Here is a 144,179-nt window from a genome sequence, read left to right on the forward strand (position 1 = left end):
TCCACCGGAGTCGGGATCACCATCCCGTGACTCCACCCACCATCGCGTGACTCCTCCCACCATCCAGTGACTCCTCCCCTCATCATCAAGTGGCTCCTCCCACCGTCACGTGACTCCTCCCACCATCGTTTGACTCCTCCCATCATCCCGTGACTCCTCCCACCATCCCGTGACTCCACCCACCATCCCGTGACTCCTCCCCTCATCATCATGTGGCTCCTCCCACCATCGTGTGGATCCTCCCACCATCGCGTGACTCCTCCCCTCATCATCATGTGACTCCTCCCACCATCCAGTGACTCCTCCCACCATCCCATGGCTCCTCCCACCATCCCATGGCTCCTCCCACCATTTTGTGACTCCTCCCTCCATCGCCCTATTGGCTCCTCTCACCAATGTGTGGCTTCACCCACCATCCCGTGACTCCTCCCACCGTTGTGTGACTCCTCCCTCCATCGCCCCATTGGCTCCTCCCACCATCCTGTGACTCCTCCCATCATCACTGACTCCACCCACCATCTCCAGTCTACACCCTCTATCGCATGACTCCCCCCAGCCGCCATTGTGTGACTCCTCCCACCACCCGGTATCTCCTCCCACCATCCCATGACTCCTCCCCTCATCATCGTGTGGCTTCACCCACCATCCCATGACTCATCCCCTCATAATCCAGTGGCTCCTCCCTCCATCGTGTGGCTCCTCCCACCATCCCGTGACTCCTCCCACCATCCAGTGACTCCTCCCACCATCCGTGGCTCCTCCCACCATCGTGTGACTACCGCAGGACTCCTCCCACAATCCCATGGCTCCTCCCACCATCCCATGACTCCTGTCCTCATCATCCAGTGGCTCCTCCCAACATCCCCTGGCTCCTCCCACCACCCCGTGACTCCTCCCTCCATCGGCCCGTTGGCTCCTCCCACCATCGTGTGGCTCCTCCCACCACCCGTGGCTCCTCCCACCATTGTGTGACTATCGCGGGACTCCTCCCACCATCCCGTGGCTCCTCCAACCATCGCGTGACCCCTCCCCTCATCATCCAGTGGCTCCTCCCATCATCGTGTGGCTCCTCCCACCATCCCGTGACTCCTCCCCTCATCATCCAGTGGCTCATCCCACCATTGTGAGACTCAACCCACCATTGTGTGACTCCTCCCACCACCCTGTGGCTTCTCCCACCATCCCATGATTCCTCCCCTCGTCATCCAGTGGCTCCTCCCACCATCACGTGACTCCTCCCACCATCCCGTGACTCCTCCCACCATCATCCAGTGGCTCCTCCCACCATCGTGTGACTCCCCCTCATCATCCCGTGGCTCCTCCCACCATCGCGTGACTCCTCCCCTCGTCATCCAGTGGCTCCTCCCACCATCCCATTACTCCTCCCCTCATGATCCAGTGGCTCCTCCCACCGTCACGTGACTCCTACCACCATCCCGTGACTCCTCCCACCATCATCCAGTGGCTCCTCCCACCATCACGTGACTCCTCCCACCATCCAGTGACTCCTCCCACCATCATCCAGTGGCTCCTCTCACCATCCAGTGACTCCTCCCACATCGTGTGACTCCCCCTCATCATCCCGTGGCTCCTCCCACCATCGCGTGACTCCTCCCCTCGTCATACAGTGGCTCCTCCCACCATCCCATTACACCTCCCCTCATCATCCAGTGGCTCCTCCCACCGTCACGTGACTCCTCCCACCATCCCGTGGCTCCTCCCACCATCCCGTGACTCCTCCCTCCATCACCTCGTTGGCTCCTCCCACCATTGTGTGGCTCCACCCACCATCCCGTGACTCCTCCCACCATCCCGTGACTCCTCCCCTCATCATACAGTGGCTCCTCCCACTATCATGTGACTCTTTCCACCACCCCGTGACTCCTCCCACCAACTTGTGACTCCTCCCTCCATCGCCCCGTTGGCTCCTCCCACCATTGTGTGGCTCCACCCACCATCCTGTGACTCCTCCCACCATCGCGTGACTTCCCCGCCATGGTGTGACTCCTCCCCTCATCATCCCGTGGCTCCTCCCACCATCGTGTGGCTCCTCCCACCATCCCGTGACTCCTCCCACCATCCCGTGGCTCCTCCCACCAACTTGTGACTCCTCCCTCCATCGCCCCGTTGGCTCCTCCCACCATTGTGTGGCTCCACCCACCATCCTGTGACTCCTCCCACCATCGCGTGACTTCCCCGCCATGGTGTGACTCCTCCCCTCATCATCCCGTGGCTCCTCCCACCATCGTGTGGCTCCTCCCACCATCCCGTGGCACCTCCCACCACCCCGTGGCTCCTCCCACAATCGTGTGACTCCTCCCCTCATTATCCAGTGGCTCCTCCCACAACCGTGTGACTCCTCCCACCATCCCGCGAATCCTACCACCATCCCGCAAATCCTCCCACCATCCCGTGACTCCTCCCACCATCCATGGCTCCTCCCACCATCGTGTGGCTCCTCCCACCATCGTGTGACTCCTCCCACCATCCCGCGAATCCTCCCACCATCCCGTGACTCCTCCCACCATCCATGGCTCCTCCCACCATCGTGTGACTCCTCCCCTCATCATCATGTGGCTCCTCCCACCATCATGTGACTCCCCTCATTATCCAGTGGCTCCTCCCACCATCGTGTGACTCCTCCCACCATCCCGTGACTCCCCCACCATCTCATGACTCCTCCCCTCATCCAGTGGCTCCTCCCACCATCCTGTGGCTCCTCCCACCATCGCGTGACTCCCCCGACCATCTCATGTCTCTTCCCACCACCCACCGACTCCTCCCACCATGCCGTGACTCCTCCCTTCCATCCCATCTTCTGTCTCCTCCCTCCATCGTGTGACTCCCCCGCCATGGTGTGACTCCTCCCCTCATCATCCCGTGGCTCCTCCCACCATCGTGTGGCTCCTCCCACCATCCCGTGACTCCTCCCACCATCCCGTGGCTCCTCCAACTGTCATGTGACTCCTCCCTCCATCGCCCCGTTGGCCCCTCCCACCATCCCGTGACTCCCCCCACCATCACTGACTCCACCCACCATCTCATGTCTCCACCCTCTATCGCATGACTCCTTCCACCACCCTGTGGCTCCTCCCACCATCACATGACTCCTCCCCTCATCATCCAGTGACTCCTCCCACCATCGTGTGACTCCTCCCACCATCCCGTGACTCATCCCCTCATAATCCAGTGGCTCCTCCCTCCATCGTGTGGCTCCTCCCACCATCCCGTGACTCCTCCCACCATCCAGTGACTCCTCCCACCATCCGTGGCTCCTCCCACCATCGTGTGACTACCGCGGGACTCCTCCCACAATCCCGTGGCTCCTCCCACCATCCCATGACTCCTGTCCTCATCATCCAGTGGCTCCTCCCACCATCCCCTGGCTCCTCCCACCATCCCGTGGCTCCTCCCACCAACTTGTGACTCCTCCCTCCATCGCCCCATTGGCTCCTCCCACCATTGTGTGGCTCCACCCACCATCCTGTGACTCCTCCCACCATCGGGTGACTTCCCCGCCATGGTGTGACTCCTCCCCTCATTATCCCGTGGCTCCTCCCACCATCGTGTGGCTCCTCCCACCATCCCGTGACTCCTCCCACCATCCCGTGGCTCCTCCCACCAACTTGTGACTCCTCCCTCCATCGCCCCGTTGGCTCCTCCCACCATTGTGTGGCTCCACCCACCATCCTGTGACTCCTCCCACCATCGCGTGACTTCCCCGCCATGGTGTGACTCCTCCCCTCATCATCCCGTGGCTCCTCCCACCATCGTGTGGCTCCTCCCACCATCCCGTGGCACCTCCCACCATCCCGTGGCTCCTCCCACAATCGTGTGACTCCTCCCCTCATTATCCAGTGGCTCCTCCCACCACCGTGTGACTCCTCCCACCATCCCGCGAATCCTACCACCATCCCGCAAATCCTCCCACCATCCTGTGACTCCTCCCACCATCCATGGCTCCTCCCACCATCGTGTGGCTCCTCCCACCATCGTGTGACTCCTCCCACCATCCCGCGAATCCTCCCACCATCCCGTGACTCCTCCCACCATCGTGTGACTCCCCCTCATCATCCCGTGGCTCCTCCCACCATCGCGTGACTCCTCCCCTCGTCATCCAGTGGCTCCTCCCACCATCCCATTACTCCTCCCCTCATGATCCAGTGGCTCCTCCCACCGTCACGTGACTCCTACCACCATCCCGTGACTCCTCCCACCATCATCCAGTGGCTCCTCCCACCATCATGTGACTCCTCCCACCATCCCGTGACTCCTCCCACCATCATCCAGTGGCTCCTCTCACCATCCAGTGACTCCTCCCACATCGTGTGGCTCCTCCCACCGTCACGTGACTCCTCCCCTCATCATACAGTGACTCCTCCCACCATCGGGTGACTTCCCCGCCATGGTGTGACTCCTCCCCTCATCATCCCGTGGCTCCTCCCACCATCGTGTGGCTCCTCCCACCATCCCGTGGCACCTCCCACCATCCCGTGGCTCCTCCCACAATCCTGTGACTCCTCCCCTCATTATCCAGTGGCTCCTCCCACAACCGTGTGACTCCTCCCACCATCCCGCGAATCCTACCACCATCCCGCAAATCCTCCCACCATCCCGTGACTCCTCCCACCATCCATGGCTCCTCCCACCATCGTGTGGCTCCTCCCACCATCGTGTGACTCCTCCCACCATCCCGCGAATCCTCCCACCATCCCGTGACTCCTCCCACCATCCATGGCTCCTCCCACCATCGTGTGACTCCTCCCCTCATCATCATGTGGCTCCTCCCACCATCATGTGACTCCCCTCATTATCCAGTGGCTCCTCCCACCATCGTGTGACTCCTCCCACCATCCCGTGACTCCCCCACCATCTCATGACTCCTCCCCTCATCCAGTGGCTCCTCCCACCATCCTGTGGCTCCTCCCACCATCGCGTGACTCCCCCGACCATCTCATGTCTCTTCCCACCACCCACCGACTCCTCCCACCATCGTGTGACCCCTCCCACCATCCAGTGACTATCGTGGGACTCCTCCCACCGATGTGTGACTCCTCCCACCCTCCTGTGACTCCTCCCGCTATCCAGTGACTCCTCCCACCATCGTGTGACTCCTCCCACCATCCCGTGACTCCCCCCACCATCTCATGACTCCTCCCCTCATCCAGTGGCTCCTCCCACCATCCTGTGGCTCCTCCCACCATTTCTTGTCTCTTCCCACCATCCACCGACTCCTCCCACCATCGTGTGACCCCTCCCACCATCCAGTGACTATCGTGGGACTCCTCCCACCATTGTGTGACTCCTCCCACCCTACTGTGACTCCTCCCGCTATCCAGTGACTCATCCCACCCTCCTGTGACTCCTCCCACCATCTCCTGTCTCCTCCCACTGTGTGACTCCTACCACAATCAATTGACTCCTCCCACCATCGTGCAACTCCTCCCACCATGCCGTGACTCCTCCCACCATCCCATCTTCTGTCTCCTCCCTCCATCGCGTGACTCCCCCGCCATGGTGTGACTCCTCCCCTCATCATCCTGTGGCTCCTCCCACCATCGTGTGGCTCCTCCCACCATCCCGTGACTCCTCCCACCATCCCGTGGCTCCTCCAACTGTCATGTGACTCCTCCCTCCATCGCCCCGTTGGCCCCTCCCACCATCCCGTGACTCCCCCAACCATCACTGACTCCACCCACCATCTCATGTCTCCACCCTCTATCGCATGACTCCTCCCACCACCCTGTGGCTCCTCCCACCATCACATGACTCCTCCCCTCATCATCCAGTGGCTCCTCCCACCATCGTGTGACTCCTCCCACCATCCCGTGACTCATCCCCTCATAATCCAGTGGCTCCTCCCTCCATCGTGTGGCTCCTCCCACCATCCCGTGACTCCTCCCACCATCGTGTGACTACCGCGGGACTCCTCCCACAATCCCATGACTCCTCCCCTCATCATCGTGTGGCTTCACCCACCATCCCATGACTCATCCCCTCATAATCCAGTGGCTCCTCCCTCCATCGTGTGGCTCCTCCCACCATCCCGTGACTCCTCCCACCATCCAGTGACTCCTCCCACCATCCGTGGCTCCTCCCACCATCGTGTGACTACCGCGGGACTCCTCCCACAATCCCGTGGCTCCTCCCACCATCCCATGACTCCTGTCCTCTCCATCCAGTGGCTCCTCCCACCATCCCCTGGCTCCTCCCACCATCCCGTGACTCCTCCCTCCATCGGCCCGTTGGTTCCTCCCACCATCGTGTGGCTCCTCCCACCATCACGTGACTCCTCCCACCATCCCGTGACTCCTCCCACCATCATCCAGTGGCTCCTCTCACCATCCAGTGACTCCTCCCACATCGTGTGACTCCCCCTCATCATCCCATGACTCCTGTCCTCATCATCTAGTGGCTCCTCCCACCATCCCCTGGCTCCTCCCACCATCCCGTGACTCCTCCCTCCATCGGCCCGTTGGCTCCTCCCACCAGCGTCTGGCTCCTCCCACCATCACATGACTCCTCCCACCATCCCGTGACTCCTCCCACCATCATCCAGTGGCTCATCTCACCATCCAGTGACTCCTCCCACATCGTGTGACTCCCCCTCATCATCCCGTGGCTCCTCCCACCATCGCGTGACTCCTCCCCTCGTCATCCAGTGGCTCCTCCCACCATCCCATTACTCCTCCCCTCATCATCCAGTGGCTCTTCCCACCATCCCGTGACTCCTCCCTCCATCACCCCGTTGGCTTCTCCCACCATTGTGTGGCTCCACCCACCACCCCGTGACTCCTCCCACCATCCCGTGACTCCTCCCCTCATCATACAGTGGCTCCTCCCACCATCATGTGACTCTTTCCACCACCCCGTGACTCCTCCCACCATCCCGTGGCTCCTCCCACCAACCTGTGACTCCTCCCTCCATCGCCCCGTTGGCTCCTCCCACCATCATGTGGCTCCTCCCACCATTGTGTGGCTCCTCCCACCATTCATGGCTCCTCCCTCTATCGCGTGAATCCCCCCGCCGCCATGGTGTGACTTCTCCCACCATCGTGTGACTCCTCCCCTCATCATCATGTGGCTCCTCCCACCATCATGTGACTCCCCTCATCATCCAGTGGCTCCTCCCACCATCGTGTGACTCCTCCCACCATCCCGTGACTCCCCCCACCATCTCATGACTCCTCCCCTCATCCAGTGGCTCCTCCCACCATCCTGTGGCTCCTCCCACCATCTCTTGACTCTTCCCACCATCCACCGACTCCTCCCACCATCGTGTGACCCCTCCCACCATCCAGTGACTATTGTGGGACTCCTCCCACCATTGTGTGACTCCTCCCACCCTCCTGTGACTCCTCCCGCCATCCAGTGACTCCTCCCACCATCCCCTGTCTCCTCCCACTGTGTGACTCCTACCACCATCAATTGACTCCTCCCACCATCATGCAACTCCTCCCACCATCGTGCAACTCCTCCCACCATGCCATGACTCCTCCCACCATCCCATCTTCTGTCTCCTCCCTCCATCGCGTGACTCCCCCGCCATGGTGTGACTCCTCCCCTCATCATCCCGTGGCTCCTCCCACCATCGTGTGGCTCCTCCCACCATCCCGTGACTCCTCCCACCACCCCATGGCACCTCCAACTGTCATGTGACTTCTCCCTCCATCGCCCCGTTGGCCCCTCCCACCATTCCGTGACTCCCCCCACCATCACTGACTCCACCCACCATCTCATGTCTCCACCCTCTATCGCATGACTCCTCCCACCACCCTGTGGCTGCTCCCACCATCACATGACTCCTCCCCTCATCATCCAGTGGCTCCTCCCACCATCGTGTGGACCAACCCACAATCGTGTGGCTCCTCCCACCATCCCGTGGCTCCTCCCACCTTCATGTGACTCCACCCACTATCGTGTGACTCCTCCCTCTATCGCATGACTCCCCGGCGCCATTGTGTGACTCCTCCCACCAGACTGTATCTCCTCCCACCATCCCATGACTCCTCCCCTCATCATCCTGTGGCTCCCCCCACCATCCCGTGACTCATCCCCTCATAATCCAGTGGATCCTCCCTCCATCGTGTGGCTCCTCCCACCATCCCGTGACTCCTCCCACCATCCAGTTACTCCTCCCACCATCCGTGGCTCCTCCCACCATTGTGTGACTACCGCGGGACTCCTCCCACAATCCCGTGGCTCCTCTCACCATCCCATGACTCCTGTCCTCATCATCCAGTGGCTCCTCCCACCATTCCCTGGCTCCTCCCACCATCCCGTGACTCCTCCCTCCATCGGCCCGTTGGCTCCTCCCACCATCGTGTGGCTCCTCCCACCATCCCGTGACTCCTCCCCTCATCATCCAGTGGCTCATCCCACCATCATGAGACTCAACCCACCATTGTGTGACTCCTCCCACCACCCTGTGGCTCCTCCCACCATCCCATGATTCCTCCCCTCGTCATCCAGTGGCTTCTCCCACCATCATGTGACTCCTCCCACCATCCCGTGACTCCTCCCACCATCATCCAGTGGCTCCTCCCACCATCGTGTGACTCCCCCTCATCATCCCGTGGCTCCTCCCACCATCGCGTGACTCCTCCCCTCGTCATCCAGTGGCTCCTCCCACCATCCCATTACTCCTCCCCTCATCACCCAGTGGCTCCTCCCACCGTCACGTGACTCCTCCCACCGTCCCGTGACTCCTCCCTCCATCACCCCGTTGGCTTCTCCCACCATTGTGTGGCTCCACCCACCATCCTGTGACTCCTCCCACCATCCCGTGACTCCTCACCTCATCATACAGTGGCTCCTCCCACCATCATGTGACTCTTTCCACCACCCCGTGACTCCTCCCACCATCCCGTGGCTCCTCCCACCAACTTGTGACTCCTCCCTCCATCGCCCCATTGGCTCCTCCCAACATTGTGTGGCTCCACCCACCATCGCGTGACTTCCCCGCCATGGTGTGACTCCTCCCCTCATCATCCCGTGGCTCCTCCCATCATCGTGTGGCTCCTCCCACCATCCCGTGGCCCCTCCAACAATCGTGTGACTCCTCCCCTCATTATCCAGTGGCTCCTCCCACCATTGTGTGACTCCTCCCACCATCCAGCGAATCCTCCCACCATCCCGCGAATCCTCCCACCATCCCGTGACTCCTCCCACCATCCATGGCTCCTCCCTCTATCGCGTGACTCCCCCCGCCGCCATGATGTGACTTCTCCCACCATCGTGTGACTCCTCCCCTCATCATCATGTGGCTCCTCCCACCATCATGTGACTCCCCTCATCATCCAGTGGCTCCTCCCACCATCGTGTGACTCCTCCCACCATCCCGTGACTCCCCCCACCATCTCATGTCTCTTCCCACCATCCACCGACTCCTCCCACCATCGTGTGACCCCTCCCACCATCCAGTGACTATCGTGGGACTCCTCCCACCATTGTGTGACTCCTCCCACCCTCCTGTGACTCCTCCCGCCATCCAGTGACTCCTCCCACCATCTCCTGTCTCCTCCCACTGTGTGACTCCTACCACCATCAATTGACTCCTCCCACCATCATGCAACTCCTCCCACCATCGTGCAACTCCTCCCACCATCCCGTGACTCCTCCCACCATCCCATCTTCTGTCTCCTCCCTCCATTGCGTGACTCCCCCGCCATGGTGTGACTCCTCCCCTCATCATCATGTGGCTCCTCCCACCATCGTGTGGCTCCTCCCACCATCCCGTGACTCCTCCCACCACCCCGTGGCACCTCCAACTGTCATGTGACTCCTCCCTCCATCGCCCCGTTGGCCCCTCCCACCATCCCGTGACTCCCCCCACCATCACTGACTCCACCCACCATCTCATGTCTCCACCCTCTATCGCATGACTCCTCCCACCACCCTATGGCTCCTCCCACCATCACATGACTCCTCCCCTCATCATCCAGTGGCTCCTCCCACCATCTTGTGGACCAACCCACCATTGTGTGGCTCCTCCCACCATCCCGTGGCTCCTCCCACCTTCATGTGACTCCACCCACTATCGTGTGACTCCTCCCTCTATCGCATGACTCCCCGGCGCCATTGTGTGACTCCTCCCACCACCCTGTATCTCCTCCCACCATCCCATGACTCCTCCCCTCATCATCCTGTGGCTCCTCCCACCATCGCGTGGCTTCACCCACCATCGTGTGACTCCTCCCACCATCCCGTGACTCATCCCCTCATAATCCAGTGGCTCCTCCCTCCATCGTGTGGCTCCTCCCACCATCCCGTGACTCCTCCCACCATCCAGTGACTCCTCCCACCATCCGTGGCTCCTCCCACCATCGTGTGACTACCGCGGGACTCCTCCCACAATCCCGTGGCTCCTCCCACCATCCCATGACTCCTGTCCTCATCATCCAGTGGCTCCTCCCACCATCCCCTGGCTCCTCCCACCATCCCGTGACTCCTCCCTCCATCGGCCCGTTGGCTCCTCCCACCATCGTGTGGCTCCTCCCACCATCCGTGGCTTCTCCCACCATCGTGTGACTATCGCGGGACTCCTCCCACCATCCCGTGGCTCCTCCCACCATCGCGTGACCCCTCCCCTCATCATCCAGTGGCTCCTCCCACCATCGTGTGGCTCCTCCCACCATCATGTGACTCCTCCCCTCATCATCCAGTGGCTCATCCCACCATCATGAGACTCAACCCACCATTGTGTGACTCCTCCCACCACCCTGTGGCTCCTCCCACCATCCCATGATTCCTCCCCTCGTCATCCAGTGGCTTCTCCCACCATCACGTGACTCCTCCCACCACCCCGTGACTCCTCCCACCATCATCCAGTGACTCCTCCCACCATCGTGTGACTCCCCCTCATCATCCCGTGGCTCCTCCCACCATCGCGTGACTCCTCCCCTCGTCATCCAGTGGCTCCTCCCACCATCCCATTACTCCTCCCCTCGTCATCCAGTGGCTCCTCCCACCGTCACGTGACTCCTGCCACCATCCCGTGGCTCCTCCCACCATCCCGTGACTCCTCCCTCCATCACCCCGTTGGCTTCTCCCACCATTGTGTGGCTCCACCCACCATCCCGTGACTCCTCCCACCATCCCGTGACTCCTCCCCTCATCATACAGTGGCTCCTCTCACCATCATGTGACTCTTTCCACCACCCCGTGACTCCTCCCACCATCCCGTGGCTCCTCCTACCAACTTGTGACTCCTCCCTCCATCGCCCCGTTGGCTCCTCCCACCATTGTGTGGCTCCACCCACCAGCCTGTGACTCCTCCCACCATTGCGTGACTTCCCCGCCATGGTGTGACTCCTCCCCTCATCAACTCGTGGCTCCTCCCACCATCGTGTGGCTCCTCCCACCATCCCGTGACTCCTCCCACCAACCCGTGGCTCCTCCCTCCATCGCCCAGTTGGCTCCTCCCACCATTGTGTGGCTCCACCCACCAGCCTGTGACTCCTCCCACCATTGCGTGACTTCCCCGCCATGGTGTGACTCCTCCCCTCATCATCCCGTGGCTCCTCCCACCATCGTGTGGCTCCTCCCACCATCGTGTGGCTCCTCCCACAATCATGTGACTCCTCCCCTCATTATCCAGTGGCTCCTCCCACCACCGTGTGACTCCTCCCACCATCCCGCGAATACTCCCACCATCCCGCGAATCCTCCCACCATCCCGTGACTCCTCCCACCATCCATGGCTCCTCCCTCTATCGCGTGACTCCCCCCGCCGCCATGGTGTGACTTCTCCCACCATCGTGTGACTCCTCTCCTCATCATCATGTGGCTCCTCCCACCATCATGTGACTCCCCTCATCATCCAGTGGCTCCTCCCACCATCGTGTGACTCCTCCCACCATCCCGTGACTCATCCCCTCATAATCCAGTGGCTCCTCCCTCCATCGTGTGGCTCCTCCCACCATCCCGTGACTCCTCCCACCATCCCGTGACTCCTCCCACAATCCCGTGGCTCCTCCCACCATCCCATGACTCCTGTCCTCATCATCCAGTGGCTCCTCCCACCATCCCCTGGCTCCTCCCACCATCCCGTGACTCCTCCCTCCATCGGCCCGTTGGCTCCTCCCACCATCGTGTGGCTCCTCCCACCATCACGTGACTCCTCCCACCATCCAGTGACTCCTCCCACCATCATCCAGTGGCTCATCTCACCATCCAGTGACTCCTCCCACATCGTGTGACTCCCCCTCATCATCCCGTGGCTCCTCCCACCATCGCGTGACTCCTCCCCTCGTCATCCAGTGGCTCCTCCCACCATCCCATTACTCCTCCCCTCATCATCCAGTGGCTCTTCCCACCATCCCGTGGCTCCTCCCTCCATCACCCCGTTGGCTTCTCCCACCATTGTGTGGCTCCACCCACCACCCCGTGACTCCTCCCACCATCCCGTGACTCCTCCCCTCATCATACAGTGGCTCCTCCCACCATCATGTGACTCTTTCCACCACCCCGTGACTCCTCCCACCATCCCGTGGCTCCTCCCACCAACCTGTGACTCCTCCCTCCATCGCCCCGTTGGCTCCTCCCACCATCGTGTGGCTCCTCCCACCATCGTGTGACTCCTCCCACCACCCCATGGCACCTCCAACTGTCATGTGACTTCTCCCTCCATCGCCCCGTTGGCCCCTCCCACCATCCCGTGACTCCCCCCACCATCACTGACTCCACCCACCATCTCATGTCTCCACCCTCTATCGCATGACTCCTCCCACCACCCTGTGGCTCCTCCCACCATCACATGACTCCTCCCATCATCATCCAGTGGCTCCTCCCACCATCGTGTGGACCAACCCACAATCGTGTGGCTCCTCCCACCATCCCGTGGCTCCTCCCACCTTCATGTGACTCCACCCACTATCGTGTGACTCCTCCCTCTATCGCATGACTCCCCGGCGCCATTGTGTGACTCCTCCCACCACCCTGTATCTCCTCCCACCATCCCATGACTCCTCCCCTCATCATCCTGTGGCTCCTCCCACCATCCCGTGACTCATCCCCTCATAATCCAGTGGATCCTCCCTCCATCGTGTGGCTCCTCCCACCATCCCGTGACTCCTCCCACCATCCAGTGACTCCTCCCACCATCCGTGGCTCCTCCCACCATTGTGTGACTACCGCGGGACTCCTCCCACAATCCCGTGGCTCCTCTCACCATCCCATGACTCCTGTCCTCATCATCCAGTGGCTCCTCCCACTATCCCCTGGCTCCTCCCACCATCCCGTGACTCCTCCCTCCATCGGCCCGTTGGCTCCTCCCACCATCGTGTGGCTCCTCCCGCCATCCGTGGCTCCTCCCACCATCGTGTGACTATCGCGGGACTCCTCCCACCATCCCGTGGCTCCTCCCCTCATCATCCAGTGGCTCCTCCCACCATCGTGTGGCTCCTCCCACCATCCCGTGACTCCTCCCCTCATCATCCAGTGGCTCATCCCACCATCATGAGACTCAACCCACCATTGTGTGACTCCTCCCACCACCCTGTGGCTCCTCCCACCATCCCATGATTCCTCCCCTCGTCATCCAGTGGCTTCTCCCACCATCATGTGACTCCTCCCACCATCCCGTGACTCCTCCCACCATCATCCAGTGGCTCCTCCCACCATCGTGTGACTCCCCCTCATCATCCCGTGGCTCCTCCCACCATCGCGTGACTCCTCCCCTCGTCATCCAGTGGCTCCTCCCACCATCCCATTACTCCTCCCCTCATGATCCAGTGGCTCCTCCCACCGTCACGTGACTCCTACCACCATCCCGTGACTCCTCCCCTCATTATCCAGTGGCTCCTCCCACCATTGTGTGACTCCTCCCACCATCCCGCGAATCCTCCCACCATCCCGCGAATCCTCCCACCATCCCGTGACTCCTCCCACCATCCATGGCTCCTCCCTCTATCGCGTGACTCCCCCCGCCGCCATGGTGTGACTTCTCCCACCATCGTGTGACTCCTCCCCTCATCATCATGTGGCTCCTCCCACCATCATGTGACTCCCCTCATCATCCAGTGGCTCCTCCCACCATCGTGTGACTCCTCCCACCATCGTGTGGCTCCTCCCACAATCATGTGACTCCTCCCCTCATTATCCAGTGGCTCCTCCCACCACCGTGTGACTCCTCCCACCATCCCGCGAATACTCCCACCATCCCACTCCTCCCCTCATTATCCAGTGGCTCCTCCCACCACCGTGTGACTCTTCCCACCATCCACCGACTCCTCCCACCATCGTGTGACCCCTCCCACCATCCAGTGACTATCGTGGGACTCCTCCCACCATTGTGTGACTCCTCCCACCCTCCTGTGACTCCTCCCGCCATCCAGTGACTCCTCCCACCATCTCCTGTCTCCTCCCACTGTGTGACTCCTACCACCATCAATTGACTCCTCCCACCATCATGCAACTCCTCCCACCATCGTGCAACTCCTCCCACCATCCCGTGACTCCTCCCACCATCCCATCTTCTGTCTCCTCCCTCCATCGCGTGACTCCCCCGCCATGGTGTGACTCCTCCCCTCATCATCACGTGGCTCCTCCCACCATCGTGTGGCTCCTCCCACCATCCCGTGACTCCTCCCACCACCCCGTGGCACCTCCAACTGTCATGTGACTCCTCCCTCCATCGCCCCGTTGGCCCCTCCCACCATCCCGTGACTCCCCCCACCATCACTGACTCCACCCACCATCTCATGTCTCCACCCTCTATCGCATGACTCCTCCCACCACCCTATGGCTCCTCCCACCATCACATGACTCCTCCCCTCATCATCCAGTGGCTCCTCCCACCATCTTGTGGACCAACCCACCATTGTGTGGCTCCTCCCACCATCCCGTGGCCCCTCCCACCTTCATGTGACTCCACCCACTATCGTGTGACTCCTCCCTCTATCGCATGACTCCCCGGCGCCATTGTGTGACTCCTCCCACCACCCTGTATCTCCTCCCACCATCCCATGACTCCTCCCCTCATCATCCTGTGGCTCCTCCCACCATCGCGTGGCTTCACCCACCATCGTGTGACTCCTCCCACCATCCCGTGACTCATCCCCTCATAATCCAGTGGCTCCTCCCTCCATCGTGTGGCTCCTCCCACCATCCCGTGACTCCTCCCACCATCCAGTGACTCCTCCCACCATCCGTGGCTCCTCCCACCATCGTGTGACTACCGCGGGACTCCTCCCACAATCCCCTGGCTCCTCCCACCATCCCGTGACTCCTCCCTCCATCGGCCCGTTGGCTCCTCCCACCATCGTGTGGCTCCTCCCACCATCGTGTGACTATCGCGGGACTCCTCCCACCATCCCGTGGCTCCTCCCACCATCGCGTGACCCCTCCCCTCATCATCCAGTGGCTCCTCCCACCATCATGTGGCTCCTCCCACCATCCCGTGACTCCTCCCCTCATCATCCAGTGGCTCATCCCACCATCATGAGACTCAACCCACCATTGTGACTCCTCCCACCACCCTGTGGCTCCTCCCACCATCCCATGATTCCTCCCCTCGTCATCCAGTGGCTTCTCCCACCATCACGTGACTCCTCCCACCATCCCGTGACTCCTCCCACCATCATCCAGTGACTCCTCCCACCATCGTGTGACTCCCCCTCATCATCCCGTGGCTCCTCCCACCATCGCGTGACTCCTCCCCTCGTCATCCAGTGGCTCCTCCCACCATCCCATTTCTCCTCCCCTCATGATCCAGTGGCTCCTCCCACCGTCACGTGACTCCTACCACCATCCCGTGACTCCTCCCACCATCATCCAGTGGCTCCTCCCACCATCACGTGACTCCTCCCACCATCCCGTGACTCCTCCCACCATCATCCAGTGGCTCCTCTCACCATCCAGTGACTCCTCCCACATCGTGTGACTTCCCCTCATCATCCCGTGGCTCCTCCCACCATCGCGTGACTCCTCCCCTCGTCATCCAGTGGCTCCTCCCACCATCCCATTACTCCTCCCCTCGTCATCCAGTGGCTCCTCCCACCGTCACGTGACTCCTGCCACCATCCCGTGGCTCCTCCCACCATCCCGTGACTCCTCCCTCCATCACCCCGTTGGCTTCTCCCACCATTGTGTGGCTCCACCCACCACCCCGTGACTCCTCCCACCATCCCGTGACTCCTCCCCTCATCATACAGTGGCTCCTCCCACCATCATGTGACTCTTTCCACCACCCCGTGACTCCTCCCACCATCCCGTGGCTCCTCCCACCAACTTGTGACTCCTCCCTCCATCGCCCCGTTGGCTCCTCCCACCATTGTGTGGCTCCACCCACTATCCTGTGACTCCTCCCACCATCGCGTGACTTCCCCGCCATGGTGTGATTCCTCCCCTCATCAACCCGTGGCTTCTCCCACCATCGTGTGGCTCCTCCCACCATCCCGTGACTCCTCCCACCATCCGTGGCTCCTCCCTCCATCGCCCAGTTGGCTCCTCCCACCATTGTGTGGCTCCACCCACCATCCTGTGACTCCTCCCACCATTGCGTGACTTCCCCGCCATGGTGTGACTCCTCCCCTCATCATCCCGTGGCTCCTCCCACCATCGTGTGGCTCCTCCCACCATCGTGTGGCTCCTCCCACAATCATGTGACTCCTCCCCTCATTATCCAGTGGCTCCTCCCACCACTGTGTGACTCCTCCCACCATCCCGCGAATACTCCCACCATCCCGCGAATCCTCCCACCATCCCGTGACTCCTCCCACCATCCATGGCTCCTCCCTCTATCGCGTGACTCCCCCCGCCGCCATGGTGTGACTTCTCCCACCATCGTGTGACTCCTCTCCTCATCATCATGTGGCTCCTCCCACCATCATGTGACTCCCCTCATCATCCAGTGGCTCCTCCCACCATCGTGTGACTCCTCCCACCATCCCGTGACTCCCCCACCATCTCATGACTCCTCCCCTCATCCAGTGGCTCCTCCCACCATCCTGTGGCTCCTCCCACCATTTCTTGTCTCTTCCCACCATCCACCGACTCCTCCCACCATCGTGTGACCCCTCCCACCATCCAGTGACTATCGTGGGACTCCTCCCACCATTGTGTGACTCCTACCACCATCAATTGACTCCTCCCACCATCGTGCAACTCCTCCCACCATGCCATGACTCCTCCCACCATCCCATCTTCTGTCTCCTCCCTCCATCGCGTGACTCCCCCGCCATGGTGTGACTCCTCCCCTCATCATCCTGTGGCTCCTCCCACCATCGTGTGGCTCCTCCCACCATCCCGTGACTCCTCCCACCACCCCGTGGCACCTCCAATTGTCATGTGACTCCTCCCTCCATCGCCCCGTTGGCCCCTCCCACCATCCCGTGACTCCCCCCACCATCACTGACTCCACCCACCATCTCATGTCTCCACCCTCTATCGCATGACTCCTCCCACCACCCTGTGGCTCCTCCCACCATCCCGTGACTCCTCCCACCATCCAGTGACTCCTCCCACCATCCGTGGCTCCTCCCACCATCGTGTGACTACCGCGGGACTCCTCCCACAATCCCGTGGCTCCTCCCACCATCCCATGACTCCTGTCCTCATCATCCAGTGGCTCCTCCCAACATCCCCTGGCTCCTCCCACCATCCCGTGACTCCTCCCTCCATCGGCCCGTTGGCTCCTCCCACCATCGTGTGGCTCCTCCCGCCATCTGTGGCTCCTCCCACCATCGTGTGACTATCGCGGGACTCCTCCCACCATCCCGTGGCTCCTCCCACCATCGCGTGACCCCTCCCCTCATCATCCAGTGGCTCCTCCCACCATCGTGTGGCTCCTCCCACCATCCCGTGACTCCTCCCCTCATCATCCAGTGGCTCATCCCACCATCATGAGACTCAACCCACCATTGTGTGACTCCTCCCACCACCCTGTGGCTCCTCCCACCATCCCATGATTCCTCCCCTCGTCATCCAGTGGCTTCTCCCACCATCACGTGACTCCTCCCACCATCCCGTGACTCCTCCCACCATCATCCAGTGGCTCCTTCCACCATCGTGTGACTCCCCCTCATCATCCCGTGGCTCCTCCCACCATCGCGTGACTCCTCCCCTCGTCATCCAGTGGCTCCTCCCACCATCCCATTACTCCTCCCCTCATGATCCAGTGGCTCCTCCCACCGTCACGTGACTCCTACCACCATCCCGTGACTCCTCCCACCATCATCCAGTGGCTCCTCCCACCATCACGTGACTCCTCCCCTCGTCATCCAGTGGCTCCTCCCACCATCCCATTACTCCTCCCCTCGTCATCCAGTGGCTCCTGCCACCATCCCGTGGCTCCTCCCTCCATCACCCCGTTGGCTCCTCCCACCATTGTGTGGCTCCACCCACCATTGTGTGGCTCCACCCACCATCACTGACTCCACCCACCATCTCCTGTGTCCACCCTCTATAGCATGACTCCCCCCACCGCCATTGTGTGACTCCTCCCACCATCCTGTGGCCCCTCCCACCATCGCGTGACTCCTCCCTCCATTGCCCCGTTGGCTCCTCCCACCATTGTGTGGCTCCTCCCACTATCCCGTGACTCCTCCCACCATCTGTGGCTCCTCCCACCATCGTGTGACTATCGCGGGACTCCTCCCACCATCCAGTGGCTCCTCCCACCATCGTGTGACTCCTCACACTATCCCGCAAATCCTCCCACCATCCTGTGACTCCTCCCAACGTCGTGAGACTCCTCCCTCCATCGCCCCGTTGGCTCCACCCACCATCCCGTGACTCCTCCCACCATCACTGACTCCACCCACCATCTCCTGTCTCCACACTGTCGCATGACTCCCCCGCCGCCATTGTATGACTCCTCCCACCACCCCGTGGCTCCTCCCACCATCGTGTGGCTCAACCCACCAATGAATGAATGAATTGTCGGCTAATACAGAGAACACTCATTGAGTGTTCTCTGTATTACGGGGAGCCGACAATTTAGCCGCAAGTGATTTTAAAAGACTTTTTTTCCTGCAGAAATGACACTTTGTGCAGGGACAGTTCTAAGCACGGGAAACATGCGCCCCTTCACAGGTATACTATACACACCCCCCAGGTACGAAATTTAAAGGAATATTACACTTTTATTGTTTCACTTTAATCATTATTAAAATCACTGCTCCCGAAAAAACTGCCTTTTTTAAAACTTTTTTTTGCATTGATCCATGTCCCCTGGGGCAGGACCCGGGTCCCCAAACACTCCCCTGGGGCAGGACCCGGGTCCCCAAACACTTTTTAGGACAATAACTTGCAAATTAGTCTTTAAAATGAGCACTTTAGATTTCTCCCATAGACTTGTACAGGGTGTTCCGGCTTTTCGAATTTGTTGCGAACAGCCCAAATTGTTCACTGTTCGCTGAACAGGCCAACAGGCAATGTTCGAGTCGAACTCGAAGCTCATCCCTAGACCTGTACCCCATGATGGATGTGTCATCATAGGTCAAAGTTCTTTTACACAGTAAAAACACGGAAGTCCGCCGGGCGAACGGCGCCAATAGTCTGCCGAACGGGCGGACCGCGAACAGCCGAAATTCGCCGATAAACGACCGCCGGGCGAACCGTTCGCCCATCACTAGCAGAGATCATCTGGACTGGACGGCTTAAGTAGGCAGGACTGACGAGCAGGATATCATCAACAGGTGAGTCACTGTGGAGAGATAGGAGCTGCCAATTATACCACGTACACACGAGCGGAATTTCCGTCAGAAAGAGTCCGATGGGAGCTTTTCATCGTATATTCTGACCATGGTATGCCCCATCTGACTTTTTCTGTCAAAAATTCAGATGGACTTAGATAGAGAACATGTTCTAAATTTTTCCGACTGAACAAATTACTATCGGAAAAAAAGCTTGTCTGTACGCTGTTCCGACACACCTAAAACGCATGCTCTGAAGCAAGTACAAAACGGAAGCTATTGGCTACTGGCTATTGAACTTCCATTTTCTAGTCCTGTCGTATTTGTTGTACGTCACCGCGCTCTGGATGGTCGGAATTTCCTAACTCATTTATTGCTCCCTGCTGGGTCAAACTTTGCATCTACTCTAATTCAGGGTTCCAGCCATCCAAGAAAGAGATTAGCCCTTTAAGTTCAACTTTTCCAGTTTAAGGGACATACATCTGACAACCCCCCTCCACTAAAGTAACTTCTTTCCAGCCACTCAATAGTCATAAAGTGAATATCCACACCAATTTCATCTATTAAAGGTGGAACTCTACTGACCACCAACTTATGGGTCCCAACTGAGCCGGCAGAAGAATCCAACATATACTTATAGTTAAGTTGTGGAGATAGCCCTGAAAAACCCCCCTCTGCAGCTTAAACTTAGTCTCTTCGGTCTGAGGGCCTACGAGTGAGGTAGCCTTGTGTGTTTGTTACCTTCTTTGTCTCACTTAGGCCCCTTTCACACTGAGGCGGTTTTCAGGCGCTACAGCGCTAAAAATAGTGCCTGAAAAAAACAGCCCCTTTCACACCGAGGCGGTTTTTAGGCGCTACAGCGCTAATAATAGGGCCTGAACAAACCGGCCCCTTTCACTCAGGAGGGCATTCACACTGGAGCGGTGCGCTGGCAGGACGGTGAAAAAAGTCCTGCTAGCTGCATCTTTGGAGCGGTGAAGGAGCGGTGTATTCCCCGCTCCTAAACCGCTCCTACCCATTGAAATCAATGGGTCAGCACGCCTATACCGCCGGTATACAGCGGCACTTTGCGGGCGGTTTTAACCCTTTTTTGGCCACTAGCGGGGGTTAAAACCGCCTCGCTAGCGGCCGCATACCGCCGCTAAAACGCCGCTAAAAATATCTGCGCTTTACCGCCGACACCCGCACCGCCCCAGTGTGAAAGGGGCCTTAGGGAAACAATCCCACAGCTTCAGGGTCATTGTTTACATATTGAATCCTGCAGGATGGGTGGGCATGTTTTAAAGTGGTACGGTACTGCGGGGTATTGTAATACTTAACGATCTTGAAATTTGAAAATTCGGAAATTTGAAAATCAGAAATTTTTGGAATTCCGAATTTCCGAAAAAAAAACGAATGAAATGAAAAAAACAAACAAATTTTTTGTCAGTGCACATGTCAAGTCATAGGCGCTCTTTTGTGAATGTCCATAAACGCCTCAGGGAGCGGGGGTATACATACAGTATGCTGTATCCAAGCAAGCTGCGAGTTGTGCATCTAGGCTCTGTTCATCTTTTCATTTTTGTTTTGAATTTTTTTTTGTCTCAGGGGTCACTTACTATATATATATATACCCTGTTTCCCCAAAAATAAGACCTAGCGTGATTGTCGGTGATGGCTGCAATATAAGCCCTACCCCCCCCAAATAAGCCCTAGTTAAAGTCCTTGTAGGTCTTATTTTCAGGGTAGGGCTTATTTTTGGGGAAACAGGGCAGGGCTTATTTGGGGGGTAGGGCTTATATTGCAGCCATCACTGACAATCACGCTAGGTCTTATTTTCGGGGAAACAGGGTATATATATATATATATATATATTTATATATATATATATGACTCTAGTTTACCAGTGGGACTTGAATAGAATGCTATATACACTCAGGTATTGGGAGTCGGAGGACACGGGGTCAGCTGAACTTCTCCCTTTGTTTTTCTCTCCCCCCTCCTACTGGTCTGGGCCCTTCTTTTGCTTAGTAGCCCTGGGCCTGACTGTTATAAAGGGTCTCATTCTTTTTTTGGGGTATAAAGTCCCGTGGCACTCTTCTGTTTTTGGTTTCTCACAAGCTACAGGGACAGGGAGTTACCCTTTAATGCACTTAGGGTTTTTTTTTTTTTCTCTTGTTTTTCTATTGTTTTTTGCACTACAACACGCCTTATAGAGATGGCGAGAGGGAGAGCTTCTTCAGCTCCTCCGCTGTATCTATGTGTAGGGGGTTAAAAGTGAATGGTTAGAATGGTACACAGCACTGTAAGGGGCAATGTGTGACTCCTGAATCCACCACTGGGATTAGGCTGCCATCTTGTGACACGTTTTGGTATTGCACTCATGGGTTCACAGATTAAATTTGTCTCCTGGAATGTCAGGAGACTGAATTCTAAAATTAGGAGCCAGGGGCGTAACTATAGGGGGTGCAGCAGTCGCGACCACAACTGGGCCCTGTGATGCAGGGGGCCCATGCAGCCCCCTCTACATATGACCGGCAGCAGCATAGGCAGCTAGCACACACTATTACATACCCCCTCCATCTCCCCCTGGGGACAGGGACCCCTTCTCACGTGGGGACAGGGACCCCCACCTCCCCTGGGGACAGGGACCCCTTCTCACCTGGGGGCAGTAACTTCATCTGCCCTGGAGAAAACGACCTCATCTCTCCTGGGGACGGGGACCCAATCCTGCCTAGGGACAGTCCCCCAATTGGGAACCTAAAAATGCCAAAAAATTGATAAATAAAAACGACTGATGCCAGTGGTGGAACTACAGGGCTCACAAAGGTCATACCTGTGACCACTCCCTGGAGTTCCACCGCCGGACTCGGAGGGAAGGGCCCTGGCTGGGGTTCAGGGGGGCCCTTCATGGTTTCTTGCATCGGGGGCCCTAAAGGTTCTAGTTATGCCACTTTTAGGAGCCCTAGTACTTAAATATTTACACACCCACCATCCACATATCTTGTTTCTCCAGGGAAACACACCTCATGGGTAATAAAATTTTAGCCCGTATTTGCCCGTGGATACAGCGAGCTATACATGCCACCTACTCAGGGGCGGACTGACAACTCATGGGGCCCCCCGGGCAATAGGAGATTATGGGTCCCCTGGGCAATAGGGAAGATTATGGGGCCCTCAGGCAATAGGAGATTATGGGGCCCCAGGCAATAGGAGATTATGGGGACCCCAGGCAATAGATTATGGGGCCACACAGACACACAATATACACACACAGTATACACACACAGAATACACACACACACATTGAAAAGGTACTGGAGAGGCGGGGCAGCTATAATCTTGGGATTTAAAAAAAAAAACACAGATTTTTACATACTGTCCCTGGTTTTATTGAGGCTGGCAACCCTGATGGGGCCCCTTAGTGGCATGGGGCCCTCGGGCAGTGCCCGAATGGTCAGTCCGCCCCTGCACCTACTCATCCTATGCCAGGGGACAATCCTCTTGTACAAATCTTTGGTAATATTGAAGTAGTTGTCATGGATCCGGGCGGGGGGAATTCTATGGTGGTGTTGGGAAGACATGCATGTGGTATAGGACTAGTGAATGTGTATACCCCTCCCCCATTCTCTGGCGAGCTTCTCTATGAAATGTTAGATAAACTGGCTGCAATGGCCCCCTGTGAAAATATTAATGTCTGGAGACTTCAATAATATCCTTGATTGCACATCTGATACTTCAAATTCACAGTGTGCCCAGAATCTGGTGCTGGATCATTGGGCCGCTTCTGCGGGGCTGACGGAATTATGGAGGTGGAAACCTCCGAACCTCAGAGTCTACTCTCATCTATCTCTTCCTCCTCCAGAACTGACCGAGCATTTTCCTCTTCCCACCTGCTGCCCTTGATATTGGAGGCCTCATATTTGCCTGGGGGGTCTGTCCCATCATTAGTGATGGACGAACTTCCGACGGGACGTTTCGCGAAAGCGAAATGCGAACGGACCCAAACGTTCGCGAAACCGAACGTTCGCCGCGGGCCCCATTGACTTCAATGGGAGGCGAACTTTGCAAACCTTCATGTCGAATTTGCGGCCACGTGGTAATTATTAGGGGGTAAAACGTAGTCCCACCATCTGGACAATGACATAATACATGTATGAGGTGAATTTGGGATCGATAACTACAAGCATTTTTATTTTATTTGGGAAATTGTTCTAACAATTCAGGACTATGGAGCTAATGAAGGCAATGGAGGAGAGGGAAGGTCAGGGACCAGGGTAGGCAAAGAAGAGGGTGCAGGAGATGATCACCAGCAGCGTGACATACCGGAATGACACATGCACCGTGATAGAGGCATCTGACAGCAGCACCGTAATACAGAGCACTGACAGCAGCACCGTGACATACAGCGCTGACAGCAGCACCGTGACATACAGCGCTGACAGCAGCACCGTGACATACAGCGCTGACAGCAGCACCGTGACATACAGCGCTGACAGCAGCACCGTGACATACAGCGCTGACAGCAGCACCGTGACATACAGCGCTGACAGCAGCACCGTGACATACAGCGCTGACAGCAGCACCGTGACATACAGCGCTGACAGCAGCACCGTGACATACAGCGCTGACAGCAGCACCGTGACATACAGCGCTGACAGCAGCACCGTGACATACAGCACTGACAGCAGCACCGTAAGCAGCCCCAGGAGGAAGTCAGCACAGCACAGGGATGGTGTGATCCCCTCATAATAAGAACCCCCAGGAGGAAGTCAGCACAGCACAGGGATAGTGTGATCCCTTCATAATAAGAACCCCCAGGAGGAAGTCAGCACAGCACAGGGATATCATAAGCAGCCCCAGTAGAAATATGACACCGCTCAACCTCTTCAAAGAGGAGGGTAGGGGCATATAGTACGGTGTGCTTTTTTGGGTCAAGGAAGTGAGCCAAATGAATTAAGAAGGTCTGTGTGCTTGATTAAAAAAATAGTTTATAGACATATACATGGTCTACTGGTCACATGTGTTGAATTCCTCCGAGATCCATGCCTCATTCATTTTTAGAAATGTGAGGTAGTTAACACTGTGGTGAGCTAGGCGAGTACGCTTATCGGTCACAATCCCCCCTGCTGCGCTGAACGTCCTTTCGGACAGGACACTGGATGAGGGGCAAGCCAACAGTTCGATTGCAAATTGGGCAAGCTCTGGCCAGAGGTCAAGCCTGCCCACCCAGTAGTCTAGGGGTTCATCACTCCTCAGAGCGTCCACATCGGCCGTTAACCCAATGTAGTCGGACACCTGACGGTCTAGGCGTTCCCTGATGCTGGATCCGGATGACACCTGTCGATGGGTCGGCTGAAAGAATGACCTCATATCCGAAGTCACCAACACATCTTCAAACCGGCCTCTTCTTGCAGGCGCTGTTGGATTGGTACCCGCAAATCCTTCTCTGGGAGTGGGAATTGCTCCTCTGCCAGCGCACGCAAAAGCAGAATGCAGCATTTCTCGAAGCAAGGCCTGGAAGTGCTGCATTCTGACAGCCCTCTGCGACGGCGGTAACATTTCCGCCATTTTGTGTTTGTACCGGGGGTCTAAGTACGTTGCCACCCAGTACTGGTCCTTGACCCTCATGCTTTTTATACGGGGGTCCCTATTAAAACACTGGAGCATGAAGGCCCCCATTTGCACTAAAGTGGAAGCGGTGTGGTGGCCTGGCTCCTGCTCATCATCCAGGATAATGTCGTCCTCTTCATTCTCCTCTCCCCATCCTCGCACAACAGGGATCCCAGAAAGGTTTAAAGCATGCTCTTCTTGCTCCTGCTCATCCGCCCCGGCACCATCCTCCTCTGACTCCTCATCAGACTCCTGTTGTTGACTTGTCTCAGATAGAGTAGCCCCCCCTGGGAATTCATCCAGCATTGCGACTTCCTCATCTTCCCGCTCCTGCTCCTCCACAGCCTGATCAATGACACGACGCAATGCACGCTCCAGAAAGAAGGCATAAGGTACCATGTCACTGATGGCGCCATGGCTGCGACTGACCAGTTTGGTGATCTCCTCAAATGGCCGCAGAAGTCTGCATGTGTCGCGCATGAGCAGCCACTGGCGCGGTGAAAAAAAACCCAGCTCCCCAGAACCGTTTCTTTCGCAGAGTTCATACAGGTAGACGTTAACTGCACGTTTCTGCTGGAGCAGCCTATCAAGCATATAGAAGGTTGAGTTCCATCGCGTCGGGCAATCGCAAATAAGACGTCTGACCGGCAGATGGTGTCGCCGCTGAATGTCAGCAAGGCGAGCCATGGCCGTGTAAGATCTTCTGAAATGGGCCGAGATTTTCCTTGCCTGCCGCAAGATGTCCTGGACCCCAGGGTATTTGACAAGGAATCGCTGCACGACCAAGTTTAAGACGTGTGCCATGCACGGCACGTGCGTGATTTTGCCCTGTTTCAATGCGCTAAGCAGATTGGCACCGTTGTCACACACCACTTTACCAACTGTCAAATTGAGCGGTGTTAGCCACTCATCTGCCTGTGAACGCAAAGCTGAAAGGAGTGCCGGGCCAGTGTGGCTCTTTGCTTCCAGGCACAACAGACGCAGCACGGCATGGCAACGTCTCACCTGGCATGTGGAATAGGTTCTGGGGAGCTTGGGCGGTGCAGTGGAAGAGACGCTAGCAGCGGAAAAGGAGGAGGCAGCTGAGGAGGAGAGGGAGGAGGATGGAGTAGGAGGAGGAGAAGAAGAGTCAGGCCTGCATGCAATCCGTGGCGGTAAAACCAAATCTACACGGGTGCCACGGGTTACATGCTTGACGGCCGTCAGAAGGTTCACCCAGTGGGCAGTAAAACTGATATACCTTCCCTGCCCGTGTTTGCTAGACCACGTGTCTGTGGTCAGATGTATCTTGGCACCGACACTGTGTGCCAGAGATACATTCACTTGCCGCTGAACATGGCCATATAGCTCTGGGATGCCCTTCTCTGAGAAATACTTCCTTCCTGGGACCTTCCATTGTGGTGTTCCAATGGCCACAAATTTGCGAAAGGCCTCCGAGTCCACCAGTTTATATGGCAGTAGTTGGCGGGCTATGAGTTCTGACAAGCCAGCCGCCAACCGTTGGGCAAGAGGGTTATCCGGCGTCATCATTTTTTTACGCTCAAACATTAGGCCCACGGAAGCCTGCCTTTTTGCAGAAAAATGTGAGCTTGGCGTGATGGAAGGTGGAGTGGAGGACAATTGTGAGGAGAGAGGAGAAGGAGAAGTAGAAGACGAGGCTGGACGGTGAGAGCCTGCAGTGTGGCTTTGTGTGTTCCGTTGCTCCCACTGGGCTCGGTGATGGCTGCTCATGTGCCTTCTTAAGGCGGTCGTCCCTAGGTGAGTATTGGGCTTACCGCGACTAACGCGTTGACTGCAAAGATTGCAGATGGCAACGCTATTGTCAGCAGCGGACACGTTAAAAAAAGCCCACACTGCGGAGCCATGTGCCGGTGTCCTGGGAGCGCCAGATGTGACCGTACATGGTCGATGACTCGCTCCTGATACATTTGCAGTCTGCTTTGTCCCTGCTGTGCAATGTAAGTCATTGCTGCTTCTCCTCCCTATCTGCTGGTCCATATCTCCCTCTGAACTCCCCTCCTCTTCCTCTCTTGTGGGCACCCACGTGACATCACTAGACACGTCATCATCAACGTCACCTTCCCCACCGCTATAAGTAGAGATCTCGGAGTAGGCAGCAACACCGGGGACCAACCTCCTCCTTGGGCTGATCTGGGTACTGGCGTCAGACTGCTGAGTAGCGCTTGTTGCTACCTCCTCTTCCTGATCCAATACCAAGAGTGGCTGCGCATCAGAAATGTCCTCTTGATATGGATCGGAAAATAATTCCAGTGACTCAAGCGGAAGGTATGTGGTGGTGGTGGTGGTGGTCGTGTTGTTGGTGGTAGTGTCTTTGGGGGTGCACATAGCAGAGAGTGAAGAAGAGGGTGCAGATCGAGAGGATGAGGAGGGTGCAGAAGAGTAAGGCTGAGCGAGCCACTCAACCAAGTCTGGTGCATCCTTTAAAGTAATTGAACGCACCTTCTGCAACTTCCCACTTTGGCTCAAGCCTGTTGCTCCTGCCCTACCCCTACCACCCCTGCGGAAGGGCCTGCCTCTTCCTCTGCCTGTCATTTTTTAAATGACCCTGTGACAAAACTCTTAGTCCCTATACCGATGAAGGACTGCTGCAGTATAGGGCAGCGGTCAGCAGTGGTGCACGTCAACCCTATCTATTGTGGACCGATAGCGGTCCTTACAGAACAGCAGACTGTACCGCACTCAAGCCTATGTACCGTAGCACCCTATACCAAGTTACCAGTCCTTATAAGAACTTTTGTGGACCAAGCAGGTTGTGTATTAGTGTTTAGCAGACTGTACGTCAGTCCCTATACCGCTGAAGGACTGCTGCAGTATAGGGCAGCGGTCAGCAGTGGTGCACGTCAACCCTATCTATTGTGGACCGATAGCGGTCCTTACAGAACAGCAGACTGTACCGCACTCAAGCCTATGTACCGTAGCACCCTATACCAAGTTACCAGTCCTTATAAGAACTTTTGTGGACCAAGCAGGTTGTGTATTAGTGTTTAGCAGACTGTACGTCAGTCCCTATACCGCTGAAGGACTGCTGCAGTATAGGGCAGCGGTCAGCAGTGGTGCACGTCAACCCTATCTATTGTGGACCGATAGCGGTCCTTACAGAACAGCAGACTGTACCGCACTCAAGCCTATGTACCGTAGCACCCTATACCAAGTTACCAGTCCTTATAAGAACTTTTGTGGAACAAGCAGGTTGTGTGTTAGTGATTAGCAGACTGTACGTCAGTCCCTATACCGCTGAAGGACTGCTGCAGTATAGGTGAGCGGTCAGCAGTGGTGCACGTCAACCCTATCTATTGTGGACCGATAGCGGTCCTTACAGAACAGCAGACTGTACCGCACTCAAGCCTATGTACCGTAGCACCCTATACCAAGTTACCAGTCCTTATAAGAACTTTTGTGGACCAAGCAGGTTGTGTATTAGTGTTTAGCAGACTGTACGTCAGTCCCTATACCGCTGAAGGACTGCTGCAGTATAGGGCAGCGGTCAGCAGTGGTGCACGTCAACCCTATCTATTGTGGACCGATAGCGGTCCTTACAGAACAGCAGACTGTACCGCACTCAAGCCTATGTACCGTAGCACCCTATACCAAGTTACCAGTCCTTATAAGAACTTTTGTGGAACAAGCAGGTTGTGTGTTAGTGATTAGCAGACTGTACGTCAGTCCCTATACCGCTGAAGGACTGCTGCAGTATAGGTGAGCGGTCAGCAGTGGTGCACGTCAACCCTATCTATTGTGGACCGATAGCGGTCCTTACAGAACAGCAGACTGTACCGCACTCAAGCCTATGTACCGTAGCACCCTATACCAAGTTACCAGTCCTTATAAGAACTTTTGTGGACCAAGCAGGTTGTGTATTAGTGTTTAGCAGACTGTACGTCAGTCCCTATACCGCTGAAGGACTGCTGCAGTATAGGGCAGCGGTCAGCAGTGGTGCACGTCAACCCTATCTATTGTGGACCGATAGCGGTCCTTACAGAACAGCAGACTGTACCGCACTCAAGCCTATGTACCGTAGCACCCTATACCAAGTTACCAGTCCTTATAAGAACTTTTGTGGAACAAGCAGGTTGTGTGTTAGTGATTAGCAGACTGTACGTCAGTCCCTATACCGCTGAAGGACTGCTGCAGTATAGGGCAGCGGTCAGCAGTGGTGCACGTCAACCCTATCTATTGTGGACCGATAGCGGTCCTTACAGAACAGCAGACTGTACCGCACTCAAGCCTATGTACCGTAGCACCCTATACCAAGTTACCAGTCCTTATAAGAACTTTTGTGGAACAAGTGAGTTGTGAATGTTTAGCAGACTGCAGCAGAAGGGCAGCAGTCAAGTATAATATCCTTTCTATATTTGGAAGAAAGAATATTATACATGTACAAGCCTATTACTGTACCACTGATACCAGTCCTGAAAAGAACCTTTGTGGAACTAATAATAACAGCAAGTCTTTAAAATTACCCTCACTGCCTGACAACACTGCTTCCTTCCTGTCCCTATACAAATTGGCAAAAAAAGAGAACGATTAGTGGTTACTGGAACAGCTCTTTTGTGGACCTTGATAGTAACAGCTAATGATGATGATGATGATGATGATGATGAAAGACTAATCTGGCTGTCCCTGTAGCATACACCGTCCTTTCCCTTTCTCTAAACTAACAAAAGACACTCAGGCTGCTGCAAGAATCAGCAGCACAGCAAACCTATCAACACCTAACACCTATACCAGTCCTGAAAAGAACTTTTGTGTACCAAATAGCTAGTGGTTTATCTCTCCCTACTCCACACAGGAACCTGTCCCTATCGTAACAGAAGAAAGAATGTAAAATGGCCACCGGATCGGGTGTATTTATAGGTTAGGGGGAATGTACAAGTGTCCATGTGCTGTCATGTCTCAATTGGCTGTCCTGTATCACATGATAAACGTGTCACCAAAGGTTAAAGTTCTTGTATACATTAAACACGTAAGTCCGCCGCGGCGAACGACGGAAAAAGGCGTTCGAACGTGCGGACCGCGAATGTCGGAAATTCGCCGCGAAACGACCGCCGGGCGAACCGTTCGGCCATCACTACCCATCATCCTCCGCTCCAGGTTGTGTTGCGCTTGGCGGGTCCTCAGGTGCTCGGCGACTATCTCCAGACTGGGTATGTGGATGGAACCATCCAACCATCTTCACCGTCTTACTGGCAAATTAATGAGGGTTCCTCCAATTAACCTGGGAAGCTTTTAAAGCGACTATTAAAGGGGAGTACATTTCATCCATTAAGGCCGCTAGACCCCAATATAGGCACAATACTGAGGTGTTGCAGGAGAAGGAACAGGTATGCCCCCAGATATATGCTCATCCTCCCTCGTCTGCCCCACTGGAAGTCCTGCCTCAAGCCAGAAGGGAGCTTCATTTACACTAGAAAGACATAACAAGAATCTAGTACACGTACCATGGAGAGGGTGTTTGGACAGGGGGATAAGAATGGACACTTGCTGGCCATGCTTGTGACTGATAGTTATGCCCCCACTGTGGCCCCCTTGTGTATATTCCCCCTCTGGATCACTGGGGTCTTCTAGGGAGGAAATTCATAACACTTTCCTCTCTTTTTACACAACACTATATTCTCCTATTCCATCTCACTCAAAGGGGGACCTGGTTGCTCTCTTGGAACCACTCCACCTTCCCACTTTGCCTTCGGAGGTATCACTCTCTAAGCTCCTCGCTGCCCCCTTTGGGTCGGAGGAATTTGCTGCAGTGGTAGGTTCCTTTCCAAACCATAAAACACCCGGGCTCAGATGGGGCCCAGTGTCCCCAGCAGAGACCAGTACAGATCTCAGTGTCCCCAGCAGAGACCAGTACAGATCTCAGTGTCCCCAGCAGAGACCAGTACAGATCTCAGTGCCCCCAGCAGTGACCAGTAAAGATCTCAGTGTCCCCAGCAGTGACCAGTAAAGATCTCAGTGTCCCCAGCAGTGACCAGTACAGATCTCAGTGTCCCCAGCAGTGACCAGTAAAGATCTCAGTGTCCCCAGCAGTGACCAGTACAGATCTCAGTGTCCCCAGCAGTGACCAGTAAAGATCTCAGTGTCCCCAGCAGAGACCAGTACAGATCTCAGTGTCCCCAGCAGTGACCAGTACAGATCTCAGTGTCCCCAGCAGAGACCAGTACAGATCTCAGTGCCCCCAGCAGTGACCAGTACAGATCTCAGTGTCCCCAGCAGAGACCAGTACAGATCTCAGTATCCCACAGCAGTGACCAGTACAGATCTCAGTGTCCCCAGCAGAGACCAGTACAGATCTCAGTGTCCCCAGCAGTGACCAGTACAGATCTCAGTGTCCCCAGCAGAGACCAGTACAGATCTCAGTGTCCCCAGCAGTGACCAGTACAGATCTCAGTGTCTCCATGAGTGACCAGTACAGATCTCAGTGTCTCCCAGCAGTGACAAGTACAGATCTCAGTGTCCCCCAGCAGTGACAAGTACAGATCTCAGTGTCCCCCAGCAGTGACCAGTACAAATCGCAGTGTCCCCCAGCAGTGACCAGTACAAATCTCAGTGTCCCCCAGCAGTGACCAGTACAGATCTCAGTGTCCTCAGCAGTGACCAGTACAGATTTCAGTGTCCTCAGCAGTGACCAGTACAGATCTCAGTGTCTCCATCAGTGACCAGTACAGATTTCAGTATCCCTCAGCAGTGACCAGTACAGATCTCAGTGTCCCCAGCAGTGACCAGTACAGATCTCAGTGTCTCCCAGCAGTGACAAGTACAGATCTCAGTGTCCCCCAGCAGTGACAAGTACAGATCTCAGTGTCCCCCAGCAGTGACCAGTACAAATCTCAGTGTCCCCCAGCAGTGACCAGTACAAATCTCAGTGTCCCCCAGCAGTGACCAGTACAGATCTCAGTGTCCTCAGCAGTGACCAGTACAGATTTCAGTGTCCTCAGCAGTGACCAGTACAGATCTCAGTGTCTCCATCAGTGACCAGTACAGATTTCAGTATCCCTCAGCAGTGACCAGTACAGATCTCAGTGTCCCCAGCAGTGACCAGTACAGATCTCAGTGTCCTCATCAGTGACCAGTACAGATCTCAGTGTCCCCAGCAGTGACCAGTACAGATCTTAGTGTCCCCATCAGTGACCAGTACAGATCTCAGTGTCCCCAACACTAACCAGTACAGATCTCAGTGTCCCCAGCAGTGACCAGTACACATCTCAGTGTCCCCATCAGTGACCAGTACAGATCTCAGTGTCCTCATCAGTGACCAGTACAGATCTCAGTGTCCCCAGCAGTGACCAGTACAGATCTCAGTGTCCCCATCAGTGACCAGTACAGATCTCAGTATCCCCATCAGTGACCAGTACAGATCTCAGTGTCCTCATCAGTGACCAGTACAGATCTCAGTGTCCCCAACACTAACCAGTACAGATCTCAGTGTCCCCAGCAGTGACCAGTACACATCTCAGTGTCCCCATCAGTGACCAGTACAGATCTCAGTGTCCTCATCAGTGACCAGTACAGATCTCAGTGTCCCCAGCAGTGACCAGTACAGATCTCAGTGTCCCCATCAGTGACCAGTACAGATCTCAGTGTCCTCATCAGTGACCAGTACAGATCTCAGTGTCCCCAGCAGTGACCAGTACAGATCTCAGTGTCCCCAGCAGTGACCAGTACAGATCTTAGTGTCCCCAGCAGTGACCAGTACAGATCTCAGTGTCCTCATCAGTGACCAGTACAGATCTCAGTGTCCTCATCAGTGACCAGTACAGATCTCAGTGTCCCCATCAGTGACCAGTACAGATCTCAGTGTCCTCATCAGTGACCAGTACAGATCTCAGTGTCTCCAGCAGTGACCAGTACAGATCTTAGTGTCCCCAGCAGTGACCAGTACAGATCTCAGTGTCCTCATAAGTGACCAGTACAGATCTCAGTGTCCTCATCAGTGACCAGTACAGATCTCAGTGTCCCCATCAGTGACCAGTACAGATCTCAGTGTCCTCATCAGTGACCAGTACAGATCTCAGTGTCTCCAGCAGTGACCAGTACAGATCTTAGTGTCCCCAGCAGTGACCAGTACAGATCTTAGTGTCCTCATCAGTGACCAGTACAGATCTTAGTGTCCCCAGCAGTGACCAGTACAGATCTCAGTGTCCTCATCAGTGACCAGTACAGATCTCAGTGTCCCCAGCAGTGACCAGTACAGATCTCAGTGTCCTCATCAGTGACCAGTACAGATCTCAGTGTCCCCATCAGTGACCAGTACAGATCTTAGTGTCCCCAGCAGTGACCAGTACAGATCTCAGTGTCCTCATCAGTGACCAGTACAGATCTCAGTGTCCCCATCAGTGACCAGTACAGATCTCAGTGTCCCCATCAGTGACCAGTACAGATCTCAGTGTCCCCAGCAGTGACCAGTACAGATCTCAGTGTCCTCATCAGTGACCAGTACAGATCTCAGTGTCCCCATCAGTGACCAGTACAGATCTCAGTGTCCCCAGCAGTGACCAGTACAGATTTCAGTGTCCCCATCAGTGACCAGTACAGATCTCAGTGTCCCCATCAGTGACCAGTACAGATCTCAGTGTCCCCATCAGTGACCAGTACAGATCTCAGTGTCCCCAGCAGTGACCAGTACAGATCTCAGTGTCCCCATCAGTGACCAGTACAGATCTCAGTATCCCCATCAGTGACCAGTACAGATCTCAGTGTCCTCATCAGTGACCAGTACAGATCTCAGTGTCCCCAACACTAACCAGTACAGATCTCAGTGTCCCCAGCAGTGACCAGTACACATCTCAGTGTCCCCATCAGTGACCAGTACAGATCTCAGTGTCCTCATCAGTGACCAGTACAGATCTCAGTGTCCCCAGCAGTGACCAGTACAGATCTCAGTGTCCCCATCAGTGACCAGTACAGATCTCAGTGTCCTCATCAGTGACCAGTACAGATCTCAGTGTCCCCAGCAGTGACCAGTACAGATCTCAGTGTCCCCAGCAGTGACCAGTACAGATCTTAGTGTCCCCAGCAGTGACCAGTACAGATCTCAGTGTCCTCATCAGTGACCAGTACAGATCTCAGTGTCCTCATCAGTGACCAGTACAGATCTCAGTGTCCCCATCAGTGACCAGTACAGATCTCAGTGTCCTCATCAGTGACCAGTACAGATCTCAGTGTCTCCAGCAGTGACCAGTACAGATCTTAGTGTCCCCAGCAGTGACCAGTACAGATCTCAGTGTCCTCATCAGTGACCAGTACAGATCTCAGTGTCCTCATCAGTGACCAGTACAGATCTCAGTGTCCCCATCAGTGACCAGTACAGATCTCAGTGTCCTCATCAGTGACCAGTACAGATCTCAGTGTCTCCAGCAGTGACCAGTACAGATCTTAGTGTCCCCAGCAGTGACCAGTACAGATCTTAGTGTCCTCATCAGTGACCAGTACAGATCTTAGTGTCCCCAGCAGTGACCAGTACAGATCTCAGTGTCCTCATCAGTGACCAGTACAGATCTCAGTGTCCCCAGCAGTGACCAGTACAGATCTCAGTGTCCTCATCAGTGACCAGTACAGATCTTAGTGTCCCCAGCAGTGACCAGTACAGATCTCAGTGTCCTCATCAGTGACCAGTACAGATCTCAGTGTCCCCATCAGTGACCAGTACAGATCTCAGTGTCCCCATCAGTGACCAGTACAGATCTCAGTGTCCCCAGCAGTGACCAGTACAGATCTCAGTGTCCTCATCAGTGACCAGTACAGATCTCAGTGTCCCCATCAGTGACCAGTACAGATCTCAGTGTCCCCAGCAGTGACCAGTACAGATTTCAGTGTCCCCATCAGTGACCAGTACAGATCTCAGTGTCCCCATCAGTGACCAGTACAGATCTCAGTGTCCCCATCAGTGACCAGTACAGATTTCAGTGTTAATCTGACAGTTGTCCTGAAGGGATCATGCTCTGCTCACTTATTTTATATGCAATATTGTACCACTGCCCCAACCAATCATATTGCTCAGTGTTATCAGATTTATGGCTTTGTGCTTTAGACAAAAAACAACTGAAACTGTTCCATGACCCTCCCTGATGGATCCATAGAAGGTGCCATCTTACCAGCAGTTCATGGGAGGCGGTTCCTCTGACCATGGGGCTCCTTGATTGGCTGATTCTAACCTGTTACTCGTGTAACCAATCCCATCACTCCATATTAGTGTGTTCTCCCATCTCAGAGGACTGAAACCCGCACACATCTCATAGGTTTTGGTTCTGCTTCCCATCATCTATGTACTGGAGATACTATACAGAAGGAGCAAAAGTTTACACACCCACCCAAAATATCCTGCGTACAGCTGTACCAGGGCACATAAATGTGATATAACAATGACAGTGTATGAACATAAACCATAAAGTGTATACACTTCCTATACCTATCTATGCTGTGAGGAATAATAGGAAAGAATCCAGGTTTAGGGCGGAGTAAATGAAAGAAATTTTCAGGAAAACTTTATTTGCCACAAAATAAATCACAAATATAAACTTCAACCTTTTATAACTAATTTTACCCCATAAACCTTTATACAACCATACAATAGATGTGATGTGGAGCTATTGTGATAGAAGAGATCGTTCAGCGGTGTCACTCCCATCGCCCTCTGGTGGTCAGACTCTACTTAGAGCCGATCTTGCAGCAGCGGGCCGCCGTCCAATCAATATTGTTGCACTGACAGTGACAGGTTTTCTCAGACTGGATGTCCCACGAGCCACAGGCCATCCCACAGGAACACCCCGTGGGGGTGTAATCTGTATAAAATGAGAAGAGGCAGTGATGAAATATCTGATTATAACATTCTACAATCATACATGTAGACACAGCAATATACAGAAGATTGGAGCCCCCGAGATGTACCCCAAAAATACCCTCATATAGAGGCTTTAGGTGAATGAATGTCCAGCATGCCCTCCTTTCATTTTTTAGACTGTTCCCACTCTGTTCTGCTGAGGGGGTGACAGCGGTCCTTCTCATATTTGGTGTGAGATCTCTAGGACCTCATGGGTGGTGTGAGATTTCTAGGACCTCATGGGCGGTCTGAGATCTCTAGGATCTCATGGGCGGTCTAAGATCTCTAGGACCTCATGGGTGGTCTGAGATCTCTACAACCTCATGGTTGGTCTGAGATCTCTACAACCTCATGGGTGGTCTGAGATCTCTAGGAGCTCATGGGTGGTGGGAAATCTCTAGGACCTCATGGGTGGGATGAGATTTCTAGGACCTCATGGATGGTCTTTGATCTCTAGGACCTCATGGGTGGTTTGAGATCTCTAGGACTTTATAGGTGGTGTGAGATCTCTAGGATCTCATGGGTGGTGTGAAATCTATAGAACCTCATGGGTGGTTTGAGATCTTTAGGACCTCATGGGTGGTCTGAGATCTCTAGGACCTCATAGGTGGTGTGAAATCTCTAGGACCTCATGGGTGGTGTGAAATCTATAGAACCTCATGGGTGGTGTAAGATCTCTAGGACCTCATGGGTGGTGTAAGATTTCTAGAACCTCATGGGTGGTCTGAGATCTCTAGGACCTCATGGATGGTCTCAGATCTCTAGGACCTCATGGGTGGTGTGAGATTTCTAGGACCTCATGAATGGTCTGAGATCTCTAGGACCTCATAGGTGGTGTGAGATCTCTAGGACCTCATGGGTGGTGTGAGATCTCTAGGACCTCATGGGTGGTGTGAGATCTCTAGGACCTCATGGGTGGTGTGAGATCTCTAGGAACTCATAGGTGGTGTGAGATCTCTAGGACCTCATGGGTGGTGTGAGATCTGTAGGACCTCATGGGTGGTGTGAGATCTCTACAACCTCATGGTTGGTCTGAGATCTCTACAACCTCATGGGTGGTCTGAGATCTCTAGGAGCTAATGGGTGGTGTGAGATCTCTAGGAGCTCATGGGTGGTGGGAAATCTCTAGGACCTCATGGGTGGGGTGAGATTTCTAGGACCTCATGGATGGTCTTTGATCTCTAGGACCTCATGGGTGGTTTGAGATCTCTAGGACCTTATAGGTGGTGTGAGATCTCTAGGACCTCATGGGTGGTGTGAAATCTATAGAACCTCATGGGTGGTTTGAGATCTTTAGGACCTCATGGGTGGTCTGAGATCTCTAGGACCTCATAGGTGGTGTGAAATCTCTAGGACCTCATGGGTGGTGTGAAATCTATAGAACCTCATGGGTGGTGTAAGATCTCTAGAACCTCATGGGTGGTCTGAGATCTCTAGGACCTCATGGATGGTCTCAGATCTCTAGGACCTCATGGGTGGTTTGAGATCTCTAGGACCTTATAGGTGGTGTGAGATCTCTAGGACCTCATGGGTGGTGTGAAATCTATAGAACCTCATGGGTGGTTTGAGATCTTTAGGACCTCATGGGTGGTCTGAGATCTCTAGGACCTCATAGGTGGTGTGAAATCTCTAGGACCTCATGGGTGGTGTGAAATCTATAGAACCTCATGGGTGGTGTAAGATCTCTAGGACCTCATGGGTGGTGTAAGATTTCTAGAACCTCATGGGTGGTCTGAGATCTCTAGGACCTCATTAATGGTCTCAGATCTCTAGGACCTCATGGGTGGTGTGAAATTTCTAGGACCTCATGAATGGTCTGAGATCTCTAGGACCTCATAGGTGGTGTGAGATCTCTAGGACCTCATGGGTGGTGTGAGATCTCTAGGACCTCATGGGTGGTGTGAGATCTCTAGGACCTCATGGGTGGTGTGAGATCTCTAGGACCTCATGGGTGGTCTGGAGTGCAGGATACATCTCTCTCACACATCTCTCTCTCACAAAGTTCTATACAAGGTCTTGTGGTCACTTACCTGCAGGACAGGCAGCATATGCTCCTCCTTGGCTGACGCTGGTGCAGACAATTTTACTGTTCGCCAGGACTGTGGAAGCTGAAAGAGAAGACAGAGATATGAGGAACCTAATAATGTAAATGAGAAGATATAGCGGCACCCACCTTCCCCCCGAAGTGGAGTGGAGATGAAAATGCCTGTCCTGGATAAAGCAGAGAATCTTAGGACATGTAGTCCCGATGTCATTGGACAAAAGGTTACCACACCACTCCTGTCAATGAAGCCAGCCAACCGCACTCCCTGCTGCCATCCGAGTACACTCGTAATGTCTGGAAGGGCTGTCCTGTTCCTGCAGAGGCCGGGATTGGTGAGTGGGAGGATGCCCACACACTCTTTCATTCTGTCACTTCACTATCTAAAGACACTGCATGCAGACATCATACCTTTACTGCTTTAAAAGGGGCCGTCACTATAACGATCTCATCTGTCTACTTACTGAACATTGCAGATCTGTGACTAGTCACCATCATTCATGGGCCCCAAACATGCTAGCAGAGTCATCATCTCACATGGCAAATCTGAACTGCTCTTATTTATTCACCAACTAACTGAGACATTTGCTTAACTACTTCCAGGCCACGCCCTGTAGCTTTACTGCCAGAGTGCAGGCCGGCTGTACAGAATCACATGTGTATATATATATATATATATATATATATATATATATATATATATATATATATATATATATATATATATAATGTCCTGTCAACGGGGATGTGATGGATTTTGTTTCCCTGCAAAGTACATCCTTTAGTAAAAGTACCTCACATAGTACACATAAACACTGGTTAGGCACACAGTTAACCCTTTGACTGTCTTAGATGTTTAACCCCTTCCTAGCCAGTGACATTATTACAGTGACAGTGCATATTTTTAGCACTGATCATTGTATTAGTGTCATTGGTTCCTGCAAAGTGTCAGAATATCGGCCTCAATATTGCAGTCCTCGCTGATAGCCACCATTACTAAATAAAAATACCCTTATACAGTATACAGTGCCTTGAAAAAGTATGCATACCCCTGAAATTCCCCACATTTTGTCATGTTACAATCAAAAACGTAAATGTATTTTATTGGGATTTTATGTGATAGACCAACACAAAGTGGCACATAATTGTGAAGTGGAAGGAAAATGATAAATGATAAATGATACAAATAAATATGTGAAAAGTATGGGGGAGGGGCATTTGTATGGCGCCCCCCGGAGTCAATACTTTGTAGAACCCCCTTTCTCTACAACTCTTTTTGGGGGTGTCTCTACTAGACATGTGCATTCGTTTTCGTCCGAATGCATTTTCGTCCTAATTTCAGCTATTTTCGTTTTCGTTTTGACAAATGATAGCGAAAGCACAAAATCCGAAAAACGAAAGATCCGACATAAATAAATGCTTTATTTTCGTTTTCATTGTTACAACAGTTCAATATAGAATAGGAGATTCGACATGACTCTGACGATAACAATCTGTCTATAGAACCTGTGGTCGAATGTGCCTAACCTTACCTCTATTAGTCCAAGATTATATAGAGAAAATATTCGACAGAGAAAAAAGATTTGACAGAGAGAAAAGATTCTGCAAGTTACTGTCCTAAAAAGTGTTTGGGGACCCGGGTCCTGCCCCAGGGGACATGTATCAATGCAAAAAAAAGTTTTAAAAACGGCCGTTTTTTCGGGAGCAGTGATTTTAATAATGATTAAAGTGAAACAATAAAAGTGTAATATTCCTTTAAATTTCGTAGGGGGGGGTTGTCTATAGTATGCCTGTGAAGGGGCGCATGTTTCCCGTGCTTAGAACTGTCCCTGCACAAAGTGTCATTTATGCAGGAAAAAAAGTCCTTTAAAATCACTCGCAGCTATTATGAATTGTCGGCTCCCGTAATACAGAGAACACTCATTGAAAGTCATTGATAAAAAAATAAATAAATAAATAAAAAAAAAAGCGTGGGGGTCCCCCAAATTCAATTTCCAGGCCCTTCAGGTCTGGTATGGATATTAAGGGGAACCCTGCCTCAAATTTAAGAAAAAATTTGACGTGGGGTTCCCCCTAAATATCCATAACCAGACCCTTCAGGTCTGGTATGGATATTAAGGGGAACCCCGCATCAAATTTAAAAAAAATTTGACATGGGGTTCCCCCTAAAAATCCATACCAGACCCTTTATCCGAGCACGCAACCTGGCAGGCCGCAGGAAAAGAGGGGGGGACGAGAGAGCGGCCCCCCCTCCCTCCTGAACCGTACCAGGCCACATGCCCTCAACATTGGGAGGATGCTTTGGGGGTCCGTGACCCCTCAAAGCACCTTGTCCCCATGTTGATGAGGACAAGGGCCTCATCCCCACAACCCTGGCCGGTGGTTGTGGAGGTCTGCGGGCGGGGGGCTTATCAGAATCTGGAAGCCCCCTTTAACAAGGGGACCCCCAGATCCCGGCCCCCCCCTGTTTGAAATGGTAAGGGGGTACAAAAGTACCCCTACCATTTCACAAAGAAAGTGTAAAAAATGGTTAAATAAAACAAACACACTTTTGAAAAATTCCTTTATTAAAAATAAAAAAAAGATTCCAGCGGCGGTAATCCACTCTTGCTATCCAGCGACGGACGGTCATCTCTCCATTGATGTCTAATGTCATCCAGCGCAGCGCAGCATCCTTCTTCTGTCTCCGTGGAGGAGACACTACAGACATTCCGGCGGCTTGACGTTTCTTATATAGGGTGGGCGGGGCCACCCGTCACCTGACCCCGCCCCCCTCTGACGCAAGGGGAAACCCGGGGTTCCCTGTGACGTAGGGGTGACCCGCACCCCTCTGATGTAACACAGGCAGGTTTCCGTTACATCAGAGGGGGGCGGGGTCACCCATACGTCACGGGGAACCCCGGGTTTCCCCTTGCGTCAGAGGGGGGCGGGGTCAGGTGACGGGTGGCCCCGCCCTCCGTATATAAGAAACGTCAGCGCCGGAATGCCTGCAGTGTCTCCGTGGAGGAGACAGAAGAAGGATGCTGCGCTGCGCTGGATGACATTAGACATCGCTGGAGAGATGACCGTCCGTCGCTGGATAGCAAGAGTGGATTACCGCCGCTGGAATCTTTTTTTATTTTTAATAAAGGAATTTTTCAAAAGTGTGTTTGTTTTATTTAAACATTTTTTACACTTTCTTTGTGAAATGGTAGGGGTACTTTTGTACCCCCTTACCATTTCAAACAGGGGGGGGGGCCGGGATCTGGGGGTCCCCTTGTTAAAGGGGGCTTCCAGATTCTGATAAGCCCCCCGCCCGCAGACCTCCACAACCACCGGCCAGGGTTGTGGGGATGAGGCCCTTGTCCTCATCAACATGGGGACAAGGTGCTTTGAGGGGTCACGGACCCCCAAAGCATCCTCCCAATGTTGAGGGCATGTGGCCTGGTACGGTTCAGGAGGGAGGGGGGGCCGCTTTCTCGTCCCCCCCTCTTTTCCTGCGGCCTGCCAGGTTGCGTGCTCGGATAAAGGGTCTGGTATGGATTTTTAGGGGGAACCCCACGTCAATTTTTTTTTTTATTTGACGCGGGGTTCCCCTTAATATCCATACCAGACCTGAAGGGTCTGGTTATGGATATTTAGGGGGAACCCCACGTCAAATTTTTTCTTAAATTTGAGGCAGGGTTCTCCTTAATATCCATACCAGACCTGAAGGGCCTGGTAATTGAATTTGGGGGACCCCCACGCTTTTTTTTTAATTTATTTATTTATTTATTTTTTTATCAATGACTTTCAATGAGTGTTCTCTGTATTACGGAGCCGACAATTCATTATAGCTGCGAGTGATTTTAAAGGACTTTTTTTCCTGCATAAATGACACTTTGTGCAGGGACAGTTCTAAGCACGGGAAACATGCGCCCCTTCACAGGCATACTATAGACAACCCCCCCCCTACGAAATTTAAAGGAATATTACACTTTTATTGTTTCACTTTAATCATTATTAAAATCACTGCTCCCGAAAAAACGGCCGTTTTTAAAACTTTTTTTTGCATTGATCCATGTCCCCTGGGGCAGGACCCGGGTCCCCAAACACTTTTTAGGACAGTAACTTGCATATTAGCCTTTAAAATTAGCACTTTAGATTTTGAACGTTGGAGTCCCATAGACTTTAATAGGGTTCTAAAGTATGCTATATAGTTAGCTCCGTCGAATCTTCTTTATACATTCGACAGACACCATAAGCCTTCCAAGACAGATTCGACCGTAATTCATGTGGATTTTCGGACGAATGCAATTTTTGAACGAAAAACGAAATAAATAAAAACGAATTTCGGGAGTAACTAAATAAATTAAGTTTTCAGACGAAAACGAAATTCCGAAACGAAATATTTTACTCTGCACATGTCTAGTCTCTACCAGCTTTGCACATCTAGAGAGGACATTTCTGCCCATTCTTCTTTGTAGAATATCTCAAGCTCTGTCAGATTGGATGGAGAGCGTCTGTGATCAGCAATTTTCAAGTCTTGCCACAGATTCTCAATGGGATTTGGGTCTGGACTGTGACTGGGCCATTCTAACACATGAATATGCTTTGATCTAAACCATCCCATTGTAGCTCTGGCTGGATGTTTCAGGTCGTTGACCTGCTGGAAGGTGAACCTCCGCCCCGGTCTCAAGTCTTTTGTAGACTCTAATGCCCCATACACACGATCGGAATTCCGGCCAGAAAAAGACCAATGAGAGCTTTTCGTCGGAAAATGCGACTGTGTGTACGCTCCATCGGAATTTTGCTGTCCGAATTTCCACCAGCCAAAAATTGATAGCATGTTCTTCTCGGTCCCTAAAAGAATGACGGTGCATTACCCCTTTGAGGTGAGCCTTCTTAAAAAATGGTGGGCTCTTCCGGTCGTGGACCCCCCAGTATCCAGGTTAAACAAAGTAACCACGATCCCGGTAGAGGTGACTCCTGCATTCAAGGACCCTACTGACAGAAAGGCCGAGGCAGTGGCCTATTCCTTGTTTACGGTGGTGGGGTCAGCAATACGACCAGTACTGGCATCCGCACTTGTGTCGCAGACACTTACTGAATGGGCAAAACGTTTGCACCGTGAATTGGAGGAGCAGAAGGCTACTCAGGTCTGCGTGGAACTAGCAGACCAGTTAGTGCACGGCCTTATGTACGTTTGTGATGCGGCCCTCGACACGCTTCCCTGGCTCTCCAGTGTCAGCTGTGGTGCTGAGGCGCATGATTTGGCTAAAATGTGGTCTGAGGACCAGGCAACCAAAAAAGCCTTGAAGGATCTTCCCTTCCTCGGTGAGCGGCTATTTGGAGCCTCGTTGGATGACATTATTAAGAATGCCACTGGTGGGAAGACCACCTTGCTCCCACAGGCCAGGAAGAGTAAGGAGCCACGTCATAGGCAAGGGCCCTCATTTTCCGCTCAAAAGAGTGTTTTTGCCCGGGACTTCGGCAAAATGCTCCCAGTCCGACAGGGAGACTACCGAGGGACAGAAGCGTCCCTGGACTCGCAAGCCTAACAAACCAGCGAGCAAAAGTGCTTCCGCATGGAGGTTTGCCCCTGCCCGTCACTCGGGTGGGGGTCGCCTTCGGGAGTTTGCAGCCCGGTGGGCCTCTCGGCTGTTCGACCAACGGGTCTGCGAACTGATTTCATCAGGCTACAAGATAGAGTTTCTCTCTCGGCCACCAAACAGATCCTTCCCCTCCAGCATACCCTTACTCCTGGCTCGCCGGGAGGCCCTCTTGTGGAGCGGTAAGGGACGCGGGGTGATAGTGCCTGTTCCGGAAAGGTTTCAGGGGTTCTACTCCAATCTGTTTGTGGTTCCCCAAAAAGGAAGGGGTACGTCCAATCTTGGATTCAGTACCAACTTGGACTCTGTCTCCCCACCCCAAAGCACGGGGACAAGGTTCTCTTCCCGGCACCAAAATAAAAGCAGGAGACAAGTTTTTGACAAATCCTTTATTAAGAAAATAAAGAAAACAATGCCCCCCCCCCCCCCCCCCGATGTAAATCCATCATCAATCACGCCGTCCGCTGCACTGCCGTCTGGGAAAAAACAACGATCTGCCTTCTGGGGCGGCCGCCCGCTGAATGCCTCCTCCGCGCTTTGACAGTTCTAAGATTATTTAAGGGCGGGGCCACCAGGTGACATTGACCTTGTAACATTACCAGTTGGCCCCTCCCTTATCTATATAAGAACTATCAAAGTGCGGAGAAGGCATTTGCAGGCAGCCGTCCCAGGAGGCGATCGTTGTTCGTTTTTTCGGGTCAGCAGTGCAGCTGGCAGCGGGATTTACAATGGATTTACATCAGGGGACACTGTTTATTTTTATTTTTTTAATAAAGGAATTGTCAAAAACTGCCTCATGTTTTTATTGTACACTTTTTTTGGTGAATGGCTAGGAGTACTATTTACCCCGTACCCATTCACATAGGGGGGGGGTGTGGGGGTCCCCCTTGTTAAAGGGGGCTTCTAGATTCCGATAAGTCCCTGCCCGCAGCCCCCAACAACCACCGCCCAGGGTTGTCGGGAAGAGACTCTTGTCCCCATCAACATGGGGGCAAGGTGCTTTGAGGTGGGGGGCAGAGCCCTCCCTGCCCCAAAGCACCCCCTCATGTTGAGGGCATGTGGCCTGGTATGGTTCAGGAGGCTGCTCGCTCGCACCCCCCCCCCCCCCTTTCCTGACCTGCCAGGCTTCATGCCCGGAGGCCTGGTATGGATTCTGGGGGTAGCCCACGCCATTATTTTTTTTTTTACATTTTGGCATTGGGTTCTCCCTTCGGGTCTGGTATGGACTGGGGTTGACCTCACACCATTTTTTTTCTTTAATGTTTTAATAGCTGAGTGCCGGCAATTGGAACCGTGAATCATTTTAAATGTTTTTTTTTGTTCTTTAGAAATGTCAGTTTTGCTGCAGCAGGTTCTATACATGGTACATATGCGCCACTTTACTGGCAGACTAAGGGGACCACCAAGCACTATATTTAAAGGGATTTTTCATTTTTATCGTTGCACTTTAAGCATTATTAAAATCACTGCTCGATTGTTTTTAACCGCTAACCGACCAACCGCCGCAGTTATACTGCGGTAGGTTGGAACGGCTGCGCAAATCATCATAGCTGTACGTTGCTTCTTTTAGATGTCACAGCCGGGCATCATGACAGAGTGAGAACCAAGATCTGTGTCTGTAAACACAAAATCCAGGTTCCCTCAGGGGAGAGGAGACAGATCATGTGTTCCTACTAAGTATGAACTCCGATCTCTCTCCTCCCCTAGTCAGTCCCATCCCCCCTATAGTTAGAACACACACAGGGAACACAGTTAACCCCTTGATCGCCCTCTAGGGTTAACCCCTTCCCTGCCAGTGACATTTCTACAGTAATTAATGGCTATTTATAGCTCTGATCGCTGTATAAATGTCACTGGTCCCATAATAGTGTCAAAAGTGTCCGATCTGCCTGATGGGTTTTACTTCCTCTTTTGCTTGCTGCAAAGCCTGCAAATTAAAAGCATAATGGGCTAGTACACATCGCATACTAGCCCATTATGTGCCACTTACCTGCAAAAAAATCCAGCAATGTCCCCTGTGTAGGCAGCGTCCATCTTCTGGCCCCTCTTCCTTCCGGGCCCGCGGACTCTGGCTATGCGATTCGCCGGAGCCGTGTGATGTCACCCCCGCGCATGCGCACGGGAGCCGCGATTAACGGCACAGGCTAGGGAAGAAATGGCACTTAGTTTTGTTTCTTCCCCGCGCATGCACCATTGGAATTTTCGGCAAACTACAAGTGAAATATCTCCTAAATGGCGCACGTTTAGGAGATATTTCCACTACCTATAGGTAAGCCTTATTCTAGGCTTACCGATAGGTAGAAGTCCAAAAAGTGGGTTTACAACCACTTTAAAGCGACGCAGTGCCGTATCGCAAAAAATGGCCAGGAAGGGGGGAAATACTCTTCCGTGGCTGAAGTGGTTAAAAAGATTTTTTGCATTGATACATATCCCCCCCAGGGCAGTACCCAGACCCCCATACCCCTTTTATGGGCAATTACTTGCATATAAGCCTTCAAAATGGGCACTTTTGATTTTTCCTGGTCGGCTCCCATGGGGTTTGCCATTCGGGTTAGAACATTTCTCCTGTTCGGGAGTTCTGTTGCGAACCAAACAGGGGGTGTTCGGCCCAGCTCTAGTCTGGACCCGAGAGTGCTAAAGTAACCAGAGAGAGGGTGTAAAAGGTTACTGAAAGTCTGTGGTTGCTGCTGTCAAGGTCGCCGGACTCTGTCCTGTTGGCCTGCTGAATATGCCGGGACCAGAGAGCCAGGTGATGTACATCTGTCCCCAGGATCCTTCAACAGCCTAAGGGGATTGCTGGGACCTGCAGTCCGCCCTGAAGATGCCAATCCTGGATACTGCCATCATAGACTAAGGCAGAAATATATTATTTCCTGTGCAGGTATGCTGGGGCAGCCACAATCCTGACTTAGGGATTAGTTTAGGGAAAGACTGTTGCCTTTATTTAAAGAGATATTAGAGCAGCCTTTCTCAACCTTTTCAACACAGAGGAACCCTGGAAATAATTCTCCGGTCTTGGGGAACCCTTGCTAAAAAAAAAAAATCTACAACTCACCATACATTAGTGTGATAGTCAATGAGAAGAATGCTTCTTACACTTGTGGTTATTGGGAAGAATTACCCCCATACAGATAACTAAAAAAGATCAATGGTGTCCTTGAGAACTTACCTGAGAGGCAGAAATTGACCATTGCTCAGGGAACGCCCAAGCAACCTCTAGAGGAACCCAAGGGTTCCACGGAGCCCTGGTTGAGAAACCCTGTATTAGAGGCTTATCTTTTTTTTTAAATAATAAATGTTTTATTAAAAAATAAACATTATACTTACCTGCTCTGTGTAATGGTTTTGCACAGAGCATCCCTGATCCTCCTCCTTTTGGGTCCCCTACCCACGCCCCTTGCCCCTTCCCCCTTGCTGAGTGCCCACACAGCAAGCAACTTCCTATGGGGACACTTATGTGTGTGACTGTTTCCGAGCCGCCTCCATAAGCCACCCCCCACTTCCTCTTCTCAGCCAATGAGGCTGAAGAGATCCAGGACAGTTTCTGCTCTCGTGCACATCGCTGGATTGAGACCAGGCTCAGGTAAGTGATAGGGAGTTTTTTTATTGGGGGGGGTCTGCTGCATTCCGGCTTAGAATGCATGAAAGTAAAAAAAAAAAAAATTTCAGACCTTAGAACCACTTTAACCGTTATATTTATATAATTTATAATTTTCCTTCCACTTCACAATTATGTGCCACTTTGTGTTGGTCCATCACATAAAATCCCAATAAAATACATTTATGTTTTTCGTTGTATCATGAAAATATGTGGAAAATGTCAAGGGGTGTGAATACTTTTTCAAGGCACTTGTATGACATCAAAAGAGTTTACTAAACTTCAGTCATCTGTCCAAGTAAAGGTGCCCCATGTGTAAGGCGGTGACCCTAACCAAGGTGCCTAGTGTAGCCCAACAAAGAGGGAAACATGGAGGAAGTGTCACCCACCTACCCATCAACCCCCCACCCCCACACCAATTCAACTTACCAGCCCTACATTCAGCCACCCAACCAATGGAGGTTCACCATTACTGGATCTACAGAACAAGAGACCTCAAATGTCCTTTCTTGCACTCAGCCGTGTAACCGACCATCATTCTGGTTGTAACTCCTAATTTATTGAAGAATGTATTTGCTCTTTTGTTGGGTTCCAAGTACCTTGTGCCCCTCCCCCCCCCAATATTTGATAAAAGTCGGGACTGTCCTAACATATCCCTGTGAGAACTTTTTGGTGATGTCATTTGATTCATAAGTACACAGCAAGAAGATACATAGCAGATTAAAAAATGTGTTCTTATCATGAATAGCGGAGTGTGACCTACCCGCAGATTTCATGGCGTTGGCGAGGGCGGGACAACTATCGTCTGCTGTGACCGCATACAGGAGACAGAAACAAAGCAGAAGCTTCATCTTCATCTTCAGAGTCCAGGAACACCCGAGAGGGACGGAGAATCTGTGGAGAACGGGATGATATCTCACCATAAATACCGATTCTGTGTACAAATATGGTGGACAACCGCGACACCAAATACGACACGAATAACAGGGAACATCATCAAAATCATTTCACTTTTCCTTATTGATACTGTAATGGAAATTTGTAGGTTCTGTATATAATTGTATTCTATTTTATATGTATTGTACGATGCCCTCACTGTGCACACGGCAGTAATAATGTTTTCAGTACATGTTTTGCATTCTTTCGAGTCCTGATTAGAATTACCCTGCCTATGCTACGCCCCTTGTTACCATAAACATACAATTGTAATATTAATGTGATACCTACGTAATCATGTGTATAAAAACCCTTCACATGCGTCATAATAAAGGAGAACGGTTATTTGGAAAGATGCTGAGCGTATCTTTTGTGTCTGTTCCCTACTGCAGTAGTTATTATTAATTTGGAACCACTAATCAATATGAGGATAGGAGTTGCCTATCTATAAAATATCCATTTCAGGTGGCGAGCTTGGCCAGCAGGGGTTATCAGGTGACCCTGAGTATCCGAAACGAGGAGCTTGAGATGATCCGGGAATTTCTGTTAATCAGCCTTTTGCTTACATTTGAGTTATCAGACTTCCTTGATCGGTAAGGCATTTTCGGGACAAAGGGTACCTATTTTACTCCCCTTATTCGAACTGTATTGATTGGTGGTTATATATGTTATTTTGTCACTGTCTACTGTCCATCAGAGTGTTATAGAGAAAGGGAAGAATAGTGCTGTTCACAGAGTATATGTAGTACATCTGCTAGATAAAGTAGTTTAGAGGCGAGAGGGTGTAGGCACACGTAGAGAAGACTGGCCAGTCATTATGGGCATTAAATTAAGTAAGGGAATGAAGGGTAAGAGACCCTCAAAAATGCCCAGCGCAAGAGGAGCGCTATATATGAACCGAAGGTGCGGTTCCGCCTATACTGAGCCCCTAGATTAATGGTTAAAGTGGACAGGGATCCACAAAGGGTAACTGGGTTACCACCAAAGTCCACGGGGACAAAGAATCATGCAGAGTATACAGCTAGAGAAACAGCTATTTATGTGAGAAGGATGGATCAAGAGTGACATTAACACGAGACAGAAAGGGACTTTTTGATGTTAAGTTGTGGGATGAATTTGGGGTCAGGCATTACAACTAGTAAAGTCAAGAAACAGTAGTGAGAGTTAAAATAGAATACAATTATATACAGACCCTACAAATTTCCATTACAGTCTCCTCTCTTTTGATCAATATATCTATATTTATTAATAAAATTGTTAAATTCATATTAGAAATTAATACTCATATGATAATTTCAATATCACACACTAATATATATGCACAGATAAATGTCCTTAAAAGGGGCACATATTACTTAATTTTACTCAATTTCTCTCTCTTTTTTTAATGCACTGTTTCCACTATCACAGGATATTCAATTTGTGTAAGACATGGTTAAATGTAACCTTCATTTTACCATATTTGGAAAACAGATTTAAAAATAATTGTGATCACATTGTTTATCATTAGATTCGTTAACCCGGCACATTTTGTTATAAATGTTTTGTCTAAAAAACTGAAATTGGCATGGTGTCCTTCCAGCTTATCACCAACCTCTCATCCCAGCAACATTCTTTCAGGAGAGCACAAAGGAGGGGGTCACATCTGCGTACATGACACAAGCGATAGAACTAAAGGTTCCAGCATTCACAAACATACACAAGTATATCTCTCTCACTTTCTTTTAACTTTTTTAATACTTCCTTGCTTAAACGTCTGCTTTCTTTATTTTGCTCTGATATCCTTTGCATCCAATGTATTGTAATTCCATACTTCACATACTGTACCTTCTATGATCAGACAGGCAGCCATAGTGCTCATCTCATCTTCCCTCTCTGACAACATACAAAGCATTCTGTTTTATATGTATTGCACAATGCTCTCACTGTGCACACGGCACTAATAATGTTTTCAGTACATGTTTTGAATTCTTTCGAGTCCTGATTAGAATTAGCCTGCCTATGTTACGCCCCTTGTTACCATAAACGTACAATTATAATATTAATGTGATACCTACGTAATCATGTGTATAAAAACCCTCAAATGCGTCATAATAAAGGAGAACGGTTATTTGGAAAGATGCCGAGCGTATCTTTTGTGTCTGTTCCCTACTGCAGTAGTTATTATTAATTTGGAACCACTAATCAATATGAGGATAGGAGATACATATCTATAAAATATCCATTTCAATACATTCCCCTGGCTGGCTCCCTCCCCATCGTGGAGAAGTTTCACCAGGAACCTGAAGTATCAGTGATGGTGAAACGTTCCTCCATAATAATCCATTTCACCAGATTTAAGGTGATAAGGTTTACCGGATAAGTCTGGAGCAACTTTATAAATTGGAGTTTTGTACCATCGGGAAATATTTGGAGAGATCACAGAAGAGGAATTTGTCCCCAACATTTACTTCTGGTGTGATGTCCCTGAGATCCTCCTATATAGATAGAAATGGGGATAATTGGATGAGTGACCATGCTCCACTCCTTTAGCAATCCCCCCTAAACTATATAAACTGTAAGGTAGAGTATTAGTATTATTATTATTATTATTATTATTATTCAGGAATTATTCGGCACCAACATTATACCGGCAGACAGTACACCAGTAACTCATCATTATCCCAGTGATATAAAGATTCAGGACCCCCATACAGGACTGAGACCCCCTCCCCTCCCCCCTCCATAACACTTACCTGATGGATATGAGAGAAGTTCTATATCTCATGAAGGTGAGGAGACACTTATATACCTGATGGGGACCGACCTTCCACCAATCACAGCAGGGAAGGAGTCATCTCCCTCAATAACCCCTCCCCTGCTGGAGTCCAGCCCCCTCCCTGCAGGGAACAGAAAGGAATGCGTATCCTCCCAGATACAATCATATCTTATGTGAGCCCACAGAGCTGACACTTCAAGATTTCACACAAACACAAGTGTGTATATCTGCAGGATTGTAATGGCATGTTCTGATTTTATAAAGTGATAGCATATACCATAGCGCAGTACATAGAAAACTTACACTCTAATGTCCCCCCCACACTATTATTATTCTACGTTTATATAGCTCTGACAAAGCAAGGTCCATAAAGACACGGATGGGCGAGTTTGGGGTGGAGGAAATTGACTGGCCTGTACAGAGTCCTGACCTCAACCCTATAGAACACCTTTGGGATGAATAAGAGCGGAGACTGTGAGCCGGGTCTTCTCATCCAACATCAGTGCCTGGCCTCACAAATGCTCTTCTGGAAAAAACGGTCACACCTTCCCATAGACACCCTCCTAAACCTTGTGGACGGCCTTCCCAGAAGAGTTGAAGCTGTTGTAGCTGCCTTGACGAGGCTCTGTGGCTTACGCATGTATTTGCAAATGTGTGCAGACTAAACCCCTGTTTTAAAGCATACTGTAAGATAGGTTGATTCGGTTGTCAGCGGGCTGGCCGGTGAATAAAGATTGTTTTTTTCCTTGGATCTATCCTTGGGTTTATTTATAGCTGCGAAGGGGGGGGCAACTCAATATTGAACCCTACGGACTAAGACTGGGATGTCATTAAAGTTCATGTGTGTTTGAAGGCAGGTGTCCCAATACTTTTGGTAATATAGTGTAGAAGGGTTTACAACCACGTCTTATGTTTGTTAGAGCCGGAGCTATACCAGCTTGGTGACCATATAGATCCCATAGTGGGGGGGCCGTCTATGTGAAAAACGTTTTCCTTCAGAAAATAAAGCCGGTACTGTAAGTTTTTTTTTTTCAGTCGTTTGAACAATGGGATGAGTAAGTATGTATGAATGTACCTCTCCTATGTGTGGACAGGGGTGGGATCTCATCCTCATTGTATTCAGCTGTCAGATTCATCTTTTCTTTTTATACTTCCTCCTATGACATCACAATAGGCAGAACCAGGAATATAAAATGTTACATGATCCACGTGAAGACGCAGCTTTTTCTGGCAAGAAATGTTTATATGTAACAATCAGTCTTTTTGTTTTTATAGAAAATTACTTGGGATAGGAGATGGGACAGGAGATGGGACAGGTAATGGGACAGGAGATGGGACAGGTCATTGGACAGGAGATGGAACAGGTGATGGGACAGGAGATGGGACAGGTAATGGGACAGGAGATGGGACAGGAGATGGGACAGGAGATGGGACAGGTAATGGGACAGGAGATGGGACAGGTCATTGGAAAGGAGATGGGACAGGGGATGGGACAAGTGATAGGACAGGTCATTGGACAGGTGATGAGACGGGGGTTGGGACAGGAGATGGGACAGGTGACGGGACAGGAGACGGGACAGGTGATGGGACAGGTGATGGGACAGGAGATGGGACAGGTCATTGGACAGGAGATGGGACAGGAGATTGGACAGGAGATGGGACAGAAGATGGGACAGGTCATTGGAAAGGAGATGGGACGGGAGATGGGACAGGAGATGGGACAGGAGATGGGACAGGAGATGGGACAGGAGATGGGACAGGTGATGGGACAGGTGATGGGACAGGTCATTGGAAAGGAGATGGGACAGGAGATGGGACAGGAGATTGGACAGGAGATGGGACAGGTCATTGAACAGGAGATGGGACAGGTGATGGGACAGGTGATGGGACAGGAGATGGGACAGGTGATGGGACAGAAGGTGGGACAGAAGGTGGGACAGGTCATTGGAAAGGAGATGGGACAGGTGATGGGAAGGGAGATGGGACAGGAGATGGGATAGGTGATGGGACAGAAGATGGGACAGGTCATTGGAAAGGAGATGGGACAGGAGATGGGACAGGTTATGGGACAGGTCATTGGAAAGGAGATGGGACAGGAGATGGGACAGGTGATGGGGCAGGTTATGGGACAGGTCATTGGAAAGGAGATGGGACAGGAGATGGGACAGGTGATGGGACAGGTCATTGGAAAGGAGATGGGACAGGAGATGGGACAGGTGATGGGACAGGTGAGGGGACAGGTCATTGGAAAGGAGATGGGACAGGAGATGGGACAGGTGATGGGGCAGGTTATGGGACAGGTGATGGGGCAGGTTATGGGACAGGTGATGGGACAGAAGATGGGACAGGAGATGGGGCAGGTGATGGGACAGGAGATGGGACAGGTAATGTGACAGGAGATGGCACAGGTGATGGGACAGGAGATGGGACAAGAGATGTGACAGGAGATGGGACAGGAGATGGCGCAGGTCATTGGACAGGTGATGGGACAGGAGATGGGACAGGAGATGGGACAGGTCATTGGAAAGGAGATGGGACAGGTGATGGGACAGGTGATGGGACAGGAGATGGGACAGGAGATGGGACAGGTGATGGAACAGGTCACAGGAGATGGGACAGGAGATGGGACAGGTGATGGAACAGGTCACAGAAGATGGGACAGGCAATGGGACAGGAGATGGGACAGGAGATGGGATAGGAGATGGGACAGGAGATGGGACAGGAGATGGGATAGGAGATGGGACAGGAGATGGGACAGGTGATGGGACAGGAGATGGGACAGGTGATGGGACAGGAGATAGGACAGGAGATGGGACAGGTCATTGTAAAGGAGATGGGACAGGTGATGGGACAGGAGATGGGACAGGAGATGGGACAGGAGATGGGACAGGTTATTGGACGGGTCATTGGACAGGTGATGGGACAGGAGATGGGACAGATAATAGGACAGGTGATGGGACAGGAGATGGCGCAGGTGATGGGACAGGAGATGGGACAGGTTATTGGACAGGTGATGGGACATAAGATGGGATAGGTGATGGGACAGGAGATGGGACAGGTCATTGGACAGGAGATGGGACAGGTGATGGAACAGGAGATGGGACAGGTCATTGGAAAGGAGAGGGGACAGGTGATGGGACAGGAGATGGGACAGGTGATGGGACAGGAGATGGCACAGGAGATGGGGCAGGTGATGGGGCAGGTGATGGGACAGGTCAGTGGACAGGTAATGGGACAGGGGATGGCACAGGTGATGGGACAGGAGATGGGACAGGTGATGGGACAGGGGATGGGACAGGGGATGGGACAGGAGATGGGACAGGTAATGGGACAGGAGATGGGACAGGTGATGTGACAGGTGATGGGACAATAGATGGGACAGGTGACGGGACAGGTGATGGGACAGGTCATTGGACAAGAGATGGGACAGGTCATTGACGAGAGATGGGACAGGAGATGGGACAGGTGATGGGACAGGAGATGGGACAGGAGATGGGACAGGAGATGGGACAGGTTATTGGACGGGTCATTGGACAGGTGATGGGACAGGAGATGGGACAGATAATAGGACAGGTGATGGGACAGGAGATGGGACAGGTTATTGGACAGGTGATGGGACATAAGATGGGATAGGTGATGGGACAGGAGATGGGACAGGTCATTGGACAGGAGATGGGACAGGTGATGGAACAGGAGATGGGACAGGTCATTGGAAAGGAGAGGGGACAGGTGATGGGACAGGAGATGGGACAGGTGATGGGACAGGAGATGGCACAGGAGATGGGGCAGGTGATGGGGCAGGTGTTGGGACAGGTCATTGGACAGGTAATGGGACAGGGGATGGCACAGGTGATGGGACAGGAGATGGGACAGGTGATGGGACAGGGGATGGGACAGGGGATGGGACAGGAGATGGGACAGGTAATGGGACAGGAGATGGGACAGGTGATGTGACAGGTGATGGGACAATAGATGGGACAGGTGACGGGACAGGTGATGGGACAGGTCATTGGACAAGAGATGGGACAGGTCATTGACGAGAGATGGGGCAGGAGATGGGACAGGTGATGGGACAGGAGATGGGACAGGAGATGGGACAGGAGATGGGACAGGAGATGGGACAGGTGATGGGACAGAGGATGACACAGGAGATGGGACAGGTCATTGGAAAGGAGATGGGACAGGTGATGGTATAGGTGATGGCACAAGAGATGGGACAGGTGATGGGACAGGTCATTGGACAGGTGATGGGACAGGGGATGGGACAGGGGATGGGACAGGAGATGGGACAGGTGATGGGACAGGAGATGGGACAGGAGATGGGACAGGTCATTGGAAAGGAGATGGGACAGGTGATGGGACAGGAGATGGGACAGGTGATGGGACAGGTTATTGGACAGGTCATTGGACAGGTGATGGGACAGGAGATGGGACAGGTAATGGGACAGGTGATGGGACAGGAGATGGGACAGGAGATGGGACAGGAGATGGGACAGGTGATGGGACAGGTCATTGGAAAGGAGATGGGACAGGTGATGGAATAGGTGATGGGACAGGTGATGGCACAGGAGATGGGACAGGAGATGGGACAGGTCATTGGAAAGGAGATGGCACAGGAGATGGGACAGGTGATGGGACAGGAGTTGGGACAGGTTATGGGACAGGTCATTGGACAGGTGATGGGACAGAAGATGGGACAGGTGATGGGACAGGTGATGGGACAGGAGATGGGACAGGTCATTGGACAGGTCATTGGACAGGTGATGGGACAGGAGATGGGATAGGAGATGGGACAGGAGATGGGACAGGTCATTGGACATGTCATTGGACAGGTGATGGGACAGGAGATGGGACAGGAGATGGGATGAGTGATGGGACAGGAGATGGGACAGGAGATGGGACAGGTCATTGTAAAGGAGATGGGACAGGTGATGGGACAGGAGATGGGACAGGAGATGGGACAGGAGATGGGACAGGTTATTGGACAGGTCATTGGACAGGTGATGGGACAGGAGATGAGACAGGTAATAGGACAGGAGATGAGACAGGTAATAGGACAGGAGATGGCACAGGTGATGGGACAGGAGATGGCACAGGTGATGGGACAGAAGATGGGACAGGAGATGGCGCAGGTGATGGGACAGGAGATGGGACAGGTTATTGGATAGGTGATGGGACAGGAGATGGGACAGGTCATTGGACAGGAGATGGGACAGGTGATGGAACAGGAGATGGGACAGGTCATTGGAAAGGAGAGGGGACAGGTGATGGGACAGGAGATGGGACAGGTGATGGGACAGGAGATGGCACAGGAGATGGGGCAGGTGATGGGACAGGTCATTGGACAGGTGATGGGACAGGGGATGGCACAGGTGATGGGACAGGAGATGGGACAGGTGATGGGACAGGGGATGGGAAGTGGATGGGACAGGAGATGGGACAGGTAATGGGACAGGAGATGGGACAGGTGATGGGAGAGGAGATGGGACAGGTGATGGGACAGGTGATGGGACAGGTCATTGGACAAGAGATGGGGCAGGTCATTGGACAAGAGATGGGACAGGTCATTGACGAGAGATGGGACAGGAGATGGGACAGGTGATGGGACAGGAGATGGGACAGGAGATGGGACAGGTGATGGGACAGGTGATGGGACAGGGGATGGCACAGGAGATGGGACAGGTCATTGGAAAGGAGATGGGACAGGTGATGGTATAGGTGATGGCACAGGTGATGGGACAGGTGATGGTATAGGTGATGGCACAGGTGATGGGACAGGTCATTGGACAGGTGATGGGACAGGGGATGGGACAGAGGATGGGACAGGAGATGGGACAGGAGATGGGACAGGAGATGGGACAGGAGATGGGACAGGTCATTGGAAAGGAGATGGGACAGGTGATGGGACAGGAGATGGGACAGGTGATGGGACAGGTTATTGGACAGGTCATTGGACAGGTGATGGGACAGGAGATGGGACAGGTGATGGGACAGGAGATGGGACAGGAGATGGGACAGGTGATGGGACAGGAGATGGGACAGGTCATTGGAAAGGAGATGGGACAGGTGATGGGATAGGTGATGGGACAGGTGATGGCACAGGAGATGGGACAGGAGATGGGACAGGAGATGGGACAGGTCATTGGAAAGGAGATGGCACAGGAGATGGGACAGGTGATGGGACAGGAGATGGGACAGGTGATGGGACAGGAGATGGGACAGGAGATGGGACAGGTGATGGGACAGGAGATGGGGCAGGAGATGGGACAGGTGATGGGACAGGAGATGGGACAGGAGATGGGACAGGTCATTGGACAGGTGATGGGACAGAAGATGGGACAGGTGATGGGATAGGAAATGGGACAGGTCATTGGACAGGTGATGGGACAGGTGATGGGACAGGAGACGGGATAGGAGATGGGACAGGAGATGGGACAGGTCATTGGACAGGTCATTGGACAGGTCATTGGACAGGTGATGGGACAGGAGATGGGATGAGTGATGGGACAGGAGATGGGACAGGTCATTGTAAAGGAGATGGGACAGGTGATGGGACAGGAGATGGGACAGGAGATGGGACAGGAGATGGGACAGGTTATTGGACAGGTCATTGGACAGGTGATGGGACAGGAGATGGGACAGGTAATAGGACAGGAGATGGCACAGGTGATGGGACAGGAGATGGCGCAGGTGATGGGACAGGAGATGGGACAGGTTATTGGACAGGTGATGGGACATAAGATGGGATAGGTGATGGGACATAAGATGGGACAGGTCATTGGACAGGAGATGGGACAGGTGATGGGACAGGTGATGGAACAGGAGATGGGACAGGTCATTGGAAAGGAGAGGGGACAGGTGATGGGACAGGAGATGGGACAGGTGATGGGACAGGAGATGGCACAGGAGATGGGGCAGGTGATGGGACAGGGGATGGCACAGGTGATGGGACAGGAGATGGGACAGGTTATGGGACAGGGGATGGGACAGGGGATGGGACAGGAGATGGGACAGGTAATGGGACAGGAGATGGGACAGGTGATGGGACAGGAGATGGGACAGGAGATGGGACAGGTGACGGGACAGGTGACGGGACAGGTCATTGGACAAGAGATGGGACAGGTTATTGGACAAGAGATGGGACAGGTCATTGACGAGAGATGGGACAGGAGATGGGACAGGAGATGGGACGGGTGATGGGACAGGAGATGGGACAGGTGACGGGACAGGTGATGGGACAGGTCATTGGACAAGAGATGGGACAGGTCATTGACGAGAGATGGGACAGGAGATGGGACAGGAGATGGGACAGGTGATGGGACAGGAGATGGGATAGGTCATTGGAAAGGAGATGGGACAGGTGATGGTATAGGTGATGGCACAGGAGATGGGACAGGTGATGGGACAGGTCATTGGACAGGTGATGGGACAGGAGATGGGACAGGAGATGGGACAGGTGATGGGACAGGAGATGGGACAGGTCATTGGAAAGGAGATGGGAAAGGTGATGGGACAGGAGATGGGACAGGTGATGGGACAGGTTATTGGACAGGTCATTGGACAGGTGATGGGACAGGAGATGGGACAGGTAATGGGACAGGTGATAGGACAGGAGATGGCACAGGAGATGGGACAGGAGATGGGACAGGTGATGGGACAGGAGATGGGACAGGTCATTGGAAAGGAGATGGCACAGGAGATGGGACAGGTGATGGGACAGGAGATGGGACAGGTTATGGGACAGGTCATTGGACAGGTGATGGGACAGGTGATGGGACAGGAGATGGGACAGGTCATTGGACAGGTGATGGGACAGGTGATGGGACAGGAGATGGGATGAGTGATGGGACAGGAGATGGGACAGGTGATGGGACAGGTGATGGCACAGGAGATGGGACAGGTGATGGGACAGGTCATTGGAAAGGAGATGGGACAGGTGATGGCACAGGAGATGGGACAGGTGATGGGACAGGTCATTGGAAAGGAGATGGGACAGGTGATGGGATAGGTGATGGGACAGGTGATGGCACAGGAGATGGGACAGGAGATGGGACAGGTGATGGGACAGGTGATGGCACAGGAGATGGGACAGGAGATGGGACAGGTGATGGGACAGGAGATGGGACAGGTTATGGGACAGGTGATGGGATAGGTGATGGGACAGGTGATGGGATAGGTGATGGGACAGGTGATGGCACAGGAGATGAGACAGGTGATGGGACAGGTCATTGGACAGGAGATGGCACAGGAGATGGGACAGGTGATGGGACAGGAGATGGGACAGGTTATGGGACAGGAGATGGGACAGGTTATGGGACAGGTCATTGGACAGGTGATGGGACAGGAGATGGGACAGGTGATGGGACAGGAGATGGGACAGGTGATGGGACAGGAGATGGGACAGGTTATGGGACAGGAGATGGGACAGGAGATGGGACAGGTCATTGGACAGGTGATGGGACAGGAGATGGGACAGGTGATGGGACAGGAGATGGGACAGGTGATGGGACAGGAGATGGGACAGGTTATGGGACAGGTCATTGGACAGGTGATGGGACAGGAGATGGGACAGGTGATGGGACAGGAGATGGGACAGGTGATGGGACAGGAGATGGGACAGGTTATGGGACAGGTCATTGGACAGGTGATGGGACAGGAGATGGGACAGGTGATGGGACAGGTTATGGGACAGGTCATTGGACAGGTGATGGGACAGGAGATGGGACAGGTGATGGGACAGGAGATGGAACAGGTCATTGGACAGGTCATTGGACAGGAGATGGGACAGGTCATTGGACAAGAGATGGGGCGGGTGAGTAGTTGTCATCCTCCACACAATGAAAGCCACACCTGGAAGGGAATTCTCTCATGGGATGGTAATTGTTCTACTGACACTCTTCTGTCTTCAGAGTCTTATGTCATAGAAGAAAATTACTTCCAATAAAAATTTCTGCTGACACCCTAATACACAGAGGGTGGAGATTATCAGCTGTCATGACATGGGAGGGGCTACATGGACCTGACAAAACCAGAATAAGTTCATTGAGACAGAGGAGGGACACACGAATCACATCTGTAATAGCGATTCTGTGGAATATCACACCGTTCTTCAAACTATGGGAAAATTTTTTTAAAAAGTACCCGTGTTATTTACAATCTGTATTAAGGAAAAGCCCTCATTTTTAAACCACTTCCAAATCGGCCAATTACGATTTTGCTAGAAAATTACTTAGAACCTCCAAAAATCATATACAGCTAGAGTGCACACTATTATTATTATACATATACAGTGCCTTAAAATATTCATACCCCTTGAAATTCCCCACATTTTGTCATGTGGCAACTAGGGATGAGCTTCGTGTTTGAGTCGAACACACGTTCGACTCGAACATCGGCTGTTCGCCCGTTCGGCGAATTCCGAACGTTATGGGCCGTTCGCGCCAAATTCGTGTGGCGCTCACGGCCCACAATGCACTGCGTCATCGCAGTGCATTGCTGGCTCATGATTGGCCAAGCATGCAGTGTGACCCCGCATGCTTGGCCAATCACAGCGCCAGCAGCGAGGAGAGCCATGATTGGCCACAGGCAGGATGCCTGTGGCCAATCATAGCTCAGGCTGTGTAGTACATGCCCCACACTATATAAGGCCGCCAGGGCAGCGGCCTTGTGTAGTGTGTTGGCGTCTGAAGCAGTTAGTGGGTGTTCTGTGTACCTTCAACACAGTACACACCGATCGTTATCGGCCGATTTTCGATCTTGCTCTTCTGTAGTGGTTATTGTCTGCGTGCCCTGACCACAGTATACACCGCTATATTCACCTCACCTATATAGCTAGTGATCTATCTTTTATAATAGAGCTTGCAGTCAGTAGTGTTAGGAGCTTGTGCGTGCTGTCTGCGTGCTCTGTACCCAGTACATACCGCTATATCCACCTACATAACTGTTCTCTATTTGAGCCATCTGCCATCTGCAGGAGTTATTGGAAGTTGTGTGTGCCTCCAGCACAGCACAGTATACATCTGTATATACCCCTTTAACTCTGGTGTGCTATAATAAAGGCATCTGCAGGAGTTAGTGGGTGTTGTGTGCCTCCAGAACAATATACACTACCCAACTGCTGTTTTACCCAACTCCCTTCAGGCCATTATCATGTCTAAAAGGCCAGGAAGGAGAGGCAGACAGGCGCGAGCCGATAAAAGAGGGCAAGCAGGCTCTGTGTCTAGAGACAACAGTGCTGGTCGTGGACGCGGTGCATTGTCATCAGCACGTGGCCATGGGACACGCTTGTCCTTCTTTTCGGCAGCTGGACATGTTGAACCACAACATGCCAATGACTTGGTAGAGTGGATGACCAAGCCCTCTTCATCCTCCTCATCCTCTCTCACCCAGGCTCAGGGTACTAGCAAAGCAGCTGCCAACGCATCGTCTTCCCTCCTCTCAATGTCATCATCAGTGACTCCTTCCCTAGACCCACCACGTCCTCCTGAGGAGTCTCCTGAACTCTTTGAGCACAGTGTTGGGTACATGCTCCAGGAGGATGCCCAGTGTTTTGTGGGCTCTGATGATGATACTCAGCTAGAGGAAGGCAGTAGCGTGAATGCAGAGAGAGGGGATGCTCAAGAAGGACAGCAATCTGGCAGTCATGTTCCACAAGCTGCAGCATACTGCCAGGTTTGCTCCAGCGATGAAGAGGGAGGGGATGATGAGGGCACTGACTCCACGTGGGTGCCTGGTAGGAGAGGGGAGGAGGAGGAGGAGGAGGCACATGTCCAACGAGGCAGGATGCCCTCCGGGGGCCAGCTTAGGGGCAGCACACCGACTGAATCACACCGCAGAGCTCCGCCTGTGCAGGGCGCTGCCTCTGCGCGTTATTCTAAAAGTTCTTTGGTGTGGGCCTTTTTTGAGACAAGTGCATCAGATCGCACCGCTGCTATTTGCAACATATGTCTCAAGCGTATCTCGCGTGGCCAAAACATCAGCCGCTTGGGCACCACATGCTTGACCAGACATATGTTGACCTGCCATGCAGCTCGTTGGCAAGCGTACCTCAAAGACCCACACCAAAGAACAAAGCGGACCTCTCCTTGCTCCTCATCAGCTGGCATCTCCAACCCCACTAGACCTTCAGTCCTCTCTGAAACCTGCTCTGAGAGGAATGAAGGTGTAGAATTAGGTGTGTCACAGCCAAGTTCTTCCGGGAACTCTGCTAGCAGTACACCCACGTCCAATTATAGCAGGCAAATGTCCCTGCCCCAGCTGATGGACCGGCGAAAGAAGTTCACTCCCAGCCATCCACATGCCCAGCGGTTGAATGCTAGCTTGGCTAAATTGCTAGCACTTCAACTGCTGCCTTTTCAGTTAGTAGACTCGGCCCCCTTCCGTGAGTTTGTACAATGTGCGGTTCCTCAGTGGCAGGTCCCCAAACGCCAATTTTTCTCACGGAAGGCGATTCCGGCTCTCTACCGGCATGTGGAAGGCAATGTCCTTGCCTCGCTGGACAGGACGGTCAGCGGTAAGGTGCATATTACTGCTGACTCATGGTCCAGTAGGCATGGACAGGGACGTTACCTGTCTTTCACGGCCCATTGGGTCACTCTTCTGGCAGCTGGGAAGGATGCAGGACAAGGTGCAGTAGTGTTGGAGGTTGTTCCGCCACCACGCCTCCAAAATGCTACTATTGGTTGTGACACACCTCTCTCCTCCACCCCCTCCTCTTCTTCTTCCTCCATGGCCTCTTCCAGTGCTCTGTCCTCAGAACCAGCGGTGCTCCGTGGCGTTCCAGGGGCTACGAAGTACGCAGGCAAAACAATGCCATGCCGTGCTTGCGCTGGTTTGTTTGGGGGACAGGAGCCACACTGGGGCGGATGTTTTGTCAGCTCTGCAGGGGCAGGCCGAGAGGTGGTTGACACCACGCCAGCTTAAGCCAGGAATGGTGGTTTGCGACGATGGCACCAACCTCCTCTCCGCCCTCCGACAGGGACAACTGACCCATGTGCCCTGTGGGGCTCACGACCTGGTGGTGCAGCGGTTCTTGGGCAGGTACCCGAGCTTACAGGATGTCCTGAAGCAGGTCAGGAAAGTCTGTGTGCATTTCCGCCGATCATTTAATGCCTGTGCTCGGCTGGCTGAGCTCCAAAGGAGTTGAACCTGCCCAAGAACCGCCTTATATGTGACATGCCCACCAGATGGAACTCAACGTTGGCCATGCTGCAGCGGCTGCACACGCAGCAGATGGCCATCAATGAGTACCTGTGCGACTACGGCACCAGGACAGGGTCAGAGGAGCTCGGTTTTTTCTCACTACACCAGTGGGGCATGATCAGGGATGCATGCACTGTCCTGTCACCGTTTGAGGAGGCCACAAGGATGGTGAGCAGTGACAGTGCATGCATCAGTGACACTGTACTTCTTGTCCACCTCTTGGAGCATACGCTGCGTGGAATAATGGACAGGGCACTTGAGGCAGAACAGAGGCAGGAAGAGGAGGACTTCCTTGCCTCTCAAGGCCCCCTTTATCCAGACAGTGTTCCTGCTGTGCCACCCATCACACAGGAAGAGGATGAGGAGGAGGAAGAGGAGGAGGTGGATGATTGTGTCAGCATGGAGGTGGAGGCTGGCACTCAGCATCAGCAGCAGCAGCAGCAGTCTTGTAGGGATGATTTACAGTCCCAAGAAACACGTGGACTTGTACGTGGCTGGGAGGAGGTAGCTGCGGATCATGTTGTCCTTAGTGACCCAGAGGACTCCGGACCGAATGCCTCAGCTAACCTACGCTGCATGGCCTGCCTGATCCTGCAAAGCCTGCGGAAGGATCCTCGTATTTTTCGGATCAAGGAGAGGGACCATTACTGGCTGGCCACTCTCCTTGATCCACGGTACAAGGGTAAGGTTGCCGACCTTATCTTGCCATCGCAGAGGGAGCAGAGGATGAGACATCTCCGGGAGGCCTTGCAGAAAGCTCTGTGCAACGCGTTCCCAGAGACTGGGAGGTTACAAACTCCTGGTTCTGGACAACGTGTTGCTGAGGCATCGGTCAGAAGGAGCGGTGGAGAAGGTGGCCGTCTGACTGATGCTTTCAGACAATTTTTTAGTCCGCAGCCCCAAGGTATGATCGGTTCCAGCAACCATCGCCAGCGTCTGATTTACATGGTGCAGGAATACCTAGGGGCAAGGTGAGACTTGGACACCTTTCCCACCGAAAATCCTCTGGCTTACTGGGTCTCGAGAATGGATCACTGGCCAGAGCTTGCACAGTATGCAATTGAGCTACTGGCCTGTCCTGCATCCAGCGTTCTTTCGGAACGCACCTTCAGTGCTGCTGGTGGCTTTGTTACCGATCGCAGGGTGCACCTGTCCACCGACTCAGTTGATCGACTGACCTTCATCAAGATGAATCAGTCTTGGATCACCCACAGCTACCAAGCACCTGAAGCTGATGTAACCGAATTTTTTTTTTTGAAATATCACATCCCTTCAAGACTGCCTATGCTGATGCTGAGTGACTGTCCTGTTATGTTGATTGTCTATCCTCTTCCTCTTCCGCTGATATGTTGGAAGAACATTTCTGGCCTTGTTTAACAGGGGCGTTTAATTACAATTTTTGATGCAATGCTTTGCAGCAGGGCTAATTCCTGCAATAAAACTAGAGTATATGGGAGAGGTTGCAGTGTTGTGGTACCAGCACCAGTGCCTAAGGCCCAATTTTTCTGCCCCTGTTTAACAGGGGCATGTAATTACAATTCTTGATATAATATTTCACAGGAGGGCCCGTTCCTGTGCCCACCCAGAGTAACTGTGAGGACTTATAGTGTTGTGGCACCAGCACCACAACCACCAAAGGTCAATTTTTCTACCACTGTTCAACAATGGCATGTAATTACAATTTTTGATATAATCGTTCACAGCAGGGCGCTCCAGCGCCCACCAAGAGTCACTTTGAGGGCTTACAATGTTGTGGCAACACCAACACCTTGTTCCGCCATTTCTGCAGAGAATATAGGGCAGGCCCCTACTTTCAAACATCCAACTTACAAACATCTCCTACTTGCAAATGGAAGGAGACAACAGGAAGTGAGATGAAAAAAGATGGACGACAAAACAAATTATACAGGGGTGATAACCCTTCCCTATGTTTTCCAAAAAGCTTAAAAATAGTTTTTTTGACTGGAGCTACACTTTAAAAATGTACCAGTTGAAAATTACAAACAGATTCAACTTAACACAACAAACCTACACAGTCCCTGTCTTGTTTGCACCGCCTGTATACTGCTGTTCTGAGTATATAGGGCCTGGGGGCCACACGCATTTCCTTTTTTTAATATGGGTACTATGGGTACGGGGGGGTAATATGGGTACGGGGTTCCCCTTAATATCCGTACGAGACCCAAAGGGGCTGGTAATGGGCAGGGAGGGCTACCCATGCCATTTTTCTCAATGATTTTCAACCATATTGCAGGAACCAGATATAATATTAAAACCGCAAGCAGTTTTAAATGGTGTTATTTCCGTTTAATGTCATTTTGTGCAGGGACTGTTCTAAACACGGGAAACACGTGGCACTTCACAGGCATACTATAGACACCCCCCAGGCACCATATTTAAAGGAATATTTCACTTTTTTTTTCACTTTAATCATCATTAAAATCAGTGCTCCCGCCAAAACGGCCATTTTTAAAAACATTTTAGGCATTGACCCATGTCCCCTGGGGCAGGAGCCAGGTCCCCAAACCCTTTTTAGGACAGTATCTTGCATATTAGCCGTTAAAATTAGCACTTTTAATTTCAAACGTTCGAGTCCCATAGACTTCAATGGGGTTCTAAAGTTCGTACCAATTTGGGGTCCGCTCGAAAGTTCTGGTGCGAACCGAACCGGGGGGTGTTCGGCTCATCCCTAGTGGCAACCAAAAACGTAAATGTATTTTATTGGGAATTTATGTGATAGACCAACACAAAGTGTCACATAATTGTGAAGTGGAAGGAAAATGCCATTTCCTTTTATGAAAAACTTGAATAAATTAACATAAACTGTATAACATCTGTTATAAACAACCCCCCCTCAGTTAAATAATCACGTTGGTCTTTTGCAGGAAAAAAAAAACAATCTTGCCACTCAAGCCACTCCTGCACTGCGGTAAGTTAAACTTCACTAAGGCCTCCAGCTGACTTACCAGCTCGGAGACAAACCACTGACTGCACTGCCCCCATTAACCAGAATCCAACTAAAACCACTGATAGCTGGAATACCACCAACAGAACCAATACCACCAAGGGTTCCCGAAATCTTCCATATCCGGGGTTTCTTCCTTCACCCGCTGAGACCAACACCCTGCCCCGCCACACCCTCAACGCCCTTTCAATCCCATCCTGTAAACCCAGAGCCCACAGAACAATTCCCACGTCATTCAAATGCACTCCATCCCCGCGTAGGTACCGCCATGTATCCACCTCCAACTCCAAATGCCTAATACCCAGCCCCCCATTCCTTACCACAAATCTACTGACCTCCCTGTTGACTTTTTTCCTGGCCCTATTGATCTTTTCCCCGACCTCACCAAACGCCAAGTATGGTCTTACTATGTCTGACCATAATATGATCATTTGTGGAAAAGCCATGCGAAGTCGCTAGAAGTCAAACTTGACTTCTCGCACTGGATCTAACATAGACCTGTTCCCCAAATCATTGCCGCCCACGTGCAGGACTAATACATCAGGTGGCCTATCCATCCGTGCAAATCTATGCACCTCTGGAACCGCCCTCCCCCAAAGCATACCCGGTACCCCCAACCACTTAATGCATGCTTCCTGTCTGGAGATTCTAAGCTGTCTCCCCTCGTGCCACACATCACCTCTCCTTGCCCCCAACACACATATGAATGGCCTACTATCCAGACCAGGCCCTGCTTGTTCCCTGAAAGAAAAGAAGAGAAGCAAAAACCCCACAACAACCGTAATCACACACAAACAATAGACCACCATTTTCCTTTTGCCTCACTTGTACCCCACACCCCTTATTTACACATGTAACAAGTGCGGGCAAACATAAGACCTAAACCTCAGAGATTCCCATCTCCCAATCCTCATTACAACTGACTCGTCCAATCGCCATCTAACCAGGGGCGGATCCAGAGTCTAATCTCGGGAGGGGCACTGCTATAAAATATGTTTTTTGGGGGGCAATTTATATGGGAAATGGCTGGTATTGGCGCTTCAATCATTACGGCACCATGGTTGTTATGGTGTCAGGATGATTGAAGCGCATTATTTCTATTAATACATTGTAATATAAAATTAAATGGTTCAACTCACCATAATGCAGAATCAGTGGGAGCCCTGAGGATGTCACTTGCCATGTCGCCTGCCACCAAATGTGGATTGTCACTTGTCACCAAATGCGGATTGTTACTTGCCACGTCACCTGCCACACATTGCGGATTGTCACTTGCCACGTCGCCTGCCACCAGATGCGGATTGCCACGTAGCCTGCCACACATTTGCGGATTGCCACTTGCCACGTCACCTGCCACACATCGCGGATTGTCACTTGCCAAGTTGCCTGACCCACATTGCGAATTGCCACTTGCCACGTCACCTGCCACACATTGGGGATTGTCACTTGCCACGTCACCTGCCACACATTGCGGATTGTGACTTGCCACGTCACCTGCCACACATTGCGGATTGTCACTTGCCACGTCGCCTGCCACCAGATGCGGATTGCCACGTAGCCTGCCACACATTGCGGATTGCCACGTCACCTGCCACACATTGCGGATTGTCACTTGCCACGTCACCTGCCACACATTGCGGATTGCCACTTGCCACGTCACCTGCCACACATTGCGGATTGTCACTTGCCAAGTTGCCTGACCCACATTGCGGATTGCCACTTGCCACGTCACCTGCCACACATTGGGGATTGTCACTTGCCACGTCACCTGCCACACATTGCGGATTGTCACTTGCCACGTTGCCTGCCACACATTGCAGATTGCCACTTGCCACGTCACCTGCCACACATTGCGGATTGTCACTTGCCACGTTGCCTGCCACACATTGCGGATTGCCACTTGCCACGTCACCTGCCACACATTGCGGATTGTCACTTGCCACGTTGCCTGCAACATATTGCGGATTGCCACGTAGCCTGCCACACATTGCGGATTGTCACTTGCCACGTCACCTGCCACACATTGCGGATTGTCACTTGCCACGTCACCTGCCACACATTGCGGATTGCCACTTGCCACGTAGCCTGCCACACATTGCGGATTGTCACCTACTGGTGGTCTTTTGTTGGGTCCAGAGTGAACATAGGCAGCAGAGAGATGATGTAATCTCTCTGCTGCACACAGCTTCCTACACAGTGAGGGCGGAACTGGAGGGACGCAGGGCAGTGAGAGATGATGTCATCTCCCTGCTCCCCTGCCTGATTGGCCAGCAGCCCTCCTAAGCCGCCCAGCTGCCCCCCCCTCACCCGTCCACTCAGCGCGGGTACCCACGGAACCGGCCGCGATTGGACCCGCGGAACCGGCCGCGATTGGACCCGCGGAACCGGCCGTTCTGTCATCAGCTGGCGGTATTCTCGGGGGGGGCAATTGACCCGTTGCCCCCCCCTGGATCCGCCCCTGCATCTAACCGCCTCTGTAGCCGCCCCTATAGGAAAGGAATGGGTAGAAAATGTTTGGTCCTCCAACCCCAATGCCCTCAAACATTTTTAAAAAACTGCAATAAATTGAAAATGCGACAAGGACTCACCTTCGCACCAGGAAGGAACCTGCCACTTCTGGGCATATTGCGAGGAACCCCTTCACTACCTCTACCGGGCACAAAGGCGAACCGGGCAGTGAAAAAAACCCGCCCTGTCCTACCCTTGCCCCGCTGATCAGTTTTGGATTTTCGCACCATCATGGACAACCTGTCCACTCCGCAGCTAACCTCCGCCATGCCTATAACGCCCGCAGCTTTTTTAGAAGGACTAACGAACTCACTAATCCTAAAAGCCCCGAAAAACGCCAGGGCAAACGCTGTTTTAAACAACACCATATTCAGATAAACATATCCTACCCAACTGTTGCACAATCCTACCCAGAAACTCGAAAGAGACAGGCCGCCTATCATCCTTCCTGGGCTGCGCCCGCCGATACCCTTTCAATGCCTGGAGCACCCAAAAATCTTTTGTAAAGTCAAGTATATCATGAGATTTAAGCCAAAATGCCAAACCCGCTAACTTTTTGTCTAACCCTGACACCAAGACCCTTTCTTCCATATTCCTTGACACAAAGTAGAGCACCAACAACCTGAAATCCCGGTCTTCCTGCTCCTCCGTGATCTGCTGCACGATGGTAAACCATTCCTTCCATACCCTGTTATACGCTGACCACGTCGTCACACTCACCGACTGCCTTATCCATCCGGAAACTCTTCCAAGGCAATCCTCCACATCCATTCGTGACACGGGACCCCGCATTGTTCCGCCTCTGGTGCCAACTCCCAAAACTTGTCCCACTGAAAGCGAGACAAAGCGTCAGCAATGACGTTGTCCACTCCCAGTAGGTGGACCATGTATATGAATACGCTCAGCTGTAGACATCGCAGGGCGAGGTGTCTGAGCAACCTAACCACTGGCGGGGATGCTGAGGACACCTTGTTAATTACCTGCACCGCCCCTAGGTTATCCCCATGAAATCTCACTTTGAGATTCCTGAAGGATTCCCCCCACATCTGGACTGCTAAAACTACTGGAAACAATTCCAGCAGCAACATATTCTTTACCAACCCGGCCTCCTTCCATGACTCCAGCTACAGTTTTCTAGAATCCGATAAGTCCCCTGCCCGCAGACCCCCACAACCAACGGGCAAGGGTTTTGGGGATGAGACCCAAGGTGCTTTGGGGTCAGACCCCATAGCACCCTATGTTGAGGGCATGTGGCCTGGTATGGTTCAGGAGGGGGAACGCTCTCTCATCCCTCCCTCTTTTCCTGCCAGGTTGCGTGCTCAGATAAGGGTCTGGTATGGATTTTGGGGGGAACCCTATGCCATTTTTTTTTTATTTGGCGCAGGGTTCCCCTTAATTTCCATACCAGACCTGAAGGGCCTGGTATGTATTTTGGGGGGACTTACACGCAAATTTTTATTTTTTTTTGGTTCTGGGGTTCTCCTTAATATTCATACCATACCTCAATACCATAAATAATAACATATTCGATTTTTCACTCCAGCAGTATATAATGAGTTTGGAAATTGTAGAGAAATGTTAACTAATGCATTACAATTTACACCCATTCGATTTTAGAGGACTAAAAAGAGTTTTAGTCGACTAAAATGTACTGGAGATTTAGTCGACTAAATACGACTAAAACTAAAACAATTACAGAAGACTAAAATGGGACTAAAACTAAAATGCCATTTTAGTCCTAAAACTAATACCCTGTACACACGATAGGATTTTCCGACAACAAAATCCATGGATTTGTTTCCTACGGATGTTGGCTCAAACTTGTCTTGCATAAACACGGACACACAAAGTTGGTCGGAAATTGCGAACGTCAAGAACACGGTAACGTACAACATGTAAGACGAGCCGATAAAAATTAAGTTCAATAGCCAATGGGGCTCTTATGCTTGATTCCGAGCATGCGTGGAACTTTGTGCATCGGAATTGTGTACACACGCTCAGAATTTCCGACAACGGATTTTGTTGAAAATTTGAGAACCAGATCTCAAATTTTGTTTTTTTTCCCTATGGAAAATGTGTGATGGAGCCTACACACAATCAGAATTTCCAACAACAAGGTTCTGTGTACAGGTCATAAGACTAAAACTAAATCAAAATTTGCTGCCAAAATTAACACTGCTCCCAGGCCAGTCCCTCCTCCCTCCTGTCCCTCCACCCTCCTGTCCATCTCCCCTCCTTTCCCTGCTCCCTCCTGTCCCTTCTCCCTCCTGTCCCTCCTCCCTCCTGTCCATCCTCCCTCCTCTCCCTGCTCCCTCCAGTCCCTCCTGTCCCTGCTCCCTCCTGTCCCTGCTCCCTCATGTCCCTCCTCCTTCCAGTCCCTCCTGTCCCTCCTCCCTCCTGTCCCTCCTCCCTCTTGTCCCTTCTCCATCCTGTCCCTCCTCCCTGCTGTCCCTGCTCCCTCCTGTCCCTTCTCCCTCCTGTCCCTGCTCTCTCCTGTCCCTAATCTCTCCTGTCCCTCCTTTCTCCAGTCCCTCCTCCCTCCTGCCCCTTCTCCCTCCTGTCCCTTCTGTCCCTGCTCCCTCCTGTCCCTCCTCCCCCCTGTCCCTGCTCCCTCCTGTCTCCTGTCCCTGCTCCCTCCAGTCCCACCTCCCTCCTGTCCCTCCTCCCTCATGTCCCTCCTCCCTCATGTCCCTGTTCCCTGCTCCCTCCTCCCTCCTTTCCCTCCTCCCTTCTGTCCCTGCTCCCTCCTGTCCCTTCTTCCTCCTGTGCCTTCTCCCTCCTGTCCCTCCTCCCTCCTGTCCCTCTCCCCTCCTTTCCCTGCTCCCCCCTGTCTATCATATAAATGTACTCACCGAGGCCAAGATGCCGAGAGCGGTCCCTGTTGCGACTCAGCGCAGACCACCCCTGAAGGTGGCACAGAGGGTGGTTGCACCAAGAGGCACAAGCTACCAGTAGGACAGTCACTTGCTAGTAGATCAGCAGGTAGCTTGAGCAGAGCTGATAGGTGATGTCCCGTGGGAAAGTCCAGAAGCAATGGTAGCAAGTCCGTAAAGCAAAGGTAGAATCCAGGAGGCAGGCCGGGGGTCAAACACAGTCCAGATCAGAAGACAACAAGTACCAGGAACGCTGAGACAGAAGAATAATCCAAGACAAGCCAGGGGTCGAACACAGGAGATAGCAGGTAAGTCCAGATGCAGGCTGAGGGTCAAACACGTTCAGAAAGCGGGAGTCCAAGGTCAAGCCAGAGGTCGGGTCAGGAGAAGATCAGCGAGGTCGATGAGGCAATCCGGGTCACAACGGGTAAAACAGATCACAGGAACAGACGTGGGAATCACAGGAAGCTGAAGACGAACCAGCAGTGTGTTTGGATGACCTCACTTCCTTTATAGGTCAGCGAGGGGTCACACCCTGCTCTCTCCTGTTTCTGCTCTCTCCAGTCCCCCCTGTCCCTCCTCTCTCCAGTCCCTCCTGTCTCCTCTCCCTGCTCCCTCCAGTCCCTCCTGTCCCTGCTCCCTCCTGTCCCTGCTACCTTATGTCCCTCCTCCTTCCAGTCCCTCCTCCCTCCTGTCCCTCCTCCCTCCTGTCCCTTCTCCATCCTGTCCCTCCTCCCTGCTGTCCCTGCTCCCTCCTGTCCCTGCTCCCTCCTGTCCCTGCTCCCTCCTGTCCCTCCTCTCTCCAGTCCCTCCTCCCTCCTGTCTCTGCTCCCTCCTGTCCCTCCTCCCTCCTGTCCCTGCTCCCTCCTGTCCCTGCTCCCTCCTGTCCATCCTCCCCCCTGTCCCTGCTCCCTCCAGTCCCACCTCCCTCCTATCCCTCCTCCCTCATGTCCCTGTTTCCTGCTCCCTCCTCCCTCCTGTCCCTCCTCTCTCCTGTCCCTGCTCCCTACTGTCCCTTCTCCCTCCTGTCCCTTCTCCCTCCTGTCCCTCCTCCCTCCTGTCCCTGCTCTCTCCAGTCCACTCTCCCTCCTGTTCCAGACTTGGAATTGGATGGATCCGCACCCCAGGCCATGAGAGCCCTGGGGGCTGGTCAGGAGGGCCAGGACCAAACAGACAGAAAGCACTTCTGGATCAGAAGCACGTGATGTCAGTACCTTAAGAACCCTCTCCCAGAGTGCACAGCAGGACGACCCGCCCACTGAGTTGATTCCAAGAAAGATAGTACTCAATGCACCCAGCTGAACTGCGTTCTCACACCTGCCAGAGATGACAGCGCCACCTATAGCCAAGCAGAACACAGTGCAATCTATCTAGACTGGTACTGAGAGCATAATTTGGTTGAACCCACAACCAAACTGCGGTTCTAGGAACGTTAAATGAGAAAAACACATAGCGCGTGCTCTTCAGGAGCCGGCGCTACATATATTTGGTTCTGTATTCTCTAAAAGGGGTGGGGGTGGTACTGGGAAGAGGGTAAGCGGTGGACCCAAGAAATGGTGCGCAGAGGTGGGTAGGGGGGGAATTCCTGTACCTATTCTCTGAGAAAAAAAGACCTGGTGATCGCAAAGGCAGTACATACACAAAGGTGCTTATTAATTATAAATCCAGTGAGTGGAACTACTAAGGGAGAGGAATCGCTTGGTTTGGTGAAGGTTGAACCCTCGAGCCTGTGATGTTTTCCATATGAACTGTCACACAATCACTCAGGATTGACGTCTCTCACCTGGATTCACACTGTGTAACGCTGCTTAAGCCCAAAGGACTATCGATTCAGAACTTTTTTGCTCACTGGCAGATAAAACCAGCCTTCCTTCTGCTGTCACCGAGTGGAGCTCTTCCAGCAAACAGATGCCCCTCGTGCAGTCCCCCATACGCTCGCCAACACTGTAGGGGATGCTGTTGTGATGACGTCGACGTGTTTCGCTGTGCGGATGCGGAGCTTTCGTCTGGACACCAGGTGGGTATCCAGGAGCTCCCCTTCAATGTAACGGGCTCGGATAGAGCCGCCCCTCTTCAAAAATCTTAAAGGGACATGCTAGGTTTTAACATACTGTGAGAATGCTGAATGGAGATGCTAAACCCCTATCATAGGGTTACACCTAGTGCTGAAGTTCTTAATTATTATAGATATAGAGAGAAAAGATTCGACATAGAGAGAAAAGATTCGACATAGAAAGAAAAGTTTCGATGTAGAGAGAAAAGATTCGACATAGAGAGAAAAGGTTCGACATAGAAAGAAAAGATTTGACGTAGAGAGAAAAGATTCGACGTAGAGAGAAAAGATTCCACATAGAGAGAAAAGATTCGACATAGAAATAAAAGATTCGACGTAGAGAGAAAAGATTCGACATAGAGAGAAAAGGTTCGACATAGAAAGAAAAGATTTGACGTAGAGAGAAAAGATTTGACATAGAGAGAAAAGATTTGACGTAGAGAGAAAAGATTTGACGTAGAGAGAAAAGATTCCACATAGAGAGAAAAGATTCGACATAGAAAGAAAAGATTCGACGTAGAGAGAAAAGATTTGACGTAGAGAGAAAAGATTTGACGTAGCGAGAAACGATTTGACATAGAGAGAAAAGATTTGACGTAGAGAGAAAAGGTTCGACATAGAAAGAAAAGATTTGACGTAGAGAGAAAAGATTCAACGTAGAGAGAAAAAATTACACATAGAGAGAAAAGGTTCGACATAGAAAGAAAAGATTTGACGTAGAGAGAAAAGATTTGACATAGAGAGAAAAGATTTGACGTAGAGAGAAAAGATTTGACGTAGAGAGAAAAGATTCCACATAGAGAGAAAAGGTTCGACATAGAAAGAATTTGACGTAGAGAGAAAAGATTTGACATAGAGAGAAAAGATTTGACGTAGAGAGAAAAGATTTGACGTAGAGAGAAAAGATTTGACGTAGAGAGAAAAGATTCCACATAGAGAGAAAAGGTTTGACATAGAGAGAAAAGATTTGACGTAGAGAGAAGATTTGACGAAGAGAAAAAAGATTTGACGTAGAGAGAAAAGATTCAACGTAGAGAGAAAAGATTCCACATAGAGAGAAAAGATTTGACATAGAAAGAAAAGATTTGACGTAGAGAGAAAAGATTCAACATAGAGAGAAAAGATTTGACATAGAGAGAAAAGATTTGACGTAGAGAGAAGATTTGACGAAGAGAAAAAAGATTTGACGTAGAGAGAAAAGATTCAACGTAGAGAGAAAAGATTCCACATAGAGAGAAAAGATTTGACATAGAAAGAAAAGATTCGACGTAGAGAGAAAATATTTGACATAGAGAGAAAAGATTTGACGTAGAGAGAAAAGATTCCACATAGAGAGAAAAGATTTGACGTAGAGAGAAAAGATTTGACGTAGAGAGAAAAGATTTGACGTAGCGAGAAACGATTTGACATAGAGAGAAAAGATTTGACGTAGAGAGAAAAGGTTCGACATAGAAAGAAAAGATTTGACGTAGAGAGAAAAGATTCAACGTAGAGAGAAAAAATTCCACATAGAGAGAAAAGATTTGACATAGAAAGAAAAGATTTGACGTAGAGAGAAAAGATTCGACGTAGAGAGAAAAGATCCCACATAGAGAGAAAAGGTTCGACATAGAAAGAAAAGATTTGACGTAGAGAGAAAAGATTTGACATAGAAAAGATTTGACGTAGAGAGAAAAGATTTGACGTAGAGAGAAAAGATTCGACATAGAGAGAAAAGGTTCGACATAGAAAGAAAAGATTTGACGTAGAGAGAAAAGATTCAACGTAGAGAGAAAAGATTTGACATAGAGAGAAAAGATTTGACGTAGAGAGAAGATTTGACGAAGAGAAAAAAGATTTGACGTAGAGAGAAAAGATTCAACGTAGAGAGAAAAGATTCCACATAGAGAGAAAAGATTTGACATAGAAAGAAAAGATTCGACGTAGAGAAAAAAGATTCGACGTAGAGAGAAAATATTTGACATAGAGAGAAAAGGTTCGACATAGAAAGAAAAGATTCAATGTAGAGAGAAAAGATTCGACATAGAGAGAAAAGATTCGACATAGAAAGAAAAGATTCGACGTAGAGAGAAAAGATTCGACCTAGAGAGAAAAGATTTGACGTAGAGAGAAAAGATTTGACTTAGAGAGAAAAGATTCGACATAGAAAGAAAAGATTTGACGTAGAGAGAAAAGATTCGACATAGAGAGAAAAGATTTGACATAGAAAGAAAAGATTCGACGTAGAGAGAAAAGATTCGACGTAGAGAGAAAATATTTGACATAGAGAGAAAAGATTTGACGTAGAGAGAAAAGATTTGACGTAGCGAGAAACGATTTGACATAGAGAGAAAAGATTTGACGTAGAGAGAAAAGGTTCGACATAGAAAGAAAAGATTTGACGTAGAGAGAAAAAATTCCACATAGAGAGAAAAGATTTGACATAGAAAGAAAAGATTTGACGTAGAGAGAAAAGATTCGACGTAGAGAGAAAAGATCCCACATAGAGAGAAAAGGTTCGACATAGAAAGAAAAGATTTGACGTAGAGAGAAAAGATTTGACATAGAGAGAAAAGATTTGACGTAGAGAGAAAAGATTTGACGTAGAGAGAAAAGATTCCACATAGAGAGAAAAGGTTCGACATAGAAAGAAAAGATTTGACGTAGAGAGAAAAGATTTGACATAGAGAGAAAAGATTTGACATAGAAAAGATTTGACGTAGAGAGAAAAGATTTGACGTAGAGAGAAAAGATTCGACATAGAGAGAAAAGGTTCGACATAGAAAGAAAAGATTTGACGTAGAGAGAAAAGATTCAACGTAGAGAGAAAAGATTTGACATAGAGAGAAAAGATTTGACGTAGAGAGAAGATTTGACGAAGAGAAAAAAGATTTGACGTAGAGAGAAAAGATTCAACGTAGAGAGAAAAGATTCCACATAGAGAGAAAAGATTTGACATAGAAAGAAAAGATTCGACGTAGAGAGAAAAGATTCGACGTAGAGAGAAAAGATTCGACGTAGAGAGAAAATATTTGACATAGAGAGAAAAGATTTGACGTAGAGAGAAAAGATTCCACATAGAGAGAAAAGATTTGACGTAGCGAGAAACGATTTGACATAGAGAGAAAAGATTTGACGTAGAGAGAAAAGATTCAACGTAGAGAGAAAAAATTCCACATAGAGAGAAAAGGTTCGACATAGAAAGAAAAGATTTGACGTAGAGAGAAAAGATTTGACATAGAGAGAAAAGATTTGACGTAGAGAGAAAAGATTTGACGTAGAGAGAAAAGATTCCACATAGAGAGAAAAGGTTCGACATAGAAAGAAAAGATTTGACGTAGAGAGAAAAGATTTGACATAGAGAGAAAAGATTTGACATAGAGAGAAAAGATTTGACGTAGAGAGAAAAGATTTGACGTAGAGAGAAAAGATTTGACATAGAGAGAAAAGGTTCGACATAGAAAGAAAAGATTTGACGTAGAGAGAAAAGATTCAACGTAGAGAGAAAAGATTTGACATAGAGAGAAAAGATTTGACGTAGAGAGAAGATTTGACGAAGAGAAAAAAGATTTGACGTAGAGAGAAAAGATTCAACGTAGAGAGAAAAGATTCCACATAGAGAGAAAAGATTTGACATAGAAAGAAAAGATTCGACGTAGAGAGAAAAGATTCGACGTAGAGAGAAAATATTTGACATAGAGAGAAAAGATTTGACGTAGAGAGAAAAGATTTGACGTAGCGAGAAACGATTTGACATAGAGAGAAAAGATTTGACGTAGAGAGAAAAGGTTCGACATAGAAAGAAAAGATTTGACGTAGAGAGAAAAGATTCAACGTAGAGAGAAAAAATTCCACATAGAGAGAAAAGATTTGACATAGAAAGAAAAGATTTGACGTAGAGAGAAAAGATTCGACGTAGAGAGAAAAGATCCCACATAGAGAGAAAAGGTTCGACATAGAAAGAAAAGATTTGACGTAGAGAGAAAAGATTTGACATAGAGAGAAAAGATTTGACGTAGAGAGAAAAGATTTGACGTAGAGAGAAAAGATTCCACATAGAGAGAAAAGGTTCGACATAGAAAGAAAAGATTTGACGTAGAGAGAAAAGATTTGACATAGAGAGAAAAGATTTGACATAGAAAAGATTTGACGTAGAGAGAAAAGATTTGACGTAGAGAGAAAAGATTCGACATAGAGAGAAAAGGTTCGACATAGAAAGAAAAGATTTGACGTAGAGAGAAAAGATTCAACGTAGAGAGAAAAGATTTGACATAGAGAGAAAAGATTTGACGTAGAGAGAAGATTTGACGAAGAGAAAAAAGATTTGACGTAGAGAGAAAAGATTCAACGTAGAGAGAAAAGATTCCACATAGAGAGAAAAGATTTGACATAGAAAGAAAAGATTCGACGTAGAGAGAAAAGATTCGACGTAGAGAGAAAAGATTCGACGTAGAGAGAAAATATTTGACATAGAGAGAAAAGATTTGACGTAGAGAGAAAAGATTTGACGTAGCGAGAAACGATTTGACATAGAGAGAAAAGGTTCGACATAGAAAGAAAAGATTTGACGTAGAGAGAAAAGATTCAACGTAGAGAGAAAAAATTCCACATAGAGAGAAAAGATTTGACATAGAAAGAAAAGATTTGACGTAGAGAGAAAAGATTCGACGTAGAGAGAAAAGATCCCACATAGAGAGAAAAGGTTCGACATAGAAAGAAAAGATTTGACGTAGAGAGAAAAGATTTGACGTAGAGAGAAAAGATTCAACGTAGAGAGAAAAGATTTGACATAGAGAGAAAAGATTTGACATAGAAAAGATTTGACGTAGAGAGAAAAGATTTGACGTAGAGAGAAAAGATTCGACATAGAGAGAAAAGGTTCGACATAGAAAGAAAAGATTTGACGTAGAGAGAAAAGATTCAACGTAGAGAGAAAAGATTCGACATAGAGAGAAAAGATTTGACATAGAGAGAAAAGATTTGACGTAGAGAGAAGATTTGACGAAGAGAAAAAAGATTTGACGTAGAGAGAAAAGATTCAACGTAGAGAGAAAAGATTCCACATAGAGAGAAAAGATTTGACATAGAAAGAAAAGATTCGACGTAGAGAAAAAAGATTCGACGTAGAGAGAAAATATTTGACATAGAGAGAAAAGGTTCGACATAGAAAGAAAAGATTCAATGTAGAGAGAAAAGATTCGACATAGAGAGAAAAGATTCGACATAGAAAGAAAAGATTCGACGTAGAGAGAAAAGATTCGACCTAGAGAGAAAAGATTTGACGTAGAGAGAAAAGATTTGACTTAGAGAGAAAAGATTCGACATAGAAAGAAAAGATTTGACGTAGAGAGAAAAGATTCGACATAGAGAGAAAAGATTTGACGTAGAGAGAAAAGATTCGACATAGAGAGAAAAGATTCGACGTAGAGAGAAAATATTCGACATAGAAAGAAAAGATTTGACGTAGAGAGAAAAGATTCGACTTAGAGAGAAAAGATTTGACGTAGAGAGAAAAGATTCGACATAGAGAGAAAAGATTCGACGTAGAGAGAAAATATTCGACATAGAAAGAAAAGATTCGACATAGAAAGAAAAGATTTGACGTAGAGAGAAAAGATTTGACGTAGAGAGAAAAGATTCGACATAGAGAGAAAAGATTCGACGTAGAGAGAAAATATTCGACATAGAAAGAAAAGATTTGACGTAGAGAGAAAAGATTCGACTTAGAGAGAAAAGATTCGATATAGAAAGAAAAGATTTGACGTAGAGAGAAAAGATTTGACATAGAAAAGATTCGACGTAGAGAGAAAAGATTCGACGTAGAGAGAAAAGATTCGACGTAGAGAGAAAAGATTCGACATGAAGATTTGGCGAAGCAGTCGTCCCGAGTGGACATTTATGGTCAGAAACCCCGCCCATAGGCTATAGAAGAATTCTAATGTTGGTTGCCTAGTAATAATAATGAATACATATAATTATTACTAGTCTCATACAACATTAGAATTCTACTATAGCTTGTAGGCAGAACATTCGACCAGAAATGTACGATCGCGGCGTCATACAGTTTAGCCGCTCCATCGAATCTTCTTAGAACATTCGACAGACACCATAAGCCTTCAATGACAGATTCAACCTTAATTATTACGGATTTTTGGACTAATGCATTTTTTAACGAAACGAAATAAATAAAAACTAATTTCGGGAGTAACTAAATAAATGTATTTTTCGGACGAAAACAAAATTCAGAAAAAAAATATTTCAGTGTAGAACAAACTAGGGAGAGGTACTATTTTTTTCCTGTCTACATATACGCGATGTGTATTAGATAAGCTTCATAATAGTCTAGACAAGTATTGTGTCTGCTATACAAGATCATGCCACAGTTCAGTTTGCTAAGCATTCCGAGTCGGTCTATCTCACATGGAGTTAGGGTTGCCGCCTGTCTGGGATTGACCCGGACAGTACGGGTTTTGACTAATTTTGAACCATGTGTCCAGTCTTCAGTTTTTCCTGGAACCCGGACAGATGATTCATTCAGATCGGACCGTGGCAGCTGGGGATCGGGGGGAAGGAACAGAAGAACTAGATCTTATCGGGCAGCAGCTGGGGGCTGAGGAAGGAACGGAGCGAGTTCCTTCTTAACAGGCAGCAGTGCAGTAAAACTCGTTTAGAGACTTCCGACAATTAATCTGAAGTCCCCTTGTCTATATCAATCCGCCGGAGCATGCAACTGCCAGGAACCGCAGCACAAGGATTACACCGCCGGGACTATTTGATCATTTTCAGGCACAGATGAAGTCATTTGTGCGGAATTCCATGCCCCGGCGGATTGCTAGAGAAGTGGAGGTCTGGAGTCCGGCATAAGGATTACAGCTGCCAGATACAGATGAACTCATTCTGGTCCTCCCCCTGACCCCCCCCCCCCCCCCCCCAGCTTCCATAGTCAGGTCTGAATCGTGTCCTGATAACCTTGTTGTTACCTTGGGAATGCTGCGGAGTAATCATGATAAAAGTACCCCAGAAGCAATCCTATACTTTTGTATTACCAACCGCTACCAACACCTTCTCTCCTCCCCCAACTACCCCAACTAAATATACCAGGAAAAACCATGACTCAAATTGTTGGAGTAAAATTGTCCTTTTTAAAGGGCCCTTTATTAAAGAGTAACAAATATAACAAACATTCCTTAATAAAGGAAAACAAAATACTACAATAGCCATCAAATGAAGGTTGTTGATCCCCGGAGGCGCCAAATATCAAATTATGTATGATATTTGTATCTGCGTAATACTACCGCGGTCCACATGGGCATCACACCGGCTCGAGGACGAACCACAATCTGCAGGTACCGCCATTGTAATTACCAGTTAATCCAACATAACTGGCATTCCACCGGGGACTCCATACCTTAGATGGGTCCCTAATAACATCATCACAACAGGTTATTTTAAAATACCTCCAAAGACCCCAACACGGCACTGGCCTGAAAAAACATACATATGACGAACCATACCGATGTAGGGCAGGCAGGTGGGAAATCTTCTCCTCTTTGTGTCTGAACCCCCCCAGATATCTGTCTCCTTGTATATCCTGAAGACTGATCCCTGTGGACAATCCCCCCCCCTCCACTGGCTGACCAATGACCTCCTTATACGTACTGGGAGAGTTAACCCCTGGATTACCGGATTGCCCTGTGAACCCTTATCATGCTAGCCCTGCACTTTTTCTTTCTTTTTCTTTTTTGCTATGGACTGTACTTTTTATTAGGAGGTGAGGAGTTAATGAGGAGTTGCTGCTTTGCTTGTCTGTGTGTTAGAAAGATGAGGAGAAGGGGTGCATGTAGGGTTGCCACCTTTTCTTCAAGTCAGACCGGAACACTTTAGCGGCACACAGCAATATTTTTATTTTTTTGTATAAACTATGCATATATTTTGCTAATAAATAACATTTCTAATCATATGAAGTTAATAACAAGAGCCCCCCTTTACATCAGAGTCCACAGAGTTCCCCTTTTACATCTGAACTTGCAGAGTTTCCTTTCACTGTATGGTGGAGACTCTGCAGACTCTGATGTAAGGGAGAACTCTGGGGCCTCTAACATAAGGGATGCTCTGGGAACCCTGATTTAAGGAGGAAACACTGAGAACTCTGATGTAGCACTAACCCCCGAAGGAGCTGCTGGTTTTATTGGGGGCTTACCGTTACCTCTTCTGTTCGCCTCTTCATCTTAGGGGGGGTCCCCTGGAAAATAGCCCAAATGATGATATATCAGACACGCAGTCCCTTTTTGAAGATTTATTTAGGGGTAACACCAAAGAAAGACACAAGACACAGTCCTTCAATAGAGGGTTAGAGGATAAGGGGGAGTTCAGGCACCTGGTAATTGCGGGTTGGAGGTATCAGTCAGATCCAGAGGACAAACAGCTCCACAGACTGGATCCAACAGTCACCGGATAGGCTCCTCTCACTTGACCTGGCAACCGATGATATGCCAAACAAAGTCTCTGCCACAGACTTGTTAACTGAATTTAAAGATTTTTTGAGTTTTTAGGAAGAACTACCATACAGTACCAGATTCTTTCAGCCCACCCGGCTAAACTGTACGGGTATTGATCCGGGCTGCGTCCTCAAACTGAGTTATCAGGCTCCTCCAGAGACACCAGCCTTGCACTCTTTCCTCCGCTGGAAAAGTCCTCCCCTGGATCCTCCAGATTTTTTTGGCATCTCCCCGCAGGCGAGACAGCGCAGGACCACCCCTGGATCAGTAGGCCCCCAAGACATTCCTGGGCCTACACTAAAGTGACCAGATTTTTAAAATGAAATCCGGGGACATTTTTTTTTTTTTTACTGCTAATGGCGCCAATCAGCGACTCTCTGCCCATCGCCGCCGCCACCCGCCTCACAGCGTGTCAAGTCTTACCCTCCAGGCCCCAGTTACTACTGGATGGGGAGCGGAGGAAGATCACTCCGCCAGGGAAGGCAAGGAGATAATCAGGCAAGCGGCTGACCGGGACTTGAGCCAAGGCAGAAGAACATGTGAGCAGAGCTGGTTGGGAATGCGCCCGAAACTGAAGAAATATTCCCTCCGCTCCGACCAGCACATCATCATCAGAAAGGGGCGCAGATAATGGAAAAAAATACACCCCCCTAAGCTAATAGGAGTGGCGGAGCGGAGGTGTGTAATTCTGATTTATTTATTTTTTATTCTGCACTGACTGTCTTTGAAATTGCCCCAGGCCCTGTTCAAATCCAATCCGGGGACAAACCCAGGGACAGACTTGGTCCGGGGACAGTGTCCTCAATTTGGGGACTGTCCCCGGAAACCGGGGGATATCTAGTCGCCCTAGCCTACACTCTCAGTTGTGAAGCCTCGGGCCAGCCAGCCCCGAAGGCGCAAGACCATGCCACACAGATCCCAGGCCAGGAGGGCCCTGGGGGTTGGGATCACGGACCCCGGAAAACAAACTGGCGTCGGCACCTTAAATACCCTCTCCCAAAATGCACAGCAGGGAAACCACACCCACTGAACCATTTCCGAGCAAGAGGTGGCATTCAATGCATCCAGCCTGCTGCTGTTCCACACCCCCACCGACGGTGACAGCGACACCTACGGTCAGGTGGGAATCAGTGCAACCCAACTGGACTGGTACAGAAACCAGAACTTTTAGAGAAATTAGTCTGAGCTTTAAACTTTTTTATAATGATTTGATGAATAGATTTCATTATTATGCCGATCTATTTATTACTGCTCTTCTGTGGTATTACACTTTATAACCGAATGTTCATCATTTAGCATCGGAGGTATTCAATATCTCCAATCTTAGCGTTGCTACATTTTTTCTTTACCATTTGTGTGTATCTCACCTCTAGCAGCTGCTTTTTTGCTTTTTTTCATTAGATTTTTTGGTATAGCGCGGTATTTTCACTTTTTCGCTGCACATATCCCATTGAATAAATAACCCCACATTCATATATATATATATATATAGTGCTAATGTCAACCCTTTCCCAAAACCTAGAATAACAACACTAACAGATAACACTCTTTATTTAAAAACGGCCTAAAATGAATAAAAAGGGGAAAGTAAAAAAAAAAATGAATATAAAATACAATAAAAAAAAAAAAAAGCATTATTCTAAAGTACCTACTGTATAATACATCACAACACACTGCCACCTAGTGGGCAAATAACAGATTAAAAAACCCCACCGGGTCAGTAATAAATACACACATTCCTACACAAAAAAATCCTCTATAAGACAATTTAGAACAAAATCTAAATTCAATCCATACGGAGCCAAAGCACCCCTTACCCCTGTGGTGTTCAGTACATTGGACATACAAAACACAAGCTGTCTAAAAGAATACAAGAGCATGTATATATATATACACTCACCGGCCACTTTATTAGGTACACCTGGTTAATGGCTCGGTAACACAAATTGCTAATCAGCCAATCACATGGCAGCAACTCAATGCATGTAGGCATCTAGCCGTGGTGAAGATGACTTGCTGAAAACCAAGCATCAGACTGGGCTACAATTGGCACAGGATCACCAAAATTGGACAATAGAAGATTGGAAAACTGTTGTCTGGTCTGATGAGTCTGGATTTCAGCTCTGACATTCAGATGGTGGGGTCAGAATTTGACGCATGGATCCATCCTGCCTTGTATAATCGGTTCAGGCTGGTGGTGGGGGTGTAATGGTGTGGGGGATGGAATATCACCGGTACAGCTTGGTGGTGGAGGTGTAATGGTGTGGGGGATGGGGTATCACCGGTTCAGGCTGGTGGTGGGAGTGTAATGGTGTGGGGGATGGGATATCACCAGTTCAGGTTGGTGGTGGGGGTGTAATGGTGTGGGGGATGGGGTATCACCGGTTCAGGCTGGTGGTGGGAGTGTAATGGTGTGGGGGATGGGATATCACCAGTTCAGGTTGGTGGTGGGGTGTAATGGTGTGGGGGATGGGATATCACTGGTTCAGGCTGGTGGTGGGGGTGTAATGGTGTGGGGAATGGGATATCACCGGTTCAGCCTGGTAGTGGGGGTGTAATGGTGTGGGGGATGGGATATCACCGGTTCAGCCTGGTAGTGGGGGTGTAATGGTGTGGGGGATGGGATATCACCGGTTCAGGCTGGTGGTGGGGGTGTAATGGTGTGGGGGATGGAATATCACCGGTTCAGGCTGGTGGTGGAGGTGTAATGGTGTGGGGGATGGGATATCACCAGTTCAGGCTGGTGGTGGGGGTGTAATGGTGTGGGGGATGGGATATCACTGGTTCAGGCTGGTAGTGGTGGTGTAATGGTGTGGGGGATGGAATATCACCGGTTCAGGCTGGTGGGGGGGTGTAATGGTGTGGTTGATGGGTTATCACCAGTTAAGCCTGGTGGTGGGGGTGTAATGCTGTCGGGGATGGGCAAACTTTGGGCCTCTTAGTACCAATTGAGCATGGTTTAAACACCACGGCCTATCTGAGCATGGTTGTTGGTGACCATGTCCATCCCTTTATGACTTCAGTGTCCCCATCTTCTGATGGCTCCTCCCAGCAGGATAATGCCCCATGTCACAACTCTCCAATCATCTCACCACTGGACAATGAGGTCACTGTACTTCAATGGTCTCCACACTCACCACATCTCATCCAATAGAGCACCGTTGGGATGTGGTGGAATGGGAGATCGGTGTCATGGATGTGCAGCCGACAAATCTGCAGCAACTGTGTGATGTTATCATGTCACTATGGAGCAAAATCTGAGGAATGTTTCCAACACCTTGTTGTATCTATGCCACCAAGAATGAAGGCAAAAGTGGCATCCAACCCGTTACTAGCAAGAGGGACCGAATAAAGAGGTGGTGAGTGTAATGTTACCATTTGGCTATAAAAAAACATTTTTTTCTAGACATTTTAGAAAGGTTCATACCAGAGATCCGACGGGTTTACAGTTTTGAGGCATATAAAAATATAAAAGACACTGGCGGTGATCTAATTAGATTAAGGTATTGAATCAAAAAGAAAGAAAGTGGATCTATGAAGTGAAAACTTTGGCCCTGTATGGACTGAATTTAGATTTTGATATAAATGATCTTATAGGTAACTTTTAGAGTATGGATTAGTGTATGTATTACTGATTTGATGTTTTTATTAAATACTGTTATTTGTCCACTAGGTGGCAGTGCGTTGTGATGTAATATACTGTAGGTCTTTTAGAACACTGCCCTTTTTGCATTCTATGTTTATTTGTATTCTACTTTTTTCTTACTTTCCCCTTTTTATTCGCTTTAGGTAGTTTTTAAATAAAGAGCTTGTATCTATTAGTATTTTTTTTTAGCTTTTGTGATTTTATGTGAAAGGGGCGGCACTATATATATATATGTACAAGGGGCTATTTCTTCAATATGATATGTCTTATTTTGGCCCTTTATTCATTTATTTATTTTCCTCCCTGTTTTCATTTCGATTGAGGTGTATATTGGTTTAAATGTCATTACAAATATAAAAGGGTGCTGGGTCCGGATTAGACTTAAAATGCCCCCCCCCCCCCCCGGTTTGACCTCTATTGTCGGCAAGTGATGGGGGTTCTATACTTATGGTTGTGTTGTTTGTTTGTTTTTTGGTATATAGTGGCTGGGCTACGAGGTGCCACCTTATTTGGCCTCTAGTGAACGCATTATGCCACCCCCGGTTGTCTGGTTGAATAGTAAACTCAGGGTGTGTATAAATAAGATCCTGAACGTCATGACCCCTTTTCCCTATGAGGAAGTCATTGATCATAAGACGAAACACGTTAGGGGTGGGGCCAAGTGACATCACCATGCCTTGAACCGGAAGTAAGCCATCTTTATACATATTAGAAGAGCTGATTTCTATCCTTGAGTGAGCGATGTACTACTATTTTAAGAGGCGATAATACTGTCTGCACTGGAGTTGTGTGTGTTATATCATTCTTTAGCTATCATTCTTTAGCTTATAAAATACGTTTGATGACGCAAACTTACTTTTGTTTTGCATTATTGAGCTGCACTTTGGATATTCCCGTGACTTATGGGTGTGGGAACACATGGCAGAGTGTCAGGAAAGTCACGCTCAAAGGAATTCCCGTGCTCAAAGAAATGCAGAACAGTCTACAGAACTGTACACAGCATTAGGACCTCTACGGGAACGCACACATGCACATTAACATTTGCACGTGCGTGTGTGTGTGTGCTCTTGTTTGATGGACTTTGGTTCCTAGTGGCCTATTTAAAGCCTTGCAGGACTCAGGTTCAGTGCTGAGTGGTCATCAGCTCCTTGTGCTTGTGACCTGATCCCGTTCTCATCTGTATCCTGACCCGGCTTGTCCTTCCCGCTTGTTCCTGAACTTCTATCGCTGACACGGACTTGTGACCCGACTTTCCTTCTTGCCTACCCAGTACACCTTCTGCTCGCTTGATGCTGACCTTGGCCTGGCTCTGACTCTGCTCTGCTCCTGGTTCCTGACTTTGTGTTCCTGCTGCCCGGTTGCTGGTGACCTCTGCTTGTCTGACCATGCACCTGAGATCCAGTATCTTCCTACTGCCAGTGGGCCTGCTCCAGCTCCACTTCTGCTTCCAGGTGTTCAAACCAGATCTCCTACAAGGCACCCGTGCCACTCTGTGCCCTGTTATACCCATCATCATTTCCAGGGGAAGAGGTGTAAGGGCAGCCCTCTCGTCACCTCGGCCTCGACCAGTTTTGTGACACAGAGGCTTAGCGGCAACATATAATATATCATTATCATTTATTGTTTATATTCAATTCATTGGATAGCGGGGGGGGGGATTTTTTTTTCACACGGCACACTTGTGGCCAACCATGTGATGCCACCGGCTGGGTACCCCCAGTACATGTGTGAGAGGTGTAGTGGGGGATGAAGGGAGGGAGCTTTATTTCCCCCCTGATCAGTTTGGGGGTTGGAGTGTAATCCCTCGCCTGTGAAACCCTTGGATCCTACCAAACACTATAGTAAGGAAACAAAGAAAAATTACGGTGGAAAATAGACCAAGTGGTCCATCAAGTCTTCCCATTTATTTATACAAGTTTTATACTTTTTTTTGTTTTTTAGTCTGATTATAGCTCTATGTTTGAAACCTATGAGGAAGTCATTGATCATAAGACGAAACATGTCAGGTTCATGTTTGAAACCACTTGTTGACTGACGCAAGGATGTATACTAGGAATTCATCATGGGCTACCTCAGAATTATGGTTGCCCTCAAGGGCCCGGTTGTATGTGTAAGACTAGATGTCCAGAGCACCCCACCACCCCCTTACATCAGATTTAAAAAAAATAAAAAAACATCATCAGAAGTCAAGCTTCCAGAGCACCCCACCCTCCCTTATATCACAGTGCCGCCCTTACCCTGTGCTGCTCCTGCAAAGAAGCTGGGGCAGAGCTGGAAAGCAGAAAGTGCAGGGTCTGGAGGAGGACTAGAGGAGGGCTGGAGACTGCTGATTGCTGAGACCAGGGGAGGTGGAGATGAGGGGGGGGCTTAAGCTGCACACAGAGGCACAGGATCTGTAGGAGGAGTTCTGTCCTCCTCTCTGCTGCTGAGTGCTGAGACAAGGTGGGGATGGAGACCAGGGGTGCAATAGCTGCAGGAGGGGTGTGAGGACCACATGAAATGGCCTGGCATGACGGAATCCGGCCCTCGGGCTTTGTGTTTGACACATGTGATGTATACAATTGTTACTAGACTGCCATTAGATTAACTACAGAATTAATTGAAGGGTTTGCTACATTTCCAATACTTGAAATGACAACTAGAGAGGGGCTGAACACCCCCCTGTTCAGTTCTCAACAGAACTCACAAACAGGGGAAAAGTTCTAACCCGAACCGCAAACCCAATTGAAGTCTATGCGAGCCGAACAGGAAAAATCAAAAGTGCCCATTCTGACGGCTTATATGCAAGTTATTGGCCATAAAAGGGGTCTGGGGGTCCGGGTACTGCCCCAGGGGACATGGATCAATGGAAAAAATAAAGTAAAAACAATTGTTTTTCAGGAGAAGTTTATTTAATGATGTTTAAAGTGCAAAAATAAAAATGAAAAATTCCTTTTAATATAGCGACTGGGGGGTCCCCTTAGTCTACCTGTAAAGTGGTGCATCTGTACCATGTATAGAACCTGCTGCAGCAAAAATTACATTTCTAAAAAAAAAATAAAAAATAAAGTCAAATCCCATTTAAAATTACTGACGGTTGCAATTTCTGGCTCCCGGCTATTATTATCATTATTTATTTATTTTTTTTAAAAGGCGTGGGGTCCTTCCCAAAATCTACACCAGACCCTTATCTGGGCACAAAGGCCCCACCAATTTTTTCCCCATTGACAACTGTTGACTTATCCGTTGTTAAATACGCCGTGGCCGGCTTTGTGGCCTCGCTCCTTAACAATCAGCTTACACTGCACCCTGATTGGGCAAAGATTTGCCCAATCAGGGTGCAGAATTCACTGTGCAGCCCACAGTGCAGTGCAGGGTGTTCGGCGGGGTAAACACCCTACATATTCAGGTGTTTGGCCCGAACTTATGCTCGCCCTTCCCTAGTGGCAAAATTGACCTCTTACAGCTCGGTGCCCCGGGCACTGACCAGTACAGATCTCAGTGACCCCAGCAGTGACCGGTATAGATCTTAGTGCCCCCCAGCAGTGATCAGTACAGATCTCAGTGTCCCCAGCAGTGACCAGTACAGATCTCAGTAGCCCCAGCAGTGACCAGTACAGATCTCAGTGTCCCCAGCAGTGACCAGTACAGATCTCAGTGCCCCCAGCAGTGACCAGTACAGATCTCAGTGTCCCCAGCAGTGACCAGTACAGATCTCAGTGCCCCCAGCAGTGACCAGTACAGATCTCAGTAGCCCCAGCAGTGACCAGTACAGATCTCAGTGTCCCCAGCAGTGACCAGTACAGATCTCAGTGTCCCCAGCAGTGACCAGTACAGATCTCAGTGTCCCCAGCAGTGACCAGTACAGATCTCAGTAGCCCCAGCAGTGACCAGTACAGATCTCAGTGTCCCCAGCAGTGACCAGTACAGATCTCAGTGTCCCCAGCAGTGACCAGTACAGATCTCAGTGCCCCCAGCAGTGACCAGTACAGATCTCAGTGTCCCCAGCAGTGACCAGTACAGATCTCAGTGTCCCCAGCAGTGACCAGTACAGATCTCAGTGTCCCCAGCAGTGACCAGTACAGATCTCAGTAGCCCCAGCAGTGACCAGTACAGATCTCAGTGTCCCCAGCAGTGACCAGTACAGATCTCAGTGTCCCCAGCAGTGACCAGTACAGATCTCAGTGTCCCCAGCAGTGACCAGTACAGATCTCAGTGTCCCCAGCAGTGACCAGTACAGATCTCAGTGTCCCCAGCAGTGACCAGTACAAATCTCAGTGTCCCCAGCAGTGACCAGTACAGATCTCAGTGTCCCCAGCAGTGACCAGTACAACACTCAGAGTTGCTAACAAGAACCAGTACAGATCTCAGTGTCCCCAGCAGTGACCAGTACAGATCTCAGTGTCCCCAGCAGTGATCAGTACAGATCTCAGTTCCCCCAGCAGTGACCAGTACAGATCTCAGTGCCCCCAGCAGTGTCCAGTACAGATCTCAGTGCCCTCAGCTCTCAGCTTTGATCACCATGTTCTGTAGATACTCTGACAGTTATCCTGGAGGGATCATGGTTTGCTCAGTTTCTGGAGATTGCTAGTGGAATTTTGCAAATAAATGTACCGTATATACTCGAGTATAAGCCGAGATTTTCAGCCTCTTTTTTGAGGCTGAAAGTGCCCCCCTCGGCTTATACTCGAGTCATCGCCATCTGACTGCTCGATCAGCGTATCGAGCAGACAGACGGCGGACATTCTACAATTCAAAAGCCGCGCCTCCGCCTCCGCCTGTGATAGGCGGAACACTCAATTTCCCAGCAGTCAGTGTTCCGCCTATCACGGACATCCGCTCATCCTCATACTACGGACGAGGATGAGAGGATGTCCGTGATAGGCGGAACACAGGCTGCTGGGAAATTGAGTGTTCCGCCTATCACAGGCGTAGGCGGAGGCACGGCTTTTGAATTGTAGAATGGCCGCCGAGAAGAGCGGCGATCCTGGAAGGACGGAGGCTCGGGACGACGGAGGCACGGGACGGAGGCTCGGGACACAGGTAGGCTGGACACACAAGGCTGCATGGACACACACACAGGGATGGATGGATGGACACACACACAGGGATGGATGGATGGACACACACACAGGGATGGATGGATGGATGGACACACACACAGGGATGGATGGATGGACACACACACAGGGATGGACGGACACAGGGATGGACAGCCATGTCTCACCCTCGGCTTATACACGAGTCAATAAGTTTTCCAGTTTTTTGGGGGTAAATTGGGGGCCTCGGCTTATATTTGGGTCGGCCTATACTCGAGTATATACGGTAACCAATAGTTACAATTATTTGGGCATTCCCAGTGGCATTCTCAAGATGTGTGTTTCCTATGTTCCTCAGCTCCATCTAGTGGCCACAATGCAATATTTTTCTACTGACCCAACCAATCATATTGCTCAGTGTTGTCAGATTTATAACTCTTTGCTTCAGACAATGAAAACAACTAAAACTCCGTTGCCCTCCCCGATGGATCCATGGAAGAGTCCATATGACTGACAGTTCATGGGGGACAGTGCCTGCAGTCATGGGGCTCCTTGATTGGCTGATTCTGACCTGTTATTCATGTAACCAATCCCATCACTCCATATTAGTGTGTTCTCCCATCTCAGAGGGCTGAAATCTGAACACATCTCATAGGTTTTGGTTCTGCTTCCCATCATCTATGTTCTCATTATGGAGATCCTATACAGAGGGACCTGTCTACAAAGATCTGCAAAATAATCCCCCCGCTTCTACCGCTGCCCTTCTCACTGGCTTTTCTCCACTTTATAAATGTTTTACACAGAGTCACAACCTCAGGGGGAGGATCTATAAAACCTGATTGGTGAGGTCCAGCTAAAACTGGGGAGAACCTGTGATGTCACTCTGACTCCGCCCTCCCACTGTGAGGAATAATAGGAGAGAATTTGGGTTTAGGGCGGAGTAACTGAACAACATTTGCAGGAAAACTTTATTTGCCACAAAAGAAATCACAAAGTATAAACTTCAACCTTTTATTATTGGACCCCCTCAGCCGTTCTACAACCATACAATAGATGTGATGTGCAGCTATTGTGATAGAAGAGATCATTCAGCGGTGTCACTCCCATCGCCCTCTGGTGGTCAGACTCTACTTAGAAAGCGATCTTGCAGCAGCGGGCCGATGTCCAGTCGATTTTTTTGCACTGACAGTGACAGGTTTTCTCAGACTGGATGTCCCACGAGCCACAGGCACTCCCACAGGAACACCCCGTGGGGATGTAACCTGAGAAGTTAGAAGAAGAGGCAGTGATGAAACATTATAACATTCTACAATCATACATGCAGACACCGCAATATACAGAAGATTGGAGCCCCCGAGGTGTACCCCAAAAATACCTTCATATAGAGGCTTTAGGTGAATGTCCAGCCCTCCCTTCTGTCATTTGTTAGACTGCCCCCCCCCCCTCTGTTCTGCTGGGGGGGGGGCTGTTAACAGTCCTTCTTCTCATATTTGGTCTGAGATCTCTAGGACCTCATGGGTGGTCTGAGATCTCTTGAACCTCATGGGTGGTCTGAGATCTCTTGAACCTCATGGGTGGTTTGAGATCTCTTGAACCTCATGGGTGGTCTGAGATCTCTTGAACCTCATGGGTGGTCTGAGATCTCTTGGACCTCATGGGTGGTCTGAGATCTCTTGGACCTCATGGGTGGTCTGAGATCTCTTGGACCTCATGGGTGGTCTGAGATCTCTAGGACCTCATGGATGGTCTGAGATCTCTAGGACCTCATGGATGGTCTGAGATCTCTTGAACCTCATGGGTGGTCTGAGATCTCTTGAACCTCATGGGTGGTCTGAGATCTCTTGGACCTCATGGGTGGTCTGAGATCTCTTGGACCTCATGGGTGGTCTGAGAACTCTTGGACCTCATGGGTGTTCTGAGATCTCTAGGACCTCATGGGTGGTCTGAGATCTCTTGTACCTCCATGGGTGGTCTGAGATCTCTAGGACCTCATGGGTGGTCTGAGATCTCTAGGACCTCATGGGTGGTCTGAGATCTCTAGGACCTCATGGGTGGTCTGAGATCTCTTGTACCTCCATGGGTGGTCTGAGATCTCTTGTACCTCATGGGTGGTCTGAGAACTCTTGGACCTCATGGGTGGTGTGAGATCTCTAGGACCTCATGGGTGATGTGAGATCTCTTGTACCTCCATGGGTGGTCTGAGATCTCTTGTACCTCATGGGTGGTCTGAGAACTCTTGGACCTCATGGGTGGTGTGAGATCTCTAGGACCTCATGGGTGATGTGAGAACTCTTGGACCTTATGGGTGGTCTGAGATCTCTAGGACCTCATGGGTGGTCTGGAGTGAAGAACACGTCTCTCTCACACTGATACAAAGTTCTTTATGAGGTCTTGTGGTCACTTACCTGCAGGACAGGAAGCGTGTGCGCCTCCTTGGCTGACGTTGGTGCAGACAATTTTACTGTTCGCCAGGACTGTGGAAGCTGGAAGAGAACAGAGATATGAGGAACCTACTAATGTAAATGAGAAGATATAGCCGTCCCCACCCCCAACACTAGTGTAGCCAGGTGGCAGCTATACCATGATGGAGTAACACATTACTCAGAGACAGTTGATGTAACATTTCTGTTAGATCAACTGTCCTCCCCCTGAGGTTGTGACTTTGTGTAAAATATTTATAAAGTGGAGAAAAGCCAGTGAGAAGGGCAGCGGTAGAAGCGGGGGGATTTTTTTGCAGATCTCTATAGACAGGTCCCTCTGAATAGGATCTCCATAATGAGAACATAGATGATGGAAAGCAGAAATTATGAGATGTGTGCGGGTTTCAGCCCTCTGAGATGAGAGAACACATAAATATGGAGTGATGGGATTGGTTACATGAATAACAGGTTAGAATCAGCCAATCAAGGTGCCCCATGTCTGTAGGCACTGCCCCCCATGAACTGTTGGATATCTCTATTGAAATGGTTGGCAATCTGTTGAGCGGTAAGCAAGTTGGTGGGTGGGGGCAGTGGGGGGTGAAGTAAGGAATTAAGGGTAGAATAGAGTTGACCAGGTTTGGATGAGAGGGTTTGATGAGAGTGTTGTAGTCGGTATGTTTAGCAGTGTGGGGGCAGGAGTTGTATGTGAGAAGGGCAGATTTGTAGAGGGTAAAGTCTTGCAGGGACTTAGATTTACGCCGCGCTCGCTCAAGAACATGGTGCCATCTCTTGAGACTTCTGGTGTCGTCTGTTTGCCAGGGTGGTGGCAGACGGGGCCTTGTTCTGCGTGTAAAAAGAGGAGCGAGTATGTCTAGGGGGGGTGACAACTTGATGTTGTAGATGGAAGTGGTTAGGTCTGGACAGGACAGGGGGTGAGATTATGTTGTAAAGACCATCAGTAGCAGAGTGAAGAAGGGAAGGGTTGAGGTTGCGAAGGTTTCTGCGGGTCGTGGTTTGTGGGTTGGCAGCATGGGATGTAGGAGAGTGTAAAACGGATAAGGTTGTGATCAGAGAGAGGAAAGGGAGTGCCGTGATGGGAGAATACGAGGTTGAGAGTATTGCTGTTGGAGTGAGTGGTGGTTTGTGTCCATTTAAAAGAGGAGGTTGGGTTGAGTAGTTGAGAAGTGGTTGCAGTATTATCATTGATTGGAATGTTAAAGTCACCTTGGATGATGGCACGCACTTCAGAGGAGAGAAAGTAGGGTAGCCATTAAGGATGAGCAGAACACCCCCCCCCCCCCCCCCCCCCCCAGTTCGGTTTGCACCAGAACATACCGAACAGGCAAAAAATTTGGCAGAACACGTGAACACCATTAAAGTCTATGGGACACGAAGATGAAAAATCTAAAGTGCTAATTTTAAAGGCCAATATGCAATTTATTGTCCTAAAAAGTGTTTGGGGACCCGGGTCCTGCCCCAGGGGACATGGGTCAATGCAACACAAAGTTTGTTATTTTATTTTTTATTTTTTTTAATTCCCTTTACAACCTCTTTAAGGGGAACCCTGCACCAGTTTTTTTTAAAAATGGCACAGGGGTCCCCCTCAAAATCCATACCAGACCCTTCAGGTCTGGTATGGATTTTAAGAGGAACCCCGCGTCAATTTTTTAAAAAAAAAATGGTGTGGGGGTCCTCTCAAAAATCCATACCAGACCCTTATCTGAGCACGCAACCTGGCAGGCAGCAGGAAAAGAGGGGGGGGGCGAGAGAGCATCCCCCTGCTGAACCGTACCAGGCCACATGCCCTCAACATGGAGAGGGTGCTTTGGGGCGTCTTGTCTTTTTTTAACATTTTGACACTTTTTTTTTTTTGTGAAATGGTAGGGGTACCCGATTACCATTTCACACAGGGGGGAGGCCGGGATCTGGGGGTCCCCTTGTTAAAGGGGGCTTCCAGATTCCTATAAGCGCCCCACCCACAGACCTCCACAACCAGGGGGCAAGGGTTGTGGGGATGAGGCCCCTGTCCCAATCAACATGAGGACAAGGTGCTTTGGGGGGGGGGGGGGCTACCCCAAAAGGACCCTCCCCATGTTGAGGGCATGTGGCCTGGTACAGATCAGCAAGGGGGGGGGGCGCACTCTCGCCCTACCCCCCTCTTTTTTCCTGTGGCCTGCCAGGTTGCGTGCTCAGAGTCTGGTATGGATTTTTGGGGGGACCCCCACGCCATTTTTTTTTTAATTGTGGCGCGGGGTTCCCCTTAAAATCCATACCAGACCTAAAGGGCCTGGTAATGCACTGTAGGGGAATCCCATGCTGTTTCTTTTAATGACTTTTATCTGTATTGCCGAGACCCGACAATTCACTAATAGCCGGAACTAGCGCTAGTACTACTTTTAAATTACTTTTTTCCCCTTTAGAAATGTCATTTTGTGCAGGGACTGTTCTAAACACTGGAAACACGTGGCACTTCACAGGCATACTACAGACACCCCCCAGGCACCATATTTAAAGGAATATTTCACTTTTATCGTTTTACTTTAAGAATGATTAAAATCACTGAACAACTTTTTTTTGCATTGACCCATGTCCCCTGGGGCAGGACCCGGGTCCCCAAACACTTTTTATGACAGCAACTTGTATATAAGCCTTTAAAATTATCACTTTCTATTATTCATGTTCGTGTCCCTTTAACGGTGTTCCGGCGGCTTTGGAATTTTCCCCGAACACCACATATTATTCCGTGTTCGCAGAACATCCAAACAACCAAAGTACGGCCCAAACCGTTCACCCATCCCTAGTAGTAGCCATGCAGCGAAGTCATCTAGAAAGCGTGACACATATAAAATAATATGAAAAGTGGTTGGAGGGAAGCTTCAGAATGGCAAAAAAAAATGTTGTAATACAAATTATGTGAGCAGGCCACAGTTCCGCTTTAAAAACTTCAGCCCCCGGGAGGATTTACCCCCTTCCTGATCGGAGCACTTTATGCGATATGGCACTGCGACGCTTTAACCAATTAAGGACTGAACCTCTTTCTGAGATTTGGTGTTTACAAGTTAAAAACTGTTTTTTTTTTTTGCTACAAAATTACTTAGAACCCCCCCAAACATTATAAAAAAAAAATTTTCTAACACTGTAGAGAATAAAATGGCGGTCGTTGCAATACATTCTGTCACACCGCATTTGCGCAGCGTTCTTACAAGCGCACTTTTTTTTTTTTTAAATAAATTTTTTGAATTAAAAAAATAAGACAACAGTAAAGTTAGCCCCATTTTTTTTTTTCTTTTATATTGTGAAAAATAATGTTACACCGAGTAAATTAATACCCAACATGTCACGCTTCAAAATTGCGCCTACACTCGTGGAATGGTGACAAACTTTTACCCTTAAAAATCTCCATAGGCAACATTTTTAAAAATTCTACAGGTTGCATGTTTTGAGTTACAGGGGAGGTCTAGGGCTAGAATTATCGCTCTCGCTCCACCGATACCTCACATGTGTGGTCTGAACACTTTTTTCAAATGGGGGGGCGCTACTCACGCCTGGGTTCGCTCCTGCACGTGAGCTCGGCGGGACAGGGTGCGTTTAGAAATTTTATTATTTTTCTTATTTATTTTACCTTTTATTTTTACACTGTTTAAAAAAAAAAAAAAGTGTCACTTTTATTCCTATTACAAGGAATGTAAAAATCCCTTGTAATAGAAAAAAAGCATGACAGGTCCTCTTATATATGAGATCCGGGGGGTCAAAAAGTCCTCAGATCTCATATTTGGACTTAAATGCAATAAAAAAAAAAAAAAAATTGTTATTTGAAAAAAATATAATTATTATTTTTTTTTTTTTTTTTTTTTAAATGGCCCTTCAAGAGCTACGTTATGACGTCACTTCCGCCCTGCAATGGTATGGAGACGGGCGGGGGCCGTCTTCCCCCTCACTCAAGGGAGAACATCCAATCGCCTCTGCCACTGCTGTAAGCGGCGGAGGGCACCGAAGCGTGGCAGGAGACCCTCTCTCGCCGCCGATAAAAATGATCTCGTGGCGAATCCGCCACAGACACCACTCTTATCGGAAACCGGACCGCCGGCTGAGGAGGATACTGGGGTTGTGGCAGCTAGCTTCTGCCATAACAACAATATCCCCCTTCGAAAAGCGAGGCCGTATAATGGCATGCGGCGGTCCGGAAATGGTTAACTGATAATTGCGCGCGACGTCGTGCCCAAACAAAATTGACGTCCTCCCCACACCCCCCCCCCCATACAAATAGAGCTTTCTTTTGGTGGTATTTGATTATTTGATCACCTCTGCGGTTTTTTTTTTTGTTCTATAAACATAAAAAAAAGCAACAATTTTGAAAAAAAAAAATATATATATTTTTTAATTTTTGCTAAAATAAATATCCCCCAAAAAATAAAATAATAATTTCTTTCTCAGTTTAGGCCGATACATATTCTTCTACATTTTTTTTTTTTTTTTACCAAAGATATCGCAATAAGCGTATAGTGATTGGTTTGCACTATAAACAATAAAAGGCTGTCAATTTTGGAAAAAAAAAGCAATATTTTTAATATTTGCTATGATAAATATCCCCCAAAAATATATATATTAAAAAAAATTCTTCCTCAATTTAGGCCGATACGTATTCTACATATTTTTAGTAAAAAAAAAAAAATAAAAAAAATAATTGCAATAAGCGTTTATTGATTGGTTTGTGCAAAAGTTACCGCGTCTACAAAATAGGGGATAGTTTTCTGGCATTTTTATTATTATTTTTTTTTTTTTATTAGTAATGGCGGCGATCTGCGATTTTTTACCATGCCTGCGACATTATGGCGGACACATCGGACACTTTTGACACCATTTTGTGACCAGTGTCATTGATACAGTGATCAGTGCTATAAAAATGCACTGATTACTGTTTAAATGACACTGGCAGGGAAGAGGCTTAAACACTAGGGGGCGGTGAAGGGGTTAAGTGTGTCCTAGGGAGTGATTCTAACTGTAGGGGGGTGGGAGGGGCTCACTACAACATGACAGAGAGCTGTGATCCCTGTCCTGTCACTAGGCGGAAGGGGGAAATGCCTTGTTTACATCAGCATCTCCCCGTTCTTCTGCTCTGGTGCACCATCGTGGGCCCCCCCAGTGGACATTGAGTCTGCGGGGCACAGTCATGGAGCACGCGGCGGGCGTGTGCCCACAATGCCGTGTCTTAACCACTTAAGGACCGCCGTATTGCCGTATTGCCATTATACGTCATCGCAATGGCACAGACAGGCACAAGCACGTAGATGTACGTGCCTGCCTTCCAGCGGGTGGGGGGTCCGGTAGGACCCCCTCCCGCTGGATACTGCGGTCCGTTCCGTCCCAGGAGCGATCCGTGATGAGGGGATGGCCGTTGGTTTCTGGCCACCTCCTCTCGATCGCTCCTGGCCAATGACGAACTTCCTCCCCTGTGTATTGTTTACACAGGAAGGAGGAAGTGATGTCATTCTCCTCGGGGCGGTCTTTTTGACCGGACTACGAGGAGAAGACAAAAAGTAAGTGCACCAACACTACACTGACACATAGGTACACATAGGTACACAAACCCCCCCCCCCCCCCCCGATTCCCCCCTCCCCCTCCCCCAGTCACAGTGTCACTGATTGCATTGATCATATATTTACTGCTCACTGCATTCAGTGTCAGTTGTAAAAGTAAAAACTGTCAGGGCAGTTAGTGTTAGGTCCAGGGTAGCCCCCTATCACCCCCCAATAAAGATTTAACCCCCTGATTGCCCCTAGAGTTAACCCTTTCACCCCCTTTTGCCAGTGTCACTAAGCGATCATTTTTCTGATCGCTGCATTAGGGTCAATATTGTCGCTAGGTAGCTAATTTTTTTTTAGGCTCACCGCCAGGTTTTTATAGCGCTAGGTACCCTGATATACTACCCAATAATGGTTTTAACCCCCTGATTGCCCCTAGTTAACCCTTTCACCAGCGATCACAGTATAAGTGTCACTGGTGATGCTGGTTAGCCAGTTAGTTATTTAGGTTCCCCGTCAGGTTTTTATATAGCGCCAGGGACCCCCATATACTACCTAATAAAGATTTGAACCCCCTGATTGCCCCTAGTTAACCCTTTCACCACTGATCACCGTATAAGTGTTACGGGTGACTCTGGTTAGTTTGCTTTTTATAGCATCAGGGCACCCACCATTTATTACCCAATAAAGGTTTAACCCCCTGATCACCCGGTGGGTGATATAAATTAGGTTTTAGGGTCAGGGTCTGCATCGCCCCAGGCAGCGCTAGGTTAGTGCCAGTACCGCTAACACCCACACGCAAAGCATAAACCTCCCGTAGTGGTATAGAATCTGAACAGATCAATATCTGATCTGATCAGATCTATACTAGCGTCCCCAGCAGTTTAGGGTTCCAAAAAAACGCATTGTTAGCGGGATCAGCCCAGATACCTGCTAGCACCTGCGTTTTGCCCCTCTGCCCAGCCCACCCAAGTGCAGTATCGATCGATCACTGTCACTTACAAAACACTAAACACATAACTGCAGCGATCGCAGAGTCAGGCCTGATCCCTGCCATCGCTAACAGGTTTTTTGGTAGCGTTTTATATTTAAATCCGGAAGGCGGTGCTTGGTTTTCGGGGTCCCGTACGTGGCTAGGCTCCCAAAAAGTCCCCCACATGTGGTATCCCCGTACTTGGGAGAAGCAGCAGAATTTATTTTGGGGTGTAATTTCACTTATGCCCATAGCATGTGTGAGCAATATATCATTTAATTCCTGCAACTTTTGGCAAAATATAAAATATTCCATGTACTCAACATGCCTCTCAGTAAATAGCTTGGGGTTTCTACTTTCCAAAATGGGGTCATTTGGGGGGTTTTGTGTTATTTTGGCATTTTATGGCCTTCGAAACTGTGATAGGTAGTGAGGGGTGAAATCAAAAATTTGCACCCTTAGAAATCCTGAAGGTGGTGATTGGTTTTGGGGTGCCGTACGCGGCTAGACTCCCAAAAAGTCCCACACATGTGGTATCCCCATACTCGGGAGAAGTAGCGGAATATATTTTGGGGTGCAATTCCACATATAACTATGGAATGTGTGAGCAATATATCATTTAGTGACAACTTTTTGTAAAATTTTTATTTATTTTTTTGTCATTATTCAATCCCTTAGTACAAAAAAATTAATATTCAATGGGCTCAACATACCCCTCAGCAATTTCCTTGGGGTGTCTACTTTCCAAAATGGGGTCATTTGGGGGGGGGGGTTTAGCCCCTCAAGAAATGAGATAGGCAGTCATAAATTAAAAGCTGTGTAAATTCCAGAAAATGTCCTCTAGTTTGTAGACGCTATTACTTTTGCGCAAACCAAAAAATATACGCTTATTGACATTTTTTTTACTAAAGACATGTGGCTGAATAAATTTTGCCCTCAATGTATGACTAAAATTTAGTTTATTCGATTTTTCTTATAACAAAAAGAAGAAAATATCTTTTTCCTGGTGCCTCCATGGCAGCATACCTGTGACAAGCTCCGCCTTGGCTCCTCCCTCAGGACTAGTGAATATTATAAAAGAAAAGGTTAGTACAGCCCCTGCATTCTCCTTTTTTTCCTCATACCTCATGGCAGTGAATCCTGGTCGGCGTCCTTACCTTCTGCATTCGGCAGCGTCCGTCCGGGTTCAAGCCTCTCCCGGACGCAGTTCCTTCTCTTGGGCAGCTAAATGCGCTTATAAGGTTGGAAGTCCCTTCTGTAGGATCTTTTGGGACAAGCAGTTTGTCTCTTAAGTAAGAGCTTTACCTGCAGTACGGGCGTTCAGGCTCCAGTCTATGGCAGCAGAGGTGGCAGCTTTGCTCTGTCCCTGAGGTTTGTTTTTTCCCTCCAGTCTCATCTGTCCTTCCTGTTTGTCACTCCCAGACTCACTAGGGGCCGCGCGCGGCGAGTCTGTGTCATTTTATAATAGTCTAGCGTTCCCGCCGTCGTCTGCGCATGCGCCGGCGGGTTGTATGTTTCGACGGTCAGTTTTGACGTTCGGTGCGTGTGCGGTAGCGTCGGAAGCTTCGGCGGCCATCTTTTTTGAGGGCAAATGGTTCTTTTTGCCCTCAGAGTGTCAGAGGAGGAGCTTTAGCACGACATCACTTCCCCTCCTCCTATTTATTTCCCCAGCAGCACAAGTGAAATGCCTGTGGTCAACAAGAGAATTACACTCTAGAGTTCCAGGCTATTCCCACCCCTGTTAAGGTAAGGCATGTTTTAATGCATTTGTTTTTGTACATGTGATCATCCGAATATATTGGTATAGCTCTGATGGAATGTCTCTTTTCACTTAAAAAGAATTAATTTATTAATATATTAAATTATTTAAATCGGAGCCTCCAAAAAAAAAAAAAAAAAAAAAAAAAAAAAATATATATATATAAAAAATGGTTTTAAAAAAAAAAAAAAAAAAAAAAAAAAAAACACAAAACACAACACACAGTAACGGGGGGTGGGAATCGTCACTTTTGTAGGCAAATTCCCTTCTTTTCCATGAATCAGCGCACGACCGGTTGACGCCTTTTCCTCTGACTCTTTCCTAGCCGTTACCTCTGCTAAGCCGCCTAAACATGAGCCTTTCGCCGCCCGCTCAAGATCCTACTCTACTCCCAAGGTAAGGACCTACGCCCAGGTAAGTTTAAAAAAAAAAAAAAAAGAGTGCACTAAGGACGATACTTTTGTATTTCAGTCCTGTACGCCAGAAGACGTCTAAGAAGACCTCAAGGCGATATGGAGATGACGATGATGATTCCTGTCACAGCAGAGACAGGTCACCCAGACATGGGCATTACAGAAGCGGCAGGAAAGCTTCAGCTAAGAGGCGCCGTCATTCGCGCTCCCCGAGACCTAGACTTACCAGATGTCAGGCCTGCGGAGGCTCCCCACTTCCGGACAAACTAATTTGTCGAGACTGCCTTAGAGACTATGCAGCAGACAGAGAGTCTGAGAGCCTACAGGTGGCAGATCTCCTTAAAAAGGCAGTAAAAGACTCCCTTACGGAATTGGTCGCTATAAGGCCGACACAACAACCGGCATCTCCTCCTCAGGAGCTGATGGCGGAGGCCTCCATTCCTGGTCCATCCACCAGTGGAAGTGGTCGTCTGTTCCCTCCCTCCTCCTCTAAGCATCAGGACGAAATGGCCATTTCAGAGGATTCCTCAGATGACACAGATGCCTCTGGCTTTGCCTTTGCCATGGTCCAGCCCTATGTGCAGGCCGTTAAACAAGCAATCGGTTGGGAGGATTCCAACGTGGAGGTCAGGAAGTCCAAATCATACTTCCCCTTCCTTAAGCGCCAGATCTCCTTCTTCCCTCTTATGGAGGAAATCAGGGAGGTGATCGAGGAAGAATGGGGGAGGACAGACAAAAGACTTTCCACCAATCGATTGGGAAAATTATACCCTCTCTCTGAGGCAGATTCCAAAATGCTGGACGGCCCGCCGGTGGTAGATGCCGCAGTGGTAAGGCTGGCCAAGAACGTCACTTTACCCCTAGATGATTCAACCTCCTTCAAGGACCCTCTGGATAGAAGGATGGACCTTGACCTTAAGAAGGCCTATCAGATGGCAGGATATGCCTGTAAACCTGCAATAGCTCTGACATCAGTGTCCAACGCACTACGCGTCTGGACAGATAATATAGAGTCGGCAATCCAACAGGATATCCCTAAAGAAGAGATAATAAGGGCATTGGATGAGCTGAAGCTCTCAGCCGACTTCATTGGAGAAGCCGCCATCGATTCCATTCGTTGCTCCGCAAGGGCAATGCTTCACACAGTAATGGCCAAAAGGGCACTGTGGCTAAAACCATGGGCAGCGGACGTTGCCTCGAAGCAAAATTGGTGCAAGATACCTTTTGACGGTAAAGCCTTGTTCGGGGAAAAACTCGACAAAGCCATCTCTCGGGTCACCGGCGGAAAGTCAGGCCTACTTCCTCAAGACAGGCGTTCTAGACGTTTCAGATCCTCTGCACCAAGGTTCCAATATTCCAAAAATAGGGACTACCGACAATCAAGACAAGGGAAAGGCTTCAGGCACAACTGGAAGAGCACACAGTCTACGTTTCTCAAGTCCAGGAGGCAGAGGCCGGTACCTACCCCACAGGAGCCATCAAAATCTTTTTGACGCCAGGCCAGCCCAAGTGATCCCTGTAGGGGCCAGGTTGAAACAGTTCTCAAAGATTTGGGAACAAAAATGCAGGGATCCCTGGGTAGTTGCAACAGTCAAACACGGTCATTCCTGGTCCTTCCTAAACCAACCCCCCAAGGACTATTTTTCTCCGACAAGGGTGTCAAGATCTCCTCAAAAGGCGGAAGCTCTGAAGCGATTTCTTCTTTCCCTACAGGAACAACGGGCAGTAGTTCCAGTGCCTCCATCCGAGAGATTTTCAGGTTTCTATTCCACCCTGTTTCTAGTCCCCAAAAGAAACGGAGGGTGGAGACCTGTGATAGACCTAAAGAGGCTAAATCGCTACATTTTTCTGGAAAGGTTCAAGATGGAGTCTCTTCAGACGATCATTCGCGTAGTCCAACCAGGGGATTGGATGTTGTCAATAGACCTGCAAGACGCCTACTTACACATACCCATACTCCCTACATTCCAGAAATACCTGAGATTTGCGGTGGGGCAAGTACATCTCCAATTTCGGAGCCTTCCGTTTGGCCTCTGCACGTCACCCAGAGTCTTTACAAAAACCCTGATTGCCATCATAGCACCTCTGAGAGAATTGGGGCTCCGGGTGTATCACTATCTGGACGACCTTCTACTCCTGGCGAAGAACCCAACCCAGTTATTAGAACACAGGGATATCCTGTTAACAACACTAGTGGATTTCGGTTGGAAGATAAACTACGAGAAAAGTCTTCTCTCTCCGACCCAAGAGATGGTCTATCTGGGAGCCCTGTTCAATACAATGAAAGGATCAGTGTCTCTCCCACCTCAGAAGGTATCTTCCATTATCCATCAGATGAAGAAGGTGAGCTCGAGATCCTACCTGACAGCCTCAAATTGTTTGAGCCTGATAGGTCGGATGTCATCATGCATCCCTATGGTCCCCTGGGCCCACTGGCATTTGAGACATTTTCAGCTGGAGTTCTTAAGAATGTGGAACAAACGATATCTATCCCAACCCATACACCTGACAACCCGGATGCTCAGGAGTCTACATTGGTGGATGAAGAGACAGTCGCTTCTGAAGTCTCGCCCGCTAGGGCATGTCGACTGGATCATAATTACTACCGATGCCAGCGCAGCTGGTTGGGGAGCACATTCCAACAAGACCTCAGTACAAGGGAGATGGTCCTTCAATGCAGCAGGCGTGGTGTCCAATGTCCTGGAGCTCAGAGCGGCCTATCTTGCACTGCTAGCCCTGGAGTTCGAGATTTCGGGCAAACCAGTTCTCCTCAGGATGGACAACAGGGCCGCGGTATCTTATGTGCACCGTCAAGGAGGAACGCGCAGCAGATCCCTCCTGAACGAGGTGGAGCCCATATTCCTCTGGGCCGAAAGGAATCTGAAGGACCTGAGGGCAGTCTATCTGCCCGGCCATCTCAACTCAAGGGCAGACAGCCTTTCCCGCAGGTTCGCAGACACCAACGAGTGGTCCTTACACCCGGAAATCTTCAACTGGATAATGATCCAGTGGGGGCCCCTCGAGCTAGATCTCTTTGCGACAGCATCCAACACCAAACTTCCAAGGTTTATCTCGAGATTTCCGCACCCCCAGGCGGAGGCAACAGATGCCCTATCAGCCCCGTGGGCATGCGATCGGGCCTACGCTTTTCCCCCGCGGCCCCTCATACCGAGGTTCCTGTCAAGACTCGTGAGGGAGACATCGACGGTGATAGCGGTTCTGCCATACTGGCCAAGAAGGCCTTGGTTCCCTACGGCAATGGATCTGAGCACCAGTCCTCCAGTCAAAGTTCCAATAGTACCCCTCCTCCTGTCGCAAGGATGTCACACCCACCCAGATCCCCGCAGGCTGGACCTTCACATCTGGCAACTGAAAGGGAAAGGTTCCAATCCCTAGGGTGCTCCGACAAGGTGATCGCAACCCTGCTCAAGGCAAGAAAACCATCCACAAACAACATATATGATAAAGTATGGAACAACTTCAAGACCTTCATGCTTGATAGAAACTGTGATCCAGGTTCCCCTTCGTCATCTCAAATTCTTGAGTTCCTGCAGGCAGGCCTGGACCTGGGTCTTGCATTGAGTACTTTGAAGGTACAGGTGTCAGCGATCTCAGCAGCAACCAGTAGAAGATGGGCGGAGGACCCATTGTTAATCCAATTTTTTAAGGCCGTCAGGAAGATCAGACCACCGTCTAAACAATCTTTTCCCACTTGGGACCTTACGGTCATCCTGGAGTCCTTAGCCAATCCACCCTTTGCCCCTTCGGACTCAATATCACTCTGGAACCTAACTTTAAAATTAGCCTTTCTGATAGCCATAACCTCCGGCAGGCGGGTGTCAGAGCTTCAAGCTTTGGGAGCAGATCAGGATCACATTATTTTTTACCCAGATAGAGTGGAACTTAGAACAATACGAGGGTTCATTCCCAAGGTCGCTTCATCCTTGAGCATGTCAGAACCCTGGGCACTCCCAACATTTTCTGAACAGGACTCTGTCAGTCTTCATGAATTAGACATCGCCTCCACTCTGAAATGCTATCTCCAAGCCACAGCTCCATTCCGGGCTTCCATCAGACTGTTCATAATTCCCTGGGGAAAACATAAAGGAAAGGAGGCATCAGCCAGAACGATCGCTTCATGGATCGTCAAACTCATCCACAAGGTGTACAGGACAAAGGGACTAGAGACCCCTTCAGCGGTCAGGGCGCACTCCACAAGAGCGGTCTCTGCCTCTTGGGCGGCAAGAGCGAATGTGTCGATCGAAGCTATTTGTCGGGCAGCAACCTGGTCATCCCAACACACATTCCTGAAACATTACAGGGTGGACCCAGGAGCTCTCTCCTCAGTGGAGTTTGGCAGACAGGCAATCACTTCGGCCTTAGCCTCTTCTAAATAATAAATTCTTTAATAAACCTCTAAGCATTATCCCACCCGTCTCAGCTAGTTATTTGTCACAGGTATGCTGCCATGGAGGCACCAGGAAAACAGAAAATTGTTCCATACTTACCGTAATTTTCTTTTCCTGGTGCCTATCCATGGCAGCATACATTCCCACCCTCGGTATTCTATATTAACGAGAATGCAGGGGCTGTACTAACCTTTTCTTTTATAATATTCACTAGTCCTGAGGGAGGAGCCAAGGCGGAGCTTGTCACAGGTATGCTGCCATGGATAGGCACCAGGAAAAGAAAATTACGGTAAGTATGGAACAATTTTCTGTTTTTTTTTCAAAATTTTCGTTCTTTTTCCATTTATATCGCAAAAAATAAAAATCGCAGAGGCAATCAAATACCATCAAAAGAAATTTGATTCAACAATTTGATTTAATCTTTTGGTTCTATGATTTTATTTAGTGCACTGCACCGATATCTAAGTCTATGGTATAAGACACCCGCACAGAGTCACTTTGTTTAACCCTCCCTTGGCTTTGACACCATATGCGATTTCTTTAGTCACAAGGCAAGCATTATTTGCATCTTTTGCCTTATCCAGCTAGTGATTGTTTTTTTTTTTGTACACTGTTACACATATACTTTGGTTTAGCAGATATATCTTTTCGGATCTATTTATTGTTCAGCACTAGCACTTTTTATGCGATTTTTGTCATTTTAACAAATCGCATGGTGAATCACTTTATATTTTATATTTTGTCCACTACTTTATGTATAGTATTTTAGTCACTTCAAAATGCAGTAGTAGTTATTTTCACAGACCTTCTTTATATTCAGCACTGTCACTTTATGCAACTTTGCTACTTTTATAAAAATCGCATTGGGATCACCAGTTTTAATTATTAGTATTTTTTTCTTATCCACTCGTTTTATTACTCAAAATACTACTACGCATAGTAGTGAGGGTTTCTCACTATATATATATATATATATATATATATATATATATATTCTCTATACATATATTGTTTTTTTCTACGTTCTATTTATTACCTTTTAGTGGAGACGACATTATATTTATCATCTAATCTTTTGAGCACTTATTGAATGTATTAAACCTGTTCTAACTAGATTCTTCACTATAGTACTGTGCACCACTACATAGTTACATAGTTACATAGTTAGTCAGGTTGAAAAAAGACACAAGTCCATCCAGTTCAACCAAAAAAAAATAAAAAATTATATATATATATATATATATATATATATATATATATATATATATATATATATATATATATATATATATATACCAGCCCATATACACAATTCTATACCCACAGTTGATCCAGAGGAAGGCAAAAAACCCCAGCAGAGCCATGATCCAATTTGCTAAAGCAGGGGAAAAAATTCCTTCCTGATCCCCCCGAGAGGCAATCGGATTTTCCCCGGATCAACGTTATCTATAAATTTTAGTACCCAGTTATATTACGTACACTTAGGAAATAATCCAGGCCTTTCTTAAAGCAATCTACTGAGCTGGCCATAACCACCTCTGCAGGGAGTCTATTCCACATTTTCACAGCTTTTACTGTGAAGAAACCTTTCCGTATTTGGAGATGAAATCTCTTCTCCTCTAGACGTAAAGAGTCCCCCTTGTCCTCATTGTTGACTGTAAAGTGAAGAACTCAACACCAAGTTCCCTATATGGACCCCTTATATATTTGTACATGGTGATCATAGCCCCCCCCCCCCCTTAATCTCCTCTTATCAAGAGAGAATAAATTCAGTTCCTCTAATCTTTCCTCATAGCTGAGTTCCTCCATGCCTCTTATCAGTTTGGTTGCCCTTCTCTGCACTTTTTCCAGTTCCTCGATATCCTTTTTGAGAACTGGATCCCAAAACTGAACGGCATATTCCAGATGAGGTCTTACTAATGATTTGTACAGATGATCTCTCTCTCTGGAGTCCAGACCTCTCTTATACAGGAAAGGACTTTCCTCGCTCACTACTCTTTTACCCTCTGTCTTCTTTAATTGGGGTTCGAGTACCCCATCTCGGTGTTTGCAGCGGTGCAACAATTAGATTACTTTCTGATTAGGTGCAGGAATATCTTTTCTTATACTCATCAAAAGAAAGCTCTATTTGTGGGAAGAAAAGGACGCAAATTTCGTTTGGGTACAACATTGCATGACCGCGCAATTACCAGTTAAAGCAGCGCAGTGCCAAATTGGAAAAAGACCTCTGGTCCTTAAGGTGTTTATTGGTTCGGGCTGTAGTGGTTAAATGGTGTTATTTCCGTTTAATGTCATTTTGTGCAGGGACTGTTCTAAACACGGGAAACACGTGGCACTTCACAGGCATACTACAGACACCCCCCAGGCACCATATTTAAAGGAATATTTCACTTTTTTTTTCACTTTAATCGTCATTAAAATCAGTGCTCCCGCCAAAACGGACATTTTTAAAAACATTTTAGGCATTGACCCATGTCCCCTGGGGCAGGAGTCAGGTCCCCAAACCCTTTTTAGGACAGTATCTTGCATATTAGCCGTTAAAATTAGCACTTTTAATTTCGAACGTTCGAGTCCCATAGATTTCAAAGGGGTTCTAAAGTTCGTACGAATTTGGGGTCCGTTCGAAAGTTCTGGTGCGAACCGAACCGGGGGGGTGTTCGGCTCATCCCTACTCACCACCACTATTTAACTCCAGTCAGTAATAATTAGGATTTACTAAAGGCCCGTACACACGGGTCGGACTTTTTGACAACAAACATGCAAATTAGCTGTTTTGGAGCAACATCCGACCCGTGTGTGTACGCTCCATCGGACAAACTTTTTCTGTTTTCATCAGACTTTTGTTGGCTGTGCGAACGGACAAACTTTCTGGCAACAAAAGTCAGATGGAGCAAAGTCCGACCGTGTGTATGCAAAAGCATCGGACTTTTGTACAAGGTACAAACACGCATGCTCAGCACCAATGCAAACGATCGAACTACAATACAGAAGTTGACCAAAGGTGGCGCTGGAGTCATTGAACGTCCCTCTTTTGAAGTGGCGTCAGTACGTTGTGACGTCACCACGTTCGTGTTTGTTGTCAAAAAGTCCGACCGTGTGTATGCAATACAAACTTGTGGACCACGCCCTTTGTACAAAAGTCCACGGAAAAGTTTGTACAAGGTCCGACCGTGTGTATGAGGCTTAAGATTACCACATGTTGGGTTCCAAGTACCTTGTGGGCTCCCCCCCCCATTAATGTGTTCTGATTAGAGTGTGACCTACCCGCAGATTTCATGGCGTTGGTGAGGGCGGGACAACTGTCGTTTGCTGTGACCGCATACAGGAGAGCGAAACAAATCAGAAGCTTCATCTTCATCTTCAGAGTCCAGGAACACCCGAGAGGGACGGAGAATCTGTGGAGAACGGGATGATATCTCACCATAAATACCGATTCTCTATACAAATATGGTGGACAACCGCGACACCAAATACGACACGAATAACAGAGACCATCACAAGAAATCCCAACATCCGTCTACATCGGGAGACAAAATAATCTCACTTTTCCTTACTGATACGTTCTCCCGACTCTGCCCCCAACGCGGAGAAGTTTCCCCCGGGAACCTGAAGTACCAGTTGTGGTGAAACGTTCCTCCTCTGGCTTCCTCCATAATAATCCATTTCACCAACTTTAAGGATTAACTAAACTGGATAAACTTGGAGCAACTTTATAGATAAATTACAGAAGAAGAATTTGTCCCCAACATTTACTTCTGGTGACGTCCCATAGATCCTCCTATATAGATAGTAATGGGGACTATTGGAAGAGGGACCATGCTCCACTCCTTTAGTAATTCCCCCTGAGCTCTATATATGGTGTATTATTATCATTATTCAGGAATTATTCGGCACCAACATTATAAAGGGAGACAGTACACCAGTAACCCATCATTGTCCCAGTGATATAAAGATTCAGGACCCCCATACAGGACTAAGACCCCCTCCCCCCTCCATAACACTTACCTGATGGATTTGAGAGAAGTTCTATATCTCATGAAGGTGAGGAGACACTTATATACCTGATGGGGACCGACCTTCCACCAATCACAGCAGGGAAGGAGTCATCTCCCTCAATAACCCCTCCCCTGCTGGAGTCCAGCCCCCTCCCTGCAGGGAACAGAAAGGAATGTGTATCCTCCCAGATACAATCATATCTTATGTGAGCCCACAGAGCTGACACTCCAAGATTTCACACAAACACAAGTGTGTATATCTGCAGGATTGTACTGGCATGCTCCATACCTCCCAACTGTCCCTGATTTCGAGGCACTGTCCCCGGTTTGGAGGAATGTCCCTCTGTCCCTCTTTCCCCCTCATTTGTCCCTCATTTTGGTCTGATCCATATAGTTGCATATAAAATGCACTTTTTATCTTTCAAAAAGTGTTTCCCAGAGCTAAACCTTTCATCCAATTTCTAAATTGCTGCATTTATACATTTTAAAAGCCAATATAAAGGAATAGTAGTGGTAAAAAAAAGCACTTGTGCATTTAATTAACCTTTTGTTGGGGTTAATTCTCCTTAAATAAGGTGTGACAGGGGGCGTGTCCTATGCCTACGTACACTTGCTAGTAGGTGTTCTTCATTCCCATCTCAAAATGTTCGGAGGTATGGATGTTCTGATTTTCTTAAGTGATAGCATATACCATAGCATAGCATAGCGCAGTACAGAGAAAACTTACTCTCTAATGTCCCCTCCCCCACAGATACAAACTATTATTATTATACATTTATATGGCTCTGACATATACAACAGTGCTGTATAGAGATCACTGAGCCAGTCATATCAGTCTCTGTAGCAGAGGAGCTTACACTCTAATGTCCCCTCCCCCACAGTCACACACTATTATTATACATTTATATAGCTCTGTACAGAGAACACTGAACCAGTCTCATCAGTCTCTGCACCAGAGGAGCTTCTCCACCAGGTGGTGCTGTTTTGCAAGGTGCTTTTCGCTCACTCTGCTGGGATCTCAGCTGAGAGAAGTAGCAATCCTGGGGGATGTCCTGCAGGCTTTTCCCAGGAAAGCATGCACCATGTTAAGGAAGACGAAGGTGGAGACTACCCAGAAGCACTGAGGCCTATACCATTTACTCAAACTGCAATGGATTCTGTACCTGTCCCCATGCAAGGGGAGTCCTTAGCAGCAATCCAGGATAAAGTGGTGAATATACTTTGCCGTATTACCAAGGAGGAACAGAAACTTGCTGTCCTAAAAGCGGATTTCAGGAAAAAGAAATCTCTGCACAGTAAATCTGGGAGCAGTAGGAGGGAAGACTCCAAGCTAAAGTCTCTGGAGGAGGCACTGAAGAAGCAGGAGAAGCTGGTTGCTTCTCTGAAAGAAAAAGGGTAAGAGGCTGAGAAATAAGAAGGATGTCAAAGCTCCAGGGAGCCCCGTAATGATACGCCCAGAAGGGGAGGGGTAATGGAGGGGCGGGCATGACCGGGTGCCTAGAGACACCTAACAAAGGAACATGATAGGTGGAGGAGGAGAAAGTGTGAAGGGGGAGGAGCAATATTTAAAAGGGGCGGAGCCAGAGCGGGACCAGTCACGAGGTGGAAGCATCGGAGGAGGCAGCTTTTCCCACCCTCCCTCCCTACTGTGTGGCATGTTTTTTGGTGTGTGTGGGGTACTGGTTGTTTGCTGGTGTTGTTGTTGTGTTTTGTTTTCTCTTTCTTTCAGGTGCAGATGGATGGTCGTCACAACAGTGAAGTCGGCCCCTTTGGGGGCTGCAGCGTGAGATTTCTGGTGGTCTTTGACGGTGGCGGTAAACAGAGGTGATATAAAAGGGTGGGGGGCTCATTGGTATTATGGGCCCCTCCGGTGTATTCCCGAACGGTGGACGGAATACTGGGAGTTTTTTTCACTGCAGGAATTGGTTGTCTCTGAGCGGTCACAGCGTGAGGCCTGGTATGGTAAAAAGGTAAAGCAGTGAGGTTGGTGTTTTGGAGTTAAAGTGGGTCACCGTCAGAGATCGCCAGACTGGAGTTGATAAAGTTGTTCAAAATGTTTTGTTTACAGTTGTAGATATATATTTATATATTTATATACATAATTTGGAGGGAGTAAAATATTTGGTTATGTTTAATAAAGGCTGTTGTGGCCATTTTTACTCCAAAGAGAAGGTGTGGTCTCATTATTATAGATATAAAAGGGGCTGGTAAGGGGCATTATTAAGACGGGGACTGTTGGGCTACGCAGGTCATGAATCTGAGAGGGTGGAGGTGGTAAATGCTTTTGAGGTGTTTTCTGAGGTGGAGGGTGGAAGTTCTTCTAGTGATGAGTCTATGGAGGAGGAATCACAGGGGACATTGAAGCATGTAGGGTCTCCAGGTAGGGAGGTTGGTAAGCATGCTAAGAAACAAATACTTCAATCATGCTGATGGTGGTTCCCGCTCCACTGAAGGTGGCAACCATTAATGTCTCCAACATAAAATCAGTAAGTGCTTGTAACATGGACTTATTTTTGCTCAGCGGGTGTAAAGCTGATATTTTTATTTTTTTTGCAAGAGACCTGGTAGTCTAGTTTGGCTGATATTCATCTGACGAAGAAGGACCCTCTTTCTGGTCTCCTCTGGTCGAGCCTTACGCTGGGGTTGCGGTACTTTTTTCCGGCATGGTAAACTGTCAGAGGTTTATTGAAGTAGAAATGGTCTTAGACGTCTCCATGGGGGGGGGCAGGACCTGCGCCTGATCAACATCTACGGGCCGCAGACAAAGTGGGACAGGAAATACTTCTTCATGAAGATCAAGCCTTTTCTTTTTACAGCCCGGCAAGTTGTCTTCGGTGGTGATTTCAACACCGTCACTAGGACTAAGGACAGGAAAGGTACCAGAGCCAGGCTGGACTGTGACGGCTTTTTTTTTAACAAAATAACTAGAGAGTCAGGTCTGCTTGATGTGCATATTCACTGCTGCCCAGATGACATGGGATTCACTTTTCAGCGAGGTAGTAGTCAGAGAAGAACAGATTGTTTGTTTGTTTTTTAAAGGGGAACTCTGCCTTCTCTACACCAGTATGTCAGGCGGTGGAGTTTCCTGATTACTGTATTCTGTCTGTGACTCTGAATAGCCCCGATACACCACCTAGGGGGAAGGGTACCTGGAGGATAAATTCATCACTCCTGGATGATGAGAAGGTGAGTCAATCCTTTGAGGATTTTTATTCAGGCACCGGTATCAATCATGGACTTTTGCAGCAGTAGGTCAGAGTGGTGGGAGCTTGCAAAACGAAGGATCGTTGGGTTTTTCAAGGCCATAGGAAGAAATAAACAGCTTGATGTGTATGTCACCTACCAGCGTCTGTGGACGGAGCTTGATAGGCTTGTGTCGAATAATGGGGATCCGGGATGATCTCTGAGGTTAAACTCCTGCTCAAGGAGTGTCAATATGACAGGCATGCCTCTTTGGTTGTGGAAAGGGATTATGGGAAATATCACTCACCCGACCCTTACCAGAATTGAAAACAAGGTGGAGCAGTTAAGTCAGTTGTAGGCCTGTTTGACAGTACAGGTTCCTTGGCGAAGTCCAAGTCGGGGATCCTGGAAACCGGCAGGTCATATTATGCTGACTTACTGGGCAGGAGGGACCTTCATCGGGCAGGCATATCAAATTTTCTGGATTATATTCAAGGACTGGGAAATGGCAGTTCTCTTGTGAGTTTGACAGAGGACATCACAGCAGATGAGGTGTTTAAGGCTATTGATAAGCTTGTCATTAAGACGTCGCTTGGGCCAGATGGATTGACAGCCAAGTTTTATAAGCACTTTAAAGCGGGAGTCCGCCGGGACTCCGCGTTTTTTTTTTTTTTCTTTAAAAGCCAGCAGCTACAAATACTGCAGCTGCTGACTTTTAAAATAGTGACACTTACCTGTCCAGCGCGCCCGCGATGTCGGCACCCGAAGCCGATTTCTCGATTGCCTCTCGGGTGCTGCCGCCGCCATCTTGGGTATGGGAATCAGGAAGTGGAGCCTTTCGGCTTCATTTCCCGGTTCCCTACTGCGCATGCGCAAGTTGCGCTGAGCAATAAGGATGGACCCCGCTGCCTCTGGGATCTGTGTGTTTCCCAGCAGGCAGCGGGGGACTTTCGGAAAGGGGCGCAATCTACGCCCCTTTCCGCAGAGAGCTATCCCGGAAGTGGGTGCAGATACCTGTACTGTACAGGTACCTGCACCCCCCTCCTCCTTGAAAGGTGCCAATTGTGGCACCGGAGGGTGGACCTCCGCTTTAAGGTTACTCTGGCCCCATATTTGGTGGAGGTTTTTAATGGCTGTCTGAGAGAGGGTTCGCTCTCTCCCTCCATGTGACATTCCGTGGTGATTCTTCTGTCAAAGGGTAAAGATTCTTCAAGAATTGAAAATTGGTGGCCCCTTAGCTTTCTCAGTGTTGATAGGAAGATACTGGCAAAAATAATTTTCTGGCATTTGTTGTCTGTAGCAGGCAATCTGCTTTCCAGCCACCAGCACTGTTCAGTTCAGGGTAGAAGCACTTTTTCAGCGGTGTTAGCTGTCCGGGTGGCCTTGGAGCATTGCAGGGCTGCAGGCTTGAGAAAGTTCTTGCTGGCATTGGATCAGGCTAAAGCTTTTTATCAGGTCAATCATGAGTACCTGTGGCTGCTTCTTGGCAAGCATGGTCTGGAAGGGGGCTTTATCGATTGTCTGAAGACCTTGTACAGAGGGGCTGAAAGCTTCATGCTTGTGAATGGTTGGATCGGACGGCCCTTTAAGGTTGGCTTGGGTGTGGGTCAGGGGTATCCTTTGAGACCTCTGCTATACGTTTTCACAATCGATCCATTCATCTGGAGGTTAGAGAGCGGATTGTTGTGCGGAGTGCCTTTGGGCATTCCTGGTGAGCTTCCTCTGAGGGTCGTGGCCTATGCTGATGACGTGCCTGCTTTCCTCTCTGGGAGAGAGGAGGCGGAGGAGGTGGTCTCAGTGATGGAGCAGTATGCTGAGGCTCGGTTCACACAGGATGCGGCACAACGCGGCACGACTTGCAGCGCCGCGACCTGCCGAGACCTCAGCGGCGACTTGCAAAATGACTTCTGTATAGAAGTCAATGCAAGTCGCCCGAAGATATGCCAAAAGTAGTGCAGGAACCTTTTTTATAAGTCAGAGCGACTTGAGTCGCTCCTCTTAGAACGGTTCCGTAGTACAGAACGGGGGCGACTTGTCAGGCGGCGAAGTCGCCTGGACAAGTCGCGCCTGTGTGAACCGGGTCTGAGGCATCTGGATCAAAGATCAATCAGGATAAAAGTGAAGTTTTTTGGATGGGTGAGGAAGGTGACGGCTTTGAGCTTTCGGATGTCTTCCCAGACCCCCGACAGGAGATGAAAAATGTAAGCATCAAATTTGGTCCCAGCGATTATGGCCTCTCAAATTGGGAAAGCAGGCTACAAGATGCCGATGCCAAGGTTGCCACCTGGAAGGACTGGAAACTCTCTTACAGAGAAAGGATTGACCTGATTAAAACTTACCTGATCCTGGTATTTCTGTATGGCAGCATTGTCTGTGTTTTGCCAGTGTCTCTCTATGCGAGAATCTACAGCTGTTTCTTCCTACTGTTATGGGGGAAGAACTGAATCTCGTTACCTTCCCAGGCGGATGGGTGGCCTAGGTATGGTAAACCCGGTGTTTTTTTTTCTATGATGTTTTTGAAACATAATTTTTCTAACATGCTGGCAGAGGAACCGCCTGGGTGGGTTGGTATTTTTCAGTCCTGGTTTAGGTCTTTTCTGTGAAGCTGGGAGAATGGTGGGCCAGTGAAAAGCATGAGGGTCCGACATGGTGAGCTCCCGGCTTATGTTGCCCTGTGTCTGAAAATGCTTCAGCAGTGGCGAGTGAAGGCGGAGGAAATGAAGTCTCTTTTTAGGAAGGACTTGGCGAGGAGGGTTGTTGGATCTGCCTTTAGTGAGCCACTGGCCTTGAGGGATTACCCAGGCCCTGTTATGAGGGAGGGTCTGTATTTGCTCAACCTGGAGAGAATCCCTTTAAAGTTTCGGGACTTGGCCTGGCGCTCATTCCATGGCAGACTCTATGTGAAGTGCAACCTGAAGCATCACTCTGCAGAGAACCATGGTTGTCTAAGAGTGGAATGAGGTGGGGTGGAGGAGACAATGGACCACTTCTTGCTTCAGTGCCCCTTCAATATAGAAGTCTACAAGTGGGTGGGTGGGGATTTGGGTATCTCTTCCCTTTACCGCTTGAGTTATGCGGAGTGGTCGTACGGGGCCTTTGAGACACATTGGGATTTTGATTTTGAGACACTTTTTCTAGTTAGCTTAGTAGTCCTTTACTTCACGTGGAATGCACGGTGTCCGGTTTCCATTTGGAACAAAGTCCTTCCTGTCAAGGTGGTGGTGCATGACATTGTGGGTGAGGTTGGGAAGATTCGGGGGCTTGAGAAGGACAGGTGGTGGCCAGGGTGTGGACAAAGGAGTGGAGGAATGTTATGTCTCTGTCTCTGTAGCTGCTGTTTTTTTCAATCTCAGGGTGTTTTCTTTCTGTCCTTTCACGTCTCCTAGATTTTTATATAAGATTGTATTTTTGGAAAAAGGCTGCATGCGTGGGTTGAATGTGTAATGGTTTCTTAGCCTGAGGCTGTGTTTAGGTGGAGGTTAGAGCTTTGTTTAGGTTGGTATATTTAGTTTTTTCTTTATGTTTTTGCTATGCTGGTGTAAGCTATTTTTGTTTATATATTTGTATTTATTTTGTATATATGTAAAAATGTTTTTATTACGTTTGTAAGATTTTTTATGAAAATGTACACTCTAATGTCCCCTCCCCCACAGTCACACACTATTATTATTATTATACATTTATGTAGCTCTGACATATACCGTAGTGACATAGAGATTGTTCTGTAAATAAAATGTGGTCATCGGAAGGAGTCCCCCTCTAAATGACCGTTATGTTTCCTCGGTTATAGGATGAGATTCCAGCTTGGCTCTCCTAGGACATTACATCATACAACGTTTGCCGATAGCAGCAGGACATATGTCGTGGTATTTTCTGATAATTTCATGCGAAATGGTTCTCTGAGCAGATGCTCCTCGATTCTTATTTGTCTGATACACTCTGTTTGTTTTGGGAGAGGGAATAATTACCCTTTGTTTATATTATATCTTCTTCACATATTTACATGAGATAATATCATTGTCAATCTATCACACCCATGTTTGCTTCCTAACCAGATCGAAAGATAGATCCTTCTTTAGTGGAGGAGGGATGAGGAGAGAGATGTGTCAGTAGAGCATTGGACGGTGTCAGTAGAGCAGTGGACGGTGTCAGTAGGGCAGTGGACGGTGTCAGTAGAGCAGTGGACGGTGTCAGTAGAGCATTGGACGGTGTCAGTAGAGCAGTGGACGGTGTCAGTAGGGCAGTGGAAGGTGTCAGTAGAGCAGTGGACGGTGTCAGTAGAGCATTGGACGGTGTCAGTAGGGCAGTGGACGGTGTCAGTAGGGCAGTGGATGGTGTCAGTAGAGCAGTGGACGGTGTCAGTAGAGCATTGGACGGTGTCAGTAGAGCAGTGGACGGTGTCAGTAGGGCAGTGGATGGTGTCAGTAGAGCAGTGGACGGTGTCAGTAGAGCAGTGGACGGTGTCAGTAGAGCAGTGGACGGTGTCAGTAGGGCAGTGGATGGTGTCAGTAGGGCAGTGGATGGTGTCAGTAGAGCAGTGGACGGTGTCAGTAGAGCATTGGACGGTGTCAGTAGGGCAGTGGATGGTGTCATTAGAGCAGTGGACGGTGTCAGTAGAGCAGTGGACGGTGTCAGTATAGCAGTGGACGGTGTCAGTAGGGCAGTGGACGGTGTCAGTAGAGCAGTGGACGGTGTCAGTAGGGCAGTGGATGGTGTCAGTAGGGCAGTGGATGGTGTCAGTAGAGCAGTGGACGGTGTCAGTAGAGCATTGGACGGTGTCAGTAGGGCAGTGGATGGTGTCAGTAGAGCAGTGGACGGTGTCAGTAGAGCAGTGGACGGTGTCAGTATAGCAGTGGACGGTGTCAGTAGAGCATTGGACGGTGTCAGTAGGGCAGTGGACGGTGTCAGTAGAGCAGTGGACGGTGTCAGTAGAGCAGTGGACGGTGTCAGTAGGGCAGTGGACGGTGTCAGTAGGGCAGTGGACGGTGTCAGTAGGGCAGTGGACGGTGTCAGTAGGGCAGTGGACGGTGTCAGTAGAGCAGTGGACGGTGTCAGTAGGGCAGTGGACGGTGTCAGTAGAGCAGTGGACGGTGTCAGTAGGGCAGTAGATGGTGTCAGTAGGGCAGTGGACGGTGTCAGTAGAGCAGAGGACGGTGTCAGTAGAGCAGTGGATGGTGTCAGTAGAGCAGTGAATGGTGTCAGTAGAGCAGTGGACGGTGTCAGTAGGGCAGTGGATGGTGTCAGTAGAGCAGTGGATGGTGTCAGTAGGGCAGTGGATGGTGTCAGTAGAGCAGTGGACGGTGTCAGTAGAGCAGTGGATGGTGTCAGTAGAGCAGTGGAAGGTGTCAGTAGGGCAGTGGAAGGTGTCAGTAGAGCAGTGGACGGTGTCAGTAGAGCAGTGGACGGTGTCAGTAGGGCAGTGGACGGTGTCAGTAGGGCAGTGGACGGTGTCAGTAGAGCAGTGGACGGTGTCAGTAGAGCAGTGGACGGTGTCAGTAGAGCAGTGGACGGTGTCAGTAGGGCAGTGGACGGTGTCAGTAGAGCAGTGGAAGGTGTCAGTAGGGCAGTGGAAGGTGTCAGTAGGGCAGTGGACGGTGTCAGTAGAGCAGTGGACGGTGTCAGTAGAGCAGTGGACGGTGTCAGTAGAGCAGTGGACGGTGTCAGTATAGCAGTGGACGGTGTCAGTAGGGCAGTGGACGGTGTCAGTAGAGCAGTGGACGGTGTCAGTAGAGCAGAGGACGGTGTCAGTAGAGCAGTGGACGGTGTCAGTAGAGCAGTGAATGGTGTCAGTAGGGCAGTGGATGGTGTCAGTAGAGCAGTGGATGGTGTCAGTAGAGCAGTGGATGGTGTCAGTAGAGCAGTGGATGGTGTCAGTAGGGCAGTGGAAGGTGTCAGTAGAGCAGTGGATGGTGTCAGTAGAGCAGTGGACGGTGTCAGTAGGGCAGTGGACGGTGTCAGTAGGGCAGTGGACGGTGTCAGTAGAGCAGTGGACGGTGTCAGTAGAGCAGTGGACGGTGTCAGTAGGGCAGTGGACGGTGTCAGTAGAGCAGTGGAAGGTGTCAGTAGGGCAGTGGAAGGTGTCAGTAGAGCAGTGGACGGTGTCAGTAGGGCAGTGGACGGTGTCAGTAGAGCAGTGGACGGTGTCAGTAGGGCAGTGGACGGTGTCAGTAGAGCAGTGGAAGGTGTCAGTAGAGCAGAGGACGGTGTCAGTAGGGCAGTGGACGGTGTCAGTAGGGCAGTGGACGGTGTCAGTAGGGCAGTGGACGGTGTCAGTAGGGCAGTGGACGGTGTCAGTAGAGCAGTGGACGGTGTCAGTAGAGCAGTGGACGGTGTCAGTAGAGCAGTGGACGGTGTCAGTAGAGCAGTGAACGGTGTCAGTAGGGCAGTGGACGGTGTCAGTAGGGCAGTGGAAGGTGTCAGTAGGGCAGTGGATGGTGTCAGTAGAGCAGTGGATGGTGTCAGTAGAGCAGTGGATGGTGTCAGTAGAGCAGTGGATGGTGTCAGTAGAGCAGTGGACGGTGTCAGTAGGGCAGTGGACGGTGTCAGTAGAGCAGAGGACGGTGTCAGTAGAGCAGAGGACGGTGTCAGTAGAGCAGAGGACGGTGTCAGTAGAGCAGTGGAAGGTGTCAGTAGGGCAGTGGACGGTGTCAGTAGGGCAGTGGACGGTGTCAGTAGGGCAGTGGACGGTGTCAGTAGAGCAGTGGACGGTGTCAGTAGAGCAGTGGATGGTGTCAGTAGAGCAGTGGATGGTGTCAGTAGGGCAGTGGATGGTGTCAGTAGAGCAGTGGACGGTGTCAGTAGAGCAGAGGACGGTGTCAGTAGAGCAGAGGACGGTGTCAGTAGAGCAGAGGACGGTGTCAGTAGGGCAGGGGACGGTGTCAGTAGGGCAGTGGACGGTGTCAGTAGGGCAGTGGACGGTGTCAGTAGAGCAGTGAATGGTGTCAGTAGAGCAGAGGACGGTGTCAGTAAAGCAGAGGACGGTGTCAGTAGGGCAGTGGATAATGTCAGTAGGGCAGTGAACGGTGTCAGTAGAGCAGTGGATGGTGTCAGTAGAGCAGTGGATGGTGTCAGTAGAGCAGTGTACGGTGTCAGTAGGGCAGAGGACGGTGTCAGTAGAGCAGAGGACGGTGTCAGTAGAGCAGAGGACGGTGTCAGTAGGGCAGAGGACGGTGTCAGTAGAGCAGTGGACGGTGTCAGTAGAGCAGTGGAAGGTGTCAGTAGGGCAGTGGATGGTGTCAGTAGAGCAGTGGATGGTGTCAGTAGAGCAGTGGATGGTGTCAGTAGAGCAGTGGACGGTGTCAGTAGGGCAGTGGATGGTGTCAGTAGAGCAGTGGATGGTGTCAGTAGAGCAGTGGATGGTGTCAGTAGAGCAGTGGATGGTGTCAGTAGAGCAGAGGACGGTGTCAGTAGAGCAGAGGACGGTGTCAGTAGGGCAGTGGACGGTGTCAGTAGGGCAGTGGACGGTGTCAGTAGAGCAGTGGATTGTGTCAGTAGAGCAGAGGACGGTGTCAGTAGGGCAGTGGATAATGTCAGTAGAGCAGTGGACGGTGTCAGTAGGGCAGTGGATGGTGTCAGTAGAGCAGAGGACGGTGTCAGTAGAGCAGTGGAAGGTGTCAGTAGGGCAGTGGACTGTGTCAGTAGAGCAGTGGATGGTGTCAGTAGAGCAGAGGACAGTGTCAGTAGAGCAGTGGAAGGTGTCAGTAGGGCAGTGGACGGTGTCAGTAGAGCAGTGGATGGTGTCAGTAGAGCAGAGGACAGTGTCAGTAGAGCAGTGGAAGGTGTCAGTAGGGCAGTGGACGGTGTCAGTAGAGCAGTGGATGGTGTCAGTAGAGCAGAGGACGGTGTCAGTAAAGCAGAGGACGGTGTCAGTAGGGCAGTGGACGGTGTCAGTAGAGCAGTGGACGGTGTCAGTAGAGCAGAGGACGGTGTCAGTAGGGCAGTGGAAGGTGTCAGTAGAGCAGAGGACGGTGTCAGTAAAGCAGAGGACGGTGTCAGTAGGGCAGTGGATAATGTCAGTAGAGCAGAGGATGGTGTCAGTAGGGCAGTGGATGGTGTCAGTAGGGCAGTGGACGGTGTCAGTAGAGCAGTGGACGGTGTCAGTAGAGCAGTGGATGGTGTCAGTAGAGCAGTGGATGGTGTCAGTAGAGCAGTGGACGGTGTCAGTAGGGCAGTGGACGGTGTCAGTAGAGCAGTGGACGGTGTCAGTAGGGCAGTAGATGGTGTCAGTAGAGCAGAGGACGGTGTCAGTAGGGCAGTGGATGGTGTCAGTAGAGCAGTGGAAGGTGTCAGTAGAGCAGTGGAAGGTGTCAGTAGGGCAGTGGACGGTGTCAGTAGAGCAGAGGACGGTGTCAGTAGAGCAGTGGATGGTGTCAGTAGAGCAGAGGACGGTGTCAGTAGGGCAGTGGACGGTGTCAGTAGGGCAGTGGATGGTGTCAGTAGAGCAGTGGACGGTGTCAGTAGGGCAGTGGACGGTGTCAGTAGGGCAGTGGACGGTGTCAGTAAGGCAGTGGACGGTGTCAGTAGGGCAGTGGACGGTGTCAGTAGGGCAGTGGACGGTGTCAGTAGGGCAGTGGACGGTGTCAGTAGGGCAGAGGACGGTGTCAGTAGGGCAGAGGACGGTGTCAGTAGGGCAGTAGATGGTGTCAGTAGAGCAGAGGACGGTGTCAGTAGAGCAGAGGACGGTGTCAGTAGGGCAGTAGATGGTGTCAGTAGAGCAGAGGACGGTGTCAGTAGAGCAGAGGACGGTGTCAGTAGGGCAGAGGACGGTGTCAGTAGAGCAGAGGACGGTGTCAGTAGGGCAGTGGATGGTGTCAGTAGAGCAGAGGACGGTGTCAGTAGAGCAGAGGACGGTGTCAGTAGAGCAGAGGACGGTGTCAGTAGAGCAGAGGACGGTGTCAGTAGGGCAGTAGATGGTGTCAGTAGAGCAGAGGACGGTGTCAGTAGAGCAGAGGACGGTGTCAGTAGGGCAGAGGACGGTGTCAGTAGAGCAGAGGACAGTGTCAGTAGAGCAGTGGAAGGTGTCAGTAGGGCAGTGGACGGTGTCAGTAGAGCAGTGGATGGTGTCAGTAGAGCAGAGGACGGTGTCAGTAAAGCAGAGGACGGTGTCAGTAGGGCAGTGGACGGTGTCAGTAGAGCAGTGGACGGTGTCAGTAGAGCAGAGGACGGTGTCAGTAGGGCAGTGGAAGGTGTCAGTAGAGCAGAGGACGGTGTCAGTAAAGCAGAGGACGGTGTCAGTAGGGCAGTGGATAATGTCAGTAGAGCAGAGGATGGTGTCAGTAGGGCAGTGGATGGTGTCAGTAGGGCAGTGGACGGTGTCAGTAGAGCAGTGGACGGTGTCAGTAGAGCAGTGGATGGTGTCAGTAGAGCAGTGGATGGTGTCAGTAGAGCAGAGGACGGTGTCAGTAGGGCAGTGGACGGTGTCAGTAGAGCAGTGGACGGTGTCAGTAGGGCAGTAGATGGTGTCAGTAGAGCAGAGGACGGTGTCAGTAGGGCAGTGGATGGTGTCAGTAGAGCAGTGGAAGGTGTCAGTAGAGCAGTGGAAGGTGTCAGTAGGGCAGTGGAAGGTGTCAGTAGGGCAGTGGAAGGTGTCAGTAGAGCAGTGGACGGTGTCAGTAGAGCAGTGGAAGGTGTCAGTAGAGCAGTGCACGGTGTCAGTAGAGCAGAGGACGGTGTCAGTAGGGCAGTGGATGGTGTCAGTAGAGCAGAGGACGGTGTCAGTAGAGCAGTGGATGGTGTCAGTAGGGCAGAGGACGGTGTCAGTAGGGCAGTGGACGGTGTCAGTAGGGCAGTGGATGGTGTCAGTAGAGCAGTGGAAGGTGTCAGTAGGGCAGTGGACGGTGTCAGTAGGGCAGTGGACGGTGTCAGTAGGGCAGTGGACGGTGTCAGTAGGGCAGTGGACGGTGTCAGTAGGGCAGTGGACGGTGTCAGTAGAGCAGAGGATGGTGTCAGTAGGGCAGAGGACGGTGTCAGTAGGGCAGTAGATGGTGTCAGTAGAGCAGAGGACGGTGTCAGTAGAGCAGAGGACGGTGTCAGTAGAGCAGAGGACGGTGTCAGTAGAGCAGAGGACGGTGTCAGTAGGGCAGTGGATGGTGTCAGTAGAGCAGAGGACGGTGTCAGTAGAGCAGTGGAAGGTGTCAGTAGGGCAGTGGAAGGTGTCAGTAGGGCAGTGGATGGTGTCAGTAGGGCAGTGGACGGTGTCAGTAGAGCAGTGGACGGTGTCAGAAGAGCAGTGGACGGTGTCAGAAGAGCAGTGGACGGTGTCAGTAGGGCAGTGGATAATGTCAGTAGAGCAGTGGGCGGTGTCAGTAGAGCAGTGGACGGTGTCAGTAGGGCAGTGGACGGTGTCAGTAGGGCAGTGGACGGTGTCAGTAGGGCAGTGGACGGTGTCAGTAGGGCAGTGGACGGTGTCAGTAGGGCAGTGGACGGTGTCAGTAGAGCAGAGGATGGTGTCAGTAGGGCAGAGGACGGTGTCAGTAGAGCAGAGGACGGTGTCAGTAGAGCAGAGGACGGTGTCAGTAGAGCAGAGGACGGTGTCAGTAGAGCAGAGGACGGTGTCAGTAGGGCAGTGGATGGTGTCAGTAGAGCAGAGGACGGTGTCAGTAGAGCAGTGGAAGGTGTCAGTAGGGCAGTGGAAGGTGTCAGTAGGGCAGTGGATGGTGTCAGTAGGGCAGTGGACGGTGTCAGTAGAGCAGTGGACGGTGTCAGAAGAGCAGTGGACGGTGTCAGAAGAGCAGTGGACGGTGTCAGTAGGGCAGTGGATAATGTCAGTAGAGCAGTGGGCGGTGTCAGTAGAGCAGTGGACGGTGTCAGTAGAGCAGTGGACGGTGTCAGTAGAGCAGTGGAAGGTGTCAGTAGAGCAGTGGACGGTGTCAGCAGAGCAGAGGACGGTGTCAGCAGAGCAGAGGACGGTGTCAGTAGGGCAGTAGACGGTGTCAGTAGAGTAGTGGATGGTGTCAGTAGAGCAGAGGACGGTGTCAGTAGGGCAGTAGACGGTGTCAGTAGAGCAGTGGACGGTGTCAGTAGAGCAGTGGACGGTGTCAGTAGGGCAGTGGACGGTGTCAGTAGGGCAGTGGACGGTGTCAGTAAGGCAGTGGACGGTGTCAGTAGGGCAGTGGACGGTGTCAGTAAGGCAGTGGATGGTGTCAGTAAGGCAGTGGACGGTGTCAGTAAGGCAGTGGACGGTGTCAGTAGAGCAGTGGACGGTGTTAGTAGAGCAGAGGAGGGTGTCAGTAGAGCAGTGGACAGTGTCAGTAGGGCAGTGGACGGTGTCAGTAGGGCAGTGGACGGTGTCAGTAGGGCAGTGGACAATGTCAGTAGGGCAGTGGACGGTGTCAGTAGGGCAGTGGACGGTGTCAGTAGGGCAGTGGACGGTGTCAGTAGGGCAGTGGACGGTGTCAGTAGAGCAGAGGACGGTGTCAGTAAGGCAGTGGACGGTGTCAGTAAGGCAGTGGACGGTGTCAGTAAGGCAGTGGACGGTGTCAGTAGAGCAGTGGACGGTGTTAGTAGAGCAGTGGACGGTGTCAGTAGGGCAGTGGACGGTGTCAGTAGGGCAGTGGACGGTGTCAGTAGGGCAGTGGACGGTGTCAGTAGAGCAGAGGACGGTGTCAGTAAGGCAGTGGACGGTGTCAGTAAGGCAGTGGACGGTGTCAGTAAGGCAGTGGACGGTGTCAGTAGAGCAGTGGACGGTGTTAGTAGAGCAGAGGAGGGTGTCAGTAGGGCAGTGGACGGTGTCAGTAGGGCAGTGGACAATGTCAGTAGGGCAGTGGACGGTGTCAGTAGGGCAGTGGACGGTGTCAGTAGGGCAGTGGACGGTGTCAGTAGGGCAGTGGACGGTGTCAGTAGGGCAGTGGACGGTGTCAGTAGAGCAGTGGACGGTGTCAGTAGAGCAGTGGACAGTGTCAGTAGAGCAGTGGACAGCGTCAGTAGGGCAGTGGACAGTGTCAGTAGAGCAGTGGACAGCGTCAGTAGAGCAGTGGACAGCGTCAGTAGAGCAGTGGACAGTGTCAGTAGAGCAGTGGACAGCGTCAGTAGGGCAGTGGACAGCGTCAGTAGGGCAGTGGACAGCGTCAGTAGAGCAGTGGACAGTGTCAGTAGAGCAGTGGACAGCGTCAGTAGGGCAGTGGACAGCGTCAGTAGGGCAGTGGACAGTGTCAGTAGGGCAGTGGACAGTGTCAGTAGAGCAGTGGACAGCGTCAGTAGAGCAGTGGACAGTGTCAGTAGAGCAGTGGACAGCGTCAGTAGGGCAGTGGACAGTGTCAGTAGAGCAGTGGACAGCGTCAGTAGAGCAGTGGACAGTGTCAGTAGAGCAGTGGATGGTGTCAGTAGAGCAGTGGACAGCGTCAGTAGGGCAGTGGACAGTGTCAGTAGGGCAGTGGACGGTGTCAGTAGAGCAGTGGATGGTGTCAGTAGGGCAGTGGACAATGTCAGTAGAGCATGTATCCCATCTTTGGCCTAGGGAGTCATGGATCAGTTTCCATTCCTCCATGGCTGGAGGAATGGCCAACTCCTCTCATCTTTCTTCCTCTCAAACCTGAGGTATGCATTCAGGAGCCTCAGGCCCAAGAGGCAGTTGAAAGATAGTCAGGCTTACCTCCCAAACATGAGCATGTATGGAGAATAACCTGTGGCATGGTTCTTGGTGCTGTTATATGCATGCTTAACTGCTGAGATGCGTCTGGTCCAGTGCTGCTCATTTTCTGTGGTCAGAGTCCCAAGCAGGTGAAGAAGGGTGCAGTTGAACCTCTCAGACTGCGGATCCACTTGTGGGTGATGAAGGTCATTCTGGACTTCTGAACGCCACAAAGATCAAGTAGATTTTATGATGAGATGGCTCCACCAATCTCTGCCCTGATCAGAGTGGATTCATTGAGGTAATGCATAGTGAACAAAGACTTTGGCCACTTTGGATGCTTGATGGTTTTTCATCAGAAACGCCTGGGCGTAACGGGTGAAATGTTACCAGCAGGTCTGTTACCAGTAGGAAATTTCCATGTCCAGGTACAATATGTCAATGCACACCCACTCCATGAAATCTGGACTTTACAAATGGCCCACTGGGGCAGTTCTGAAGGGCAAAGACAATCTCTGTATGCTGCATCTGGGAAAGTTACAGTAACTCTCAACTTTGTCCCTCATATAAGGTCAGTAAAATTTCTCACTAACCTGAAAGACTACGATCGTCATGCAAGACAGCGAGCACATTCTCTCTATGATGCTCTGGTAGAAACAATTGCTGCTTGTCTTCTGGAGAATTCGAAGGCCAGTTCCATAGAATACTCTATCACCAGCTGTAATCAATCATACACCTTGTAAACCATATGTGCTTCCTTAGAAAAGTTCCCTAGCAACAGCTCTAAGCAACCGCTCTCCTGGGCTTTCAGGGTCAGACTACATAGAGGATTTTACACCTGCTCTTTTCTTGTGGCTTTTTTTGATAGAATAGGCGGTCACCACCTCTCACTTGAGTGAGGTCACAGCAGTAACGCCAATAACATCTGCTCTAGTAGCTCCTTTGGCCATGGGTGTCCACAGAACTTTTTCCAGGGGGGGGGCATCATTTTAAGGCCGCTCATGCTCCGCCCCTTTTCGACAATCTCATGAAAATCTTTCCACTGGTAATACATTTGTGTTATATAAGAGATAATTCATCTTCACTTTGTATTGGGAGTGACTCTGGCGGCTGTGTTCCAGGCCCATATAGCCTAGAGAATCTACATCTCTTTACATTGCAATACATCTGTTGTGGTCATATATTCATCTCATACTGTCACTGGATTGGCTGTTTTCATCAAGATAAAAATATGACAACAGATGTATTGCAATGTAAAGAGATGTACATTCTCTAGGCTATATGGGCATGGTGCGCAGCCACCTGAGGAACCTTGCGGACGCCCATGCTTTCAAATACCAGCCCTGGAAAAAATGTCATACCAGCCCGACAGCATTATTATACCAGCCCGACAGCATTATTATACCAGCCCAACAGCATTATTACACCAGCCCGACAGCATTATTATACCAGCCCAACAGCATTATTATACCAGCCCGACAGCATTATTATACCAGCCTCACAGCATTATTATACCAGCCCGACAGAATTATTATACCAGCCCAACAGCATTAATATACCAGCCTCACAGCATTATTATACCAGCCCGACAGAATTATTATACCAGCCCGACAGCATTATTATACCAGCCCAACAGCATTATTATACCAGCCCAACAGCATTATTATACCAGCCCAACAGCATTATTATACCAGCCCAACAGCATTATTATACCAGCCTCACAGCATTATTATACCAGCCCAACAGCATTATTATACCAGCCCAACAGCATTATTATACCAGCCCAACAGCATTATTATACAAGCCCAACAGCATTATTATACCAGCCTCACAGCATTATTATACCAGCCTCACAGTATTATTATACCAGCCTCACAGCATTATTATACCAACCTCACAGCATTATTATACCAGCCTCACAGCATTATTATACCAGCCCAACAGCATTATTATACCAGCCCAACAGCATTATTATACCAGCCCAACAGCATTATTATACCAGCCTCACAGCATTATTATACCAGCCCAACAGCATTATTATACCAGCCCAACAGCATTATTATACCAGCCCAACAGCATTATTATACCAGCCCGACAGCATTATTATACCAGCCTCACAGCATTATTATACCAGCCTCACAGCATTATTATACCAGCCCAACAGCATTATTATACCAGCCCAACAGCATTAATATACCAGCCTCACAGCATTATTATACCAGCCCGACAGAATTATTATACCAGCCCGACAGCATTATTATACCAGCCCAACAGCATTATTATACCAGCCCAACAGCATTATTATACCAGCCCAACAGCATTATTATACCAGCCTCACAGCATTATTATACCAGCCCAACAGCATTATTATACCAGCCCAACAGCATTATTATACAAGCCCAACAGCATTATTATACCAGCCTCACAGCATTATTATACCAGCCTCACAGCATTATTATACCAGCCCAACAGCATTATTATACCTGCCCAACAGCATTATTATACCAGCCCAACAGCATTATTATACCTGCCCAACAGCATTATTATACCAGCCTCACAGCATTATTATACCAGCCTCACAGCATTATTATACCAGCCCGACAGCATTATTATACCAGCCCAACAGCATTATTATACCTGCCCAACAGCATTATTATACCAGCCCAACAGCATTATTATACCAGCCCAACAGTATTATTATACCAGCCCAACAGCATAACGTCATTATTTTCTTGTTCGTGAAAGGGAAAAACCATACATTTTAAAGTATATTTGATGAAGAGCGTATTATATATAGATAGGAAATCACATTATATATATATATATTCAAATTCCAGTTAATAGTGGTAAGTGATCAATCATCAAGGGGGACCCCAGAAACTCAGAACATGGCACCTTCTGCAGAAAGAATACTCTAAGGTAAGGGGGGAGGGTTACTAACATAAGGAGGAAACCCTTTATATCAGTGCCCCCTTACATTATCGTATTCACTCCCGCTTACACCAGTGACTCCCCCCCCCCCCCATCTGGCCTGGCGGTGCTTTCACTGACCTCCTCTCAGGTGCACTGTGCAGGGCTCAGTCAGTCGGCTCCAGCTGGGTGGCTCTGGTTTTATTCTATAGTCTCCTGTCCACAGTCTACACAAGTCTGGGTGCTCCCACTCTTGACTCCTCTCCAGACTCCCTCAGAGACTGCAGACATGCTACAGGAGATGGTCAGAGACTGCAAACTTGATGCAAGAGCTCAATGCAGACTCACCAGTGCCCATCAAATGCAGCCTCACTGTGCCCACCAAATGCAGCCTCACTGTGCCCACCAAATGCAGCCTCACTGTGCCCACCAAATGCAGCCTCACTGTGCCCACCAAATGCAGCCTCACTGTGTCCATCAGATGCAGCTTTACTGTGCCCATCATTGCAGCCCCTCCTGTGCCCCATGTCCCAGTCTGCAGTCCCTGTCTGTGGGAAGGTGTGTTGTTGATGCTTAGTACGGTACCTTGCATGCCAGCAGGATATCCATGACGGGCAGCAGCAGGCAGGGTCTGTTCTCGTTTTGGATGGGGACGGAGCTCCTTCCAGAGGATCTGTCTTCTGTGAGATGGAGTAGTCCCTGGCCACCTGCACCTTCAGCCGTCCTCATTTTCCCGCCCCAGTCAGCCTCCTCTGGTCCTGGGGAAGTGGAGAGCACTGGGTGGGAGTTGGAGAGAAGGGAGAGTGTACTAGAGAGTAGGGAGTACTGGCGGGGTTGAAGAACACATGGGTGGGGGCAAAGAGCAAGGGGGAGTGAAGATCACAGGGGTGGGGAGCAGAGAGCGCTAGGGGGTGAACTTGAGAGCACTGGGGGGGTCAATAAGAACAGGGTAGAGAGCACAGTAGGCTGAGAGCACTGGGGGGGGCTAAGAGTGTGGGACAGTGAAGAGCACTGGGGGGCAGAAAAACAGGGGTGGAGAGCACGGGGGCTGGAGAGTACTGGGGGGGTACAAAGAGCAGGGGGGAGTGGAGAGCACCAGTGGGGGCCAGAAAGAACAGGGGTGGAAAGCACGGGGGACTGGAGAGCACTATGGGGGGTGGAGAGCACTGGTAGGGTTGGAGAGCACATGGATGGGGGCAAAATGCAGGGGTGGAGAGCACAGAGGGTAGAGAGCACTGGGGGGGGGGGGGCTGGAGAGCACCAGGGGGGCAGAAAGGACAGGGGTGGGGAGAATGGGAGGCTGGAGAGCACTGGGGTGGGGGCTGGAGAGTGATGGGGAGAGCGGAAGAGCACTGGGGGGGAAAGAACAGGGGAAAGAGCACGGGGGAGCACTGGGGGGAGTGGAGAGCACAGGGGGGTGGAGAGCACAAGGGGGGAGAAAGAACAGGGGGGGAAAGAACAGGGGGGAGAGCACTGGGGGGAGTGGAGGGCACTGGGGGGGGGGGGGGGGGACAGGGGGGAGAGCACTGGGGGGAGAGCACTGGAGGGAGTGGAGAGCACTGGGGGGGAAAGAACAGGGGGGAGAGCGCTGGGGGGAGAATGGGGGGAGAGCACTGGGGGGAGAACAGGGGAGAGAGCATGGAGGGGAGAGAAGAGCACTGGGGGGAACGGGGGGGAGAGCACTGGGGGGGAACAGGGGGGAGAGCACGGGGATGGTGGCTAGAGAAGGAAGGGGAGAGCTGGAGAGCAGGGGGGGCAGCAAGAACAGGGGAGGAGAAAACTGTGGGGGGGGGGGCAGGAGAGTGTGGTGGTGGAGGAGAGCACGGGGGGCAGGAGAGTGTAGTGCGGTGAAGTGCACTGGGGGAGCAGAAAAACAGGGGTGGAGAGCACGGGGGCTGGAGAGTACTGGGGGGTACAAAGAGCAGGGGGGAGTGGAGAGCACCAGTGGGGGCCAGAAAGAACGGGTGGAAAGCACTGGGGACTGGAGAGCATTATGGGGGGTGGAGAGCACTGGTAGGGTTGGAGAACACATGGGTGGGGGCAGAATGCAGGGGGAGTGGAGAGTACAGGGGGGAGCCAAAAAGAACAGGGGTGGAGAGCACTGGGGTGGGGGGCTGGAGAGCACCAGGGGGGCAGAAAGAACAGGGGTGGGGAGAATGGGGGGCTGGAGAGCACTGGGGTGGGGGCTGGAGAGTGATGGGGAGAGCTGAAGAGCACTGGGGGGAGTGTAAAGAACGGGGGGAGAAAGAACAGGGGGGAGAGCACTGGAGGAAGTGGAGAATACGGGGGGGGGAAGAACAGGGGGGAGAGCACTGGGGAGGAGAACGGGGGAGAGCACGGAGGGGAGAGGACTGGGGGGAGCGGAGAGCATTGTGGGGGGGGAATGTGGGGAGCACTGGGGGGAGTGGAGAGCACTGGGGGGGAAACGGGGGGAGAGCACTGAGGGGGGAGCACTGGGATGGTGGCTAGAGAAGGATGGGGAGAGCTGGAGAGCAGGGGGGGCAGCAAGAACAGGGGAGGAGAAAACTGTGAGGGGGGCAGGAGAGTGTGGTGGTGGAGGAGAGGAGGGGGGGGGGGCAGGGAGCACAAGGTGAACTGGGGACAGTTAAATAAGTTGGATAGGAGAATCGGCAGGGGGGTCCCCTGCAGCGGCCCCCCCCCCCTCCTATCCAGGCACTGTGGCACACGGGGCGGGCTGTACCTGCAGCATCCCCTTCTCTTGATCACCACGCTGGCTGGCTCTGTGTTCAGCGGTCGCTCTGTAACACAGCCCCACCCCCCCCAGACCGGCTCGTGTGATAGGCGGAACGTTGATTCTCTTCACTATCACATGAGCTGGTCTGAGGGGGCGGGACTGTGTTACAGAGCGGTCGTCGAACATAGAGCCATCCAGCGCTCTGATCCATAGGAGAGAGAGGAGGATGCAGTCGCCAGTGGACAAAAAAATGAAAAAAAAAAAGTGAAAAAAATGCAGCATGGCAGCAGCTACGGCAGACACCTTGGGGATTCCAGGGGGGGCACTTGACCCCCCTTGCCCCCTGCTGCGGACGCCCATGCCTTTGGCATCATGCTCAACCCTTTGACATAAGGCCTAGACAACTTCTGACATCAGCCAGGTCCACTCTTCTGGGAAAGTCTCAGGGCTCATAGGGCCTCTTTTAAAGGACATCAGTATCTGTTTTTCTGACCCCCTAGATGATACTTCAGGGTGAGACAAAAAAACTGATGGGGCAGCCAACAGTTCTTCTCAGCAGGAGTAATGCCGCGTACACACGACCGTTTTTTCCGTCAGAATAAACTCTGGTGCTTTTTCCCACAGAGTTCTGCTGAAACTGACTTGCCTACACATAATCACACTAAAGTCCGATTGTTTAGAACGCGGTGACGTACAACACGTACGATGGGACTAGAAAAAGGAAGTTCAATAGCCAGTAGCCAATAGCTGCCCTTGCGTTGTTTTTGGTCCGTCGTAACAGGAACACAGACAAATGGTTTTCCCGATAGGAATTGATTCCGTCAGAAAAAGATTTAAAACATGTTCTATTTCTAGGTCCGTCAGAATTGTAGAAAAAAAAGTCTGCTGAAGCCCATAAACGATCGGAATATTTGATGAAATGATTACGTCTGATTTTTTCTTTCGGAAAGTCTGACCCTGTGTACACGGCATAAGGCTCAGGCAATGGGTTAAAGGTGTCCTTTGTGTTTTTGATACAACACCCCACCTAGCTCATCTCGGCTGGTGTCACCACATAGTTCATAAGGTTGAGCTGGATCAGTGTAAGCCAGAATAGTGGCATTGGTCAAACTCTTCTTCAGTTGGCAAAAGGCCTGTTCATGTTGATTGAGCCATTCATCCTGTTAAGCCCCGTACACACGAGAGGACTTTTCGACATCCAAACTCCGACGGACTGAGTCCGTCGGACTATCCGATCGTGTGTGGGCTGCAACGGACTTTAGCGAAGCTAAAGTCTGACGGACTTTAGAAATGAAGCATGCTTTAAATTTTCCCGACGGAACTCCGCCGGACCCGGTCCCTTCGAAAAATTCGCTCGTGTGTGTGCTACTCCGACGGACTAAAACCGACGCTAGGGCAGCTATTGGCTACTGTCTATGAACTTCCTACGTCGAATCCCGTCGTACGTCATCACGTTCGACTCCGTCGGAGTTTGGTGTGATGGTGTGTGGCCAAGTCCGTTCGGTCGAAAAGTCCGCCAGAACTCCGTCGGAACTCCAGCGGAATTCCGGCAGAACTCCTTTGGAGGTCTGTCAGACTTAATCCCTCTCGTGTGTACGGGGCATAACACGTCTCAAGACTTCAGGAGCCCTTTATCTTGACTGGCTGGTCTTGGCAACCCTGAGTCATTCTCTCACCATTCCTGATGACCCTGATGCAATTTTTTGAGGCAAGGCTGCATGCACAGTGCTTTCCCTTCAAATTGGTTTTGGATGAAATGTCAGGTTTCTCTTTCCCTGAAGTCCTGCACAGTACCTTTAGTGGTGCAGTCTCTGACAGGCATAATGCAGCAACACAGCCTCCGATGAGCACAGAAACTTTACTTAGAGCCCACAGCAGGCACAAGTCCTGGTGGACAGCACTTCCAGAACAAAACAATGGCAGCTTCTCAGTCCTCACACCAGGCAGCACACAACAGGATAGGGCAATGCAGGTCTCAGTCCTCACTGTCCCCCCCCCTCCCGGTTCCTTTAGCAGCACACAGCAGGCAGATTAGAAAGCTAGTCTTCCTGCAGCAGTTCGGTCCACGCAGGCGGGTGTGCAGCCTGCAGCCATATGTCTGTATTCAGTGACCTTCTCTCCAGCAGCAGCCAGTCAGAGACCTCCTGTCACATACCTGGTAGATGAACCCGATATGCAGGGAGGCCTCTCTTACGTCCCTGACTCACAGCCCCTGAGTGGATAGGAAGCACAGGAGTACAGGACAGCATGAGTGCCTGGCAGGATCAACAGCTGTATGGCTGGTCTTGAGCTCCAGATTAGGGATGAGCTTGGTGTTCGACTCGAACATCGGCTGTTCACCCGTTCAGCTAATTCCGAACTTTATGGGCTGTTCGCGCCATGTTCCTGTGGTGCTCACGGCCCACAATGCACTGCGCCATCCCAGTGCATTGCTGGCTGATGATTGGCCAAGCATGCACTGTGACCCCGCATGCTTGGCCAATCACAGTGTCGGCAGAGAGGAGAGCCATAACTGGCCACAGGCAGGATGCCTGTTGCCAATTATTGCTCAGGGGGTTTAGTACCTACCCCACACTATATAAGGCCTTGTGTAGTGTGTTGCGGCGTTCAGGGAGAGAGCAGGATAGTAAAGAAAAGTGGCGCGCTAAATATGATAATCGTGCAAATATCTATGCAAACCTTGTGAATACATATATAAACATAAGTAACATCTATAATAATTCAATGTGTATACACGTAAAAATTAATACGCTTAGAATAAATCAAAAAAGTCCTTCTATATATTGTCCGTGAAAGGAATGAAAGACTGCGACTTCTTTTCTTCCCCCTTTCTTTTACGTAAAAAGTGAATGAAAAGAGTCCATCAAGGAATCCAAGAAAGTGTACAATCCACCATTATGTGATTACCGCCACCATAAAAAATTCAAGGCTTACCGGATGCCTTGGACCCAAACAAGCATATGCCTGAAGGATCAACAAAGCTTTATTGTAAATGAGTTGGATGGTCTCCAGAAAATCGTGAGGTATAGACCGGGTAAATACAGATACTCCTCCAAACCATACGCGGTGTCAGACTATCCTCCAAAGAGCGGACCACACTCCACCAAACGCGATCATACGGGATGGAAAAATGGAACTAACATAGTGTAATTCCGTAAAACTCGTAATTTTATTAATTAAATAATATCACACTTACATTCCTGTAGTAGATATAGCGCTTTTGTCAAGATAGTTACAGCAGTGAGGTTCCCCCGACGCGTTTCGTCGCCATGGACGTCGTCTGGGGCAAGATAGGCCGGGACAATGTGTTCTTTTCTTGTGAACCTAGCGCTGTTAAAGTGGGTGTTGTGTGCCTCCAGCACAGTATACACCTGAAGCTACCCTTTATTGCTGGTGTTCTGTAATACAGGCATCTGCAGGAGTTACAGTGGGAGTTGTGTGCCTCCAGCACAGTATACACCTGAACCTACTGTCATGAACAGATGTGACCAGATTGTATGGACTGCAAGAGGAAACCAAAACGCATGTAAGTGAATAAGAATAATGTTTATTTAAGATAAGTGATATAAATAAGTAAACACCCCAAATACAAATAGTGCTCAACCAACCAACAGCAACCCACAGACAAGAGACAATATATACAGCCAAAGGGAAGTACCGAAATCAAACACGTTAGCCAGGCCAGGGTCATACAAAGGGGATCAGCAAATGAACAAGGGCAGGACAAGAGAGGGAGATAATGGATGGGATCAGGCTTACAATGGAACAGGAACACAGGAGGGACAGGATCAGGATGGGATTGGGTGCAGGCTCAGGTTACAGGGTTCCGGATACAGGTCGCAGGTACAGGCCAGAGCACAAGGAAGAAATATACCAAAGCAAGCATATGAGGGTATTTATGGGATTGCCAGTGATTGTCCTCATATAACACTTGAGCACAGGGAGTGTTGTCTGCTCCATACTGCCAGGATCCATCCACTGGTGGACGTCAGTACTGCAGCCCAATGATGACATAACACCAGCAGGGAAAGACTCTCCTGACAGTTCCAAACTGCCAGGAGACACCTGCTGGTGGACCTCAGTACTGCATGCCAAATGATAGATTTTACCAGCGGATGGACCCTTTCCTGACAGCTACCCTTTATTGCTGGTGTTCTGTAATATAGGCATCTGCAGCAGTTAAATTGGGTGTTGTGTGCCTCCAGCACAGTATACACCTGCAGATACCCTTTATTGCTGGTGTTGTTCTGTTTCTGTAACACAGGCAGGCAGCTGCAGTAATTACAGTCAGTGTACTGTGTCATCTGCTCAGTGTGCATCTAAAGCTACCCCAATTGCAGGTTTTCCCATCTCCCTGCAGGTTATTACCATGTCTGGAAGGCCAACAAGGAGAGGCAGACAGGCGCGAGCCAATAAAAGAGGGCAAGCAGGCTCTGTGTCTAGAGACAACAGTGCTGGTCGTGGATGCGGTGCATCGTCATCAGCACGTGGCCATGGGACACGCTTGTCCTTATTTTCGGCAGCTGGACGTGTTGAGCCGCATCATGCCGAAGACTTGGTAGAGTGGATGACCAAGCCCTCTTCATCCTCCTCATCCTCTCTCACCCAGGCTCAGGGTACTAGCAAAGCAGCTGCCAACGCATCCTCTTCCCTCGTCTCAATGTCATCAGTGACTCCTTCCCTAGACCCACCATGTCCTCCTGAGGAGTCCCCTGAACTCTTTGAGCACAGTGTTGGGTACATGCTCCAGGAGGATGCCCAGCGTTTTGAAAGCTCTGATGATGATACCTAGCTAGAGGAAGGCAGTAGTGTGAGCGCAGAGAGAGGGGGAGCTCAAGAAGGACAGCAATCTGGCAGTCATGTTCCACCAGCTGCAGCATACTGCCAGGTTTGCTCCAGTGATGAAGAGGGAGGGGATGATGAGGGCACTGACTCCACGTGGGTGCCTGGTAGGAGAGAGGAGAAGGGGGCACATCTCCAACGAGGCAGGATGCCCTCCGGGGGCCAGATTAGTGGCAGCACACAGACTGAATTACAACGCAGAGCTCCGCCTGTGCAGGGCGCTGCCTCTGCACGTTATTCCAAAAGTTCTTTGGTGTGGGCCTTTTTTGAGACAAGTGCATCAGATCGCACCGCTGCTATCTGAAACATATGTCTCAAGCGTATCTCGCGTGGCCAAAACATCAGCCGCTTGGGCACCACATGCTTGACCAGACATATGTTGACCTGCCATGCAGCTCGTTGGCAAGCGTACCTCAAAGACCCACACCAAAGAACAAAGCGGACCTCTCCTTGCTCCTCATCAGCTGGCATCTCCAACCCCACTAGACCTTCAGTCCTCTCTGAAACCCGCTCTGAGAGGAATGAAGGTGTAGAATTAGGTGTGTCACAGCCAAGTGCTTCCAGGAACTCTGCTAGCAGTACACCGATGTCCGATTGTAGCAGCCAAATTTCCCTGCCCCAGCTGCTGGACTGTCGAAAGAAGTTCACTCCCAGCCATCCACATGCCCAGCGGTTGAATGCTAGCTTGGCTAAATTGCTAGCACTTCAACTGCTGCCTTTTCAGTTGGTAGACTCGGCCCCCTTCTGTGAGTTTGTACAATGTGCGGTTCCTCAGTGGCAGGTCCCCAAACGCCTTTTTCTCACGGAAGGCGATTCCGGCTCTCTACCGGAATGTGGAAGGCAATGTCCTTGGCTCGCTGGACAGGGCGGTCAGCGGTAAGGTGCATATTACCGCTGACTCATGGTCCAGCAGGCATGGACAGGGATGTTACCTGTCTTTCACGGCCCACTGGGTCACTCTTCTGGCAGCTGGGAAGGATGCAGGACAAGGTGCAGTAGTGTTGGAGGTTGTTCCACCACCACAGCTCCAAAATGCTACTACTGGTTGTGACACACCTCTCTCCTCCCTCCTCTTCTTCTTCCTCCATGGCCTCTTCCAGTGCTTTTTCCTCAGAACCAGTGGTGCTACGTAGGCGTTCCAAGGGCTACGCAAGTACGCAGGCCAAAAGATGCCATGCTGTGCTTGCCACACTGGGGCAGATATTTTGTCAGCTCTGCAGGGGCAGGCCGAGAGGTGGTTGATGCCACGCCAGCTTAAGCCAGGAATGGTGGTTTGTGACAATGGCACCAACCTCATCTCGGCCTTCTGACAGGGACAACTGACCCATGTGCCCTGTGTGGCTCACGTACCTTTTTTTTTTTTTTTTTTCTTTGCCACGTCAGCGAATCTTCACCTGAGACTATGAATCAACTTGACGTTCATTATTGTCTCTTAAAATTAATCTTCACATCATTGTGGCTGTTTTCTTATTACTTACTTATGTAATTAAATACAAATGTTTATAAAACTTTTATTTCATATTCTTAAAACTATTCTTGCATCTTACTCCCAATTTTTCGCTAAAGTTATACTACCCCCCCCCCCCCCCTCCCCTTATCCCCATTGTCAGTAGTGTCCCTTCTCCTAATAACCTAGTCTTTATGGTCTTAATTGTGCGGAGTAACTCCAGTCTCGCTTAAATTGTTTCCAACCTCTCCATTTTTTTAAAAATGTTACCCTTCCCTCTTCTACTCTCAGACTCAGGCTTTCCATATTACATATTTCCTCAACCGCATCTACCCACTCCCATGTTGTTGGGCACTCTACCTCTCGCCATTTTTTAGGGATCAGTTTTTTCGTGGCGTTTAATAGGTGCGGGATAATTGTATCCTGATATTGTTTAACCCCGCCCTCCGTACCATGAAAGAGTACTATCCAGGGGTCTGATTTCAATGTTGTTTGAGTTATTTCTTTTATCATTTGGAGGATCTTTTCCCAATATACCTTAATTTTGGCACACTCCCACCAAATATGTGTCATGGTACCTGTTTTTCCACAGCCCCGCCAGCACTCGGCGGTCCCGCCTTGTTGGTATTTAGATAGCTTATCCGGAGTGTTATACCAACGGGAGATAAGTTTGTAGTTCATCTCAGCTGTTTTATTATCCCTTGCCGAACAGTGTGTCATTTTCAATATTTTATTTATTGTTTCTTTACCCTTTTGTGACCCCAGTTCCCTTTCCCATTTATTTATATATGGCGGCGTTTCTTTCCAGCTAGCCCGTATCAATAGCCCATATAGCTTTGAGATTATACCCTTTGCTCTGTCGGCCATACATAGTTGTTCCACCCCTGTCAGATCCTCTTCAGATCTAATCGGCTGGGGTAATTTTTCTATGAAACGGGTCAGCTGGAGATATCGCCACCTATCCCTTCTCATGAATCCCATGTGCACTAACTCTTCATGTGAGAGAAGTTTCCCTTTTTTAATTATATCTTTTATTTGTGACCCCTCGAATCTTATCCAGTTCCCTCCTATCACCCTTCTACCCGGTGGGAAGTATTCGTTATCTTTTAAAGTTATCAGCGGTGAATTATAGTGTCCATTTAATCTTTTATACTCCTTATCCCATATCTTCAGTGCAATCTGTGTTAACTTATTTGTGTCTATATCTAGTGCCCTGTTTTTTGGGGGGTTCCATATTATCTTATTTAATTGTGCTTTACTGTATATATATTCTAAATTAACCCATCTTTTTTCCTCTTTTTTTTTTCCTTTCATCCATTCGACAATTCTTGATAGAACTACCGCCTGATAATAATATTGTAAATCAGGGACCACTAATCCTCCCCTCCCTTTTTCTTGTTTTAATACCCCGTGGGAGATCCTAGGTTTTTTATTGTTCCATATATATTTACTCGTTATTGATTTTAGTTTTTTGAAATAGCTAGATGGAATTTCAATCGGCAACATCTGGAATTTATATACAATTTTTGGAAGAATAAACATTTTGAACACATTTATTCGGCCTATCCACGAGATCGGTCTATTACTTGCTCTTCTGAGTTCAGTTTTTATTTCATTTAATAGAGGGATAAAATTTAAGCGGTATATCTTATCCAGGGTATTTGCCAATTTTATTCCAAGATATTTCAAATCTTTAGTCCATTTAAATTTACACTGTTCTTGGATTAGTTGTGTTTCCAGCGGACCTACATTTATATTGAGGATTTCAGATTTTGTTTGGTTAATTTTGAAATTTGATAGTTTCCCGTACTCATCCAGGGCCTTTGTTATCTTAGGCAGAGAGTCTTCAGGGTTACTTATATAGAACAGTACGTCATCTGCATATGCTGCAAGTTTATGTTCCTCCTGCCCTGCCTTAATTCCACTTATTTCCGGGTTGTTTCTAATTGTCGCGAGTAGGGGTTCCAACAAGAGCACAAAAAGAAGGGGTGAGAGTGGGCATCCCTGTCTGGTCCCATTTTCCATTTCAAAGGAAGAGGAGGGCAACCCGTTGATGTTTACAGTCGCTGTAGGGTGATCATACATCATTTTAATCCATCTGACCATCCTGCGACCGATGCCCATTTTATCCATTGTCTGGAACATGAATCCCCAATCGACTCTATCAAAGGCCTTTTGGGCATCTGTTGACAATAACAGAGCCGGGGGTTCCGTCTTCTTCCTTTGAGATAGAATCAATAAGGTTCTCACCCCATTGTCCTTTCCCTCTCTCCCAGGGATAAACCCAGTCTGATCCGGGTGTACCAGTATATTCATTACTTTTTTCATTCTATTTGCTAACACCTGGCACACTTGGTCTCATCTTTTCCCTCTTTTCGTATGATCGTTATTGAGGCAGATAACCCCTCTTTACTCATAGCGTACTCTGTCCCTATCCCGTTCATATACTTACAGAGTTTCGGTGTCAGGATATTCTTGAACCTTTTGTAATAACTACTTGTCAGACCATCTGGTCCGGGGCTTTTCCCCGGGGCTGATTCCGCTAATGCCTCATTTATTTCTGCTTCCGTTATGGGGTTTTCTAGATATTCTTTATCAATTTCACTAATCCTGGGGAGTCTCGCCTTGTTTAGATATTTATCAATTTCTTTTGGTTTATCTTTTTTATTTAATAAATTGTTTTTTACCGCATATAATTTCCCGTAATATGTTTTAAATGATTCGGCTATTTCTTTTGAAGAGTATACTATGTCCCCAGTTTCTGTTTGAATTTTCTCTATATAGTTCATAGCTTTTTTCTTTTGAAGCATCCTAGCTAGATATTTAGTGGGTTTGTTTTCTTCTTGGTACCTCACTTTATTAAGCTGGTTATAATATTTTTTAGTTTCTTGTTCCATTAGCCCCCGTAGTTCTTCTCTCCTGGACATTAATTTTTGGTATAACTTTTTATCTGCAAACCCCTTTTTATGTTGTTGTTCTATTCTAAGAATTTCCTCTCTGAGTTTATTACTCCTTTCTACGCGTTCTTTTTTTTTTCTGCGAGCCTCGTGCGATCAAGATCCCTCGAATATACGCTTTGTGGGCATCCCACAGAGCCTGACCGGAGATTCCTTCGGTCTCATTAATCAGAAAGTACTTCTCTAATTCCTTACTCACTGCTTCCCCCCCCCCCCCCTCCTTATCAAGAATCAGCGTATCATTTAATCGCCACCTAGAGGCGCACTTACTTTGTCCGGGAATCTGCATTTTCATTTTTATAGGCGCGTGATCTGACTGTGTTGTTATTTCTATGCTTGTTTCCAGTACCATCTCTAGGGCTCTGTGTTCTACTAGAATATAATCAATCCTTGAGTACGTCCCGTGTACTGGGGAGAAGAATGTATAGTCTATTATCTTAGGGTGTTGTGCCCTCCATACATCTACTAATTGGTTTTTATTTAAGTTTTGGATTAACCTTTTTAATTGAGTACTACTCCTTCCCAACACTCGGGATGAACTATCAAGTACGGGATCTAGCCAGAAATTCAGATATCCCTTTATGACTACATGGCCACTTTTAAATTCTTGTATTTTGGCCAGTATTCCCCTCAAAAAATTTATAGGATTTTTATTTGGGGAGTAGATATTAGCCAACGTATATCTAATATTTCCTAGTTTTCCTTTCAGAAATAAATATCTTCCTTCTGGGTCTGCTTCTCTTCCTTCTACAGTAAATCGAATATCTTTCCCGAATCCTATCGCTACTCCTCTTGCCCTCTTTGAAATCGTATCCCCATAGTACCATTTCGGATGGTCTTTACGAGTAAAGCCTAATCCTCGACGTATGTGATATATGCGTCTCCTGAAGAAAAATCACCTCTGCCTTTAGCTGTTTTAATTCTACTAGGATTTTATGCCTCTTTTTTGCTGTGTTGAGCCCCCTGACGTTATAAGACAGAAAATTTAATTCCATTTTCTTTTTATCTATATTCTCTATCATGCCCATATTTTCTTTTTTTTTTTTTCTTTTTTTCCCCCGCAGGGTTTCACTACTGACATCTCCCTCCCTCCCCTTCCCTCCCATAACCCGCTTTCCCTCCCACATCCCCGTCCTCCCCACTCCCCCTCCCCCCATATTTTGGGCACCCTACGGCCCTCGACTTATCAATTGGCCTCAAATCTCTGGCCATTTCTAAGTCTTAATGCTCTAAGGTGGGGTTCGCCTGTTGCCTCCTTTCCCTCCCTACTTTGATGTATCTCCTCATAGGGGTGGGAATGGGACTGCCCCCCAGCCGGTCAGACATCATACATCCCCTTACCTCTCCACCCCTCCCCCCCCTGTCTCCCCCGAGATTTTTATCTCTCCCTCTTCTGATTTATCATTTAAGTTGGGTGACGTTTAAGGTATTTCCTCAAGCTCATCTGTCCAGCCGGGTAGACTTGGAGTTTGAATCTCCAGTTTTTCACAAAATTCTCTTAACTCTTCAGGGAAGCTTAGTTTAGCTGTTATTCCATCTTTAAATGCCAACAGTCAAGCCGGGAAGCCCCATCTGTATCTAATGTTCCGTACTCTCATCTGTTCCAAGAGAGGTTTCAGAAGACGTCTTCTGGATAGGGTCTCAAATGCTAGGTCCGGGAAGATTTGTATTTCTGTTTCCGCATATTTTAATGGGGGTTTTCCCCTTAATTTCCTCCAGATCTCTGCTTTATCCTCATAATGTTCAAACCTTACGATAATATCGCGGGATCTTCCCCTTCCTGTATCTTCAGATCCTATCCTCCCGACCCGATGCACCCTCTCTAACAAAGGGAGTACCCCCTCTGCATTGCCTAGTATGGGGCGAAATATATCTTTCAAAACCTCCCTTAAATCTTCTTTCTTGTTCTCTGGGACATTTCTTATTCTCAGATTTAGTCTTCTATTTCTGTTTTCCTGGTCTTCGAGTCGATAAAGAATTCTTCTCTGGTTCTGAGAGATTCATTTGACTTGCATCTGTACTTTGTTTAACTTCTGTTCTTGATTCTCAGTTCTTTCTTCCACCGCTTCAACTCTCGTTAGCATATGACCAAGGTCACTTCTTAGCAGACTAATATCTGATCTTATAGAGTTCTCCAATTTTTGGAGCATCTCCCTCATGGCCCCTTTTGTTATTCCCAGATCATCCATCCTATGATCTTCATTTTTACTTAGTTCCAATTCGCTTTCCGTTGTCAGTTCGTCTCTAGACTGATCCGGGGTCTCCCCTACTGTTTTTTCCGCCCCCCTTTTTCCCCCATGATTTGGAGGTACCTTTTCCTTCCCTCCTCCTCTTGGGCTAGCTCCTTGAGTCATATATTGTTTTATGGTGCTTTCCGTGGTGGGATTTTTTGGGGTCTTAAGGCCCCCCTTAGTATTTTGCTTTGAGGCTCTACTCATTTTGCTTTTTTTTGCTTCCCGTGGTCGTCTCCCCAGTTTGCTGATCTTCTCACGTCTTCTTTCCGCGGCTAGTGATTTTACATCAAAGATTTCCCTCCGATTAGCCCCTTACATATACAGTGGTGTGAAAAAGTGTTTGCCCCCTTCCTCATTTCCTGTTCCTTTGCATGTTTGTCACACTTAAGTGTTTCGGAACATCAAACCAATTTAAACAATAGTCAAGGACAACACAAGTAAACACAAAATGCAATTTGTAAATGAAGGTGTTTATTATTAAAGGTGAAAAAAAATCCAAACCATCATGGCCCTGTGTGAAAAAGTGATTGCCCCCTAAACCTAATAACTGGTTGGGCCACCCTTAGCAGCAACAACTGCAACCAAGCGTTTGCGATAACGTGCAATGAGGCTTTTACAGCGTCCTGGAGGAATTTTGGCCCACTCATCTTTGCAGAATTGTCCTAATTCAGTTACATTAGAGGGTTTTCGAGCATGAACGGCCTTTTTAAGGTCATACCACAACATCTCAATAGGATTCAGGTCAGGACTTTGGCTAGGCCACTCCAAAGTCTTCATTTTGTTTTTCTTCAGCCATTCGGTGGTGGACTTGCTGGTGTGTTTAGGATCATTGTCCTGCTGCAGAACCCAAGTTCGTTTCAGCTTGAGTACACGAACAGATGGTCGGACATTCTCCTTCAGGATCTCTTGGTAGACAGCAGAATTCATAGTTCCTTTTATCACGGCAAGTCTTCCAGGTCCTGAAGCAGCAAAACAGCCCCAGACCATCACACTACCAGCACCATATTTTACTGTTGGTATAATGTTCTTTTTCTGAAATGCAGTGTTCCTTCTACGCCAGATATACTTGGACACACACCTTCCAAAGAGTTCCACTTTTGTCTCATCGCTCCACAGAATGTTGTCCCAAAAGTCTTGGGGATCAT

The 144,179-nt window shown here is 49.7% G+C and overlaps 1 protein-coding gene across 1 annotated transcript; it reads right to left on the reverse strand.

Annotated features, from left to right (window-relative positions):
- Window positions 1–35,701: 35,701 nt before the first annotated feature.
- On the reverse strand, window positions 35,702–109,881 carry LOC143975701 (uncharacterized). The gene is made up of 5 exons (XM_077478196.1): window positions 109,819–109,881; window positions 109,468–109,598; window positions 48,035–48,165; window positions 38,093–38,170; window positions 35,702–36,024 (listed from the first exon to the last, which is right to left on the reverse strand). Exons 1-5 carry the CDS (start codon window positions 109,864–109,866, stop codon window positions 35,891–35,893), a joined length of 522 nt encoding a protein of 173 aa, XP_077334322.1. The 5' UTR covers window positions 109,867–109,881; the 3' UTR covers window positions 35,702–35,890.
- Window positions 109,882–144,179: the final 34,298 nt, after the last annotated feature.

The sequence above is a fragment of the Lithobates pipiens genome, unplaced genomic scaffold (genome assembly GCF_037356315.1).
Source record: "Lithobates pipiens isolate NorthernLeopardFrog02 unplaced genomic scaffold, aLitPip1_a1.2 Scaffold_13, whole genome shotgun sequence".
NCBI classification, from domain to species: domain Eukaryota; kingdom Metazoa; phylum Chordata; class Amphibia; order Anura; family Ranidae; genus Lithobates; species Lithobates pipiens.

What these genes read in the sequence shown, in the direction of transcription:
- LOC143975701 (XM_077478196.1), bottom strand. Translation starts at nt 109,866, where the DNA reads ATGGATTATTATGGAGGAAGCCAGAGGAGGAACGTTTCACCACAACTG. An exon ending in CAACGCCATGAAATCTGCGG is followed by an intron (nt 48,166 to 109,467) that starts GTAGGTCACACT and finishes CGTTCTCCACAG; the next exon opens with ATTCTCCGTCCCTCTCGGGT. An exon ending in ATATGCTGCCTGTCCTGCAG is followed by an intron (nt 36,025 to 38,092) that starts GTAAGTGACCAC and finishes CATTTTATACAG; the next exon opens with ATTACACCCCCACGGGGTGT.